Below are 133,891 nucleotides of genomic sequence, written 5' to 3' on the forward strand. Positions count from 1 at the left end.
ACAGGCTGGTGGCCCCCGGTGGGCGAGAAGGGGCTGGAAGGCGTGGCAGGGGCCTGGGGGAGTGGCAGGGGCTCCTCCGGCCTGGCGGGCTCTTCGTCGCCACGTTCCCCGCTGGGGCTCCCGCTGGGGCTCCCGCTGGGGCTTCCGCTGGGGCTCCCGCTGGGGCTCCCGCTGGGCTCAGGCTCGTGGGGCCGGTGGTCCCGGGCTGGTTCTTCTCCCTCCTCATCAGCCTCTTCTTCTTCCTCGACCGCTTCCTCCTCCGCATCCTCACTCATGTCTTCCCACTCCTCGGCCTCCCCGTCGTCACCCTCGCCCTCCTGGCCCTCGCCCTCCTCACCCTCGTCCTCGTCCTCAGGAGGCTGATGGGCAGGGGCCGGGCTCTCGGGCGGCTGTGAGAAACACAAGGCAGGTCGGGGAGAGGGTGTGGGCCCTGGGCATTCTCACACCACCTGCCAGAGATGACACGCCACCCTACCTGCATGGGCGCCTCCTCAGGGGTAGAGGGCTGTGTGGGCTCAGGGGCTGCGGACACTGCCTCCTGCGTCTCCCAGCGGTCATCGTGGTCACTGGAGGGAACAGAGGAATGGGGTGAAGCCCAGGTGGAAAGAGGAAGGGCTCCCCACCCCCAGCGCCCCCCCAGAGACAGAGCTGCAACATTCAGCTGGGTGGGGGGAGCTGGCACGCTGGAGCACCCAGGAGGAGGAAATGGTGGGCGTGTCCGTCAGGGACAGACAGATGGAGGAGGGCCAAGTGGCAGAAGAGGACTCGGATGGGAGGGGAGGAGAGGACAGATGAGGGCAAAGTGGAGAGCCAGGCCCCAACACCCCCAAAACCAAGTTCCTGACCCACAGGGAGACGAGTGCCCGAGGCAGGCAGGGCCAAGACAGGACAGACAGACACACCCTCCCACACACAAGCCAGAGAATGGCCAGGGGTAGAGCCACACAGCCCCGCTGGTGCACATGCAAGGGGAAGGGGTGCCCCCACCTGTAGGCACGGGGGGCTGCCTTGGCCTGAGGTCGGCCGCTCTTCCTCTTTCTACGGCTGACCTCAGTTTTGTGCTGGGACAGGAATTCCCTGAAAGTGGGGGGCTTGGGAGGCCGGGCCCAGGCCTGGTCATCTGCAACAGAACCCAGGGGAAGTTGGGGGTGGAGGGCATGGCACAAACCACGCCCACCCCTCCCCTGGCCCCGGCCCAGCCAGCTGCCTCACCCCGCCAAGGACTCCCACTCACCATAGCGGTGGGATGGTTCCAGGGCCACGGCTGGGCCATCCTTGAACCTGGGGAAAGAGAAAGGGGGTGAGCAGGCAGCTGGGGGCACAGGGCGAACAGGAGGGTGGGAAGAGATTAGGGGGAGAGATGGGGGCCAGGGTCAGAAATCAAGATCACAGACGGCAAGGTGGTCAACCAGAAGCAGGCAGAGGTGAGGAATGTCACTGACTAAAAGGAGGACAGGACCAGGTGAAAGGCAAGGGGCAAATTTGACATCATAGTGACAAATACAGAAGAAAAAAATTCAGTATTTGACAGCCTGCCCGCCCGTGAACAAAAATTTGGAAAGTACATGATCCCCAGCTCCCTGTCCGGCCTCATTTCCTGTCACTCTCTCACCTCCCCAGCTAAGCAAGTTCTCCTACCACATGGAGCTCCTGCCTCAGGGCCTTTGCTCTTCCTCAGATCTCTCAGCGACTCACCCCCTAACCTCCTTCAGCCCTCAGTCTGGAGGCTTTCCTAAACTTCCTAATCACATATTATTACATATATTATTTAAGTCCAGAACAGCAGCCTCCAACCCTCTCCACGCTCTGCTTCATTAATCTTCAGCATCTGACATGAGCTCTATTCATTGCCCATCTTTCCCACTGGACTCTAAATTCCATGAAGACAGAAGCATTTTCCTCACGGCTATATCCCCATCACCTAGAACCTTCCAAGACACATAGGAGGGACTCAATAAACGTTTGCTCATGAAATCATTGCACATGTGCAGTAGTGAGACTTGCTGCTGGCTGCTCTGAGGACATAAGAGGAAAACAATTACTTTCTCAGTCTTAAGCCTGAGAACATCTCCCCAAAAGCCCCACCTGTCTACACCTTAGAAAGATCAGCTACCGTATCTGTGCAAAACATTTCTCATGCTGGCACAGGCTTAGCTCACAATCCAAAAATAAATGCTCTGACCGCCAGGCACACAGACAAGATCCTCTTTCTTCAGCCAGCGCCACGGCAGAGGATACAGGATGATGTAAAAACTACAGCTGTTGACCTTAAGACTGCCGTTGGCGGCTCTTCCAGAACCTCTCTGTCTTCGCTGTGGAAGTCAGTGCTCCTGTGGATGATGCCTTTGCTTTCAGTTTGACTAACGGGATGTTTCCTGGGACCCAAAAGGGGACAGAGTCAGACCTGAGGATAATAATGCCACCGGGATAAGGAGTTTGGGTTGGTGGGGAACAGGTTAGAGGGATGAAGGGAGGATGCAGAGGTGTAATCACTATAAGTAACTCTTCATGCCCTCCCTGTGTGAGAATTCACATCTGTGCCCTTGGCCATGTAGCCACTGCAGTACCACCCACTAGAGTGGGCAGAGTTTAAGTTCCTGCCACAGCAATGCAGGGTCTGCTGGCTATCAGAATAGGGAAGCGTGTCCACTCTCCCTCCTGCACATCTGCCAGTGCCACGGCCAGCACGTCCCCAGGGAGCCTGAAGGGAAGGCACACCCAGGTAGACCCACAGCTTCAAGTCCAGCCTGGATCAGCCCAACCCGGAGACCTGTGAACACGTGAGAAAGAAATGCTTTCATGTGTCCCTGAGATTTGGTGGTGGTTACGCAGCATCACCTAGCAACTGCTAACTGATACACAGGGTGAGAAACCAGAGACAGGCAAAAGAGTCAGAAGTCAGGGCCGAGGTCGAGAAGCCAAACAGAAGAGGCAGGGTGGAGACTCACATGCCATCAGTCTTCTCAGCATCCCACTCCCTCCGCCACTGGCCGGTGGGCTTGCGGTGCCGCTGCAGCCGCTCCTGGTCGATCTTCTCCCGCTCCTGCTTCCAGCGCAGGTACTCGGACCGCTCTCGGCCCGTCATGGAGAGCGTCATGTCCCCAGCGCCACCCAGGCCGGCCCGGCGGCCCTGCCCCCAGCAGACAGGCAGTCAGGACCCAGCTACAACCCTCCCCCGCCACACCCCCTCCCCCAGGCCCTCTAAGCTGGGGGGAGGGGGTAGAGCCACCGGCTCAAGGTCACACATGGAGAAGATCAAAGCCACATCTGCCCATGTGGCACCTTCTCAGAGAGGCCATCCCAGGTCTCTGTCTCTTAGTAGCATCCCTCTCTCCTCTGTCCCCTGACCCGGCTGGGCTGGAGTTTTCTTCTCTACACTTGCCATTACCTGACATCTTATTACATGGTCACTGATTTAGTCCCAGCACCCAAAACAGTGCCGGGCCCCGGCAGAGGCCCAGTAAATATCACTAACGTTAGTAATGAGAGAACATCGCCAAAACACACCAGAAAGCTTCGGAAGGAAAACAGTGTGGTGCTGGCTCAAGAACCGACAATCACTGGGCGGGGGCGGGGGGGGGGGGGGCGAAGCCTGAGTGCAGGGCTGCTGCCTCTCCCTACTCTGTGTCCCCTGCGCCGCATCCGGCCCTCCACACACACTCCACCCCTGAACCCAGAGACTGGCTGCCGGAAGGAATGTCGTGGCCCCGGGAGCCCCGGCTGCCGGCACGCACCTGCCGCTCCTGCTCGAGGCCGCAACGCACCCGCTCGAAGTCGGGGCCCCCCCAGTTGCGCCCGTGCCGGCGGCTGCCTTCCCGACGGTCCCGCTCAGGCTCCTCCAGGGGCCCGCTGCGTCGCCGGGGGTCGTCCAGGAAGTTCCGCACTGGGTTGGGCTCCAGCACGCCTTCCTGCGGGTACACGGAGGTGGGGGGTGTTGGCGGGCTCCCGGGGCCCGGCGGCTCCGCCCCACCGCCAGGGAGCGCCCGAGGCACTGACCCGCTGGTTGCGCTCGTACTCTGCAATCTTCTCCATCTCTTCATTCATCTTCTCAATGTTCTGCTTGCGCCGCTCCTCCCACTCCTTGTTGGGGGAGGGAGGGGACAAAGAGAGACACAGGGTGTCAGAAAGAACCACTCAACCCGAGCATCCGTCACCTTCTGAGGCTCTCTTCTTAGGCCTGCTGCATGGCAGCCCCTGGCTGGCAGCTGGGCATTGGCTCTCAGTGTGTCCCCGGTCAACCGATAAAGGGGCTCAACGTACCTCGATTGTCTGTGCAAATACAGCGTGTGCTGACCGCCTGCTTTCCGTTTGGGGTCTGGAATTTGTGCGTGTACTAGGCAGAGGGCACCTATATGACCAGCCCCGGATAAAAAGCCTGGGCACTAGGTCCCTAATGAGTCCCCAGTCGATGACCTCTGACACGTATTGTCAATGCCGGAAGAATGAAGTGCAGCCCATGTGGCTCCACTGGGCGAAGACTCTTGGAAGCTGGCACCTGGCATCCTCCAGACTTCAGCCCATGGGCCCTTCTTTCCCTTTGCTGATTTTATTTTGTATTCTTTCCCTGTAATAAATCTTAGCTGTGAATCTTTCTAGCAAAACTCTGAACCTGGGAGAGGGGTGGGAACCCCAGCACACTATGGCTGGCACGGTAACAATGCCACAGTAATAACTCGGCACATGGCCAGGTGACCCCCACAATCCATTCTCCTCTCCTTCCAAGGTAACAGAATTTGAGATGAGCACGTGGCATTTCCAGGACTCAGCATACAAGAGAGAAATGAACTTCCATCTGACTGAAGCCATGGCGTTTTGGGGTCTTTCAGTTACAACAGCTTAGCACCTACAAATAATAACCATCCTTAAATAACACTCACTGAGCACTTACTCTGAGGGTTTCAATGTCTGATGTCACATGATGCTTACAATAACCTTTAAACCTGATTTTCATTCCCGTTTAAGAGTGAGAACCAGGAAGTTCTCAGAGGAGAAGTGAGCTGCCCAATGACAGGGAACTAACAGAAGAAGGCTGACCCCTCAGCCACCATGCCAGACAGCCTCCCATTCTGCTAACCTGCGTGGTGGGGCACTGGGAGCAGTTACAGTAAGAACATCACTGTTTCCCACCAACAAATCCGGGGAGTGACACAGAGAGAGCACGTGCGTACGCACACATGCAAGAGAAAGCGTGCGCGCACGTGCTACTGGACAGAGCCCACCAGACAGCACCAGAAAGAGAAAAAAGAGACGGGCAAGGAAAGGCGGGTGGGCAAGCACACAGCAGACAGAGAGCAAAACAGGAGAGATAGAAAGAGACAGGGAGAGTACCTACAAGCACTGGCCTGGAGGAGGGAAGGAGGGACGGAGGGAGGGAGGGAGGGAGGGAGGGAGGGAGGGAAGAGATGAAAAAGAGCTGAAGAGAGGGGCCGAAAAAGAAGCAGAGAAAGATGGATGAAGGAGACAATCAGTTTGAAAGCAGGAACAGAAAGAGAAACAGGACAACGTGGAGCCTCTCCAGAGGACTCCAGCCCCTGCTCGGCTCCTACCTTGGATTTGCGGTCGGCAGCTGAGGCATCTCCAGTTCCAGAGAGATGAGGGGACCCCCTGGCCCGACCCCTCCGGCCGCGGCCCCCAGCTCCTCCTCGAGGCTGCTCCCCGGGACTGTCTTCCCAGCTGCGGGATGCCCGGCCCATGCCTGCCCGGCCCATGCCTGCCCGGCCTCCATGCTGAGGGGGGATCCGGCCTCCCTTGCTGGCCCCTGGGGGCCGAGGGGTCCCAGGAGACCTCCGGGAGGGACCCAGGTTCTTCTCCTGGAAAGGGGGGAGGGGGGGAAAGTACAGTCACTGGGGCAGGGAGACGGGGACATCCCAGGCCCAGAGGGCAGCTGCCAGGATCAAGGCTCCCACAGGTCTGGGGCAGCTGGGAAGGCCTTTAGTTCTCAACCCTCCCCCCCACCCTGTACTCACGAGTCCCCACCCCGGCGTGGAGCTCACCATTTCCATTGCCACATTCTCCTTCTCCACTGAGCGGCCCTTCCGGGGAGCTGTCACCGCTACTCCCTCGAGTTCAGCTTTTTTACGGTCCTCCTCAATCTCCTAGGAGCAAACAACAGAGATAGGGAGTGTCAGGGGTCCTCTGTACCAGCTGGATTCCCACAGCCCCCTGAACTTCTCCCAAGTCTGCCCCAGCCCAGACCTCTCTCTGGAGCTCTAGACAAGAAAGCTGGTCACTTCAGCATCTTCCCTCAAACTCCACCAGGCTGTTCCCCTGCTCAGAACCCTCCTGTGTGCCCTTCTCTGAGTCAGAGCCAAAGGCCTCCCCACAGCCAACAGGGCCCTACAGAGTCTGGTCTCGTTACCACCATGAACTCACCTCCCGCTCTCTCCCCTCACTCTGACTTCCTCACTGTTCCTGGAACCTACCAGGCTCAAACCTGCCTCAGGGCCTTTTTCACCCGCTGTTCCCTCCCACAGGAACACTCTTCCCCCAGAGATCCTCCAGTCCCTCACCTCCTTCAGGTCTCCGCTCAAAAGTCCTCTTCTCAGGAAGGCCTTCCCTGACCAGCTCCCCTGCCATTCTCTCACCCCTCCCCCTCCCCCATCACTACCCCGCGTTATGTGTATTTTGCTAATCGTCTGCCTGTTTTGTTCACTGATGTATACCCTGAGCCTAGAACACTGCCTGGCACACAACAGAGGCTCAGTATGTTTTTGTTTTTGTTTTAAATGAACGAACGCATGAAGAATGAATAAGTGAAACCCACTCCTCATCCCATCTCAGGGACAGCCCCACCACCTACTCTGTCACCTGTGACAGGGACCTGGGCCTCGTCCTGGACCCTCTCTCCTCTCTAACTCCACCACGGCCCGTCAGTCACTGAGTCCCTCCCAAAAGCCCTGTTCCAGGCCGGGCATCTCTTCTCCACATCCCCCACTGAAGTCCCTGCCCCAGCTTCCTCCTTGTCTCCCCTCCTCCCACCCACCACCACACAGCAGCCAGAGGGGTCTTCCTAAAAAGGCATTCTGATCTGGCCCCACTCCCCCTCAGAGCCCTCCAGGGCTCCGCAGTGTCCTTAGGAAAAAGTCCAAACTCTTAGCCTGCTGGTGTTCTGGGCCCTGCATGGCCTGGCCCCAGCTGATCACTCCAGGTCAATATCCCCCAACTGACCCTCCCACTTCAAGCTCCAAGTTTTTGCGCAAACTGTTCCCTCTGTGCAAAACGTGTTATGCTTTCCTTTTCGACTGACTAATTGTCTACTCACCTTTTAGGTCTCAGAATCCCCTCCTCCAGGAAGCCCCCTTAGTATCCCCCGGGCTGGGTGAAGAGCCCCCTCTGGGCTCCCACAGAACCCTGAACTCCTCCATCCCAGCCTTGCCCACTCTGTCATCACTGACTGAAGCCACAGCTGGATCCCTACTGGCCTGTGAGGCCCGGGGACCAGGGCCATCTCCATCACTGCTGCTTCCCCAGCACCACTCAGCAGTGGGCCTGGTGCAGTGAAGACACTGGAGAATACTTGTGAACAAATGAATGAATGAATGATGGAATGAAAGAAGGGATCCCAGGCTAAGGCCTTTGGCTTTTATCCCGAGAGTGATGAAAACTCATGAAAAGGTTTTAAGGAAGGGAGAGGTGACGGAAACTCACTGCGGGGAGGAGAGGGGATGGGGTCTCCCAGGGCGGGGCTAGGGCACCTGGTAGCGCCGGATGAGGGCCTCATTCTTCCGCCGAAGAGCCTCGATCCTCTTATCTAGCTCAGCATCCTTCTCCTCCTTCGATTTCAGATCCAGTGTGGCCGACTGAGAGGGGTAGACAGTTCAGAGACAGTGAGGAAAACCTACACCCACCCCAGTGCCATTCAATCTGGTGTCTGAGAGTCAGGAACCTGGGTCCCCTCCTCCCAAGGCCCCTGCCCCAAAGCTCAGATCCCAGAGACCCCACTTTCCTTCTCACCATTCCACTGGCAGGATGGGACCAGGGTCCCAGCAAACCTTCCCTGCAGAATCTGGACACAGCACTCGGGGTTCCTGAGGTCAGAGGGAACAGAAGGACTAAGGCCAATGACTCTACCCAATCTGTCTCCTCCTCTCCCATGACGGGGCCTCCTCTAACGCACACACTGCACGCGGGCACACAAACACCTGCACTCCAAGGTAACGTTAGCCCTCACTCCCACACCTTCTTCTTGAAGTGCTAGCCCGCCCCTTACCTGGAAATGTTTAGACTCAGTCCTCTCCGAAACGTTTTGGACCCACCCATTTCCCATAAAAACAATGTAATCACACCCACCTTGGAAAAGTTCTGGTCCCGCCCCACCACTTAGGAAAACATCCCATACTGCTCCCTTCAAAACGGAAATTCTATGTCAGTCTCCACACCTCTGTGCTGGGAGTTTAAACCCGGGCCTCTATCCCAGGAGAGCTTAGGTAGGGCCCCTGCCCCAACCTGCACAAGAAAGTTCTAGGCCCAACCCCCTGTGCCCATTCCGGCGCCGCCCACATCCCCGTGAGCAGTCTACATATGCCTCTTTCCCAGGAGTTTCACAAACGTCTTATAACCCCACAGTCAATACAGTTCGAACCCCACTCCTATTTGCTGCCCCTACACTCAGGAATGTTCTAGCTCCACCCGCAGCATCCTAAGAAAGGTGCCGCTGCCTTCCCGCACTCCCACAAAGATTCCGCCAACAGGCCCGGTACCCACTGGAGAGACTTCCTGGGTCTGGCTTGACGTCCCAGGGGAAACTGTACCCGCCCTAGCGCGGACAAAACTTCTCCGCCCGCCCGCGGCTTTCTAGGTAAAAGCTTCAGTCTCCACCCGGTAGGAACGCCACAGGCCCGCCCCGGGCCAGGGCAAACTTTCTGGCCCCGCCTTTCCCGCCAAGCCTATGGCCCCGCCCACATGCTCGCGTCATTAATCCCCCCACCCCCGGCTTCCGACTTTCCCAGCCAATCCTCTGGCCCCGCCCTCTAGATCCCCAGGCAACAGCCTAAACCCGCCTCCTCCTTCTCGCGTTATTACACCGGCCCCGCCCCCGGCTCGCCAGCCACACCCTGGCCCCGCCTCCAATTCGCCCTTCCAACCTTCTGGTCACGCCCCCTGGCTCCGCCCCCGCCTAGTCGAGTCAAAATCTGACCCCGCCCCCCGGTACCCCTACGTTCTGGATCAACGGCTTCTTCACCACACTCTGGCCGCGCCCCGGGCTCCCGCAAAACTTTCTGGCTCCACCCCCAGCATTCTCTGCCAGCACTCTGGCCCCGTCCCCAGCTCCCCGGCATCTTTTTTGGCCCCGCCCTCACCCTCGGGTCAGCCCCTGGGTCAGCCCCTGGATCCGCCCCTGACTTCAAGAACCCACTTCCAGGGCAGGCAAAACTTTCTGGCCCCGCCCCCAGAGTTTTCGGCCAGAGTCCCGGCCCCGCCCCTAGCTCTCCGGGTAACACTTGGCCCCGCTCCCAGCCCAAGCACTACTTTTCGGCCCCGCCCCCAGCTGCCCACCCACGCTCCGGACTCGCCCTCAGCCCGGCCCACCCCGGCCCTGCCCACCCACCGACGTCCCGCCCCTCCAGTACCCCTCCAGCTTCCCATGTGGGCGTCCAGTCCCCGCCCCCCGCAGAGTACTCTGACCCCGCCCCCGCGGGCTACTCGCTACCCCGCCCGTGCCCGCACCCGCTCCCTGTACGTGGGGCGTCAGGCCCCGCCCTCTCCGGGCGCGCTCCCGGCCCCCTCCCCCGGTCACCTGTCCCGGAGACCCCGCGGCGTCCGCGACTCCGGCTCCGTCGGCCTCCGCGTCCGCAGCTCCCGGGCCGCGCGCGTCACTTCCCCCCCGCACCACGTGAAGAGGTGCACTAAAGCGGGTCACTTCCGGTCTTGCCGGCCGTTTCCGGGAGCCTTAAAGGCGCCGCGCCCCCCCCCCCCGCCCCCCGGGTGAAGGAGGGAGTGGGTTGAGCCGGTCCGCAAGAGTGTTCAAAGGTGTTCTGGAAGCTTGTGTTACTGCTTTATGCCTGAATTACCTTCTTCCACGGAGAGAAGACACCATCCTCTCTCTCTGGCCTCTATCTGCTTCTCCTCTTTTCTGGTTCCAATAAATAGATGCCAGGCACTGGGCAATGACTCCTGGAAGCCTGACCTGCCAGCTTGTGCTGGGGGTGGATGGGGGATGCCCCACCCTCCTGCCAATGAAACCTTACAGTTAGTTGTGGGAGCTTAAAATTTTCAACGGAAAGAATCGTTTCTTCATCCTCTAAATCAGAGTTGAGTGACAGGCTGTGTGCTGGGGGGTGGGGGGGTGAAGCGTGTTAAGGTGATGAAAAGGCAGACCCTATCCCTGTCCTCGTGAGGGAAGGCACAAGTACACGTGAAATAACAGAAAACAGAAATGTGGGCGATGTCTTGCAACAAGGACTGGGGAGAGGCTGAGGGTGAGAGGGGGTGGCTGTCCAGGCAGAGGGCACACAGCCGGTGCAAAGGCCCTGTGGTGAGTGAGCTTGGTGCATTCTAGGAACTGAAAGACGCTCAGAGAAGGACCTGCTGAATTTGGCTACAGAGTCCAGAGGGTTACGTGCATTAATCAAAACTTAGACATAATTAACCTGTTTTTATAAGTGATGCTAAATGTTATGGAACACCCTTACAGGAGGTGATGACACTTATAAGTGGGCAGACCAGATTCCCTGAGGTTGCTGATAATTTTATTTTGTGATTTAAAGCATGAAAAGGGGGAGTACCTTGCCCCTTATGTGGTTACGGTTAACAGCCTTTCAGAGACCTTCTCTACACATACAACTTAATTCTCTTAAAATTCCCCAGGAATTCCCTGGCAGTCCAGTGGTTAGGACTTGGCACTTTCACTGCTGGGGCCCAGGTTCAATCCCTGGTCAGGGAACTAAGATCCCACAAGCCATGTGGTGCGGCCACAAAAATAAATAAATAAATAAATAAATATAAAATTCCCCAAATACCTGCCAAATTCAGGACACCCTTGCTTCAGCTCTTTATTCAAATGTCACTTCCACTTCAGGGCCTTCCTTGAAACCACCCATTTGACAATTTCGAAATCTCTCATCCTTTCCTCTTCCAATTTTATTCCCCCATGTTACTGTTTACCCTCTAAACTACCATGTTTCACTCACTTCTCTTGTTCACTGTCTCCTCCACTATATTGTCTGTTTTATGTCCCCAGTGCCTCCAACTGTACCTTATACATAAGAAGCTCTCAAAACCTATTTGTTTAGTGAAACTTTTTTTTTTGGCCGCACTGTGTGGCTTGTGGGATTTTAGTTCCCTGACCAGGGATCGAGCCCAGGCCCTTGGCAGTGAGAACACAGAGCCCTAACCACTGGACCACCAGTGAATTCCCTGAGTGAATCTTTATTACTACTATTTTCCTCCTTCTTTATAAACAAAAAGTATGTGCACTGCACTGAAATTCTATACCTTGAACTTAACAATGGACGTTGGCCACCTTTTAAACTGCCATGTGATGTTCTATCCCAGAGATGAGCCATAATTTGGCCCAACTGGTCTCGTGGACCTTCGAGTTGTTTCCGATTGGGGAGGTTGCCAACAATGCCGTATTGAATTTCTTTTTCTAAAAAATATTTATTTAGTTAGTTAATTAGTTAGTTGCACCGGGTCTTAGTTGCAGCATGCAGGATCTTCATTGCCACGCGTAGGATCTTTAGTTATGGCATGCAGGCTCTTAGTTGTGGCATGCGAGATATAGTTCCCTGACCAGGGATTGAACTTGGGCCCCCTGCATTGGGAGCATGGAGTCTTAACCACTGGACCACCAGGGAAGTCCTCACATTGAATTTCTATAGGCACATATCTTTACAAGTATATGGTCTGTGACCTTGCTCGAAAAGGACTAAAGGGGCTTCCCTAGTGGCGCAGTGGTTGAGAATCTGCCTGCCAATGCAGGGGACACGGGTTCGAGCCCTGGTCTGGGAAGATCTCACATGCTGTGGAGCAACTGGGCCCGTGAGCCACAATTACTGAGCCTGCACGTCTGGAGCCTGTGCTCCGCAACAAGAGAGGCCGTGATAGTGAGAGGCCCGCGCACTGCGATGAAGAGTGGCCCCCGCTTGCCACAACTAGAGAAAGCCCTCACACAGAAACGAAGAACCAACACAGCCATAAGTAAATAAATAAATAAATTTAAATCATATGGACTTTAAAAAAAAAAAAAGGACTCACAATGTCATGATTAACACTCTGAAGCCAGGAGACTTCCCTGGTGGCGCAGTGGTTAAGAATCCGGGGACACGGTTTCAATCCCTGGTCCGGGAAGATTTCACATGCCTCGGAGCAACTAAGCCTGTGTGCCATATCTACTGAGCCCACGTGCCGCAATTACTGAGCCCACGTGCTGCAACTACTGAAGCCCCTGCGCTCTAGAGCCCGTGCTCTACAACAAGAGAAGCCACCACAGTGAGAAGCCCACACACCGCAACGAAGAGTAGCCCCCGCTCGCTGCAACTAGAGAAGGCCTGCGCGCAGCAACGAAGACCCAACGCGGCCAAAAATAAATTAAAAAAAAAAAAAAGGGGGCTTCCCTGGTGGCACACTGGTTGAGAGTCCGCCTGCCGATGCAGGGGACATGGGTTCGTGCCCCGGTCCAGGAAGATCCCACATGCCACGGAGCGGCTGGGCCCGTGAGCCATGGCCGCCGAGCCTGCGCGTCTGGAGCCTGTGCTCCGCGACGGGAGAGGCCACAACAGTGAGGCCCGCGTACCGCAAAAAAAAAAAAGAACAGAGGATACGTAGAGCCTGAAGTTTATACCAAGTTGGAAACCCTCTTGAAGAAAAAGAGTAGGGAATTTGCTGGCGGTCCAGTGGTTAGGGCTTGGCGCTTTCACTGCTGGGCCTTGGTTCGATCCCTGGTCGGGGAACTAAGATTCTGTAAGCCACGGCTGACGCAGCCCAAAAAAAAAGAGTGCAAGATTACAAGGGCACCTCCCAGGGTGTTGGACGAAGCCATGGAAATGAGGGGCCCAGAGCTTACACTTCCTCCATTTTGCAGGAAAGCCACCTCTGATGGTGGCAGCTCGGGAAAGACGGTGTGCCCACTTCCACTTCCCCAGGCAGGACAGGAGTGCGTGCTCCCCCGCAGCCTCGCTGACATTGCGTTTCTCATTCTTTGATCTTTGCCAATATGGCGGCCAAAGGGTGTGTCTCAAGTGTAGTTTGAGTTGCCGCTCTCTGATTAAAAAGTGAAACTGAACACTTTTCAGTATGTCTATTGGGGATCAGAAGGTGTGATGAAGAGTGAGCTGGGCCTTGAGAATCCCTCCTTGGGGCACTCAGCATTTTCACCGGAACTCTCTGGGCAACTCAGGGAGTTCCTTATCATCTCCACTTTACAAAGGAGAATGCAGAGTCCCAGCAAGAAGAACCCAAAGGTCAGCTAAGCTACCACTGATGGCACCCCTTCCTGGAGCTCAGGCTCCAGTGGCCCCGATGCCCTTGCCGCTCCCAGCCAGCTCATCATTCCCACTCCCATTTTATTTTTTTAATTTTTTAAATTTTTATTTATTTATTTTGCGGTACGCAGGGCTTTCACTGCTGTGGCCTCTCCCGTTGCGGAGCACAGGCTCCGGACGCCCAGGCTCGGCGGCCATGGCTCACGGGCCCAGCCGCTCCGCGGCATGTGGGATCTTCCCGGACCGGGGCACGAACCCGTGTCCCCTGCATCGGCAGGCGGACTCCCAACCACTGCGCCACCAGGGAAGTCCTTTTTTAATTTTTTAAATGAAGTATAGTTGATTTACAATGTTGTGTTAGTTTCATGTGTACAGCAAAGTGATTCAGTTGTGTACATGTATATATTTTGGTTGTTGTTTGTTTGTTTTTGTTTTTGAATATTTATTTATTTATTTAGGCTGTGCCGGGTCTTTAGTTGCAGCATGGCATGCGGGATCTAGTTCCCTGACCAGGGGATCGAACCCGGGCCGCCTGCATTGGGAGCACAGAGTCCTACCCACTGGACCACCAGGGAAGTCCCTGAAAAAAGCAGTTTGAAAAAGTTAGTAAACTGATCTTCCCCTCAAGCCGCCCGAGGGAGCGTGGTCCTGCTGCCACCTTGATTTTGGCCCAGTGAAATTGATTTCGCACCTCTGACTCCCAAAGCAGTAGGAGAATAAACGTGTGTTGTTTGACAGCAGCAAGAGGCACTTAAAACAGTGCCAGGGACACAGGAGGTGCATTTAACTGCCAGTATTATATTACTGTTACTTGAAAGACCCTTGACCACATAATACCAGCTGATTGCCTCTGAACATGACATGAATGTTTGCTAATTTATTGGTTAAAGGGACACTCTTTTTTCATTTGCATCACAGTCCTAAAAGGTAAGTGCCTTTGTTTATACTCACATTACAGAGAGAAAAAACACGCTCAGTGAGGCTTCTCTGTGCAAGGTGTCACAGCTGCTAAGTGGCTGGGTTGATGTCCAATAACAAATGACCACAAACTGTGTGACTCAGAATAGCAGAAATGTATTCTTTCACACTTCTGGAGGCCAGGAGTCTGAAATCAAGGTGTCAGCTGCGTTGGTTCCTTCTGGAGGCCCTGCCTCTCTCCCAGCTTCTGGAGGCTGCTGGCAACTCTTCGCATCCCTTGGCTTGTAGACACATCACTCCAGCCTCTGCCTCAGCCTTTCCCAGGGCTTCCTCTCTGTGACTCTGTGTCTTCTCCTTTTCTGTCTCTTATAAGGACATCTGTCACTGGATTTAGGGCCCGCCCTAATCTAGAATGATCTCAACTCGAGATCCTTACTTACACTACATCTGCAAAGACCTTATTCCCAATAAGGTCACATTTTGAGGTTTTGGGTGGACGTATCTTGGGGGCCACAATTCTACCACTACAGCGGCAGGGTCACAGTTTGAACCCAGGGACTTCCCTGGTGGCACAGTGGATGAGGCTCCGTGCTCCCAATGCAGGGGGCCCAGGTTTGATCGCTGGTCAAGGAACTAGATCCCACACACATGCCGCAACTAAGAAGCCTACCTGCCACAACTAAGACCCAGTGCAACCAAATAAATAAATATTTTAAAATAAATAAATAAATAAAAAGTTAATTGTACTTAAAAAAAAAAATTGAACCCAGTCCCCAGGGCTTGCCAGCCTCCACGTGGCCCAGTCCTCCATAGTGTCCCTCAGACAGGAAGTGTCCCTGACTAGCTGATGCCCATCCCTCTGCTGACCCTTCCAGCCACATCTTTCCCTTTCTCCTCTCCTCACACTGTCCGTTCTCAGCCCCTAGTTCTCAACAGGGATGATTTTGCCCCCCCAGGAGACATTTGGCAATGTCTGGAGACATTTTTTTTAATATTTTTAAAAATTTATTTATATTTTATTTATTTATTTAATTTTGGCTGCGTTGGGTCTTTGTTGCTGCACGCAGGCTTTCTCTAGTTGTGGTGAGCAGGGGCTACTCTTCATTGCAGTGCGTGGGCTTCTCATTGCGGTGTCTTCTCTTGTTGTGGAGCATGGGCTCTAGGTGCGCGGGTTTCAGTAGTTGTGGCACGTGGGCTCAGTAGTTGTGGCTCGCAGGCCCAGTAGTTGTGGCACACAGGCGTAGTTGCTCCGCGGCATGTGCCATCTTCCCGGACCAGGGCTCGAACCCATGTCCCCTTCATTGACAGGCGGATTCTTAACCCCTGTGCCACCAGGGAAGTCCCTGGAGACACTTTTGATTGTCACAACTAGAACCTCAAACTGTGACCTTGTTTGAAAGGAGGGTCTTTGCCAATGTGGTTAAAGCAAGGATCTTGAGCTGAGATTATCTTGGATTAGGGTGGATTAGGGAAAGGGTCCTACTGGCATCTATTGGGTTGAGGCCAGGAATCTGCAGAACAGCCCCCACAGCAAAGACTCATCCAGCCCCGAATGTCAACAGAGCTGACGTTGAGAAATCCTGCACTAGCCACACTGAACGATATTTTCAGTTCCTTGGAAACAACACGCTCTCCCTCACCTGGGTTTTGGCATAAGTCATTCCTCCTGCTTGGAACACCCTTCATAGCCTCTTCCTCTGGTTAAGTCTTCCTCATCCTTTCAGGCTCAGCTCAAATGTCACCTCCTCCAGGAAGCCCTCCTGGACCTCAGGCCAGGTCAGATGCCCCTCTAGGCTGTCTCTGGATCCCCACATCCCAGCTCTGCCCATTCAGGGTCCTCACTGTCCAGGGACAGTTCTGTATCCCCCACTGGCCTCCGAGCCATGTAGGGGAAGGGCTGGAGTTGTCTCTGTTGCTGCTGTGTCCCCAGCACTGTCCAGCACAGGGCCACGAACACAATAGGTCTCAATACATGTTGAATAACCAAAACAACCTGGTTGTCACAGAGCCTTCTCAGTCTCCCAAACCAATTAGACCAACATGTCCCAACCCCAGGGGATCCCAAACACCTTTTAGGACAAACACTATTTTCACAACATGCCTTTTCCTCTCCTGAAATGAGATGCATAGATAGAGTGTCCTACCTACATAATCATTTTTTAAATATTTATTTAAATATTTATTTATTTGGCTGCACTGGTCTTAGCTGCAGCATATGGGATCTTTAGTTGCAGCGTGCATGTGGGATCTAGTTCCCTGACCAGGGATCAAACCCGGGCCCCCTGTATTGGGAGCGTGGAGTCTTACCCACTGGAGCACCAGGGAAGTCCCTACATAATCATTTTTTTTCAAATCAATTTAATAACCTAACTGCAATATAAAGGAGAAATTAAAAGAAAGTAATTTATGTTAAATCAGTACATATGTAAAGATGCATTAGTCCAACTACACTGAAAAACATAAAGAAATAGCCAAATGCTTTCACCTACTAATAATGAGTGGGTTTGAGTATAAAAGAATTTGAAAAATCACCAGCGGAATATTGTCAACAACCTTTCTATATTTGAGATTTTAAGAAACGGCTAAGTGTGTGTGTGTGTGTGTGTGTGTGTGTGTGTGTGTGTAAACTCAGCTTGGATGCAGCAGCTGGGACAACAGCCTGACACAAGATGCTGTGGTGAGACACTTTTTTTTTTTTTTTTTTTTTGGTGAGACACTTTTGATGTGACTTTGATAGCAGAAGTGGGATTGCAGTGGTGACATGAACCCTGGACAGATTTCTGAACAAAACAAGGTACAATTTTCCCTTGAAAGAAGTAGTTGCATCCCTGGGAAGTTCAGGCTATATGAAAACCATGCAAATATTACTTTACTATGCAAATAATACCTTGCATTTACCAGCAACAGAATGGCTCAAATTAAAAGGCCCGACAATGTCAAATGCTGACGAGGACTTGGAGTAACTGGAACTCCCAACCCCTGCTGGAGTGGAGCAGGTAAAATGCTCCAATCACTGTGACGTACCGCTGGGCAAGTTCTACTACAACACAGCGCACACACATAACCTATGAGCAAGCAGATCCACTCCAAGGGATTTACCCAATGGCGTTGCATACACGTGTTCCTGAAAGACATGCCATGTATAAGAACATTCATAGCAGATTTACCATAATAGCCCCTCTTACGGGACTGGTTTGTGGCCCCTAAAAATGTATCGATACATGTTGAAGTGCTAACCCCCCCCAGGACCCCAGAATGTGACCTCATTTAGATATAGGCCCTTTGGAACTTCCCTGGGGGTCCAGTGGTTAAGACTCCATGCTTCTACTGCAGAGGGCGCGGGTTCGATCCCTGGTCAGGGAGCTAAGTTCCTGCACTCTGTGCAGTGCGGGGAAAAAAAAAAAAAACAGAAACGAAAACATAAGCCCTTTGCAGAGGTAATTAAGTGACAATGAGGTCATTAGGATGGGCCCTAGTCCAGGATGACTGGTGTCCGTATAAGAAAAGATTAGGACACACACACACACAGAGGGAAGACCATGGGAAGACACAGAGAGAAGGTGGCCATCTACAAGCCAATGAGAGAGGTCTCAGAAGAAACCAACCCCACCGATACCTTGATCTAAGACTTCTGGCCTCCAGAACTATGAGAAAATAAATATCTGTTGTTTAGGCCATCCAGTATGTGCTACTTTCTTTCTTTCTTTTTTTTTTTTAAAGGAATTTTGCTTTTTTTTTTTAATTTTTATTTATTTATTTATGGCTGTGTTGGCTCTTCGTTTCTGTGTGAGGGCTCTCTCTAGTTGTGGTGTGCGGGCCTCTCACTATTGCGGCCTCTCTTGTTGCAGAGCACAGGCTCCAGACACGCAGGCTCAGTAATTGTGGCTCACGGGGCAGGCTGCTCCGCGGCATGTGGGATCTTCCCAGACCAGGGCTCGAACCCGTGTCCCCTGCATTGGCAGGCAGATTCTCAACCACTGCGCCACCAGGGAAGCCCCTGTGCTACTTTCTTATGGCAGCTCTAAGCAAACTAATCCAACCCCAAACTGGAAACAAGTCAAATGCCTTTCAGCAGCAGAGTGGATAGTCATACTGTGGTGTCTTCACACCAAGGAAAACTATACAAAGATGAAAATGAACGACGGTCTCTAACTGTGCACAAAGACACGATGAATCTCACAAACATGGGGCTGAGTGACAAATGCCAAACAGACACAAAGGAGCACATACTGCATGGTTCCATTTGTATGAAGTTCTAGAAAAGGCAAAACTAATCTCTGCTGTTAGCATCCAGGATAATGATTACCCAGGGGGATAGTGACTAGCAGGGGGTCTGAGGGAAGGTCCTAGGGAGCTTGTAATGTCTGTTTCTTAGACCACCCCCCCCCCCCCCGCCCCACGCCCTCAGCCCAGGTAAGCAGTGATTACATGCAGCTTTACATTTGGGATTTCTGGGTTTTACAAAAGTATGGAAGTTATGCCTCAGCTGAAACAACGTTTTAAAGTATTTTAAAAGTAAAATTTGGAAGTTCAAAAAATAATCGTAAACAATACTTTGTGTTTAATGTGAAATGGAGTTCAGTTCTAGCATTAGTACATAGGTAATATCGGGCTACCTGAAGATCTGTACGAAATTTGCTAGCCGTGCAGGCGACTTTCGCGGTGCGAGTTTCCCACTCGCCACCAGGGGGCGGTGTAGCGCACTCCCTGCCGCTTTAGACCCCAGACGCATTCATTCAACAAATAGTCCTTGAACCATGAAACCTGCTTTGCAGAAACTTGGTCTGGTTTTTCACTCTGTGAAATGGGGATTAGAAGGTACAGCTATGCTGGAGACATGTCCCTGCCGCCATGGAGCTCACTTTCAACAAAAGGAAACAGACAGTAGGTAGCTAAACAAATGAATATATAAAAGGAGAGCTGTGGAGCAAAATTAGGCAGAGTGAGGGGACACAGGTGGTCCTAGAAGACTTCTCTGAGGAGGTGACATTTCAGCAGAGACCGGAGTGAAACATGGGGGCAAGCTAGGTGAATACAGGCATGTCCCAGGTGGAGAAAGGGAATATGGTGGCTTCATTCCCCAGCTGTAAGAGAGAAAGGAAGGCTGAGGCAGGCCCAGCCAGGCCCAATAGGAGGCAAAGGGCGACACATTCCCTGACACAAGCAGTGCAGGCTGAGGTGCAGACAAGATGAGCTCCTATGAGCCTGGGGAGACAGGGGGGCAATCAGAGGGTCCTGCCTGGAGGAGTCATCACAAGACTCAAACCTTGTAGGCCCTCTGAAGTGACTGACTGAATATTTGTTTTATCATGATTGTGTTCAGGTCCTGCCTATCTCAGTAGCCCCAGCCCTTAAAGAGAGTCTGTACTAACATTTAAAGAGCATTTTCTACTTCTGGGGTTCACTTTTGTTCTTCATGAACTCATCACAAAAGCCCAGTGCCGGGCTTCCCTGGTGGCGCAGTGGTTGAGAGTCTGCCTGCCGATGCAGGGGACATGGGTTCGTGCCCCGGTCCGGGAAGATCCCACATGCCGCGGAGCGGCTAGGCCCGTGAGCCATGGCCGCTGAGCCTGCGCGTCCGGAGCCTGTGCTCCACAACAGGAGAGGCCACCACAGTGAGAGGCCCGCGTACCGCAAAAAAAAAAAAAAAAAAAAAAAAGCCCAGTGCCAACAGTACTCTTGCAATCTCCATTTTACAAAACGGGATACCAAAGCCCAGAGTCCCTGTAAGCTGTCCAAGGTCACATGTCCAGCCGGGATTTTTTTTTTTTTTTAATCTTTATTGGAGTATAATTGCTTCACAATGGTGTGCTAGTTTCCGCTCCATAACAAAGTGAATCAGCTATACATACCCAGCCGCCGGGATTTGAACCCAGAGAGGTCCTTCTGACTCCTGGAGCCCATTCTACCACGTCTATAATAAATTATTGTAATTATTAATTGCATTGTGCTTAGGCAAGGGACTTAATCCTTCTTGCCTCGGTTTCCCCCTGTGTAAAATTCTGCTAATCATGGCAGGCTGTGAGGATTAAATAAGATGATATAGTTAAAGCGCTGAGAACATGCCAGACACACACTCTGTTTGTAGGTTATTATTGTTATTATCCATCAAAGCCACACATAGTTACTGAGCAAATCATATAGACTCTACTTGCAAAATAAAATCTCAGTACATTCAGAATCCTCCATCACCCACCTCCAGCTCTGGCCTCTCAGGATGGTCCTAAGGATTTAACGACGTCAGGTGTGTAAAGCAGTGAGTTGGCACAGAGCTTGGCACATAGGTGCACAGAATGTGAGAATCGCCATTATTATTATTATCATTATCACCCTGACCCTTTTATCCTTCCAGCTGCTCAGGCCAAAACGGGAACCCCCTAAACTCCTCTCTTTCCCACACATCTGCACCCAATGCCTCAGCCAATCCCATCGGCTCCACGTTCAACCTGACCCCACAGTATCCACTCTGGTCCAGTCTCCAGCACCTCAACCTATGTTAGTAAAACCTCCTCCTCCCTGGGCTCGCAGCTCTCTCTGTCCACAACCTGTTTCCCACTTGGCCGCCAGGAGGCGGCTTAAGAACTAGGTCAGCTCACGTCCCCTCTTCTGCTCAGAACTCTCTGGTGGCTCCCACCTGACTCAGAGTAAAAAGTAAAGTCCTCACCACGATCTAATCCTGTATCGGACTTCACCTCCCCCCCGCCTTGCTCACTTCCTTCCAGACCTTCCAGCCTCCAAAGGGCTCCATTCATCAGCAATGAGACCTCAGACGGCCGACCTCAAGTTTCTGACCTCAGTTTCCCAGTTGTAAGTGGGATTTAAAATAATCTCTATCTCATGGGGTTGTCGTGAGGGTGAAATGGGTTCATATTTGCAGCGCTCGTGAGCTGGTGACATCGTGAACTGGAGAGGTGGGATTTTTACGCGGCGCCTGCGCTTCCTCCTTTCGCCACTGGGCGGCAGCAGGCTCCCGGCGGATTCGTCCGCACGGCCCGCGCGGGACGAGGAGCGGGGGCAACTCCGGCAGAGGAAGCTGATGAAATCCAAGCCAACTTGCAGTGAGCTCATCCCGCCCGGGCGCCTCCGGAAGCCACGGGGCCTCCGGGGCTCCGCCTGGCCCTAGCGATAAAACTCCGGTGCTGAACCAGGGCGGGAAGTCCTTCCTGAAGTCTGACCTGCGTGAGGCCTGCTGGCAGAAGCCTGGGCGTGCGGGGAGGGGCGAGGGTGAAGTAGCGAATGGTCCCCTGGCTGTCTCCGCGGAATGAAAAGTGAATTCTGAGCCTGGCTGTGGGAATGGGAGAGAGAGGGGACGGGGAAGGGAGGGAGACAGAGCCAAGAAGCAGAAAGACACAAAGATGGGGAGACTGAGGCAGAGGAGCGGGAGACAGAGACAGAGAGACGGAGAGACAGCCCGAGAAAGTCTCTAGAGGGACAGAGGTGGAGAGACAGAGAAAAGAAGAGAGAGATGGGGAGAGAGATCAAGGAGAGACAGAGATGGTGGAGAGACAGGGAGAGACAGAGCTGGGACGTGGGAGACAGAGACAAGAGAAAGAGACACGCAGGGACACAGAGATAAGGAGAGACAAACAGGGGTAAGAGGCGGAGAGAGAGTGCTAGCGAGTGGCAGAGATGGGGAAGCAGAAGCCGAGATGCAGAGGTGAGGGAGAAGGAGTCAGGGATGTAGAGACGGAGGTGAGGTTGGGGAGCCGGTGGGGTGAGGGGGATCCGGGAGGGGCACACGGGGTTAGGGTCGCCTGCAGGGGCGGGCCCTGCGGGATATGGGCGGGGCCCCTCGCCCCTCCCCTCCCCTCCCCTCCCACACCCCCCATCCCAGCAGCGGCGGCGGCGGCGGCGGCGGCCGAGTTACCGAGTTACCAAGTTACCGCAGGATTCGGAAGCTTCTCACTGGCGAGGCCGCAGCCAATCAGAGAGCAGCGTCGCTGTTCTCGGGCAGGAGGCCTGGAGATGCACCTTCCCCCGACACCCAGCGAAGCACGCTGCCACACAATCACAGTGGCTCACACACACTGTCCCAGGGACACGCAGCATCACCACACACACACACACACACACACACAATCACAGTGACACACACAGTGTCATACGCAGTCCCAGGAACACGCAGAGACACACAGCATCACACAGACACACAAAGTCTCGGGGACACAGACGTTGTTCCAGGACACACAGCACTGCCCAGACCCACAACCACAATGACACCCAGTGTCGCCCAGACCCATGCAATCTCCGTGACTTAATCCCTAAGACACACAATATCAGTGACACCTCATAATTCCACAGCCAGTTGGTCCTGACACACACACTATCACGGTGACACACACAATCACAACAATAGCTCACTCAATCACAGTGACACACATTGCACAGACAAATACAATCTCATTAACATACAGTCCCATGGACACACAGCATCACACTGACAAACACAATCACAGTGACACACAATTACAATGACAACCACAAGGACACATAGCACTGCACAGACGCACATACTCTCAGTAACACACAGTCCCACAGACACACAATATTTGAGATACAATGACAGTGTTACACACACAATCCCACTATACACAGCATTGTCCAGACACAATCATAGTGACACAACCACATTGACACACGGTGTTACAATGATACATACAACCACACTAACACAACAGTAAGACACAGCATGTCCACAAACATTTCTGCTAACACACAACATCATTCCAACCCTGTCACACAATCACATGGACACACATCATCTCACCCATGCACACAAGCACGTTGCACAAAACAGCACATGGACACTAACACACAGATACACCATCACACTCACACACAGCATGGCCAGCTATCATACATTAGCACACTGACACACAATCACATAGTCAGCCATCCCATGGGACAAATGCTGACACACAACATCATCCCACTGACACAATCAACTGATACACAACAGTACACTGACACAACCACACACCGCACCCTGACACAACCACAACTCTCATAAGTCAACCCCCTGACACACAGCACACTGGCCCAGCAGACTTAGAGAACTGTCCAGCACACACACAGTCACACAAACACGCACACACTCATCCCTGCCCTTGCCCCAGTAAGATGTGTGTGATGTGGGATGCTGCAGGGGGAAGGGGGGGATGCTGAGTGGGCGTGTGTGTGTGTGTGTGTGTGTGTGTGTGTGCTTGTGTGTGTGTGCTTATGCCTCCCTCTCCCGGCCCTTCCGGGGGGTGGGGGGGCAGGGCCATGCGGCAGCCGCTGTTACCGGGTAAACTTCCCCGCCCCCCCCCCAGCGCGGCCGTTAGTCAAACCCCCCCAAGGATGATGTCATCGCCTCATTCTGGAGGCTGAGTAATCCTCGACTCCGCCCCCCCACCCCCCCAGGTACCAGGGTAGGGGCAGGCCGCACCTGGATTCAACCAGGGTCTGGAGCTGGGGGCTCCGCTGCCTGGGTCTCCCGGGGGTGGGGACTGAGGAATCTGAGCCTCTCTGGAGTGGCCTGGGCACTCACATCAGGACCCCTTGAGGCTGGAGGCTCCCAGTCCTGGATCCCTGGTGGCCAACTAAAGGCACTGGGAGACTGGATCTACCAGATCTAGGGTCTAGGGCATCCCAGGGCCCCAGGACGGGGAATGGGCCCCCTGCACCACGGTGAGGGGCTGGGTCACCTCGCCAGGTGTCTGGATGGGGGGGTCTGAGACACTGGGGGCTTAGCCTCCTGGGTCCTTGGCATGTGTGTGGGCAGGGGGAGGGGTGTAGGTTGAGTACCAGGGAGGAGAGGGGATGGCTGTGGGCTCAGATGCCTGCTTCCTGGGAGATCAACAAGCTAGACCCCGGGGGAAATGACTCGGAGGGGAGGGGGGCTGGCAGTCTACACCTTGGGGCTGGGCAGATGGTCCTCCGGATGAACTGGACACCTGAGGGTCTGGTACCTGGTGTATGTGTGGGGTCTTCCGGTATCAATATGGTGAGGGACCAGGATGCCCAGGGGCTCTGAGGCATATTATGCTTTGGGGCCCAAAGTCTTGAGCCCCTGTTTCCTGTGGGGGTGGAGTGCCTAGTTCTAACTTTCCCAGAATCAGACCTGCTTGGGTGCCCTTCTGGGGGCATCCGCAACCCTTCTTTCCAGGGACTGGGAAACCACCATTCCCCTTGGGGGAGGTGGTTCATATCTCTGTTGTCACAGGACAGGACACCCTGAGTCCTTTGGGGAGGGGGGAACCCCTATTTTTATGGGCTCAGGACGCCTGAGTCCTTTTCTGGTGGGGGATCCTCAGCCCCTGTTTTTAAAAGTCACGGTGCCTGAATCCTGTTTGGGGCGCGTAGTGGGGGGCGTGTTGTGCGGACAACCAGCCCCTGTCTTCACGAGGTCAGGATGCCCAGGACTCCTTCTGGGAGGGGAACACTTGCTCTCTGTTTTCACAAGGCCATCTCTAGCGTACCTTGCTGGGGAGGGATGGGAGGCGCAGCCTCTCTTTCCAGCCCACCCCAAGTGCCCATCCTCGCCCCAGAGTGCGAGTATGGGGCGGGGGAGGAGGGCGGCGGGGGAGGGAGGACAGTGCCCAGTCCGGGCCTCACCCCAGCCGGCCGCAGGCTTGCAGGCAGTGAGCCTGGCAGCTCCCCGGGGCCCGGCTCCCCGCCCCCCGCGCCGAGGGCTCCCCCAGATCCGGGCGGGCGGGCGGGCGCTGCGGCGGCCAATGAGCGCGCTCGCCGTCTCCGGGAGCCGGGCCGGCTCTGCCCGCCTGGCATTGGGCACGCGGTGGGCAGCGGCGGGCGGGGCCTGGGGGGTCCTCGCGCCTGGTTGGGCCAGGCTTGTTGCTGGGTAACGGGGCGGCGAGTTTCCCCTGGCAACGGCGGCGGGTACCGCTCACTGGCTGGCCGGGAAGGAGGGGGGGCGCGGGCGCAGGCAGGCCCCGCAGACCCCAGCAACAGCGCGCGGCCCCCGCCCCGCCAGGGAGCGGTAACCTTCACACGCGCTGGCCGCTCGGACCCCGCGGACACCGGCGCCCCCGCCCAGCCCCCACCAGGCTCCCGTCCAGCCTCCGGGCCTGGGAGGCCGGCTGCACTGAGGGGACCCAGGAGGCCCCCTCCCCACCGCGGAAAGCCAGGACTCAGAGCCTGCAGTGAAAAGTTAAGTCCTTCCCAACTCCCTCTCCCGTGCTGAGAAATCTACTTCCCCGGAACGGCATTCAAGATGTTAGGGAAGGTTATGGGTCTGCAGTGAACTAGCTGGGACATTTATTTTCTTTAAGCGGGACTTCACACGGAGCCAGCTGCTGCCGGGCACTCTTCTACGTGCGTTACAAATAGGAACTCATTTAATCTTCACGTTTCATTTGGGGGTCCTATGGTGATCCCCTTTGTACACGTGTGGAAACTGAGGCTCAGAGAGAGGAAGCTACTTCCTCGCGTTCATCATTTGAACGCAGGCAGCCTGGCTCCGAAGTCTGGAGGCTCTATCTCTTCACTGTGTTGAATGTCCCTTTGAGAGGCATTAATTCAAAATGAGAAACTGTGCCGGCCTGGAGAAACACCTTAGTGGCTGGCCTGCGGGCGCGGTTTGAAACCCCTGCCCCAACCTGAGGGTCTTAGCTTGAAGATTTTGTTTGGATTCTCAGAGTCAATAGCCCCCCACACTGGTAGTAGTAATGATGGGTAACATGTATTAAGGACCCACGGAGGCCCCAGTGCTTTATTTTATTTATTTATTTATTTATTTATTTATTTATTTATTTATTTATTTATTTATTTATTTATTTATTTATTTATTTATTTATTTATTTATTTTTGCAGTACGCGGGCCTCTCACTGTTGTGGCCTCTCCCGTTGCGGAGCACAGGCTCCGGACGCGCAGGCTCAGCGGCCATGGCTCACGGGCCTAGCCGCTCCGCGGCATATGGGATCTTCCCGGACCGGGGCACGAACCCGTGTCCCCTGCATCGGCAGGCGGACTCTCAACAACTGCGCCACCAGGGAAGCCCGATTTTTACTGACCTTCTTACTCTGCACAATCCTATGAGGTAGGGACCTGTGCTGTCCCAACTCACAGGTGAGGAAATTGAGGCACAGAGACGTGACAACTTGCCCAATGTCACACAGCCAGAAGGTGGCCGAGCTGGGGATTCTAGGTCAGGCCCTCAAGTTCCCAGAGCTCCGGCTCTTGGGTGAGTTTTTGTGTAGGCTTTGGGGGGGTTGAGCCACAGTTATGGAGACCCTGACGGATTTCTTTTAGCCAATGGTTCTCAACCTGGGTTGATTTTGCCTCCCCCAGGGCACATCTAGCAGTGTTTGGAGACATTTTGGATTGTCACAGAGGGAGGGGGTGCTACTGGCATCTAGTGGATAGAGGTCAGAGTGACTAATGAACATCCTACAAAGCACAAGACAACAAGGAATCATCCGGCCTCAAATGTCAGTAGAGAACAGATTAAGAAACTGCTCTAGGGACTTCCCTGGCGGTCCAGTGGTTAGGACTTCGCGCTTCCTCTGCAGGGGGCCCGGGTTCAATCCCTGGTCAGGGAACTAAGATCCTGCATGCCAGCAGCCCCAAACAACAACAAAACAACAACAAAAACAGAAACAACCAAAAAAACAACCTCCACTCTCTGCCAAGCCTGACTGCCGACCTGAGCCAAGCCATCCCTCCATCCCTGACCCCTCTCACTTTCTCTCCATCTGGTCTCTCCCTCTCTCTTTCTGACTCCCTCCATTCCCCTCATCTGACTCCTTCTCTGTTTGTACCTTTATTCGCCTCTGTTTCTAATCCTCTATCAGAGGCATTGCTGCCTGCTCAGGTCTTCAGAGCCTCTCGGCCCCTCTCCAGGGGAGCAGGGACCAGAGGCAGGGTTGGAGGCCCAGAATGCTCCTCCAGGAACTTAGAGGAGGGAGTCCCTTGGTCCCTCAGGAGACCTGCTGGTGTAGGTGCGGAGGGGAATTTAGTCTGGAAGACAGAGGCTGGGGCTTCTCCTTCCTTGGGCCCCTAGGGTAGGGGGTCTCAAAAAGGCAACCCTTCAGCCAGTCACAATATAGTTTTTAATTTTGACTTTGTATGTCTCTAGGAGAAACACACTTTCTCTCCTTAGCCACAGTCCCCACCATGCCCTGTTGTCTTACACTGGACTCACTTCTCTCATTTATTTCGTATTGGCTCTTGAGTTTGAGATCCCTGGTCTGGGGGTAAGAGGATGCCAGAATTTGGAACAGAATCTGGACTACATAGTGGGGAGGATCTTGACTGGTGCCAATGCTTATGGCCTGGTAGATTCTTGGCCCTCTCCTCTCCCACTCCTACCCACCAAGCCAGATTCCTTCACACTCATTTTCTTCTCAGAAGAACATTCCAGCACATCTGGCCTCCTGGTGTCCAGTCCTAGACTAGGCAGCTTTAGGGTGCTGATCAGTGAGTAAGGGGAGTAAGGGGTACAGGCTGGTCTGCGAGCCTCTCTCCCAACGTGATCACTGCCAGGCACAGAGCAAACACTGACAATAATTAGTTATACTAGTGATAGTAGCCAACGTTTATTAGGCACTTATACGTGTAAGACACTGTATTCAGTGACTTCCATGAATGATCTCATTTAATAAACGTCTAAAGCAGCATCCCTCAAGCACCGTTAACTTCAACCTACAGTCAGCAATACATCCATTTTCTTTGTGGCTTGGTATGTATCCACTATACATAAAATTTTCAGGAAACAATATTTCCTCTGACTTCATAATTTTTTTAAATTATATTCTGTTTTTTTTTTTTTTTTTTAAGTTTGGTCAAGAGCTGCTAAAGTTGCAGGTAAAAGGGACTGACTATAAAAAGGCACAAGGGAAGTTTTGGGGGTGATAGAAACGGTCCAAATCTCAATTGTGGTGGTGTACAGTAGCGTACATTTGTCCCAACTCACCAAACTATACACCTAAAAAGAATGAATTTTATGGCATGTAAATATATCTCAATAAACTTCAATAAAACAGAATAAGATCCACACAAGTGATTTCACAGTCCATGGTTTGCTCGTGTGGGTCATGACCCACAGTTTGAAAAACACTGGACGGGGAATTCCCCAGTGGTCCAGTGGTTAGGGCTCTGCACTTTCACTGCCGAGGACTCAGGTTCAATCTCTTAGTTACGGAACTAAGATCCTACAAGCTGGGCAGTGCAGCCAAAAAATTAAAATAAATATTTTAAAAGATTTAAAAAAAACACTGGAGGAAAGGAAGGAAGGGGAAATGAATGAATGAGGGAAGGAAAGGGAAGGAGAGAGGGAGGCTGAATTAGTCCTCAATATTCAAAGTAGGGAGATTACCCTTGAGATCTGCGTTTTCTGCTCTTGAGAAGTCGAAGGGTCTGGCCTTGGAGGGAACCAAATTTGAGAACCTGGATATGCCCACCTTTGCTGGGGTCTGGCACCCCTTCTCGGCTAGCCCAGAGCTGGGCACTCAGAGGACACTTGCCCTGTGATGACACAGTTTGGTTTGAGGTGTGACATAGAGGAAATGGAAGGTGCAGGGGAGACAGAACCCAGAGTCTTTGTGGGGGGGCAGGACACCACCTAGTGACCACATCAGAGTGGGGGAAGGAGTGACAATGGGAAACTGAGAAAGGAAAGGGAACTGAAAGGCAGAAAACCCGAGTGAGAGTCACTGCAGGGACTGCCCGGGCATGTCCCGTGCCAGGTGCCCGGGGCTTTCTCATAGCCCTGGTTCCCCCACCAGACTCGTGGCGAGTGTGGTCAGATGTGCACGCTTCTGGAGTGTCCCATCAGTGGGCCAGTTAGCAGGAACCTGTCACAGGTGTGACTTTGTGACTGTCTGTTGATGGGGGGAGTTTATGTCTGACTTGATCTGTGTCTGTGACGGTCAATTTCTGACAATTTTAATGTGTCAGTTGTGAGCTGGGGTGGGTGTGTTTGTGTGTGTCTCTGTAGGAGTTTCATCGAGATCAAGCTGTGTGTCCAGGTGTCCCTGTGACAGGTGTTGTGTGTGTATGTGTGTGTGTTCAGCTGAGCCTATCAGGAAGTTTCTATTTCCTGAGAAGCTCTCAGACTGTGTGTGTGTTGTGGGTACCTGCTCAGTGGGCATGCTTGTGAACCTGATAGGTTTGTGGGTCTAGGTGTGCTCAGCATTGTGGGTGTTTGTGCAACTGTGTGTGTCCCTGACATTGTAGTATGTGCGTCCCAGTGACCCTGTTAGCAAGTCAGATTATGTATTTGTGTCTGGATGTGTGAGTGCTCCGTCAGTGTGTGCGTTTGTGCGTCCACGCCTCTGTCCAGGGTGTGCATTTGTGTGTCTGCAAGTCGGCTTGTCCCCGAGGCCCTGTCAGCACGTGACTTTGTGTACCCTGGAGCGCCAGACGGTCAGTCTCCGTACACGTCTCTGGGTGTGTGTGTCTGTGGGTCCCAGTCAGTGTGTCAGTGTGTGTGTCCGGCTGTCCCGCTGTCTGAGCGGCCGATCAGCGCGCCTCCGCGCCCCGGGCCAGGCCCTGCCCCGCCCCCGGTTGCAGGGAAACCCCCCGCGCCGAGGTTGGGGGCGCGGCGCGCGCCAGCAAGTCCCGACTTGTCCGCGGCTGGCGGGCGGGGCAGTGGCGTCACGCGGGGGCGGGGCGTGGGACCCGCCAGGCGGGGGCGGGGCGGGGCGGGGCGGGGCTGCCGCCGAGCGGGCCCGGGATCTGCCGGGCGGCCTGAGACGCGGCGCGAGCCACATGCGAGCGGGTGCCTGGTGGCGGCGGCGGCGGCAGCGAAACCAGCAGCGGCGGCGGCCAGGACGCGGACGCGCCTGCGGCCCGAGGAGAAGCCGAGGCAGCAACAGCAACGGCAACAGCGGCAGCCACTGCAGTTAGAGCAGCAGCAGCAGCAGCAGCAGCAGCCACAGCAGCAGCCGCAGCGAGCGGCGCTCGGCGGGCGCGCCCTCCTGAAGGAAGCCGCCCGCCCCCCATCACCGTCCCCTCCGGCGTGTTCATGCCCCCGGGGTGAGTGTGCGCGCCCCAAGTCCCAGCCAGCGGCGATTGGCCAGGCCGGGTGGGCTCCCTGGAGGAGGTGGCGGGAGTGCACTCGGAGAGCAGTGGGGGGGACGCTGAGTCCCTACACCGTGCCTCCCTCTCTCCCTGCCCTCCCCACCCCCCATGAGGCTGGTGTCGCTGGGCGGGAGGCACTGAGGGTCCGAGAGCGCAGGTGCCTCAGCGGTCTGACGGGTTTGTTTACAAACAATGGGGTGCGGGCTCGGCAGCGCCCCCTGGCGGCCAGTGCGGCTCCGGGGAAGTGAGTCGACCCCGACTGCCCCGGCCCCTGCAGTCCGGGGGGGGGCGGGGGGTGGGGGGGGAACGGCGTGGAGGGGCGGCCACACCCCGGGCGCGCGCGCCCGCCGGGGGCGGCGACAGGGGGCGGCTCGCGGGCCGTGAAGTCTGCGGCTCCTGCGGGCGGGGGCTGCGCCCCAGCAACAGCCTGTTATTGGCCCCGCGCTCGCCTGGCGGGCGGGGCGGGCGCACGTGGCGGCGGCGGGGTGGGGGGGGGCTGTGACAGCGCAGGGGGGCGTCTGGGCCCGCCGTGGGAGCGCGCGTGTGCGGGGTTGTGGATCTGCAGGTGTCTCGCCTGGGTGTGTGCGTGTGTCTGGCTCCGAGTTTGTGCTGGGGTCTGCAGGGAGTGCTTGTGTCAGTCCCGGGGAATGGTGGGGCTGTGGCCCGTCGTGGTGTGCGCGCCGTCCCCATGCGTGTTTGTGTGGGGTTCTGTCTGTGTACGCCGCGCCTGAAGGCGGGTGCTCTGTTTATGTGTGGTGTACCTGTGTTGTGTCCTCTGTGAGAGTTGTCTGTGTGTGCTGTTTGGGGGTGATTCTGTGGGTCTGTATTGCCTGCCTGTGTTATAGTGTGTGGTTGTAGTGTGTTGATGTGTTGCTTGAGTGAGCTGTTTCTGTGTTTACATGTGTGTCTTGCCCGATGTGCTGTGTTTGTGTGTGCTTGTGTGTCTTGCCTGTGTGTACTGTCTGTGACTGTCTGTGACTATCTCCAGGGCATGTGGCTCAGCTAAGCGTTTGTGATGGTGTGCCTGCCCAGTGCCGATGTCTGTTTTCTCTCCAGGTGTCTGTGTGAGTTCTGCGTGCTGTGTGTGTCTGTGTGTGTGTGTGTGCTGGGGGTTGTCTGGTCTGTGTTTGCCTTGTGTGTCTGGCATCGGCGTCTGGGAATTGAGGAGCTGGGCTCTGTGGGGTCTGAGCAGAGCAGTCAGTGGATGTTGCTGGCAGCCTCTTGTATGAGGCTGTGTCTGAGCCCGTGTGTGTGTGCGTGTGTGTGTGTGTGTGTGTGTGTGTGTGTGTTGGGTCTGAGGGGCTTGTCTCTGATCGGCTGGCTGGCTCATGTGTGTCATGTGGGCTGCGTGTGTGTAGTGTTTATGTCAGTCACGTGAGACCAGTGTTTTCTGTGGGTGCTTTAGGTGTGCGCGCTGCCAGGGCAGTGTAGGATTAGAGTTAGCTGTAGTGTGTGTGTGTATGCGCGTGTGTGCGTGCATGCACGCGTGCATTTGCGTGTGTGTCCGGGGCTGACAGTTGGTGATGGTGTTTGGAGGTTGGGGGAGGAGGGAGGGTTGGTGTCTGCTGTTCTGCTGTTGCGTCTCTGTGTTGTTGCCGGCATGTGGTGATGCATCTGGGTCTGATGACATGTGTCTGTGTGTGCCAGCTTTACATGTGTCCTGGGGTCTGAGAGTTGGTGACAAGTGGGTGTGTTTCGGTTGTGTCGGTCCATGTGTGTGTCCATGGAGGTCTGTTTTGTGTTGATATGTGTGTGAGTACTGAGGTGTGTGGGTCTTATCTATTGCGCGTGTGTTGTCGGGAGGGGCATGTGTGTTTGAGAAGTGTGGCAGTGCCTATTTGGTGTGTGTTTCTGTCTGTGCTTGTGAGGGCTGCATAGTGTGTATGTGTGTGTCTGTGGGCCTATTAACAGTGGCTCAGCGGGTGAGATCCTGACAGTTTGTATATGTGTGTGTATGGGGTGGAGGGGATGGGTTGTGCCAGCCACTCTGCATTGTGGGGATAGTTCTTCCTGTGGCCTGTGTGTATGTGTGTGTCCACGTTTTGGTCAGTGTTTGTATGTGTCTGTCCTGGGACATCTCAATGTTTCTGTGCAAATGGGAGACGAGGTGGGAGGTCTGGCTGGCCAGTCCTGCGTGAGCCTTCGTGTGTGTGTTGTGTACCCTCCACACACACCCCTTTGGGTCCTGTGTGAGTCCCCATGTGTGTTGCGAGGCATCACAGTGCCTGGCTGCCCTCCCTGTGTGCCCATCACTGTGTTCCGGAAGTTAATCCCACCAGCCCAGGCCCTGTGTGAGTCCCACGTTGGGTGAGTTTGTGTTGCGGGGCTGTCAGCCCTCATACACACACACACACCTGACAGACCCACAAGTCTGGGTCCTGCGTGAGCCCTTGTCCTTGCTGTGACAGCCATCCTGTGCCTCCTTGTCCCTCATGTGTGCCCATCACCATGTGCACGGGAGGCTATTCCGGCCAGCCCAGGCCTCGGGTCAGCCCGGAGGGATGTGTCTTGAGGGGCCATCACACGCACCTACAGTCCCCTCCGTCTGGGCCCTGCGTGTGTTGTGGGCACCAGCCCTGGGCTGCCTGGCCTGCCATGTGTACAGGAGTGGGGTGCCCTGTGTACCCCGGGTGGGATGGGTCCCTGCACTTCCCGGCTGACCGCATCCTTCTGCCCTGTCCTGCAGGCCCCAGGGAGCGCCATGGCCCGAGCACGCCAGGAGGGCAGCTCCCCCGAGCCCGTAGAGGGCCTGGCCCGCGACGGCCCGCGTCCCTTCCCCCTCAGCCGCCTGGTGCCCTCGGCCGTATCCTGCGGCCTCTGCGAACCCGGCCTGCCTGCTGCCCCCGCCGCCCCCGCCCTGCTGCCCGCCGCCTACCTCTGCGCCCCCACCGCCCCGCCCGCCGTCACCGCCGCCCTGGGGGCCCCCCGCTGGCCTGGGGGTCCTCGCAGCCGGCCCCGAGGCCCGCGCCCCGACGGTGAGTGCCCGCCCCGCACCAGGGATGCTGGGAGCAGGGAAAGAGAGACACGGAGGAACCGGAGAAGTGGGAGCGAGTCGGGGGAGGTGGCGAGCCGGCCGGGCCACGGGGAGGGTGTGGCCAGTGTGGTCTTTGTGTTGCAAGAAGCAGGAAGACTGAGTGGGAGGCAGGGGGTGGGGGGAAGCCGAATGGGAAGTCCCTCCTGGAATCTGACTGCAGTCCCCGAGTTGCAGCCCACGGCCTTTTCCGGGCCTCGGGCAACAGCTGTTTCCAAGCCCCCTTCTCCCGGTCTGGGTCCCCTGAAGCCCCCTGAGGACTGTAGTTGGAGAGAGTGGGCAGAGATGACTGTCACTTCTGGACATTGGGGAGGGGTCGAGGGTGGCCTTTTGCCTTTTATCTGCATCTCTTTGGCCAGGGCCCGCCCTCTCTGCAGTCCGGCCGGAGGAAGGAGAGGGGGAGGGGCAATTGTATGGGGAAAGGGTGGGAGACGGGTCTTGGGGAGGGAAGGGTTAAAGGTCCCCTGCCTGATGGGCTGTTAACTCCGTGGTGCCCGGCTAGCCCCATCCCAGCCGGCACACTCGGTGGCAATGGAAAGATTGTCCCGGTTTCCCTCCCCACCCCATCCCCGGACCCCAGAGAGATCAGGAGAGAGAAAACTTCCCCGGCTCTGCTCCTTGGCAGCAGCGGCAAGAGGAGACCCGATTTCTAGACCAGAGTCACAGGTGTGGAAACTGAGGCCCTGATTTTAGGTCTCAGGGATCCCTCGTGCCAGGACCTGGCGTGACAGAAGGGAGGAAGAGACGTCAGGGGAGCTCAGAATGTGCGTGTGGGGAGGAGGCAGGAAGGCATCTCCCGCATCCCAGCCCCCAGGCCCCTGCTCAGAGGCAGCCACAGTCTGGCCTTCTGGTTTCCAGGCCTCGGCCACATCCGGGGGTGTGGCTTCACTGTGGTTGGACACTAGAGGGCAGGAGACCTGAGGCTTGTGACTGGGTGTAGTCAGTCACCGTAGCCCTGTGTGACCTTGGGCCACTTCTTAGGGTGAGCCTCAGTTTCCCCATCTGTTGAGTGGAGCAGTCAAAATTTGGCACCGTTTTGGAAGTATTTAGGTAGGATAAGAGGAAGCACTTCCAAACTAACACGGGTAGTGAGGTGGTGGCTGGCTAGACAGGTGACCCCAGGAAGGCCTCCCCAGGACTTCTTTTTTGCCTGGGGAGTAGGAGCTGAGAAATCTGGCTCTTAAAGGGGAAAACAGAATTTCTAAAATGAGGTGGGGTGCAGGAGAGAAATCAGGCGGCTGGAAAAGGGAGAAGTAGGCCCTGGATAACGGGTCCCTCCGGGACACCTCAGGGCCTAGAGGGGTGGTGGGTGTGACCACGGCCCCCGGCTTTTCCCAGGCCCACAACCCTCACTCTCGCCCGCGGAGCAGCACCTGGAATCGCCAGTGCCCAGCGCCCCGGGGGCCCTGGCGGGCGGCCCCACCCAAGCGGCCCCGGGAGTCCGGGGGGAGGAGGAGCAGTGGGCCCGAGAGATCGGGGCCCAGCTGCGGCGGATGGCGGACGATCTCAACGCGCTGTACGAACGGCGGGTGAGTGCTGGGGGAGGGGTAGACGGCAGGTGGGACTTCCCGCCGGGGAGGGGGCTGCGGCGGCCCAGCCAGATGTGCGGCAGCTGCCGCCCTGCGCGGCGGGGTCGCGCTGGGGACAGGCAGGTGGGAGGGGCGGCGTGTCCGCGGAGCCGCCGTAGGGCTAAGGCCCGCGCCGCCGCTGTCACGGCCCGGGGGAGGGCCGGGGCCGGCGTATCCCCGAGCCCTGCAGCGCGCCCGGGGTCCGCGGCCGCGGGGACTGAGGGCGGCGCTCGGCTGAGCGGCTCATATATCCCGGGCTATTTATAGCCGGTGAGTCAGCAGCGGCGGCGCGGCCGCGCCCGCCCCTCCCGCCCGCCCGCGCGGCTGCGGCGCGCCACCCCGCTTCCCGGGCGGGCCGGGGGCGGGCCCGGAGGAGGCCCGCCCCGCCGGAAGCCCCGCCCCGCTTGAGGCTCCGCCCCCAAGGCCCACAGCCAGACCTCTCATTAAAACAAAATATTTGAAGCCTGCAGCAGTGAGCAGAGAATAACAAACACCAGGGCGCCCACCACCCAGATCTGTCCAACCTGAACATTACACCCACACTGCTTGCTTATTCAAAGAAAAAACAAAAACCGGATGTTGTGAAGCTCCTTGTTTCCCTCCCTGACCCTCTTCCCCTCACCCCTTCCAAAGGAAACCTCTCAAACCTCTCAAATTGGCCTGTCCATTCCTCTGCAGGTGTTGATTCTTCTACTACATATTTACCAGGCCACAAACAATGCTTAGGATTGTGGCGCGTTTCAGACTTAATATACATGATACAGTATGTGTTCCTCTCCAAACTCTCTGCTTCTCAGTGTTAGGCTCGAGATTCATCCATATGGGCAAAGGAGCTTTAATTCATTCATTTTCATGGCCATGTAGCATTTTATTGGATCGACATGTAGTATCCTTGTTCATTTTCTCATTGGTGAGAAATGTCTCAAAAATTTATTTATTTATTTATTTATTTTTGTTGGTTGATTTGGGCTTTTTTTTTGGGGCTCTTCCAAAAAATACACATCTCCAGGTGCGCGCATGTGTCTCCAGAGCAGATACCTGTCTGGTCTGCCGGCCCTCAACCTTAGTAAATGATAGCCTGCTCACCAAGGTGACTGTGCCAGGTGGCACTCCACAGCAGTGTAAGAGCAGCAGGCTTTTAAATTTCTGCCAATCTGATGTGTCCCCTTGGCCACCTTCTCCTGGCTGCAAAGTTTAGTGGGGAGTGATAAGGAGGCAGGCTGGTACCAGGCAGCCCACCCCCAGGCACCCCATTAGGATCATTAGGATGGTTTATTTATTTTTTTTTTTGCGGTACACGGGCCTCTCACTGTTGTGGCCTCTCCCGTTGCGGAGCACAGGCTCCGGACACACAGGCTCAGCGGCCATGGCTCACGGGCCCAGCCACTCCGCGGCATGTGGGATCTTCCCAGACCAGGGCACGAACCCGTGTCCCCTGCATTGGCAGGCGGACTTTCAACCACTGCACCACCAGGGAAGCCCTATCTGACCTTGTTCACATCTGTAAAATGGGTTTCTCCTTCCCACCTTGTGGGGATGAGATTAGGTGGGCCCTGCTAATTAGCACCGGATTTAGCCCTGCATTCAGTACAGGGAGTGGAGAGTACTATAGGTATTCATAAGTTTTTTAGTATTGTTAATTTTTATTGGTGGGAGGCCTTTTCTTGTATCTAGCTTCCTTCGTTTCTAACACTGTGGAACTGAGATGGTCCTAGAGGCTACCCCCAGCCTCCATCCTGCCACTGAGGAAAGGGCAGGGGGTTAGCTTTACCTCGACATGCTTCCGTGCAGCTTCAGCGCAGATGGTGAACCATTCCCAGTTCTTCCACAGATTGTTCTAGAATTGCTGAGACTGTGGGCTCCCTGCCTCCTCCTGTATGGCTCACCAGCCTTTTATGGGAGGGCAGATGGGCTGCAATCCAGCCCCACCCCTCAGCCCCGTGTGACTTTGGTTGGGTAACTTTCTCATCTGGAGACCAGGGACTAGGAGACCACAGCTAATACGTGTAGGCCCTGTGCTGAGGACATTGTCTGCATCCCTTCCGTCCTAGTCTCATGTTCCAGAGGACCTTGCCCCAAGGTGGGCAGAGAAATGTATCTGGACCCGATGAACAATAATAATAGTACCGACCTCAGAGGGTTGGTTGAGGGCGTAGCTCACTCTTAGAACCGTGCCCTGTTCCTCGCTGCCCTTCGACCCGACCACCTACGCGCACCCATCTCAGGGCCACTCTAACTTGGTCTTCGCTCTCTTTCCCTAGAGACAAGAGGAGCAGCAGCGACACCGCCCCTCCCCCTGGAGGGTCCTGTACAATCTCATCATGGGACTCCTGCCCTTACCCAGGGGCCGCGGAGCCCCCGAGATGGAGCCCAATTAGGTGCCTGCACCCGCCCGGTGGACGTCGGGGACGTGGGGGGCAGGACCTTCCCACCTCCTGACGCCCTGGCCAGTGCGGGGGACTTTTTCTGCACCATGTAGCATACTGGACTACCAGCCCTGCCTGTCCCAGGGGCGGGCCAGGGCAGCCACTCCGGACCCAGCCCTGGCCTAGCCTGCGGGGCACTGACGGAGATGTGGACTCCTGGGTCCCTGGCTGAGGAGCCAGGGGAGAGAGGGCTGACGGACTCAGCGTCTGAAGGCGGCGGTGACCGAGGCGGTGGGGACTGAGCCGCCCGCCTCTGCCGCCCATCACCATCTCAGGAAAGGCTGCTTGGTGCTGGCTGCCCGTTCCAGCTGCAGGGGTGACACTGGTGTGGGGGGGTGTCTCTCTCTCTCTCTCTCCCAGTGTTCCTTCACTTTGGGCCTGGCCTCAGGCCCCTGGTGCTTCCCCCCCTCCTCCCGGGGAGGGGGCCCGTGAAGAGCAAATGAGCCAAACGTGACCACTAGCCTCCTGGAGCCAGAGAGTGGGGTGTGTCTGACGGCCGCCCCAGCCCAGCGCCCAGCCATCTTCCCTGAGCCAGCCGGCGGGTGGTGGGCATGCCTGCCTCACCTTCATCTGGGGGTGGCCAGGAGGGGCCCAGACTGTGAATCCTGTGCTCTGCCCGAGACCACCCCCCGCCCCCCCATCAATCCCATTGCATAGGTTTAGAAGAGAGCACGTGTGACCACTGGCATTCATTTGGGGGGTGGGATATTTTGGCGGAAACCGCCCCAGCCTTAGTCCCCAGGGCGAAGCGCTGGGGGGAAACGGGGAGTCAGGGAGGGGGGGAATCTCAGAAGAGGGAGGAGTCTGGGAGCGGGGAGGGATGGCCCAGCCTGTAAAATACTGTATATGCGCTGCTGTAGATACCGGAATGAATTTTCTGTACATGTTTGGTTAATTTTTTTTGTACATGATTTTTGTATGTTTCCTTTTCAATAAAATCAGATTGGAACAGTGGCTACTCTTCCTGCTCTCCTTCCCTGCAGAGGGGCACGTGCAGAATCTGTGAGCCCTGTCTTGGAGGAGGTGGGGGGCAGTGCACACATCACCCTGAGGTGTCTGTCCTTGTGTTTAAAGGACGGCTCCGGGGGACTTCCCTGGTGGCGCAGGGGTTAAGAATCCGCCTGCCAATGCAAAGGATGCGGGTTCGAGCCCTGGTCCAGGAAGATCCCACATGCCGCGGAGCTACTAAGCCCGTGCACCACAACTACTGAGCCCGAATGCCACAATTACTGAAGCCCGCACGCCTAGAGCCCGTGCTCCGCAACAAGAGAAGCCACCGCAACGAGAAGCCCGCGCACCGCAACGAAGAGTAGCCCCCGCTCGCCGCAACTAGAGAAAGCCCACGCGCAGCAATGAAGCCCCAATGCAGCCAAAAATAAATAAATAAAATTAAAAAAAAAAAAAAAGGACAGCCCCGGTGCCACTGTGTGCAACCAACCTTCATGCACCTTTCCTCAGCTCCCACTAAAAGCTAAGCCCCTGAGGACAGGGCCTTTTTCGGTGTTTCCTCCTCACTTTATCCCCACTGGATAAAGTATGTCAGGGGGGCTCGATATTTACGGAATAAATGAATGACCTATAACTTACTCAGAAGTCCCACTGGGAGGAGTCCTGGGGAACTGTCAGTCATGAGACGGACCTGGTCCCTGCCCTCAGGGACACAGAGGTGACATCTGGGATCAAGGTGAAACTTCACCCATGTAGCCACCCTAGCATACTCTTAACCGTAAGGCCTAGCATTAAAAACCTGTGTTGAATTAATACAAGAAGGGGAGGGAATTCCCTGGTGGTCCAGGGGTTAGGACTTAGTGCTTTCACTGTCAAGGGCCCAGGTTCAACCCCTGGTGGGGGAACTAAAATCCTACAAGCCACGTAGCGTGGCCAAAAAATTAAAAAACCGAACAAGAAGGGGAGCTTCTACCATGATCTTCGAGAAAACAGGGCAACCAGCCAAATGCTTCCCCTGTGTTGTCTTCCATACAGGACTGCCCCAGACACAGGTTCAGACCCAGCTCTGCCCCTCCTCCTGGCTGTCCTCACTGGTAAAGGGGCAGTTCAGAGGCAATGGCCCTTCTAAAAGGCCAGGCCGAGGGAAACGGGAACCATCATTTTGGACAGGAATTTGGCAAAACTCTGAGGATGTACACACCTATGGCAGCAAGTGCCTTCCCGGGTGTCTCCCTTAGGAGTGAATGTGCGCAGGTGTCCAAGAGTTGGCAACGCGCAAAGCCACCCCCTAAGTACCAACAGCAGCTGGAAGGGTAAATCAAGTCTGCTGTTGTACAACAGAACAATAGACAGCAGTGAACTGGAATGAACTAGAACTTTATCCCTATGAATAAACAACAAATAATGGCGAGCAAGCAGCAAAATGACTGGTGGGTACTGGGTGTATACCCTGTGATATTATTACGTATTTTCGTCATGCTTACATACTTGTGCATGGGGCCCAAGGCCCTGAGGTGAGGCGGGAGGTGGTGTGCCCACCCAAACATCTGGCAGGGAAGCTCTGCTTGGTCCTCACTGCTCCCCTGGCAGAGAACGCGTCCTCCTCCTGCGACCAACGGCCTCCCTTGTCCAGGAACAGTTTGCTGAACTAATTTTTTTTTCTTTTGGCCGTGCCACACAGTCTGTGAGATCCTGATTCCCGGACCAGGGATTAAACCCAGGCCCCCTGCAGTGGAAGCCCCGAGTCCTAACTACTGAACCGCCAGGGAATTCCTGTCGCTGAACCATTGCTCTGGTTGGATTAAGTCTCGATTTTATTGTTTTCTCTTCGTCAGATTTTTTTTTTTTTTTTCTTGCGGTACGCGGGCCTCTCACTGTTGTGGCCTCTCCCGTTGCGGAGCACAGACTCCGGACGCGCAGGCTCAGTGGCCATGGCTCAGGGGCCCAGCTGCTCCGCGGCATGTGGGATTCCCCCGGACCTGGGCACGAACCCGTGTCCCCTGCATCGGCAGGCGGACTCTCAACCACTGCGCCACCAGGGAAGCCCTTCATCAGACTTTTGTTTCTGCTTCCTCTCTCCTGCCTTCTCTTGGATTATTTGAATACTTTTTCAGAATTCTTTTAAATGTATCTTTTGGTGTTTCAGCAGTTTTTTTAGTACTGCTCTAGGGATAACAAACTCATCCTTAACCTATCTGCTACGTGTCTATTGTACCACATCACTTACAATACAGAAGCTCTGCCACTGCACGTCCCTGCTGACCCTCTACTCCTCCATGAAATGATGGATTTCATGCAGTAGTTGTCATACGGATCACATCTGCACACCTTAACTTCCACAAGACATGTATTAACGTTTGCTTTATTTATTTATGTATTTATTTTTGGCTGCTCTGTGCATGTGGGATCTTCCCAGACCAGGGCTCGAGCCCGTGTCCCCTGCATTGGCAGGCAGATTCTTAACCACTGTGCCACAAGGGAAGCCCTGTATTTTCTTTTTAATAGAACCAAACCTACCATTTTTAAGGACTGAAAGTGGGGAATTCCACCCTATCATCCAGGTTGGAGGGAAAGAAGCAGAGACCCAGGGATAATCAAGGCCAACAGAAGGCCACATTTTGTTAGCAAAGTCCAAAGGGCTCCCAGAAAAACAAAGGAGGGATCAGTTGTTCAGAGGGAAGGGAAACACCTGAAGTCATCTGTGTGGCCTTCGCTCTTGGAACCCAGGTGCCGAGTGGTTCTGCAATGTAGCAGAGTCAAGGCTCAGAGGACCTGGCAATGAAGCCCTCAGCTAGTACACTGCCACCTGAGAACCGTGCAGCCTCCAGCAAGGTAATCCCAAACTTGACTGACAAGGCTTCTAAGACACAGTGAGAAAAAGCAAAATGCAGAAAAATCGTTATTTTGTGAATCTGCGTAATAGCAGCTAACACTGAGCGATTTCTACTCAAAGAATATATTCAGGGCTTCCCTGGTGGCGCAGTGGTTGAGAGTCCGCCTGCCGATGCAGGGGACACGGGTTCGTGCCCCGGTCCGGAAAGATCCCACATGCCGCGGAGCGGCTGAGCCCGTGAGCCATGGCCGCTGAGTCTGCGCGTCCGGAGCCTGTGCTCCGCAACGGGAGAGGCCACAACAGTGAGAGGCCCGCATACCACAAGAAAAAAAAAAAAAAGAATATATTCAGTTATTTAATCCCAACATATCAGAGGAATGTTCTACTATTACCATCTTACAGATGGGGCGACTGAGGTACAAAAACGTCACTTGCCCAAGGTCATGTGGCTAGGTGGTAGAGTCCAGGTTTGAACTTGACAGTCTGGAAGGATTCACTCTCAGTGGCTGCCAGGGTGCCCTCTGGGAGGTAAATATGAAAAGGGATACAGCTAACATCTACAAAAAGCATCTCACATTTCTCTCCAAAATCAAGTTTAGCTGTTAAGTCAGCTGCTCCCGCTATGTGGCCAACACTGAGCTGACAGGCATGGGAAGAGGAATCTTTTGCCTCTTAGACTTGTACAAATATTGCTTGAATGTTTATTACTAGAAGCTTAAAAAGAAAAGCCACTCCCTTCTGGACTCAGCTGAAGGCTGAGCACCTGGGCCTGACTGATGGTTTTCAGGGGTGACTCCTAGGTCTCAGGACCTTGGGAAGGAAAAGCCAGTGTTTTCTTGTCTTCACCAAGATCACAAGAAGCTGAGCCACTAAATGAATGTTTACTAGGTGTCCTGTACAGAAGCCTTCCCCGTCTGCCCACATTCCACCCCTGACTTGTTGGGTGAGGCTCTTTCTTTACCTGCAATATGGGCACGACAGTATCTACCCTCATGGAGTTTCTGTGAGGATTCAAACCATTTAGCTAAAGTACAAGTATTTTGAAAGGTATCAGGCAAGCAGTGTGAGCATGCTAGCTATTATTATTATAAAACTCTTTTGCTTGCCAACTACAACCTAAACTTCCGTTTCCCCACCTGTAAAGGGGCAAATAGGTGATCCCTCAAAAGATATACATTTATACTTACCAATAAAAAAGCAAGAAACTGACAAAAAGGGTCTGCACTGCAAAGGGAAATCATGGAACGTGGGGCTGAGATGGGACCAAGAGCTTTTTTTTTCGTTTTGAGTAGCACCTGTTCACTAGAACGTTCTGTCTGAAACTTCAACCATTGAGCACCTAACGAAGTTTGGCTACTACACATACCAGAGACAAGAGAAGTGGGGTGCAGAGTAGAGAAGGCTGGCAGCCCCAAAGAGAACTCATTTCCTTTCATTTGCTAACTCCAGCACCCCCAAAATATTTGCTACCATCTCAGCTCAGATTCCCTTTCTCAGGTGGGCTACATTATCTCCTGAGGTGCTAGAAACCACAGGATAATCACTGTGGACTTCTGGAGACTTAGGGAAATCTATTCTTATAACACCAACATGTAATATGGGAAAATATGAAATTTGGAGCAAAGAGAATAAAGACATTTCCTGCCCAGGGCTGGCAGCTTCCAGCATCACCTCCCAGATTCCCAAGGGGTCCTTTCGGGATCACTCAGTCTCTGCCATTACAGGTACAGGGGTGGAAAAGTTTGGAAAGCTTCAGAGAAGATTCAACAATTTTGTTTTTAATCCATGCAGACCCACCTGCTCCCCCTTGTGACCAAGGCCCCACATTGCAAAGTAAAGGGTGTAATTAGCTCAAATTTTCTAAGACCCTGCAAGACTCATGCAAGGATTCCCTGACTCAACACTCATAGGGCCCAGAAAGGGGCAGCTCCAAAAATGCAGCCCTAGCTTCACCTAGGGTGGGAGCAGAGGTGACCAAGCGGGTTGGGGGAATTGAGTTCTTCCTCTCAAGAGGAGATCAGTTTTTTTTTCACTGACTGCAACAGGGCTGAAATAGGAAAGGAGCTGATTTATTCATTCAAACCAGCCAGAGGATTTCCATCGTGGAAAAGCCAAGTGAGGGTAAGGAGACTTGGAACATGCTGCTGAGTCAAGACAAACCTGGCGCTCCAACGACTGCTCTGACCCGTCCAGCTGTGCGACTTGGGGTATTTTATTTAATGTCACTTAACCGTTATGAGACCATCGCTCACTTTTTTTAAAATTAAATTTATATTATTTACTTTTGGCTGCATTGGGTCCTCGCTGCTGCGCGCGGGCTTTCTCCAGTCGCAGTGAGTGGGGGCTACTCTTTGCCGCGGTGCGTGGGCTTCTCATTGTGGTGGCTTCTCTTCTTGCGGAGCACGGGCTCTAGTGTGCAGGGGCTTCACTAGTTGCAGCACGTGGGCTCAGTAGTTGCGACGCGTGGGCTCAGTAGTTGTGGCACACAGGCTTAGTTGCTCCGAAGCACATGGAATCTTAGCGGACCAGGGCTCGAACCCCTATCCCCTGCATTGGCAGGCAGATTCTTAACTATCACTCACTTTTACTCCTTTTCCACTATTATTACAAGTGCTATCCCTGAGAACAGCCACTACTTAACTGAATTATTCAACAGACAATAAGAATCAGAAGCTTCTGCATGCTAGAATAACTCTTGCTGCATTGCCCAGGAATGGTGATGGAGGGGAGGATCTTTGTGTCATGTTAAAGCATCCAGGGACATTTCTTCAGGTTTAGGCAATTGATAGGATCGCTCCCTGTCAGAGGAAGAAGTTTCTAATGTGGAAGAAAAACAAGCAAATCCTAAAGCAAATAACTTTATTTCAATCATTCCTTTTTAAAGAACCAAGGAAATATAGAAAATATAAAAAAAACACGAACAGCTGCAATTCAGGGGGGTAAATGAAGGGCCGATACAGCCCTTAACACGCGACAGCCTCCAGAGCGAGGGTCGGCACGGCGTCGGAGTGGGGCTCCGTGGCAAGGGCAGGCTCCTCTGTCCCAGCTCACGGCCAAGGAGTCAGAATCCCCAGGGGGTGGGACCAGGGAATCTGCCTTTTTAAAACGAGCTTTCCCGCTAATATTCCATTTGCAAGGTCTCACCCTCATACCCAAGAGGACTTGGTGATATTTCCTCTCGTCCAAAATCCAGGCTGGAACTCAACTAATCCTCAACTAAAACTCAAGAATAGCACACCAGATGCCACCTGTTGTTTTTCAGAGTCTCAAACTTTGGAGGAAATACATTCCGCCTGCCATGCTTTTTCCTCTCTAAGGGCGCCTGTCTGCATTTGGAACTGTGGTTCCACTAGTGTTTCATCAGTCCTAGGCCTTACTCCCCACCTGAAGTCATGCTCCTCCCTGTGTGACATCAGGCGGGGACTAAGGCCAAGAAGATGGCAAGAGGCTCCTAAGCAACAAGGCGTGCTGGTTCCTGGCCGGGGGGACTGGTGACGCTGCGACGAGGAGTCAGAGGGGGCTGTCCGGTGCTGGCCGCGCAGGCCTGGGACGGGAAGGGCGACAGCCAGGACCTACGCCCCTTGCTTAGCAGCCACTGGTGCTTAGAAGCAGCACATCTGTATGACCTCACTGCTCACAGGAAATGGTTTGCATTGGTTCGATGACTTCACTTTTCCCTCGCCTGGAGAGGGCCTTCACGGGGGAAGGGGACAGGGGTCACATGTGGGCATGCTGCAGGGCAGCATCACCAGGGCTGCCAAGTCTTGGGTTCACTTGGGGCCAAGGCACTCCACAATCCCGTTCCCCTTCATGCCATCAAAGAAGAAGAAGTTGTTGTGAGGAGGGTCCCTTTGAGACAGGGCCTGGGGAGCAAAACAAGAAGAGAGTTCAGCTCAAGTGCTTTAAAAGGGATAAAATGGAGAAAAGAGAATAAACCCCCAACTGAAATCTTCTAAAAGCAACATGGGCAGTGGTTCGCAAGAGACGTTGATTTTGCTCCCCAGGGGCTATCTGGCTATGTTGGGAAACATTTCTGATTGTAATTGTCATGTCCCTTTGCTCTGTCCCTTACCAGCTGTGTGTCCTTGAGCAGATCATTTAGCCTCTCTGACCTTTACTTTCCCCATGTAAAATGAAAATAACAAATGTTTTATCCTAGAGATTAAAAAAGATGCTGTACCTCAAATATCTAAAACAATGCCTAACATGGAGAAGCACCGCTTGGCTAACGGCAGTAATAATTATTTATGACTATTCAACTGAGAAAGGCACTGATTCATTCCAACACGTCTGAGGCTGCAGCCTCCGTCACCTAGGGGGACACTCACTGATGCAGAAGTGGTGCTTCCACGAGAAGGCAGTGCTGCCTGCCCTCCACAGGACAGGACAGGGCTGGGGTCCAGAGGGCCTGGGACATGCCAGTCAGCCATGAAAATGATGATTATCTCGTGGGGTTAACAGAAGTTCACAGCACTGTTAGAGATGCAGTTAAGAGTCCCTGAAATTACATGCTGAATCATGTGTGTACCTGTGTGTACTGGGAAAGGTCCATAGGCGATAGTGGACATTTTCAACACAAGAAGGGTTACTGTTTAAAGAGGAAGACATCACCTACGCAGACTGCTAGGCAGGGTGTCAAGGTTTCCGGGAGCACTATGCTGTCGTCCCTAAGGCAGGACCTCCTTTACAAGGTCGGGAGTGTGCTCTAAACATCCCGAACCTCTCCTCCTTGGACTGAGTGCCAATCCCAATCCACTTTCTCATCTGTAAAATGGAAACAATTATACCTATTCCAAGTGGTTATTCCGGAAATAACCATTCTTCTGAGGAAAATGTATTGAGCATCTACTCTGTGTCAGGTATTGTGCTAGATATTAAGGATTCTGAAGTCCCTCCCTGCCTGGGGCTTGGATCAGAGGTTTGCTTCTCTGGGCTGGCATATGAAATGGCAAATAAATGGCCCCTGCCTGCTAGGGCCCCTGGTGAGTAGGAAATGCGATCAAGCTTGTAACGTGTCGGGCATGTAGTAAATTCTCAATAACTGGGAGCTGCTATGACTAACGGGGGCCAGAGGTCCTTTCCCAATAGCTGAGGCCCCAAGCACTCAGCCAGGGGGAAGGGCCCAAGAGCCCACAGGTGGATCTCAGGCCCGAGAACCCGAGTTCCAGGAGGTGCTACAAGGCGTTTTCACGTGCAGCCTGATAGGCTGCTGCTGTCACTCTCACCTCTAGCACTCTAGGTGGGGAGACCGACCGCGGACAGTGGGGAGAGAAAAGAAGGATGATTAAACCCAAGGAAGCGGGACATGACAGAGGACATGGATAGAACATGTGGTGTCTGGAATGATGCAAGGAAGGAGGGAAACAAAGATGATTCCAAGGGAACAGACTTATACATTTGCCCCATCTTCCGATGTTTGCTTTTTACGGGTGGTCAGATGGTCCCACCAGGGAAAAGGGGGAGGTCCACGGCCCTCAGATTGCAGGTCTTTACTGCCAGCTGGCCGAAGCTGAAACGGTGTTAAGTAAGGGGGAGTGGTGGGGACAAGACAGCAGGGCATGGGGTGAACATGGGGCAAAAGGTAAAGTGCTTCCCAAGCAAGACGGGGGTAGGAGGAGATTCCAAACACACCCAGCAACCAAGAATGCAGAGTACTCTGGCTATCTGGGATAAACAGAAACAAGATGCTGGGCAACAGCTGTCCCCTGCAGGCAGGAAGGAGGGGGCTGCACTAGAGGTTAGGACTGGGATGCAGAGAAGCCCCTGCACACAATGGGGTCAGGGCCACCTGCCTGACCCACAATCTCCATCCCACATGAAAAACTCAGGGAGCAGCTTCTCAATGGGAGGTATGGCGGTGAGGCTAAGGGTGCAAGGATGGTGGCCCTGGGTCCACACAGAGCCCTGCCGGACAGGAGAGCCTTTAGGGAGGGCACCTGAGGCCTGATGGCAGAGCACAGGCTCAGAAACCAGATGGCAGGGGCTCGAGTCCTGGCTCCGCCGCTTCTCTGCACCTCAGTGCCTTCTTCATACAGGAGGGATCACCAGCTCCTACCTCTTGGGTTGTTGTAAGGATCAAATGAGTCTATCCACGTAGGGAACATGGTCTCTGTGCAGTAGGTACGTGTGAGCTTTCAATGAATATCTACTATTGTTGTCGTCACTGTAGGCTACAAAAAATATATTATGTTCCCATTCCCCCCCTTATTTTTCACTGTACTCTTTCCTGCCAAGACTCTCTATAGGCAGCCTCAGAATCCTTCTTAACACAGTCCTCTGGGCAGCCAACTTCTCAGACTGGGGACACAGCTGAACTTTTTTATCAGTCTGGGTTAAGCAGAAGGCATGAGCGAGAAAGCAGGCACAGCATCCCATGCTTCTCCTCTTCTCCACTGTACCTCCTCGATGCTCACCCCTACTGCCTATGACTTAGAAAGTTAGATTTAGGGAAACAACTGATCCACAGAGAAGGATCAGGAAAGAAGAGAGAAAAAAAAGGCCTTGAGAGGATGGTGGGACCATCAAATTGAGTCAAATGTTTCCAGAGCAGGACAAAGTAGTGAGAGCTGGTCTCCAAATCGTCCTCCTAAGCTCAAACCTGACATGTAAATGGCCGTGGAGAATTATTTGACCAGGCACGACTCTGCTCCATGAAAGAAAAGGACACCCCATCACTGCAAGTCCACTAAAGCAGTTAAGAACCTGCAAAAGGCAAATTCAATATCTTTGGGCAAAGATCAAAAGTCCCCAAAGAAAGTAAAATACATTTGGGGGTATGCTATAGTTCTGGCAACTCAAACGTTCCAGAAGAGACTCAAAAGGCTGTGCTAGTTACTTGGTTACCCCATGACCCTACATGAAATGCTTCCCTTCTGAGAGGGACAACGACACCTGCCTAATGTGGGCACAGGTCACACTGGATAGAGCCTTGTGGGGCTCCTGGCACACTGCACAGGCTCCACTGGTACTGATCTGCCCCTGCTCTATACACGCCTATGGTGTGTGCAGTAACAAGAGGGTGCTTTGACGCCATGGCCATGTGTGGAGGGAAACCGTGAGGCAGAGGTGGAGAAGCACGGGTCGTGGAATCCCTTCTCTGGGCCTCGGTGTCACCCCTTAAATGGGGGTCAGGACAGTGCCCATTTCATAGAGCTGCAAAGGCAGAATACCTGACAAATATCGTAAGTGCCAGATGACTGGCTGGTATAGTCAGGGGACGGTGGGCAGCACCTCACGGGCTCTTTGTCCAGCTCTGAGTAGGCAGGCACTCAAAGATCATTTGCCGCAGGCCCACCTAGATGGGCTGGAGAGAAGATGACGGGGTGGAAAAAGGAAGGAAGGAAGAGAATGAGGAGGGCAGGAGACAGGGTGAGTGGAGTCAGAGAAACCAGGCAGCTCTCTAAGACAGTCCTGGGTTCTCTCTGTTGGCATATCCAAGGTCATGGTGCGGAGGGTCAGCGATTTTCTATGCCACAGTGACTTTTTACCTTCACAATTTCCTGGGCCAGGATCCCTCCAACCACTGCACACACTGGGGCCATCTCAGAGAAGCAGTACCTAAAAGAGAAGACAAATGAAATGGCGCACTGAGACAGGGAGGCTGGTAAGGACATCTGGAAAAGGTCAGTAGTAGGTTCACCTGAATGAAAACATCTCCTACCGGGAGGAGTCAATTCAGACAGCAATGCGAATGCTGGCAACTAGGCGTGAAAATTAAATCTGATCCAGGTTAGTAGGTGGCTGGGAATGACCTCTGAACCTTGGCAGGCAAGAATTGTTTCACAACTTTTTTTTTTTTCTTTTTTAAAGTTAAAGGAAAGGCTATATCTGTGCGTCCTAAAAATAAAGTCCTACAAATATCAGATGTTTCAGTGCCCTGGTCACATTCTCGCAATTCTCTCCTGACCCACATGGGCAGTGGGTTCTATATGCTCTTCCCAGACAGATGTCAGGAGCAGGCCTGTGTTAACATGCAGGAGGCACAGGAAAGTTGGGGCCTGAGATTAAAGCACGGGAGCAGAAAAGAGCCTTCACTACCCACGTAGCTAAGAGTAAAAGGAAAGAGTACAGTGAAAAATAAGGGGGGGAATGGGAACATAATATATTTTTTGTAGCCTACAGTGACGACATCCACAGAGGCAGCTCTTCCTCCCGCGTACCAAGGTCTACTGCAGAACTATAAAATACACAGAGAACTATGCCAACGCGAAACTAGTCACCATAATTCTACTACTCAAAGACAGTCAAATGTGGGAATATCTTTCCTTTAAAAAAAAGCTCACAGGGCTTCCCTGGTGGCGCAGTGGTTGAGAGTCTGCCTGCTGATGCAGGGGACACGGGTTCATGCCCCGGTCCGGGAAGATCCCACATGCCGCGGAGCGGCTGGGCCTGTGGGCCGTGGCTGCTGGGCCTGCGCGTCCGGAGCCTGTGCTCCGCAACGGGAGAGGCCACAGCAGTGAGAGGCCCACATACCGAAAAAAAGAAAAGAAAAAAAAATTCACCTACATTCTATGTGATCTTACTATACAAATTTAACATTCTGCTTTTTTAAAATCATCTTAACAAAATGCTAGCAAACCAAACCAGCAACATATAGACACATGATCACTTCAACAGACACAGAAAAAGCATGAGACAAAATCCAGCACCTCTTCAAGATAAAAACACTCAACAAACTGGGAAGAGAAGGAAATTTCTTTAAACTGATAAAGGGCGTCTACGAAAAATCCACAGCTAACATCTTACTTAATGGCAAAAGACTGAAAGATCAGGAACAAAACAAGGATGTCTGCTATCACCACTTCTATTCAACATTGTGCTGGAGATTCTAGCCAGGACATTTAAGGAAGGAAGGAAAAAGAAATAAGGGGCATCCAGACTGGAAAGAAGAAGTAATATATATATTCACAGATGACATGATCTGGTATACAGAAAATTCTAAGGAAACCACAGAAAAATTATTTGAACTATTAAATTCAGCAAGGCTGCAGAAGACAAGATTAACATACAAAAATCAATCTATTTCTATACATGAGCAATGAACATCCTTAAAATGAAATTAAGAATTTGATTTACAATAGCATCCAACAGAATAAAATATTTCAGAATAAATTTAACAATAAATGTATAAAACTTATACTCTGAAGACTATAAAACATTGTTGAAAGAAATAAAAGACTTATATAAATGGAAAGATATCCCCAGGTTCATGGATGAGAAGACTTAATATTGTTAAGATGGCAATACTCTCCAAATGTTACTGGGACAACTGGGTCTCTAAAGGCAAAAGAATTAATGTGGACCCCTACTTCACATCATGTACAAAGGTTAATTCAAAAATGGATCACAGACCTAAATGCAAAAGCTAAAACTGTAAAACTCTTCAGACGGGAACATACATGTAAAAATGGGGGAAAAAAAGATAAATTATATTTCATAAAAGTTAAACATTTCTACTTTAAAGGATACTATCAGGAAAGTGAACAGACAACCCACAGAATGGGAGAAAATTTTTACAAATCATGTATCTGACAAAAGGACTTGTATCCAGGGACCCCTTACAATTTAACAATAAAAAGATAACCCAATTTAAGAATGGGCAAATGATCTAAATAGACATTTCTCTAAAAACATACACAAACGGCCAGTAGGCACATGAAAAGATGCTCTACATCATTAGTCATTAGGGAAATGCAAATCAAAACCACAGTGAGATGCAACTTATTACCCACTAACACTGAAACAGACAGACAATAACACTTGTCGGCAAGGATGTGGAGAAACTGGAACCTGGATAAAGTGCTGGTGGGATAGTAAAGTGGTGTGCCCACTGTGAAAGAGAGTTCAAATTGTTAAACAGTTACCATATGAGCCATCAATTCCACCCTTTGGTATACATATCCAAGAGAAATGAAAACTTATGTTCACACAAAAACACATGAATGTTTATAGTGGTTTTACTCATAATTGCCAAAAACTGGGGACAACCCAAATGTCCTTCATCTGGTGCATCAACTGTGGTACATCCATACAGTGGACTACTACTCGCAATAAGAAGAAATGAGCTATCGATTCGTACAACGTGGATGAATCTCAAAGGTATTAGGCTAAGGGAAAGAAGCCAGACTTGCAAAGACTACACATGCTGTATGATTCCATTTATATCACATTATTGAAAAAGGCAGAACTACAGGGATAGAGAACAGGTCAGTGGTTGCAGGTAGGGAAGGGACTGATTACTCCAAGGCAGCATGAGGGAATTTGGCGGGTGGTGGTGGTGGTGGTGGTGGTGGGTGGGTGGGTGTGTGTGTGTGTGTGTGTGTGTGTGTGTGTGTGTGACAAAACTTTTCTGTATCTTGTTTGTAGTGGTAGTTACATAACTCTGTGTCTTCATAAAATTTTATGGAACTTTAAAACAAATAACTCACAGAACTGCATAACAAAAAAGAATAAATTTGACTGTATGTAAATTAAAAAAATAAAACCAAAACACCATGAGGAAACAAGAACAAATTTCACTGTATAAGTCTAAATAATAAAAACTAAACAGGAAAAAAACAAGCATCATCTCAAGACATAATCAGACAAGTTCAGAATATGGGATATTCTACAATATAACTGGCCTGGACTCCTAAAAAAAAAAAAAAAAAAAAGGCGGTAAACTGTTCTAGATCAGGAGTTGGAAAACCTTCTTTGTAAAGAACCAGACATTAACATTCTGCTTTAAAGCCAAATAATTTTTTGGCTTTATAGGCCATATGGTCTCTGTTTAAACTCTTTGTAAAAACTCTACAAAAGCTGTCACAAATAATACACAAATGAGTAGGTGTGGAATAAAACTTTATTTACAAAAGCAGGTGGCAAGCCACAGTTTGCCAACTCCCAGATTAAAAGCAGCACAGAACCAAATGCAACAGATGAACTCTGATGCATTCTTAAGCATCATGTCATCATTCTGCCCCCTCCCCAAAATAAAAAAGCAAAATATTAACAACTGAATCTAACTGAGTGGTATATAGATGTTTACTACTGTTCACTATTCTTTCCGTTTTTCTGTATGCTTGACATTTTTCATATCATTTTAATCTGTGTATTTGCATTTGCTCTGTAATATTAACTCTCTAATGCCTTTCCAATTTCTCTTTCTTATAAATATGATAATGAATATCTTCTGTACATAAGTATTTGCTCACATTATTTCTTTCGGGTATATTCTCATTATCAAGGAGCATAATTACTGGGCTAAAGAGGGAACACTTAAATGACTCTCGATACTTATTTCCAAACTGCCTCCTTAAAAGGCTGTACCTTTTCCCATCATGCTTACTAACAATGAATATGTTTTTTTAATCTACAAAGGATTTTTTTTGATTTTACATATTCTCTGATAGAAAATATATAAGAAAATATAATAACAAATTCAGTGATTTTCTCTGGTTAATGGAATTATGAGTAATTTTCATTTTCCTCTTTTTAAATTGTTTTTTATAACTTTTATAAAATTTTTAAAGGTTACTTTCCATTCAGTTATTACAAAATATTAGCTATACATGGTGCAGCCAAAAAAAATAAATAAATACTGGCTATATTCCCCGTGTTGTACAATACATCCTTGAGCCTGTCTCATACCCAACAGTCTGTGCCTCCACGCCTCCTCATTTTCATCTTTGAATTTATTCCACACTATCTGATTTTTCCATAATATATGTATATTATCTCTGAAACTTAAAAACCAGTAAGTTCACAAAAGGACAAATATTGTATAATTCCACTTATACAAGATACGTAGAACAATCAAATTCATAGAGACAGAAAGTAGAATAGAGGTTACCAGGGGCTGGGGCAGCACAATGGGAAGTTAGTGCTTGACAGGGACAGAGTTTCAGTTTGGGATGATGAAAAAGTACTGGAGATGGATAATAGTGACAGGTGCACAACAATGTGAATGTACTTAATGCCACTGACCTGTCCATTTACGAATGGTTAAAATGGCATAATTTATGTTGTGTGTATTTCACCACAATAAAAAAAAATTTTTAAAACAGTAAAAGTTATATTACACGTACAAATTATGAATGTTCATCATAAGTGTTTATAATAGTGAAAAACTATAAATAACTCACACACCCACCAATAAGGTAATGGCTAAATAAATAACCATCTGGCAGACAGTGAAACATTATGCAGCACAAGTGAAGTTATGGATCTGTATTTGTGACACAAACAAGTCCATGATATGCTGGAAAAAGAAGGCTATCACATGAAAAGTACAATATCATCTTGATATTTAAAAAGAGAAAAAACCTGAAAAAATACACATACTGATGTCTGTGAGGCTAAACCCCCAAATGAAACCCCAAGTTAGCAGTGGCCACTTCTCACTGGAAGGACTAGGGATGATCCTTTTCTTCCCTTTTATATTTGCTGCCAATGGGCATCTGTTACTTTCATAATCAGAAAAGCAATAAAGCTCTCTGAAAAGAGAATAAATAACCTAACATGAAGGGACAGGACAAGCAGCTCACAGACAGATGAGGGAAATGGAGACTTGGGCACAGCTTTCCCTACTCAAGTAAGCACACCCTGCTCGGAGCTGGCAGTGGGTAATTTGTGAGGGTAGCTCAGCTGCCAGACGGCAGCTCATTTCCTTGCCGCATCCCTATCCCATCTCCACCAGCCTCATCTCCACCAGCCACAGACGGACTTCGAGAGGCCGTCAACCACCTCTTACTTAAAAGGCAATAGAGAGGGAGCGCCTGAGCACACGAGGCGTAGTCACGGGAAAGTGGTTTCTGCAAAGGGGTAGGGAGACACACTTTGGAGAGGAAACTAGTCGGCAGCTAGTCCGGCTGTTAGCAGTTAGGCTGTGGCTTTCTCCTTCTGGGAAGTGGGGCCTCTGCCACTGGCTGGCGATGCAGAGGCAGGCCGTTCATCACTCTAAACACCCAAATCAGTCACTCAGCGGCACGCTCAGGCCCGGCACGCAGCACTGGGTGTGCTCGGTGGCCCTGCGGCCTTGGCTACGTCTACTGAATCTGGAGCCCTGCAGAGCCTGCCCGCCTCCTGCCATGAAGGGCAGAGCAGGCACCACTTGCTCCTCCACTAAGAGAAGTGTGCCTGCTGTTAGCCCGAAACAGGGACCCCATCCCAGCCTGCAGTGTCATCAGCCCCGACCTCCCAGTGCTAATTTACAAAAGCACCTTGTAGACAGCTGCCTCTTTCTGGCTGAGGGCCCGGCAGGGGATTCAAAGCCCACTGCCGGTCTTAAATCGGCTGAGGTTTGCTAGTGTCTAAGTGAGGATCCCAGCCACGAGTGAAGAAGGAAAGGACTAGGGAACGAAGGGACTCTGATCACTTTACTGCTGAAAGGGAACCAAGGTACTGTGCTGTTACCAGCGATTAGCAGTGTGGTGAGATCTTGGTTGGCTACTTACTAAAACCTTGGACAAGTGACTATCTTTCTGAGTCTCAGTTTCTTCATTTAACTGAGAAGAAAATAATAATACACACTTCGAGGATTACTGTAACAATTAAACGTGGCCGTGTTGGTGAAGCACAGAAAGTCTTCAATACGTGGTGCTGTTGTTATTAGCTGTGTAACCTCATACTAGTCACTGAACTTCTCTGAGCTCTAAATTAACTTTTCTTCTCCTATAAAATGGGCTGTTGTCAAGAGAGAGCATGTACAGAAAGCAACTACCACAATGCCTGGTATTATAACAGCTGCTCAGTAAATTCTAGCCATCATTATTACTGCTACAAGCTGGAGCACAGCAAAGCAGTTTAGGGAGTCCCCCAAATACACCGAAAGAGAGTGAGAGTAATGAGATGACCCCAGAACTCCTTGGAAGGGGTCCCTGACCCAGTCTCCCTTTGGACCGATCCAATCAAATCCTAAACCTGACTGTGTATAAGAGCAAAAGACTGGTCGCCTAAGGTGAAAGCATCCCAGCACCTAAGGGTGAGGACACTGGGAACAGGGATGCCTTTGCTGCTGAGGGCATAAACTGATAGGTCATCAATGGAGGGCAATGGGGCAATATCTACCAAATGATAAACCCATTCTTCTGACCCCGCCACTCCATTTATCGTGCAGTTATACCTGCACACGTACAAGGTCACCTCGATTTTTCATATGCTGCTGTTATACCAACAGAAGGACAGAGGGCCACAGGAGGTGGCAGAATGTGACAAAGGAGGCTCTCCTCAGGGCTTTCGGTCTAATAACGCATCTCCCCAAATTAAGGCAAATACTGAAAACAGACATTTATCAATCCAGGCTAAACTGTGATAAGTACTGAGACCAACCTGACAAAGTCTTCAGGAAGCAGGTCAGGATTAACACCCAGGGAGTCAAGCACATCGTTTCGAATCTGGAGCAACAACTCAGAATCTTCCCCGAAGGTATCAGAATTAGGATCTCTTCCTTTATCTGTGCGGAACTTCAGGAGCACTGGGAAAGGAAGAAGACAGGTTAAAAAAGCAAGTCTTTTCACAACCTACAGACTGGGAGAAAATATTTGCAAATAATGTGACCAAAAATGGCTTAATTTCTAAAATATACAAACAGCTCATACAACTCAACAACAAAAAAACAAACAACCCAATCGAAAAATGGGCAGAAGACCTAAATAAACATTTCTCCAGAGAAGACATACAGATGGCCAACAGGCTCATGAACATCGCTAATTATTGGGGAAATGCAAATCAAAACTACAACGAGGTACCACCTCACACAGGTCAGAATGGCCATCATAAAGAAAATCTACAGGGCCTCCCTGGTGGCGCAGTGGTTGAGAGTCCGCCTGCCGATGCAAGGGACATGGGTTCGTGCCCCAGTCTGGGAAGATCCCACATGCCGCAGAGCGGCTAGGCCCGTGTGCCACGGCCGCTGAGCCTGCGCGTCTGGAGCCTGTGCTCCGCAACGGGAGAGGCCGCATCAGTGAGAGGCCCGCGTACCGGGAAAAAAAAAAAAAAAAAAAATCTACAAATAACAAATGCTGAAGAGGGTGTGGAGAAAAGGGAATCCTCCTACACTGTTGGTGGGAATGTAAACTGGTGCAGCCATTATGGAGAACAGTGTGAAGCTTCCTCAAAAAACTAAAAACAGGGCTTCCCTGGTGGTGCAGTGGTTGAGAGTCCGCCTGCCAACGCAGGGGACGCAGGTTCGTGTCCCGGTCCGGGAAGATCCCACATGCCATGGAGCGGCTGGGCCCGTGAGCCATGGCCGCTGAGCCTGCGCGTCCGGAGCCTGTGCTCCGCTACGGGAGAGGCCGCAACAGTGAGAGGCCTGCATACTGCAAAAAAAAAAACTAAAAACAGAGTTGCCATATGATCCAGCAATCCCACTCCTAGGCATATATCCAGACAAAACTATAATTCAAAAAGATACACGCATCCCTACGTTCACAGCAGCACTATTCATGATAGTCAAGACACGGGAACAACCTAAATGTCCATCGACAGATGAATGGATAAAGAAGATGTGGTATATATATATACACACACACACACACAATGGAATACTACTCAGCCACAAAAAGAATGGAATACATGGTGCAGTGGTTAAGAACTCACCTGCTGATGTGGGGGACACAGGTTCGAGCCCTGGTCCAGGAAGATCCCACATGCTGCGGAGCAACTAAGCCTGTGCGCCACAACTACTGAGCCCACGCGCCAAACCTACTGAAGCCCGTGCACCTAGAGCCCGTGCTCCACAACAAGAGAAGCCACCACAATGAGAAGCCCGTGTTCTGCAACCAAGAGTAGCCCCCGCTCGCCGCCACTAGAGAAAGCCTGCACACAGCAACGAAGACCCAACGCAGCCATAAATAAATAAATAAATTTATTTATTTTAAAAAAATGAAATAAAGCCATTTGCAGCAACATGGATGGACCTAGAGATTATCATACTGAGTTAAGTCAGAAAGAGAAAGACAAATACCATATGATATCACTTATATGTGGAATCTAAAATATGACACAAATGAACTTAATCTATGAAATAGAAACAGACTCACAGACATAGGGAACAGACTTGTGGTTGCCAAGGTGTTTGGGGGAGGGAAGGATTGGGAGTTTGGGATTAATAGATGCCAACTCTTATATACAGAATGGATAAACAACAAGGTCCTACTGTATAGCACAAGAGAACTATATTCAATACCCTGTGATAAACCATAATGGAAAAGAATATGAAAAAGAATGTCTATATATGTATAAATGAATCACTTTGCTGTACAGCAGAAATTGACTTTTTTTTTTTTTGCATCACATCTCTATTGGTGAATTCTCTTTTAAAGACTAGGACCATCTGCAAAAACAATATCAAGACAGCAACTAAACACAGACTAGTGGAAAGTATTAGAATTGAGGCTGACATAAATTAGCAATGATTATGGTACTATCATTTTATTTATTTATTTAAAAAAATTTTTTTAACATCTTTATTGGAGTATAATTGCTTTACATTGTTGTGTTAGTTTCTGCTGTGTAACAAAGTGAATCAGCTATATGTATACATGTATCCCCATGTCCCCTCCCTCTCACCCTCCCTATCCCACCCCTCTAGGTGGTCACAAAGCACCGAGCTGATCTCCCTGTGGGATACAGCCGCTTCCCACTAGCCATCTATTTTACATTTGGTAGTGTATATAAGTCAATGCTACTCTCTCACTTCATCCCAGCTTACCCTTCCCCCTTCCCGTGTCCTCAAGTACATTCTCTACGTCTGTGTCTTTATTCCTGCCCTGCTCCTAGGTTCATCAGAACCATTTCTTTTTTTTTTTTAGTTTCCATATATATGTAACACAACATTTTAAATCAACTATACTTCATTCAATAAAATAAATTTTTAAAAAAGCAAGCCTTGGGCTTCCCTGGAGGTGCAGTTGTTGGGGGTCCACCTGCCGATGCAGGGGACACGGGTTCCTGCCCCGGTCCGGGAGGATCCCACATGCTGCAGAGCGGCTGGGCCTGTGAGCCATGGCTGCTGAGCCTGCGAGTCCGGAGCCTGTGCTCCGCAATGGGAGAGGCCACAGCAGTGAGAGGCCCGCATACCACAAAAAAAAAAAAAAAAAAAAGCAAGCCTTTTCATAATAAATAAATCTTTATAGATGTTGATAATTAAACACATTTTTTTTTCATTCTGCAGGAAGTAGTACATTAATTAAAATGTGGGGGCTTCCCTGGTGGCTCAGTGGTTAAGAATCTGCCTGCCAACACAGGGGACACGGGTTCAAGCCCTGGTCCGGGAAGATCCCACATGCCGCGGAGCAACTAAGCCCATGAGCCACAACTACTGAGCCTGCGCTCTAGAGCCTGCGAAACACAACTACTGAGCCCACGTGACAGAACTACTGAAGGCCGCGTGCCTAGAGCCCCTGCTCCGCAACAAGAGAAGCCACCGCAATGAGAAGCCCGGGCACCGCAACGAAGAGTAGCCCCCGCTTGCCGCAACTAGAGAAAGCCCACTTGCAACAACAAAGACCCAATGCAGCCAAAAATAAATAAATAAATAAATAAATATACATATATATAAAAATATAAATGTGGGCCAAGTGAAAGGTAATACTTTTCATTTATTCAACAAATATAGTCAGAAAGGTAATCAAATATTGCAAAAATGACTAAAATTACTGTGATGAGTGCCATGACAGTACAACAGAGGATGTGACATCCTCTATAGGGTGCTGTCAAGTAAAGGTTCCCTGAGGAAACAACATGAGTGAAGTATGTGTGGGCCTGGGAAGAAGGGTAGGAGCAACTTCCAGCAGAGGGAAAAGGCCCTATTATGACCCAGAAGAGAGGTCAGGTGGAGGAGGCATGCATTCTAGGCATCAGTTCAAAGGATGAACTGCTTCAGCCAGAAAGGCCAGCCAAGTGCTCAGACTCATCAGACAGGCAGATCATTACAAACAAAAACTCCCTTACTTAGTACAACCATTATGTCAACCTCCAGAAACGGACAGTTTTGTTTTGGATGTGAACCAGAGGAAAGGTTCAGATGATGGCAGCAAATCAGCAGTACGGTATAACAAGACCCTAACAAGGCTTGAAATTGTAGCGCAAACGAAAAGACACAGGCAGGAGCAGAAGACCGATCAAAATACAAGCACCTTCTACTGCCACAACACCTTGTCTGGATGTCCACTGCAGGCTGTCTGGGTGGCATTCTTGTTCCCCACATGCTCCCCAAGGCAGGCGGACAGTCAGCCTGGAGCCTCATCTCTAGGGCAGTCCTCCTCCCACACCACACAGGCTGTTTCAGAGCAGAGGTAGAGATGGGTAGATCCCCGGGTGCCCTGGGATAGCCCCTCACACTCACAGTTCACAAACTGCTTCCATTTACGTTTCATCAGCATTTGCTGACTGAAAAAGTGAACTTATCCAGCAAGTTACACTCTCTCTCAGTACAAGGGGCTCTTCCCTAAAAGATAAGGTGGCCTGAAAACTCAGGCAATTGTTGCGAGGCTCTTTAAAGACGCAAGTATTTGGAACTTGCCCCAGACTAAGGAATCACTGTCCTTCTCTTTGTTTTCTTAAGACTCACAAACAGTTTTGATGATGAGCAGTGCGGTGAGAACCGCCCTCCAAGAAGCAGTAGGAATTCATTCATTCACCAGTACGAGCGAGCATTCAGTGTGCACGGCTGACCTACGGGCCAAAGGTCCGATGGTGAGCAAGGGAGTCTTGGTCTCTGCAGTCTGAAAGCGATGGCGGGCGAGGATGGGGAATTTAGGGGTCAAGACAGATGGCTCCACTGAAGCCTGAGAGAAGTTCATAAATGGGCTACACAGTGTTCTGAGAAGATCCCAAAACATGGAGGCCCAGGTAAAAGAAGACGCAAGCTGCTTCTGGGCTATGCTTTTCTCAGTGCCGGCGTCCGAGGAAGATCGCTTGTCATGTCCCCAGCATAGGGCACTGCACATCAGAGGTTTTCTATTCTTTATCTTAAAAAGGTTCCAGAACACCTGTTTTGAATACTGTTTGTTGTCTGGGAATGTTACTCTCCTCTCGTTTTCAAGAACACAGCTTCTGCAACCCTCAATTCTACCTGACCACTTGGCAGACAACTCAAAAGTGATGACAATTTGGATGCTGGCTAACACAGACCTGCCATCACCTAAGCTCAACTTCTAACTTTGCAGATGTGTCAGTGGGATTCCAATTTGGAGTAAACAAATGCAATCAAGCAAGCATTTGGGGACAGGGTGGAGAAAAGACTGCAGAAGTGGCAGGTCATCACTGTTTACACCAAGCCTCTTTTCCAACAATGTCTGGTGAAGACAAAGGAACGTGGAAATCTGCTAGTCCAGTCAAAAGAGGATACTCCGAGCGGACTGTATCGAATGTCAGCGCTAATTCTGTCAATCACTCTTGAGATGGACCCAGAATGTGCATCAGTGTTGCCCGAGCAGATGACGGAGGCAGTGCCAAGGGCAGGCCGCTTGTAATGCACAATCCGAGGCCCAGTGGCAAGCACGTGGGAACGGAATGAGGTTGTTGGACAGCAGCAGGAGTCCCGCCCTAGCTGCCTCCTGTGCAGTCCTCTTATTTCTGTGTCAGTGGGACAGAAGCACCAACTGTCACAAGGGACAGAGGAGAGAGGATCATTTTTTCAGCCCTCACCACAAAACTTTTCATCTTTTGGTTATGAAACACAGCTCTTGAAGCATACTCAAACAATTATAACAACTGCAAAACAAGCAGTGCCTACTCTATGCCAGGCACCATTCTAAACCTTTTACATCCACGATACCCAGGGAGGTAGGTAGGTCCGAATGCTCTTCCTACTTTACAGGTGAGGAAACTGAAGTTCAGAGATTGAGCGGCTTCATCAATGGGACCGCCAACGAGTAGTAGCATAGAAATGCTAATGCTGGCATTCGGAATCCGTGCTTCTTGATCCAGGAGAAAGCCAGAACCATCAGGAACGCAGCCCAAGGATTCCAAGTGGTCTGGCTCTTTGCCCCCTACCTCAGGAAGACTCCTATTCAACAACATTTCTGTGAGATGCATTTTCCTGACGGGGCCCTGCCCTCTCTTAACTGGTCCTTTTTAAATAAATAAATAAATTTATTTATTTATTTATTTATTTATTTATTTATGGCTGAGTTGGGTCTTTGTTGCCGCGCACAGGCTTTCTCTAGTTGTGGCGAGCGGGCTTCTCATTGTGGTGGCTTCTCTTGTTGCAGAGCACGATCTCTAAGCACGTGGGCTCAGTAGTTGTGGCTCACGGGCTCTAGAGTGCAGGCTCAGTAGTTGTGCTGCACGGGCTTAGTTGCTCCGTGGCATGTGGGATCTTCCCAGACCAGGGCTCGAACCTGTGTCCCCTGCATTGGCAGGAGGATTCTTAACCACTGTGCCAGCAGGGAAGCCCCTAGTCCATTACTTTTAAGTTACTAGTTCAGTGGGTGAGAAGTGGACGTGGAAGCCGTATGAAACCTTGCCCATCAATCTTCAGAGGGTAAGACCAGTTTCATCTCAGAAAGAAATAAGATGGCACTCAGAGGAGGAGCAGAGGCAGCCAGCAGCTGGCCCCGCTGTTTCTCTGGGCCCCTTGCCTGTTCCTGGTGCAGGCCGCCTGGACGTGGGCCGGCAGCCTGGCACCATCCAGATACCTTGCTGACCACATCTGAAGACCGCTCAGGGCCTCCGGGAAGGGGGCCAGTCAGTCCGGCCACTTATTTGCAGCAAAGCAAACAGAGGCTGTATTTTGCGCTCTTTTTCTAATGTCAGCACTCCAGTTAGCAGGGGTGGAGGGGGTGTGGGAAGAAGCCCAGTGTTCTAGACGGGCAGCAGCCTCAGAACTGACCCTAGCCCCGGACGAGTTCTCGCTTATTAAATTCTCCTCTTTGTTCTGCTGTCTGCCCTCCCAAATAGCCAGACACACACATAGCACTGTTGACTCTGCATTTCTGAAGAGCACCTCCCCACCAGTTTCCAAATTATGAAACTATTCCATGAAGATCAAATACTGTCAGGGATGCCAAAAGATGACTCATTGAAACATATTAAAACACTGCACAAAATAAGAGTTCCAAACTTGATTAACTTCATCTGCACCTTTTAATTAACTCAGGTTGCAGAAGTCCGGGGGGGATGACATTCACCGCTACGGAGGATAGGCTGGGGTCTCTGCTATAGTTCAGGACTTGCCCATGTAACAGAGAAGACAAACTTTGAAAAGGGGAAACCAAGCACCTTTTCATGGATTAGAAGAAAAACTGCATATGTGTGAATAAACTACTACTTTTGCAAAAAGAAATTAACTCAAATTCAAATTTAATCTGAATCAGAATACCAGATTAGTGTTATAACAGGAATTTGGGAAGCAATGTTACTAATCACTCTATTTCTTTCTAAACATTTCTTATTGCATTTAAATGGCATGATTATATTTAGCATAATCACTAAGGCCATCCAAAGACTCCAGTATTTTTATAGGGAAAAAATGAAATCAATGTTGCAAACTAGCTCCAACCCAATTGCTGTTTCCCAAAACAGTTCAACTGAGACAAAGTCAAATCTATAGAAAATTGCCTGGCTGATGCCTAAAGCTGTTCTGTGCCAGACACCATCCCCACCTCTCTGGAGCTCCCCACCCATTCTCCCCAAAGTGGCTCACTTAATGGCGACTCATTATCTCTGGGAATGGCCTGGAAATCAGATCTACTCCTGGGTGACATAAACTTCCAAGAAAATGAAAAATAGAGTTATCCTCTTAGCCGGTAGCTTATCTGCTCAGGCAAGACGCTAGGTCTCACATTTAGTCAACTGTTCATTCAATGAATACGTAGCGAGCACTGACTCTGTGCTGGGCCCTGAGCTGGGCAGGGGAGAGCAAAATGCACGCTCTGCCTCTCAGAGCGTTTCGTGAGGGTGACAAACAAAAACTACATATGAAATAACAGAAGGTGGGAACTAGAAAAGGAGCTCTGAGAGAGCATGATGGGGTAGAAGGGAGTGGTTTCGCCAAGCAGCCTGCCAAGCTCCCTCCCCAGTGGGCAGAACCACCTCATCTTCACAGGTCCCCCGGCCCCAAATGCTGATCCTCCCTACCTCTCACCCTCAGCACGCTCACACGCTGCTTGTCAGGGCCTGCTGCGCCTTCTCTCTGCAAAGCCCTTCCTAGGCCTGGGGAGCCTGGGAATCCGCAGGTAGCAGTGTGCAGCAGCGAGGAGCACAGCTCTGGATCCCCTATTCTCCTACTTACTGTGACCCTGGACAAGTGACAACGACCCTGAGCCTCGTCTGTGAAATGGGAATCGAAAGAGCACTGACCTTATTAAGGGGCTTAAGGATTAAGGGAACTAATAAACGTAAAGCACCTCGGACGGTGCCAGGTAAGCATCAGGTAAATGGCGCTACTCCAGAACTGCCACTGCTTGTCCGCATCTCCATAGATCCAGGCTGCACGGATGGCCCTTAGAGAAGCTGACATACTTGTTCATGCTGTGATTCCTCATGTGACTGTGTGACCACCACTAACTCAGCAGTGAGCTCGGGGGACCACAGCGCCTCGGCTCTGAACTATACTCTTTATTCTCCGCACCCTGTTCTATCCCTCAGGGTCTTAATCTCAATTTGTGATTTTACAGTCATCTGTGTAAATTCACTTGTACAAGGACTGACTTGTCTCCTCCACCAGATTTTGGTGCTCCGTGGGGCAGAGACCATATCTGTTTTGTTCACTATTATCTACTTAATGCCTAGCACAGGGCTTGCCCCATAGTAGGCCCTGAGAAAGTATCTGTTCCATGGGAAGCTTCAATGTTTGGAGAAGGAAGGAAAATCATCACACGGGTGGGCAGAAGGCTCACAACAAGGCGACACAAGGCCCTCACAGATCCTAACCAGGCCTGCTCTATTACTAATCAAATTGAATGGAGTCCTCAAGATACCGAGGATGGATCTGTTTCTCTTACTAACTATTTACAAACATGCTTAACATGGAATGCCCAGTAAGAAACAAAAAAAAGATACACAGTGTACCACATCTGCCCTCAAGAGGGAAACAAGATAGAAGCCTGGCTAAAGCCCACGGGGGTGAAGCTCAGAGGAGGGACACAGCTGGACTGAGGAAGGCGGGGCATTTCCAGGAAGCCACCATGAGTTCTGCTGGCTCTCAGCCTCCCACCTCTTGCGGCATCTGTCCATGTGCTCAGCTCAGCTCCACACCACTCCCCCCTTCATCTACCTCACTCTTAGTTTTCCCCTTTAATCCAGAAACTTAAAAGTATGCATGTTTATATACTCATTCATTCACTTTTTCATCCACAAACATTTCCTGAGCACCTGCACTCCACCCCCACCGCCTGTGCTGAGCTGTGCTGGGGACCCAGGCGGCAGAGCTCACAATCCACGGAGGGCACTCGCAGAAGCCCCCGTCGTCACCACGGCCACACGATCCTTTGACCTCTTTCTCCAGAGAACTTCACCTCCAGACTGGCCTCCCCTGAAGACTTTTTCTGAAACACCCCTTCTAAGCACCAAGTCCTGGCCACCCTTTCACCTCTCCTATGAAGGCCAGTCTCTGATCTCATCACGTATCAGCTCAAAACAGAGAAAGAAAGTTGCCTCCTGTTATTTACAGCTCACTCTCTTCTGAAAAGAACCTGAGGCAGCTGGATGAAAGTGGTTGATGGGAGAAAGGAGAGCCCTACTTCTCAGAAATGAGCTGCCAGTTTTTGCCTACCAAATGAAAGACCACGATTACTCAACCTGAGCGAGAGGTAGAGGGACTGGCTCTGTCACCTAGAGCTGGTGGGAGTGAGAATGCTCACCAAACCATGTGAAGATGTGGTATCGAGGATCTTTACAAAAGGTCATGCTCCTTGGCCAGTGATTTAATTATGTGTAAGCGGTCGCTGCCATGTTATTTATGCGTATTTCAAAAAAATCTGGAAATAATCTCATATCCAATAACACGATGATTACATGAAACATGATAAATTGACAGAATGGAATATTATTCAGCTATTAAAATTATGTTTAAGCAGTTTTTAGTCACATTTTTAAATTTTAATAGCATTTCGGTTTAAAAAAAGGGGGAGCATAAATAGCCTATATTCAGAATGAGCTCTCCTATGTAAAATAAAATAGAATGAATTAGGGCTTCCCTGATGGCACAGTGGTTAAGAATCCGCCTGCCAATGCAGGGGACACGGGTTCAAGCCCTCGTCTGGGAAGATCCCACACGCCGCGGAGCAACTAAGCCCGCGCACCACAACTACTGAGCCTGCGCTCTAGAGCCCATGAGCCACAACTACTGAAGCCCACACGCCTAGAGCCCATGCTCCGCAGCAAGAGAAGCCACCGCAATGAGAAGCCCGCGCACCACAACTACTGAGCCTGCACTCTAGAGCCCACGAGCCACAACTACTGAAGCCCACACACCTAGAGCCCGTGCCCCGCAGCAAGAGAAGCCACCACAGTGAGAAGCCCGTGCACCGCAACGAAGAGTAGCCCCCGCTTGCCGCAACTAGAGAAAGCCCGCGCGCAGCAACAAAGACCCAACGCAGCCAAAAATCAATAAATAAATTTAAAAAAAAAATGAAGTAGGTACAATTGTTACCATCCTCATTTTAGAGGTGGGAAACTGAGGCTCAGGATCACGATGGACTCCAAAGTCAGCACACTTCTAACCTCTATGCTGTACTACCTCCCTGGAAGCCGAGAGAAGACAGAAGATAGGCTAGTTTAAAAAAAGAAAAGAAAAAAGAATATCACTTCAAGTGACCTTAGTTTCCTACCTCGGAGTCCACCAGTTTGGAATAATGCAAACCACCCATTCAGACTCTAGTCTGACCAAATATTCTAGTTCTCCTCTTAAAAAAAAAAAAAAGTCTAATGATTCCCAAGCTTGACTCTCACCTTTAAAGTGGAACATTCTGGACTTCCCTGGTGGTGCAGTGGTTAAGAATTTGCCTGCCAATGCAGGGGACACAGTTCTATCCCTGGTCCAGGAAGATCCCACATGCCACAAAGCATCTAAGCCCGCATGCCACAACTACTGAGCCCACGTGCCACAGCTACTGAGCCCGCGCGCCTAGAGCCTGTGCTCCACAACATGAGAAGCCACCGCAATGAGAAGCACAGGCACCTCAACAAAGTGTAGCCCCCGCTTGCTGCAACTAGAGAAAAGCCCGCACGCAGCAACGAAGACCCAACGCAGCCAAAAATAAATAAATTTATTTATTTAAATAAAGTGGAACATTCTGAAAAGTCTGTAATTTACAAAGAGAACGGGACAAAAACATTCTAAAATGCAGAGGCAGATGATGTAGAGGCCAAGTATGGAGATCGCTGGTCCCCTACTGCAAGGGCCCCTATCTACTAGCTTTGCCAGCCGCACCCTCCGCTTACAGAGCTATTCTGACAAAGCCCTTTCCATTCACACTCACCCTGCCTGGTCACAAGCAGCAGAGAGACAGGGTCTTTTCTCCAGGCCAGCACTTGAGTGGCACATGACCTTGACTCTGGGCATCTGCTGCTCTCTGCCAACTGCTCTTACCCAGGGAAGATGGCACAGGACATTCCCGTGACTGTTGTCTGACAGTCAGAGAAAAGATGTGAGGCTTTAAACAAGAATTGCAGCTGGGCTTGGGGCCCGAGAACAGCTCAAACATAGGCTACTGCGAGGGAGGGGGAGATGTGGGCCTGCAAAGAAGAAAACAAGGCAGGTTGCTGACAGTGTTGCCCATTATTACAATCTGGTCTCGGTGGGCCTGTTTCCCATCTGCAAAAGTGGAATAAGAAAATGTCACAGGGCTCTTGTGAGGTTCAGACTTTAAAAATGGACATAATGCTATTAGTATTAGTAAGGCTAATAATTAAAGTCTGACTGAGCGCTTTGAGAGACGGGGTACTGGGCAATGTTTAAACACTTACTAGGTTTGGTGACAAATGACTTAGCTTCTCCAAGACTCAATCTCCTCCTGTGAAAATGACGTGATCATAGTAGATCTGCTCTCACGAGGGTGCTGTGAAGATGTAATGTGATCACGATGGATACAAAGCACTTAATCAACAATTACTAGTGCACAAGATGTGCCCGGCCATCATTTAATCCCTGTGACCCTATGTGGCGGACTTGGAGTTATGCCTCTTTTTCAGGTTGAGGAGTGGAGCATGAGCCTAACCACAGCTGGTTCTCTGACCAGACTCTACACCTGCTGGCGGCGGTAAAGCCCAGAACTGCACTTATGGGTCACCTCTGCCCCTTCCCTCACTTCTCTTCTCTGCACGGCAGTGCCTTCTTCCTTTCTGAATGACTGTGGTCTGCGTTTTGTGCCTCTGATAAGGCAGTGGCACCAGAAAAAAAACAAACAAAAAAAGAAACACAACAAAACCCACTGCTTTTTTCTTCCTCCCGCTCTACAAATTATTTTTAAACATTTGTGGTTATGACAGTAGCAAATCAACAAGCACTCAGCTGCTGCCCCATTATCGGAACCCATTTCCCTGTGGCTGTCTCTTCCTCAGCAGTTCTTGTCATTGCTGGACACCAAAACACCCGCTGGGGAACGCCGGCCCAAGTGGCAATGGCTGGTTTGCAAAGGTTACAAGTTCTAAAATAAGAAGTTCCTTCTGAAGAGAACTGATCACCCAATCAAGCTGAGGTCTAGAGAGAAAGTCAATTAAAAAAATCATAAAACTTCCCTGTGGTGAGGGCAGGGAAAATTGAGGAAGGAGGAATCAAACTAAGTTTTCTAACAGTAAAAAAGTTACAAAGTGTCTACCATTAAGAAATCTTGAGAGAGAATCCTTGCAGTGATGAGGAAGAATGAGGTACAAAATACTAGAAAGTTCTGGAAGAATACACAAGAAATGGCAGTTTCCTCTGAGGTATCGGAATATTTTTTTTTTACTAAGAAGATGTCTTACTTTTACAATTCAAAGAAGGAGAAAATAGGGCTATTTCTAAGGCTCTCCTATACATGATCATTGGGAGGAGATTATCAACATCTCCCTCATTTCTATAAAAGAAAACAGAGGCCACAAGGCAAAGAGGCTTGCTCAAGGCCTGGCAGTATATGATAGAGTGGGACCAAAATGCCTTTCTTTCAAATCCAAAGCTGGAGACATCAAGGTTCTAGTGGCAGGAGAAAGTAGACATGAACTCTAAACTTGTTTGGCTAGATTTATGAACCAAGAACAATCAGCCATCTTAGAAGAGATTCTAATTTCTCCCTTGGAAGGCCCTAGGTCTGACTTTGCCAGCGCCTAGGAGAGATAGGAGCTTCCAGTCATAAACAAGCCCTTGTTCCCCGCACATGGGGAGTTAAAGGAAAGTGGAAGGGCTCCCCGATACTTTGGATTTAGGCACAGTCCTACAGCCAGGTCTAGGGCTTTGAGGTACTGTGTGCCTTGTGGCACAGCAGGGAAAGGGCCAAAGGCCAACTATGCAAATTAGCACCACCTAGATGGCTTTACAGGAGCCTAAAATAAATGAATGAAGCCACAGGTTAAGAACCGGCAAGATTCTCCAAGCTTGGGACAGATGGCCGCAGCAATCAATCAATCCACATTTAGCAAGGCCCTGCTCTGAGTCAGGCCCAGTCAAGAGATGGTGAGCTGTGGTCCCTGCCCTCAAGGGACTCTGTTGTCCAGGGGATGGTATGGGATCACAGAGGAAGGAAACCCAACTCACATCAGGGCAGCTACATTCCTGGAGGTCACATCAGAGTGAGCAGTGAGGATAAAGTGGGAAGGGACGAAGCAGGATATTCCAAGCAGAAGGAATAAAAACGTGTAGAAACGAGGGACTGACAGATGTCTGGGGACAGCAATGTATAGGGTTCACGGAGGGCAGAAGGGAGTGGAAAGGAGAAAAGGAGGTCAGTGGGCCCCAGGTCTGGGATGCCAATCCAGGAAGTCTAAATGGTATCCTGAAGGCAAAAGAGAATCATGGAAGGGTTTTAGTTTTTAGACAGATCGGACTGGTGACTGAAAATGGATTAGAAGGAAGAGATCTGGGGACTTCCCTGGTGGCGCAGTGGTTAAGACTCTACGCTCCCAACGCAGGGGGCCCGGGTTCAATTCCCAATCAGAGAACTAGATCCCACATGCGTGCCACAACTAAGGAGCCGGCGAGCCTCAACTAAGGAGCCCACCTGCCACAACTAAGGCCTGGTGCAACCGAATAAATAAATATTAAAAAAAAAAAAAAAAAAGGAAGAGATCTGAAGGAGGAGGCTGGTAAAGAGCTAAGCCACCGATGAAGGCTGAGGGTGAAAGGCAGCCCCACGGGAGGACGCATGGTCATGTCTAGGCTGAACTCCAGTCCCACCGAGCCCCATACAGAGTGCTTTCTGGATGAAAGGAGAGGCCAGTCAAGTTCTTGAACTTGATGAACGCTGTGCAGAAGAGAAAATGGCAAATGCGTTAGAAGAGCTCCACTGGTTTCCAACACAGGCAGTATATTAAGAGCTCTGACAGCTCCTCTTTAATCCGCCCAACAACCAACCATGAGGCTCAGCAGGGGAAAGTGACTCGGAAGAGGCCACCCCTTCACCCTCTGTACCCCTAGTACCCGCCTCCAAGCCACCATTTGTATTTGTTCCTAGTAAGGTCCTGCTTGGCTCTACATGAAAGTTGAAGACGGGTTAAGTGTTTCTATGCAAATACACCCCCTACAGTCTGCCCAACACTACTGCCTGGAAGAAGAAATTCCTTTTGCAGAGCAAGGGCCCTAAGTGGAGACCACCCCAGGCTGGCTCAGCAGTGAGGTGCTATTTACTATACTATCTCCTACCTGAAGCATGAAGGCTTTCTGTTCTCAGTCACAGAGGTGTGCTGTTTCTCCCACAGCAGAGGTCTCTAGCCCCCCTTGAAAATCTGGGGGAACTGTATGGCTCCTTTCCAGAGGAACTGTACATGTGAAGAGATGATGAGGATGTGCTGTTATACGTGCCCTTCCTATGGACCCAGCACTGATAGAGCCCTTTGCAGGTACTACTCATCAGCCGTCAATATCGGGATGTTTCCAGGTGCTGAGAACTGGGGTTTTGGAGGTTGTTTTTGTTTTTCGTTATTTTAATTTTTATTTTGAAATAATTTTAGACTTAACAGAAAACCTGTACGCGGAATTCCTGCATAATTTCACCTAGTTCTGCAAATGCTAACATTCTACCACATTTGTCATTATTTCTTTGTATCTATAATTACACATTTTTAAAAATGATTTGAAATTTGCCCCTGAATACTTCACTATGTATTTCCCCCAAACAAGAATATTCTCACAGGGGCTTCCCTGGCGGCGCAGTGGTTAAGAATCCGCCTGCCAATGCAGGGTACACGGGTTCGAGCCCTGGTCCAGGAAGATCCCACATGCCGCAGAGCAACTAAGCCCATGCAGCACAACTACTGAGCCTGAGCACCTAGAGCCCGTGCTCCACAACAAGAGGAGCCACGACAATGAGAAGCCCCCGCTCTCCGCAACTAGAGAAAAGCCCGCGCGTAGCAATGAAGATCCAACGCAGCCAAAAATAAATAAATAAATTTATTAAAAAAAAAATATTCTCACAGAACCACAAAACAATGGTCAAAACTGTGAAATTAACATGGATGGAGTATTACCATCTAATCTACAGACCTTTTTCAAATTTTACCAACTGTCCCACTGATGTCTTTGAGAGCAAAAGAAAAAAAAAAAATCTCCTGCTCTCAGATCCAATCTGGGAGGTCTATGTTCCATTGAGCTATCATGTCTCTTCATTCTCCTTTAATCCGAAGTGGAGTTCCTGGGTCCTTTACGACCCTTTTGAGAAGTACAGGCCATCTATTTTCTAGAGTCTTATTCAATCCAAGCGTGTCAGATGCTTTCTCATAATTAGGCTGAGATTACCCACTTTGGGCAGGGAACCAGAGCGGTGGCGTGTCTTGCTCAGTGCATCCTATCAGGACGCATGAGACCTACTGTCCTATTCTTGGAATGTTAACTGTGATCTCTTGGTTGAGGAACAATCTGCTAGGGTTCTCTAGTCTTTCTTTGCAATTAATTAAAACATGTCTTGAGAAGACATCTACCCTGTTTCACAGCGAACTTTCCCATTAGTTTTAGCATCCATCAATAATTCTTAAAACAATTTTTACTACTATGACGATGGCCAAATACAGATTTTTTTAAAAATCTTCATCATTCCTGCTTTATTTACTGTTATTCTTCTGTAAAAAAAAAAGAACTTTGCTCTTTCCCTCATTTACTTATTCAATTATCAGTATAGACTCATGGGTTCTTGTTTTAGTCTGTGGGTTACAATCTATTACTATCATTTATCTGATCCTCAAACTGTCCCAGATTTGACCAATAGGAGCCCTTTCAAGTTGACTCCTGTGATCTTCTGACATGACCCATCATTCTTTGAGCACTTCCTTACTTTCAGGCACAGCAGGATGTTCCAAGCTCACCTGTAAATTTCCTCCCTCAGCCCCAGAATCAGCCATGTCTCCAAGGACTCCTGGATCCTTGGATATTAGCCATCATGATCTGGGCATGAAGTCTGTTCATTGCTACTAGAGTGCTTTTGCTCCTCAGCCCTCTCAACAGCCAGAGCTAGGAAATATATAAGTATGAATGTAAATACACGGACATACACACATCTATTTCTGTACCTACATACAAAAAACCACGAGTTCATCCAGATGACTGCAATACCAATCCAACCCCACAGGGCTCCTTCTAGCCTTTCCCACCTTCCGTATTTAAAAAACTAACTCCCTTTTCTGGCAATAAAAAAGTCTGAGTCTCATCATCCACAATATATTTGCCTATTTGCTCAATCCTAGAATAAACAGTAAATAGTTTCAGACTTGCTAACCCACACCACTGTAAAAAGCAAACCAACTTACGAGACTTCATATTTGTTTACGGTTCTTTTTTTTTTTTTTTTTTTTGCGGTACGTGGACCTCTCACTGCTGTGGCCTCTCCCGTTGCGGAGCACAGGCTCCGGACGCACAGGCTCAGCGGCCATGGCTCATGGGCCTAGCCGCTCCGCAGCATGTGGGGTCTTCCCGGACTGGGGCATGAACCCGTGTCCCCTGCATCGGCAGACGGACTCTCAACCACTGCGCCACCAAGGAAGCCCCAACGGTACTTTTTAAAATCTGAGGGTATACAGTCAAAATTCTGTATTCAAGAGCTACATGGGGACTTCCCTGGTGGCGCAGTGGTTAAGAATCTGCCTGCCAATGCAGGGGACATGAGTTCGAGCCCTGGTCCAGGAAAATCACACATGCCGCAGAGCAACTAAGCCCTTGTGCCAACTACTGAGCCTGCGCTCTAGAGCCCGCGAGCCACAACTACTGAGCCCTCATGCCACAACTACTAAAGCCTGCGCGCCTAGAGCCTGTGCTCCGCAACAAGAGAAGCCACCACAATGAGAAGCACGCGCACCACAACGAAGAGTAGCCCCTGCTCACCGCAACTAGAGAAAGCCCGCACACAGCAACAAAGACCCAACACAGCCAAAAATAAATAAATAAAAATAAATTTATTAATTAAAAAAACACATTCAGTAATTTTAAAAAAAAGAGCTACATGGGTTATCTCCTTACCCCTGCTTCAGTCACGCCCTCATCTGAAACACAGTACTTAACACATTTAAAAAAAACCCACACATGAGTAAATCAGGGCTTTGACACAGGACATGGGTTCCTTTTGTCCTTAAGGCAGTGGTTTCCCTCCAATTGGCTGATCCTTCAGAAACCTGGGAGGTTTACAAAAATGCATATTCCAGCCACTCCTAATTATTTTGATTCAGTAAATCTGAGCTAGAACCAGGGAATCTGTATTTTTCAAATGTTCCACGAGTGAGCCTGATATCCTCTTAGTTGGGAAACAACTGGCTGTAAGAATAAAAACCTAAAAAAAGCAAGGCCCTGATCTTATCTCTGATCGGCACCCATCAAGCTCCAACCTCGCTGTGCCATGGTCCCTGCACCACTGGCCGCCTGCAAGCACTGCTTCTCTGCCGGCAACACTCTCACCTCCCTTTACCACCTGGCCAATACCGATTCTTTAAAATCCAGCTCAGATGTCTCCTCCTCTCTGAAGACTTCCCAACTCCCCAAAGAGAGCCAGACCCTCAGTTCCCTGAGCTCCCATAACAGTTTGCTTTTGATGGTAGAATAATTCACACATATTGAAAAACAGACCAGCACGACACGACAGCTTTGTCAATAGCTCTCTGTTACAGCTCTCCTCACAAGGAGAATTATTTGTGATTGAGTTTTGCATTGGCAAGGAGATGACTTCTTCCCGTGACGATTCCCAGGCACGGGATCTGACACATATCAGGTGCTCCAAAAATGGTCTAAGATTATTTTCATCTTTAATTCTGTGGCTCAGAAACGGCCTAAGTACTTTTCCACGACTCGTCAGAACAGACTGAGAAAGTTAAGATTGCCAAGGATTCTCTGCTAAGTAGTTCACATCTTGAGATCAAGCCCATTTCTTCCTTGCTCTGGACTAAACCTGTGTGTTATTATTCATGCTGGTAAGTGAATGCTGTTTCCATACTAGACCCGATATTTTTAGCACTCCTGTTATGATAAACTCACAGTAACCTCAAAAAGAACAAATCAAAGTCAACTTTTTGCCACAGGAAACCAGCTCACACTTCATGTTTTGCAACATGCCATGGGAGAATAATAAAAAGATGAGACCTTTGGCTCACAGATGGTGAGGCTGACTCTCAAGATGGTGGAAAAATGCAGCAGGAAGCGTTTGGTCTGGCCACCATCTTATTAAGTAAACTGGAAAAACACTCAACACCCAAACGAGGCAAACACATGCACATGGACGACACACACACATGGACGGCAGGGCAGCTGCTTCACAATTCAGTTGAATGGGGCAGAAAGAGCCATCTATGTGAGAGGGGCAGGCTAGGACCAGGGTGCCAATGGGATCAAAAGCCTGACAAGTGCTCGGGGAAGCAGGCAGGAAAGAGGAGCCTGCAGGGACACCAGTGGGCAGGCTGCTCTCTCTCTAGGGTGAAGAAATGACCAGACAAGCAAACCAGTCACTCATGCAAAAGCTATTTATCGAGCACCCATTTATTTATTGAGCACCTACTAAGTGTTCCATTAGGCAATGGTGAAACAAAGGTATTCTCGTGTGTATCACAGCCAAGCACCCTGACTTCATGAGGAATTCCTAAGGTGCCATCAGGTATATTAGTTACACTTCCAGAAAGGCTCTTGGGAAAAATTTCCAAGGACTGAGAAAAACTGAAAACAATCTACATTTGATGAGACTGGTCACAAATGATAGTACACTCAAAGAAATACATTTTGCAGCCAACAAGACAAATGAGGTCACTCTATATATGCTCCAAGATCTCTTCCAAAGCAAACATGAAAACTAGAGTACTGCCTAAAAAAGTTGATTATTCAAGTTGGATATTCCCCAAGGCCATCCCACAGCCTGAAGTTATTGGGTTGGCCAAAAGGTTCGTTCGGTTTTTTTCTGTAAGATGGCTCTAGTAGCACTTAGTCGTCTTTAACTTCATTAGAAACAATTTTGTTAGATTGTATGTGACAGCTGTCATATCAGCGTGCATTTTAAAAAAGACTTATCAAAATTGGTGAATTTTTGTGTAGCCATTTTAATACTGAAGATGGAAGAAAAAAGCAACATTTTTGGCATACTATGCTTTATTATTTATTTCAAGAAAGATAAAAACTGAACTGAAATGCAAAAAAAGATTTGTGCAGTGTATGGAGAAGGTGCTATGACTGATCGAACACGTCAAAAGTGTTTTGCAAAGTTTTGTGCTAGAGATTTTCTCACTGGACGTTGCTCCAGAATCGGGTAGACGAGGTGAAGTGCAGAGAGATCAAATTGAGACGTTAATTGAGAATAATCAATGTTGCACCACACAGGAGACAGCTAACATACTCAAAATATCCAAATCAAGCGCTGAAAATCATTTGTACCAGCTTAGTTATGCTAATCGCTTTTATGCTTGAGTTCCACATTAAGTTAAGCGAAAATAACCTTCTTGACCGTATTTCCGCACGCGATTCTCTACTTAAACGTAATGAAAACGTTCCGTTTTTAAAACAAATTGTGACGGGTGATAAAAAGTGGATACTGGGGCTTCCCTGGTGGCGCAGTGGTTGAGAGTCCGCCTACCGTTGTAGGGGACACGGGTTCGTGCCCCGGTCCGGGAAGATCTCACATGCCGCGGAGCGACTGGGCCCGTGAGCCATGGCTGCTGAGCCTGCGCGTCCGGAGCCTGTGCTCTGCAACAGGAGAGGCCACAACAGTGAGAGACCCGCGTACCGCAAAAAAAAAAAAAGTGGATACTGTACTGGCTTCCCTGGAGGCGCAGTGGTTAAGAATCTGCCTGCCAATGCAGGAGACACAGGCTCGAGCCCTGGTCCGGGGAGACCCCACATGCCTCGGAGCAGCTAAGTAAGCGCTTGCACCACAACTACTGAGCCTGTGCTCTAGAGCCCGTTAGCCACAGCTGCTGAGCCCGTGTGCCACAACTACTGAAGCCCACATGCCTAGAGCCCACGCTCTGCAACAGCAGAAGCCACTGCAATGAGAAGCATGTGCACTGCAACCAAGAGTAGCCCCCGCTTGCCACAACTGGAGAAAGCCCGCACGCAGCAATGAGGACCCAAAGCAGCCAAAAATAAATAAAATAAAATAAATAATTAATTTTTAAAAAGTGGATACTGTACAATAATGTGGAATGGAAGAGATCGTGGGCCAGGCGAAATGAACCACCACCAACCACACCAAAGGTCTTCATCCAAAGAAGGTGATGTTGTGTATATGGTGGGATCGGAAGGGAGTCCTCTATTATGAGCTCCTTCCGGAAAACCAAACGATTAATTCCAACAAGTACTGCTTCCAATTAGCCCAATGAAAGCAGCACTTGACGAAAAGCGTCCAGAATTAGTCAACAGAAAATGCATTATCTTCCATCAGGATAACGCAAGACTGCGCGTTTCTTTGATGACCAGGCAAAAACCGTTAACAGCTTGGCTGGGAAGCTCTAATTCATCTGCCGTATTTACCAGACATTGTGCCTTCGGATTTCCATTTATTTCGGTCTTTACAAAATTCTCTTAATGGAAAAAGTTTCAATTCCCTGGAAGACTGTAAAAGGCACCTGGGACAGTTCTTTGCTCAGAAAGATAAAAAGTTTTGGGAAGATGGAATTATGAAGTTGCCTGAAAAATGGCAGAAGGTAGTGGAACAAAAGGGTGAATACATTGTTCAATAAAGTTCTTGGTGAAAATGAAAAATGTCTTTTATTTTTACTTAAAAACCAAAGGTACTTTTTGGCCAACCCAGTAGAATGTTACCAATGTTTGACTTGAATAACAAAATCAAGGCCACTTTTTAAATTATATCAATTTCACGTAGGAGCTGGGACCTGCGCTCAACTCTGGTAGTCCCCAAAGCCCGTCTTTTTCCCTGACACAAGACTGCCCACTACTCTACTTGGACTACACTTCCACTGCTATGGCTGACCATCAAAACTGGCTGGGCAAAACTACAGTTAGACCTTAAGACAAACTGGAGGACATTTTGTTCAAATTCACGAAACAATTTCTAGAAATTTTAAAAAGAAATACACTTAAAATGAGTAAATTTTCTGGCATCAATCACACCTCAGTCAAGTTGTCACAAGTACAAAAATTAAAAATACAGAGACACAAGGAGGAACTTTTATTTTATTAGAGTCACTGACTACCTAGAATGAGAAGAGATTTTAGAAACAGGCAGATAACTTAGTCCTATCACCTTACAGGTGAGGAAACAAAAGCATAGCAGCAAACTGACTTACCTGACTCAAGTCGCAAAGACAGTTGACGGCAAGTATATTTGGCAAAAGGCAACTTCACGCATTGGAAGCTACTATGCTCTCCTAGATAACCAATGAAGTCAAATTACAGGAGAATCTCACAGCTAGTTATATGAATGGCCCCACATCAAATCAAAAGAAGTATTTCTTTTTTTTTTTTTTTTTTTTGCGGTACGCGGGCCTCTCACTGCCGTGGCCTCTCCCATTGCAGAGCACAGGCTCTGGACGCGCAGGCTCAGCGGCCGTGGCTCACGGGCCCAGCCGCTCCGCGACATGTGAGATCTTCCCGGACCGGGGCACGAACCCGTGTCCCCTGCATTGGCAGGTGGACTCTGAACCACTGCACCACCAGGGAAGTCCCAAAAGAAGTATTTCTGAATATAAGAATAAGGTGATACCATACACAAAAATAATCTCAGAATGGATTAGAGACCTAAATATAAGACCGGACACTATAAAACTCTTAAGAGGAAAACATAGGAAGAACATTCTTTGACATAAATCACAGCAAGATCTTTTTTGATCCACCTCCTAGAGTAATGGAAATAAAAACAAAAACATTCTTTGACATAAATCACAGCAAGATCTTTTTTGATCCACCTCCTAGAGTAATGGAAATAAAAACAAAAAAAAAGAAATGGGACCTCATGAAATTTAAAAGCTTTTGCACAGCAAAGGAAACCATAAACGAGATGAAAAGACAACCCTCAGAATGGGATAAAATATTTGCAAACAAATCAACGGACAAAGGATTAATCTCTAAAATATATAAACAGCTCATGCAGCTCAATATTAAAGAAACAAACAACCCAATCGAAAAATGGGCAGAAGACCTAAATAGAAATTTCTCCAAAGACATACAGATGGCCAAGAAGCACATGAAAAGCTGCTCAATATCGCTAGTTATTAGAGAAATGCAAATCAAAACTACAATGAGGTATCGCCTCACACCAGTTAGAATGGGCATCATCAGAAAATCTACAAACAACAAATGCTGGAGAGGGTGTGGAGAAAAGGGAACCCTCTTGCACTGTTGGTGAGAATGTAAATTGATACTGTCACTATGGAGAACAGTATGGAGGTTCCTTAAAAAACTAAAAATAGAACTACCATATGATCCAACAATCCCACTACTGGGCATATACCCAGAGAAAACCATAATTCAAAAAAGACGCATGCACCCCAATGTTCATTGCAGCACTGCTTACAATAGCCAGGTCATGGAAGCAACCTAAATGCCCATCGACAGACAAATGGATAAAGAAGTTGTGGTAAAAAAAAAAGAAGTTGTGGTACATATATACAATGGACTATTACTCAGCCATAAAAAGGAACGAAACTGGGTCATTTGTTGAGATGTGGATGGATCTAGAGACTGTCATACAGAGTGAAGTCAGTCAGAAAAAGAAAAACAAATATCGTATATTAACGCATGTATGTGGAACCTAGAAAAATGATACAGATGAACCGGTTTGCAGGGCAGAAGTTGAGACACAGATGTAGAGAACAAACGTATGGACACCAAGGAGGGAAAGCCGATGGTGGTGTGATGAATTGGGCGATTGGGATTGACATGTATACAGTGATGTGTATAAAATTAAGGGCTAATAAGAACTTGCTGTATAAAAAAATAAATAAATAAAATTAAAAAAAAGAAATAATAAGGTGATATACTCAGAAAGTCAGCTTAATACTTACAAGCTGAATTCTGGCAGAAGTCTAAGCTGCCGGCAGGACCCAGGGAAAGAGATCACGAGAGCCATTTCCCTCTACTTCCAGAAGCTTAGTCCAGTCCCTAGTCAAAGGAGTTAATCAAATATACACCAAGAGCAAAACTCCCAGACAGCAAAGCAGGCCCTCATGCTCATTGAATTTGGAACACTCCTTATACTTCCAGTTGCAGCACCTCTGGAAAGACACACAGAGCTCAAAACGACCCAAGAGGGCAAAAAAAATATCATCAGGAATATGCATATGACGCCACACAAGAAAAGTTAGGACATGTCATCTGCTACAAAGAGAAAAGCCCAGGAAAGGCTATGTTGGATATCCAAAAAACTCAGGAAGAACACTGGGGATGGTGTGAAAAGAACTAGATCCTGGAAGAATCAGGAGACTTGGGTTTTAGACCTAGGCCATGAGTAGTTACTTCCCTTCTAGGCCTCATTCTTATAAGGAGAGAGTTAGCTTAATTTGTATTTGTATGCCAAATCAGAGAGGGAACTGCAGGCAGTGCTGTTTAAAGGATCCCAAGGCTATGAGAAAAGTGGCTGGCCAATGATAAGGCCTTATTAGCCACGTCTGCCACAGGTAAGGGATGGAGGGGAGAGTGGGAAGCGCACAGCTGCCAGCCTTGGTCTAGACGGTATGATATGTGGGGCTGCCTCCTTTTAAAATTTTCTATTACAGGGACACTTCCCTGGTGGTGCACTGGTTAAGAATTCACCTGTCGGGCTTCCCTGGTGGCGCAATGGTTGAGAGTCCGCCTGCCGATGCAGGGGATGCGAGTTCGTTCCCCGGTCTGGGAAGATCCCACATGCCGTGGAGTGGCTGGGCCCATGACCCATGGCCACTGAGCCTGCGCTCCGCAACAAGAGAGGCCACAACAGTGAGAGGCCCGCGTACCGCAAAAAAAAAAAAAAAAGAAAAAGAAAGAATTCACCTGTCAACTCAAGGGACACAGGTTCGATCCCTGGTCCAGGAAGATCCCACATGGCGGTGGAGCAACTAAGCCCATGCGCCACAACTACTGAGCCTGCGCACCTAGAGCCTGTGCTCTGCAACAAGAGAAGCCATCGCAATAAGAAGACCACACACCACAACGAAGAGTAGCCCCCACTTGCCACAACTAGAGAAAACTCGCGCGTAGCAATGAAGACCCAACGCAGCCAAAAATAAATAAATAAAATAAATAAATTTATATATATATTTAAAAAGCCTGCAAAAAAATAAAAATTCTCTATTACAAAACTATACACATAAAAATGGTTAAGATGGTAAACTTTATGGTATGTGGTTTTTACCATAATAAAGAAATATTCATAATTAATATGACTATTAATTATGAAGGGTTTTTTTTATTAATTTTTATTGGAGTATAGTTGCTTTATGAACATAGTTTCAATCACCAAATCCTAAGCCCTGGAACTTGAAACTAAAAAGATAATTAGTACCATTTAGAAAGAGAAGTAAACCAGTGTAAAGCAATTATACTCCAATAAAAACGTTAAAAATTTTTTTTTTAATTAAAAATAAAAAAAAATTTAAAAAAGAAAAAAGAAAAGAGAAGTAAACCTATGGAGTATATTATCCAACAAAGTGTCACAGGCAAAAAACTAAAATCCAATAGGATTGCTGCTATGATAATACTTACTCAAGTATGGAATTAAGGGTAAATTGAGGGACTTACTTGGTGGCGCAGTGGTTAGGAATCCGCCTGCCAATGCAGGGAACGCGGGTTTAAGCCCTCCTCTGAGAAGATCCCACATGCCGCGGAGCAACCAAGCCCACGCGCCACAACTACCGAGCCTGAGCTCTAGAACCCGCGAGCCACAACTGCTGAGCCCGCGTGCCACAACTACTGAAGCCCGCGTGCCTAGAGCCCATGCTCCTCAACAAAAGAAGCCACTGCAATGAGAAGCCCGCGCACTGTAATGAAGAGAAGCCCCCGTTCACCGCAACTAGAGAAAGCCTGCGTGCAGCAACGAAGACCCAACACAGCCAAAAAAATTTTTAAAAATAAATGAATTTTTTTAGAAAAGGGTAAATTGAGTCAATCCTAAAATTCTACTACACAGTTGCGAAGTACCTCCCACCTCCAAGCACGTAACTATATTAGGTCTCTAGGACTTGCTGTGTGCTAAGCCCCTTGCGTGTGTGTCATGCAAGCCTCACAAAAGCCCTCTGAGGCAAGCGCTATTAACACCCCCATGGTCAGAGGGGAATCTGAGGGAGCCTCAGGGAATTTAAGTCTGTGGCTCAATGTCACTCACCTAAGAAAATGACAGTGCCAGGACTGAAAGGCAGGTCTGTTTTGATTCCAGAGCACTAGTTCTGAACTGTGTACCACTGCCTGCCATCTGGGTCACAATATTAAAGCTCCTGCTTCTGCCTCACGACCTGTCTACGCCCCAGCCCCTTGTAACTTCTGATAGTGATGGTCAGCAGAATCTATCTGGATTCAATAAACATTTTCCCCCACACTGTCTCCAGGCCATTAGTTTTGCCTCCCCATCTCAATGATGGGCTCCTGAGGGCAGGGGTGGCCACATGCCTGTGTCTTCATCAATCTGTACCTTTTAAAACGCCTGTAAGTGGGGGTACAGCAGCTGCTTCATGTGAATGTGGTGAGGATCCAACGAGCTAATACCCACAGAGCACTGAGAATGGAGCCCGGATGCTTTCATTACCTGGGACCTCTCACAGTATTTAATTAATTAGACTTCAAAGACCTGGGCTGCTCTTTTGCCATCTGCATTCTGCGTCCTCAGGCAAAACACGAGCCTCTCTGGGACTCTGTCTCTTCATCCCAAGAAACCAAACTGCGGATAATTCCCACCTTGTCCACCTCATAACCGAGCTGTGATGATGAGACGGACAAGAAAATACTCTGGAAACTGCAAAGGGTTAGATCGGGATTTCTCAACCTCAGCACTATTGACTCTGGCAGCCAGATAACTCTTGTCATGGGGGGGCTATCTTGTGCCGTGTGTCATAAGATATTAAACAACATCCTTGCCCTCTCCCCATCCCACCCCCAGTCATAACAACCAAAAATGTCTCCAGACACTGCCAGTGTTCCCTGGAGGACAAGACTGCCCCTGGCTGAGAGAATCCCCAGGTTATGGTAAACTCAAATACCGGTTGACTCCTTTTATAAGCAGCAGTTAGAAACGCTCAGGCTATACCCCAAACCTTTCCAAATTAATAGCTGTTTACTGAAACGCTCAGGCTATACCCCAAACCTTTCCAAATTAATAGCTGTTTACTGAAACGCTCAGGCTATACCCCAAACCTTTCCAAATTAATAGCTGTTTACTGAGGGCCTTCTATGTGCCAACATGGGCGGGGGGAAGCTGGGAAGCACATCCCCAAAAGTACAAAAATGTCGAGGTGACTTTTTTTGCTCTTTTTCTGGTGTTTTCTATAACAAATATGGATTATTTTACACTAATTAACAAACCGATGTTATTTATACACTTACTTGGCTTACTGTGAGAACACGAGTAACCTTAATCTCTCTGTGCTCAGTTTCCTTGTCTGTGAAGTAGGGATAGTAATAGTATCAACTCCCAATGGCTCTTGCTAGTAAGCACTCAATGTTTATGATTATTATTATAAAAATAATATTAAAAAATAAAAGTGCCAGGCACAAGAACACTAAGACGCCAACCAATACCTAGCTAATGCTCCCTGAACACCAGCAATGATGGTGAGAGTGGGGAAAAAGACTTCAGGAGAGGAAGCCTGGTTTTAAGGCCCAGGAAGAACTCTGAAGAGGGAAAGCAGTGATGAAAAGAGCTTGATTTATGGCACTGTTATCTCAGGCTCAACTTGAGAGGGCAGTTCACTTCAACAAATAATAAAAAAAGCAAAAATCGTTAAGAAGCCAGAGCTCAGTGACAGGCCTCCTCTCCATTCACTCTGTTGTTCTAAGAGGCCACTGAGAACCAGCTAAGGGGGAACTCCACTCACGGCAAACCTCAAGAAACCTTCTGGCCTCTGCAGCCACATCTGCAGAAATCAAAGCACAAATTGCGCGCTGGGAAGCTCTGCTTCCAGTCCTCACCTTGAAGGAGAAAGTAATCTGGAGTTGTACGCTTGAGAGCTGCCTTTGCTTTATCACTGCTCCAGTCCACTTCCAGTGCTTCTTTGATGGAGCAGAAGACCACCTTCTGTTGAAAAAAGACAAAATTGCTTAGGGATAAAATATGTTGGCTTTAAATCACAAGGCAGTAACTCTTCACCATTTCTAGGAGAAATGTCATTCTGTAAGGTTTACTGTTCATTAAAAGAAGCTGAGGCCCATTCAAATCCAATAAATATTTATTGAGCACTTACTGTGTGTTCCTCTGGGCACTGGGGACACAGAAATCAACGACATGTACTCCCTGCACTGAAGAAAGACAGAGCAAAGCTAAAGACCTAGTTCCATTCTGGCTCTTTCTTGAACTCTGGTGATTTACGCCACGGAAATACCTTCATAAGTGACCAAGAATGTGTATCTAAAGATATTCAATAAATTTTCTTTGTATTAGTAAACAGAAACAAACAACAATATTCATAAATAACAGAGAAGAAAAACAAGCAAAGGGGATGGAATGAAACCTCCAGGCTGTGGAAATGGAAATGGCATTTGCAAAAGCTCTGTGGTAGGAGGAAATATGGTTGAAACCTATTAAGTTAAATCAAATTTTCTCAAAAAAATGCCAAGAGACAATTATATTTTTAAATATAAACAACTAAATATGAATGAGAAAATGGTTTTCCTTTCCCTTTCCTAAACAATTAAGTCCAAAAGCCATTTGCTGAGACTGAGGAAGGGCAGGGAAACTGTGTGTGTGTGGAGGGGTTGGGTGGCCTGGTTGGAGGGGACAGAGCAGGGCAGGGTAAGAAGGGCATCCCCAAGGGCAGCAACAGGAGACTGATTACATCCAAGGACTTGATGCAACAAGAAATTACACTGAGAATCTGGGGAGCCAGGTTTCTCACTGTCAGAGAAGAAGAGAATTAGAAATATGGAAAAGGAGAAAAGGAGAATGAAGCCTGTGGTGAGAGTTATTGGCATGAACCCGTTTTCTATATATATAGGCAGATAAAGAAATAAATGTAGATGCAAGTGTTTGTATGTGTACACATACAAATATTTACCTGCTGTGTCCACTGAGAAGGTCTAAAAGCAATGATACTCTGATAGCAATGAGCACATCTAACACCTAGATTTTGGTTTCTAATCACCACTAAGAGAAACATTTCTCCTTGGAGATATGACTGATTTCAAAACTGGGGCAGCAGGAACAGAAGAGCCTGAAACAAGGAAAGTCCTCAAAGAATGATGGGCCATGTCAAGAGGTAATAGGAGCCAGCTTAAAGAAGCTTCCACTGGTCAAATCTGCGGATAAATATACTACAACAATTTGAGGATAAAAATAGACTATAATACTGTAAGTAAACTATGATCCATTAGTCCACAGACCTACAATTAACTAATTAATAAAGTTTGATAGGAATGGGGTATTTACATATTTTCAAAATACCCCTCTACAGAATACCTATTAGTCACACAGGGAAAAAAAACTGTTTTCAAAGGAGCAGTCTGGCAAACAATCTTACTCATGATCGAAGTTAACATGACCAGTAAAGGGGTATGTGATAACCATGCACCAGACCACAGGATGCAATGAGAAGCATCCATGTTGTGATATTTTTGCCAAAGATGTGTAGCTAGAGTCTAATCACGAGGGAACATCAGATGAACCTAAACTAAGGGACATTTTACAAAATAACTGGCTTAGCAACCTTCAGGTGTCATGAAAATCTAGATGCACACATGATTCTGAACCGGATCCTTTTGCTGTTAAGGACATGATTGGAACAACTAGTAAAGGTGGAATGGGGTCTGAGGATTAGATGGCAGCGACGTACCCATGTGTATTTCCTGATTTTGATGGTTGGTTTCTGATTAAGGAGAACGCCTTGTTTGAGAAAATACAGACTGAAATATTTGGGAATAAGGTGGTAGCACCTTACTCTCAAATTTTTGTCAGTACTGGCTACTTTTACCAAGTTTAAGATGGTATATGTGTGTAAGTGTATAAATAATTTCAAACTTACAGAGCTGTGCGTCTTTCTTCCTGTCTTCTCTACACACACACACACCCCAGATATTTTAAAAATAAAAGAGAAAAAAGACAACAAAGGTACAATTTAGCAGGCTAAGTGAACCAAGATCTATCAGCTACCAGGCAGCTTGCTGAAGACCGTAATGGATTTGAAAGATGAAAGTTCAAATTGCTGGTGAAGATAAAACAGTGTGGTTTTCAAGGGGGCTTTCTGCCTCCCCATAATCACTCCTTTGGTGTCTGGATCCATTGTAAAAGCTGGCATACAAGATGTTTGTACTGCCCTCAAACCTTTTGGTCAATGGGTCTGTTTGACCTTAACAGATAAGTCACGTAGTTAGCGGAGTGACATTTAGTGCCTGATACAGACTTGCCAGACCCTTCTTAACAAGTCTTACAATGCAGATCAAGCCATCAGCAGTATGGTCTGGAAATGCCATCACAATAAGAAAAGTCTTAACCAGGTTTCAGAAACTACCAAGACCTTAATTCAGAATTTTGGTAGTTTGCCTGGCAAAGACCAATGCTAAGAATCCACTGATTCGTTAGGCCATTATATGACAAATGAAGGAAAAAAGTTGTTTTTACAGTCTTAGTCCCAGGCAGGCCCACTGCTAACACTTTCAGGGCCTGAGGGTAAGAGTACAAATGAAAACCCATGTCTACATATTTAGTTATAAATCACACTAATAAGTTATTAAGTATATTATATTCTCCTGCGTTGACAAATAAACCTTCTTCATAACCACCTGGAAGACCAGGTTCACGTTTGGAATTCTCACACTCCTTGGGAGTACTGTGCCAGAACGAGATACCCTGGGAAGGCCGTACCCGCACCCTTTCCCCGCTCTGGCTCTGACTCAAAATGCAAGGGGCTTTGCACTTAACTTTGCAAAAGGCTTTGCCCATCCTTCCCCCCCAAAACATCCACCCCTCAGGCCTAGGCATGCAGACATTGTGGCAAGGTCTGTACTCCAGAGGCAGATCAGGGAAGAAGCCCACAAAAGCCCGGGAAGTAGCCTGGGGTTATCTGGGCAGGAGATTCCAGGGGTCCAGGTATCCAGAATGTGGTCTAGAACTGGAGGAAGGCTGCAAGATCCAGGCAGATGCAGCTCCTTCATCCCATGCGATCCTTACCCTGTGAGGGGAATGGCTGGAGGAAGGCCAGAGTGGGACCTTCCATAGCACCAGGGCCAAGGATAGAGGCCCCTTTCCCTCAACTCTAAGGGCAGAATTAGACTCAGTTCTGCCACTAACTTGTGACCTTAGGCAAATGAATTAACCTCTCTTGGGCCTGTCAGTGGCTGACAACTTTTAGAGAAGTTTCCTGGTATCTGAGGAGGAGACCCCCTGTGGCCTTGTCTTTAATGTGTACCAGCCCTCCAGCCACAGGTGACAAAGCCAGGGGTGGACACATGTCCCAAGCCAGACCCATCAGATTGTTTCTCCTGGGAATCGTGAGTATGAAAGTTGGAAATGGAGACACATTAATGTCAGAGCTCTAAAGAGAAAGGCCAAACCCCTGCTGCCTCCAAGGCTCCCCAGCTGCCCTGGTCTTTCCCCTTCTCAGATCACAGGAGCTACTCCATGCTTCTTGTGCTACTCCAGCCTGCCTTCAATTAACGCCCCCTTTTCTGGTTCAAGGTACCCAAAGTCTACTATCATGGCTCATAACTATTAAAAATAAAACAAAACTTAACCAAGCTGCCTATCGTAGTAGCACAGATGCAAAAGGTGGCGCTTGCCTTACCGACCTCACTGGCATTGAGTTTATAAAAAGCCCGCTCGACGGTGCTTTCAAGGAATGAAGAGCCTTTCAGATGAAGCAGCCAGCAGTGCCTGCCAGGTAGTAGCATCCACCACCCCCCTGAATGAAGGTAACTCTCACACCTCACTCATCCCTCCCGCTCCTCCATGCCCTTGGCTCATGGATCCCTCTGCCTCGAATGCCTAACCCACTCCCCTCCACTGTCCATTTTCTCCTCTGACGATTCTGGGCCTTGAGGATTTCAATCTGAGAGTCTAGTTAAGACTAATAATAAGCCCTCTCACACCGTTAACTGATCCCCTCTCCTCAGATGGGTAGCAGCTTCCTGAGGCAGGGACCACAGTGAAAGGCACAGCATTGAATGGACTAGATTTTCAATAAATACCCCTGAGCTGACAGGACCTACCTGCTTTTCATTTGCCGAAAAGCCCAACAATAAATATAAAGATGAATTCTCCACACAGTCTATCAGCTATCAAATTAAGGGGTTGTGCTGGGCCATTTAGAATAGTGGGAGACTGCAACAGGAAACTGGCTCAATAGATGATGGCAAGGCAAAAAGGGGAAGACCGACACACACAGCCATTCAAAATCGTGTTCTCCAATTGTACGCCAACTATATGTCAATAAAAAAATAAACAGAATAGAATAGAATCATGCTCTCCAAAGTAGGCATAAAGATTTGAGGAGTGCTTATGAAAATATATGGAGTGAAAAAAGGAAAAGACAATACATATGTATGTCATATATTACATTAGATCATTATACATGTCTTGCATGTACTAATATATATTAATTAGTGCTCTAATTTATTATGTACATGCATAAAAAGAATACTGACATCACTGGGTAACAGGGTTCACATTTTCTCAACTTGTTCTGTATTTTCCACATTTGGGACTTGTGAACCTACTTTACTTTTTAGATCAGGCTGAACATCTATAACAAGTGATACAGATCTGGATGTAAAGCTGAATGTAAATCAGAATTGAAACAACTTTCAAACTACAGATTTCTAGGTCTAATTTCCACACCTACTCATGGGAGACTATAGTTTTCAAAAGCATATTAACAACTGACAACCACAACCCGAGACAGTTTTCACACTCTGCGGAGTGGCAAAAGAGCCTGAAGTTACCAAATGTTACTGTTACATGCTGCTGGGTTTGGAATGTAAATTGAGGAAACTACTTGAGAGCTATTTTTCGGGGTCTGGTAAAGTTGAAGATGTGCACATCCTAAATCTCCTATATCCTAGAGAAATCACACACTTACCCAAGGAGATTATCTATACACACACACACACACACACACACACACACACACACAAAATGACTGCAGCACAATTTGTAAGAGCAAAACCTTATATACCTAAATGCCCATTAATAGGAGAATAAATAAATAGTAATGTTTTCACACAACAAATACTCTATGGTCAAAACAAAAACAAAACAAACAAACAAAACTGCAGTGCTTGCTGTCCAAGAGAACTTGCAATGATGACAAGAACATTCTGCATGTTGGTGCTTTGCAATATGGCTGCCACCAGCCACCTGTGGTTACTGAGCATGTGAAATGTGGCTGGTGAGACTGAATTTTTAATTTATTTTCAATTTCATTAATTTTAATTTAAATAGCCACATGCGGCCGGTGGCGACCATAATGGACAGCAAAGCCCCAGAACCACACACAAACACAGATGGCCTCACAAACGCAAAGCTGCTCTTAAGAAGCACACGGCAGCAAACATAAAACGCAAAACCGACTTTTAAGAAGTTAAAAAGCACACCAAACAATTCTATGTTACTTGGAAAAACAAACACGTGCAGTGAGAAGAAATGCCCAGAATAAGAACCACAACCGACGACAGCGGGTGCTCATGCTGGCGAGCGATCACCAGGGGGCCTCGATCACATCAGTAATGTTTTATGCTTTAAACTGGGTGGTGGGTACATGGTGACTAGCCCTACTATTCTTAATTTCATTTTTAATTTATACCTACAACACCACCTAATAAGCTTTATTCCACTGTTTAGATTTACAAACACATGACAAAACACCATGCCAAGCAGGGCTATATCCACCCCTCCTGGATACCTCATTAAATCCACACAAATGTACCAGCAGCCCTGAGAAGACAGAGAAAGAACACCCAGATTGGTACAACAGTACTGGGAACGTTCTGGTTTTTAAGTTGCATAGTATTTGTTTTACCGTTATGTTCCATAACTTGCAATGATGTCGCGGGATTTTTGTATATTGAATATCTCTCTCTCACTCTCACACACACACATACACACAAGACTAGACTGTGCTGTGATGATGGGAGGGACTCCTCTTCCTCATCCGTAGAGCCAAGAAACTTCTCTCAGGTGAGACAAGGCACCACCAGCACCCACCCCACACTCCACAACTGTCCTACCTGCGAAACCTACTATCAGCAGTCCACCAAATTCTCTGCGATTTGCACCCTGCACCTCCCTGCCTGCTCCCCTCACCCGAACCAAGTGATTCTCTGACAATTTAGTTTTGAACCTCTCTGGCCTGCAGGTTCTGGTCTAGGCAACCCAATGACTTACTTCTACATATTCCTAGCCAAGAACCTTCTCTTCTTTAAAAGTCTGTTCTCTCAGCTCAGCTCAAATAACCTAAACTATGAGAACTAATGTACTACAACATTAATCCATTTATTTGATCACAAAGAAAGTTAACTGAATAAATCCGTTTTACAATGACAATAATCTCCTCCAGAGCTGGGTCACATTATGATGCTGGAACAGCCACAACTACACTGAACAAACATTTCCTGGGGACCTCCCTGGTGGCACAGTGGTTAAGAATCCACCTGCCGGGCTTCCCTGGCGGCGCAGCGGTTGAGAGTCCGCCTGCCGATGCAGGGGACACGGGTTCATGCCCCGGTCCGGGAAGATCCCACATGCCGCAGAGCGGCTAGGCCCGTGAGCCATGGCCGCTGAGCCTGCACATTCAGAGCCTGTGCTCCGCAACGGGAGAGGCCACAACAGTGAGAGGCCCGCGTACCGCAAAAAAAAAAAAAGAATCCACCTGCCAATGCAGGGGACACAAGTTCGAGCCCTGGTCCGGGAAGATCCCACATGCCGCAGAGCAACCAAGCCCGTGAGCCACAGCTACTGAGCCTGCGCTCTAGAGCCCGCGAGCCACAGCTACTGAGCCCGCGAGCCACAACTGAGCCTGCGTGCCACAACTACTGAAGCCCACGTGCCTAGAGCCCGTGCACCGCAACAAGAGAAGCCACTGCAATGAGAAGCTGGCGCACCACAAAGAGTAGCCCCCACTCGCTGCAACAAGAGGAAACCCATGCGCAGCAAAGAAGACCCAAGGCAGCCAAAAATAAATAGATAAATTTATTTAAAAAAAAAAAATCGCCTGAACACAAGTGTGCGGGGTACCGCACTAGGAACAAAGCAGCGAACAGAACTGCCCAGCCCGTATGGAGCTTCAACTCTAATGAGGGAGACCCTGACAAGTAATCTGAGGTGTAGCCAGCATTACAAATCAACGTGCCACAGGAAAGAGGAGGAACTACAATAGTCAGTCATCAGGAATGATGCTTTAAGGATGGGGGTGAGAGGAGGATGAGAGAATTGTCAACAAATTGCTCACAAAGGGGGAAATCAAAATAATGAATCACTCCTCAACTGTGGAATTTCACAACTAATTCATGAAAAAAGGATTACGGTGCCCAAATTAGCCACCCACTACATCAGAAGCAGTGGTAAAATTAAATCTGTGGTTTCTTAGCATGTCAGAAGCAAATCCTACTTTATGTTTAATCTTTAAAGAGCTATTATGGAGAGTACCCACCACCAGGCATCTATCTACTCCTATCGGGCAGCCCCCTAACAATAAAGAAATATGAGCAGCAGCACGGGAGCACGCTGGTGGCTTTTTAAAGTTTTCTGGAGTGATCCCAATTTTCACATACTTCGTTCCACCATCCTCACAAAACTTCAAGTTATCCTAGAAACTCCAAGGGGATTCACCTTGTGGGTGGTAAGGTGCGCCTGTGCCCTTCGCCACTGCCTATGCTCTCTCCCCACCTATTCCTTCCTTCTTACACTGCTGTGTGATCTTGGGCGGGATTCCTTAACTTCTCTTGGCTTTAGTGTCAGCTGTAAACGGAGACAAGAGGGCTAATTTGCTTCCCTGCACCCAATACAGTGCCTTCTCCACAGCAGGCATTTTGCAACTCGCAGATACAGCAAGGGCTTGCTGCTTGGAGCGAGGAAGCCAGAGTCACCCCGTCTCGACAGCTGTGCCTTTTCTTGACCCTATTTCCTGTGACTGGATGCCGGTCCTGGCTTTGGTGCTTGGCAGACTGTCCTTCACATGCCAACTCGAACAATTCTTCCTCTGGGAAGCCTTTCCGTACACTTCCTCATCACAAAACCACTGCAATCTCCTTTATCTACTGCATACTAGAGCCCACATCAGGTCTGTGCCCAACACCTGTTTCTGACGAAATCTGTCTCATCACTTCTCCTGGGCACCAAAGGAAGCAAACAATCTACTACTGCATGCCTATCTCTGGGCTGGGCATTTTCCCACTGCCGTATTTATCATGATGGCACAGGTGCTAGAAAGGCCCAGCCAGTGTCTTCCTAGACGGTGTGAAAACCACAAGTTCTGTTTTTCCTCTTTGTTTTTTAACGTTTCTAATTTAGGAGCACAATGTGTACCTTGAAGCAAAAGTGGCTTTACAACACTGGGTTGAGCCTAAGGGAAAGGGGGAGGGGAAGGGAACCCTAACCAGAAGCCTTTCACAGGAAACGGGAAGTGGTTGCTTCCCCACCCCCATCCTGCACGCTGAGCATAACCCAACTAGTTGAAAGGGCAGAATCTAAATCAAGGGATTTTTGAATTGGAGGAAAACTTCGAAATCGTGGAGTAGTCCCTGCCAAAATGGAGTCGGCGCGTTATTGCAAGGTGGCAGAGCCAAGGCCCAGACCCTGCTCAGCCCGGTCCTTCCACAGCGCTCTCGGTGAGGCTGCACAAAGACAAGGTTTGGAATCCCAGGGATTGTCATCAGGAATGCACTGAATGCCTTGGAACCTTAAGGGCTCAGGGTTGGAATCCAAGCCTGAATTGTCCCAGTGAAACAGCTGACTAACAATGTCAGCTGGGGAATATTTTGATACCTTCAAATTGGGCCCCAAGTAGGAAGAGGCCACACAAAGAGCTGTGTGACTGAAGAGCCCTAGGAATGGTACGCAAAGGCCGCCGAGTGCCTGCCAGGGCTGCCCACATTCTCCTCATAGCTAGCTAAAGTGGCTCCCAAAAGAGGTTTCCAGATCTGCCCCAGTGGGCACCATCAGAATTGACTCCCAGGAAACTTCCAGCTGTGAAGGGCAAACAAAGCTAGGGCTCTCTGCATTTGAATGTGAAAGACCTGCCTCAATCAGAGAAGGCCCTTAAGCCATAAAACCCTTCACACCAAGGCCAAGTGTCACACTTGTAAGAGGGTGTGATTTATAAACTGACAGCACCCACAAAGCTGCTTTTGTACTCCTCCCTTAGTTAACAATTTATCTCCCCCACCAAACTCACGGAGCTATTCAGATAAAGCTTGACTGGGCCTCAAAAAGAAAGAAAGAAAGGAAGAAAGAAAAAGACCCAAGTTTTGGCCAAAACACCAATGTTCACTCCGGATAATTATGGTCCTGTGAATAGACACTAAAATTAGGGCTTAATAATTCCTCTGTATTACACTCACAGCATCAAACTATTCCAATACAAACATAAAGAGCAAGGAAAAGAAAATCTCCAACGCAGCCTTGCTGGAAACTCAAAAGAGTTCCACTTTTGTGGTTTTCTGCAGTCTCTTTTGTGGTTTCTGCACTCTTAGAATCCCCCCTTTAGAGCAGTTTTAACTCGACGCCCTGACCAGCTGTTTTTCTTTCTCAACATTTAGATCTACAAAGCAAAGAGTAAATAAGGGCTTGGCCATGTCTTTCCTCTCGGTTCAACAAAACCAATTCTGGCCACTTCATCTTGTTTTTTTCCCCGTCGCATGAATTCCCTTCTCAAATTCCAACACTAGCTACAAAACCATCATCTGTCTACTGATTCCCTTTCCAGTCCTCTTTCTATAACATGAATTACAGCACCAATCCTAGTAGAGACTAAGCCCCTAACGTAAACTACATTAAAATATATATATATGTATATATATATATACATCTGATAACACTTGTCAACATTGAGACCTTTCTTCTTAAAAGGTTATTTGGTAGGAAAAAACCAAAAACTTTATTTTAAAAAAGCAATTAAGCAATTCAAGTTTAAACTGTCTCCCTGCCCACTTAGGACCTTACTAAATTGTCTATCAATCTGAGAAAAAAAAAAAATTTGTATAAGAGTGGGGGCTTCCCTGGTGGTCCAGGGGTTAAGAATCCGCCTTCCAATGCAGGGGACACGGTTCCATCCCTGGTGGGGAAACTAAGATACCACATGCTGCGGGGCAACTAAGCCCGCGCACCTCAACTACTGAGCCTGAGCTCTAAAGCCCACGTGCCACAACTAGAGAGAAGTCCGTGCACCGCAACAAAAGATCCTGCATGCCACAGCTAAGACTGACTCAGCCAAATAAATAATTAAAAAAACAGATGTAGCAATAATAAAAGTGACCTAAGTTTAAAAAAAAAAAAAAAAAAGAGTAAGGGGCTGTGCTGAGAAACAGTCTTTCTGACGCTGCTCCATACATCAGAGGCGCAAATCTGTGGCCCACAGAGCAGGTAAGTCTTGCAGACGTGTCCTCTTTAGTCTCTACAGGGTGGATGGAAACAGCATGCAAAAAGGTTGCCGGTATTAAAAAGTTTGGGACAGAGCATATTAAAAAAAATCTTTCTTTCTCATTCTCTTGAAAAATCACATCTGACATCACTAGGTCCACATTCCCTCACAGCAACAGCCGGCTGGCACCAAGCACAGCTGCCCCTTTAAATGGGACAAGCGCTGGCCTAGTCTGTCCAGACTGCCCCCCTTCAGGACTACATGCTTGCTTCCCTTGCTGGCAATGGTTATGGCCCATAGCCTACAAGCCCCAGGGCTTCTGATCCTTGACACCACCCCTCTCCTCCACATACCTTTTTGACCATGGTTGTCTCAGATGAATCAAGTTTGGCTCTCTTGGTATCAGGTCCATCTTCTACTCCTTGACTAACTTTGGCAACTTTGGTTTTCTCCCTAGAGGGTGACAAGGGGAGGGAATCGAGTTCTACCCTATGAATCATGCCATGAGAACAAAAAGAGCATCAGTGGCTCACTGAATAGGATGGTGGTTAAGAGCAAAAGCTCATACAGATGTGGCTCAAATCCCAGCCCGGCCACTGACTACCTGATGCCTCACTGACCTGCTATGTGGGAATAATAATCCCTGAAGAATTATCAGAAGAGAAATAACAAATTGCTTAGCACACTGCCTAGCACATAGTATACTCTCAATAAACTTTGTAAATGTTCCACCTGAATCATGAAATAAAGAGCTGAACTCAATTCCTCCTCTCTGCCATGGGGAGCTCACATTAAAGTAATCTGGCCTTCTTTTCTCTACTGTGACTTCTTTATCCATTTATAAGGTGCCCAAAGAACTAGATTTTCTTAAAGTCATAAAACATAAGAGATACAAGAGGGCTTCCCTGGTGGTGCAGTGGTTGAGAGTCCGCCTGCCGATGCAGGGGAGGCGGGTTCGTGCCCCGGTCCGGGAGGATCCCACATGCCGTGGAGCGGCTGGGCCCGTGAGCCATGGCCGCTGAGCCTGCACGTCCGGAGCCTGTGCTCCGCAACGGGAGAGGCCGCAACAGTGAGAGGCCCACATACCGCAAAAAAAAGAGATACAAGAGATTTTGAACATGTTTGTCCTTCCCCCATCTCGACTTTACAGGCAAGAAACTTGCAGACTGGAGAAAGTTCAGTGACTTGCCTAAGAAGCTGAACGAAAGAGAGCAGTTCTTGACTCTTGGTAGGAGGCTTCACCTACCACACAGGGTCTCTCTTTACCTCTCATCGGCAAGGGTGGTGGTCAAAAGTTACAGCCCCAAAACCAACTCTTGTAGTTTCACAGCACTGGTATCATCTGCCATCTTTCATCTAGAAGCTACAGGTTCAAAACACTGCAGGTCTCACTATGTGAGCATCACCATGGTCTGGAACCTCAATGTTCAAAATGAGAGGAGGTCTGTCTGTTCTGCCAGAGCAGTCTCTAGACCTTGGAGCTTTTCCAAGGTAGACTCTGGCTGAGTGTGCCTGCAGAGCTGCCCATCCAACTAGTACTCATTTTACCATCTCTCAACCTGAACACACGCAAGCCCCAGCTGGGGAACAAATGTTTACAATCCGAGCAGGTTCTCCCTGAACAGAAAGTGTGGCTTCACCACCTGAAGTCCAAACTGATCAGATACCCACATGCTGTGTTTCGATCACCTTAGAACTGCTTTCCTCATGCTCTAGAGGAGACCATCAATTTGGAAGGCAGGGGCCACATCTCCTATAATTCTGAGCACACAATCTATATACTCAGTAAGCTGTTAATGAATTGGTTTCCCAAAGTTCTAAGTATTATAGTTAAATACTTTCCTTAAATGGTTCATTTCCTACCAGTAAATAGAACTACATTTTGAAAAGGCGTTATGTTCTCTCCTCCTCTCCCCAGACTTACTCTACAAATTCATGCTCTCCGAGATTGGCAAACGTGTATCCGTGGTAGCCAAAAACATCTCCTGTAAAGAACTTGATGCTATTTTTGTGACAGATCTGGTCAACTTTAACTATGATATCCCTGGAGCAGCAAGTCAGACATACCTGCAGAAAGAATGAAAGTGGTTGGGTGTGAGTTGTGCAGACTGTGAATCACCGCCCTGATGTCTAAATACACCTTAATGAACAGTCTCTCTGGGCATGGCTAAAGCCAGTTTCAAACTGGTACAACAGGTTCTTTGGATGCTATGGTTAGAAGACAAAAGAAAAGTTGCAGGTTTCAGTGTGTAGAAAATGTAAATCATGAGACAGTCACTTCACCTTCTGCAACCAAAATGAAACGTGTTTAGCTATTAAGTAAAAGGCACTCGATGAATTTATTTCCCCTAAACCATGAACATATATAAACCACATTTCACAGTTTTCAGGAAAAGGAAAAGACAATAATATAACTTAGAGGAAGTTATTTCTAAATCATTAAACCTATTAATATCTGAATAAGCTACAGCAAGAAACAAAACCAGTTTTTTAAATTTACCCAAAGGTCATGTTTAAATACAAGGGCATTTTTCCCCCTTCTTTTGACTGATATGTTAAGATAAAGAAAATAAACAAGTCCTGTTGAGATTATTTTTCCACAGTTTTCGATGTGAAACTTTATCTGAATTTAAGGACAAAAGAAAAGGTTACAGCGCAAGTGACCTCCCATTCAGACTTAGACAATGAGACGGTGATTCACTCAGTGGAATTATCAATGTTGCTCTGAGGCCTCTAAGTTGCGTTCCAGTAAGTTGAGGTATTAGAAATGGCTAAGTTTTACTGCACAGAACACGACCTTTCGGGAGAAGCTTTGTGATCAGGGCCAAGAAGACAACTTCTAAATTGCACATGTTTTCTTCTGAACATAGAAAGTTGGAGAAGAAATTTCAAAAGGATTTTCATTTGATAAACCTCTTGCTGTTGTCTGGCAGCCTGAATATTGAAATAACGCTCACAGAGCAACGCGTGTCTCTGCTGCCATTCAAAGGATGCAGTCACCCGAGGAAAAGTCAAATCTAAAAGATAAGACAGGTGCAGCTGAACATGCAATCAACTGACCGAATGGAGCCCTGCAGTCAAAACTGAGCGTGAAAACCTATGAAGACCAGTCAAACGTGGCTCAAATATGAGGAAGTCACGCCTGCCCTGTGCACATGCGTTATACAAGCAACAGCCCCATGCTTCAGTTCTAACAAAGTTTCTAGTTGCTAGAAGTTCAAAGGACACCTAGAGTAAACCAAATGTGGTTACTACGGATAAAGAAATGAAGAGATGACTTATGTCCAAATGGAAAATGTTCCAATACCTGGACTTACAAAACAGAATAAAAAAAATTTTTTAAGGGACAAGATGCACAGATGATCCATCATTCCAAGCCCACATTTGAACAGATGCACATATGAAATACAACAGTGTGAAAAACAAAACTACCAAACCCAAATTCTAACCTCTCACGTAATGGGCCCTTCATTTAAGAAACAAGTAGATCATCTGTGACTATTGCACGGTTATCCAACATTTGTTAAGCTTTTCCAGGGTACAGGCAGCCATGTCTGAAAGGTCACAGACACTGAAACAGAATTTAACTTATCCTTCCACCTCTGCAAAGATTTGGCAGTGTAATCAAATGAGGCTGGATATGCCTCGTTTGGCTTAATACTACAGTGATTTTGTCTAGTTAACCATGGCAACATGGTCAAAGTGGCTGTGTGCAAGAAAGAGACAGAGACAGACCAAGATCAGGTGTGCTCCTTTTAAAGACAAAACACAAGCTGTAGTTTGGTATTTCCAACAACAAAAAAAAGGCTCTGCTACAGATATTCACCAACTTGTTAAGTTTTCAGAAGAAAACATTTGCAATAAAATGTATAGAAGCTATGTGCAAAAATTCTGGAAGGAAGACAAAACACCAATGATAAAACCTGGTCTTGGGAAAAGTATGCCCAAAGAAGAAACCAAAAGGCAGCAACTCACAAGCAGCCAGCGCAGATTCAACAGACTGGATCTGCCTACCGACACACTCAGCATACTAAGGCAATACACTAATAAGGCATATACACTAAGGCAATATAAGACTTCAATCTACTAGGGCAATATATTAAAACTAAAGAATGAAACAGCTTCAAAACTTACTTGGGAAAAAGCTCAGATTTGAGATTCTAATGCGCCAGTGTACCTAGTATACATACAACTAGTGCTTTAATTTGCTGAATTCCTGAAGCAGACTTTACATTCTCTATGAAACTTACAGCATCAAATTGCGTGAAAAACGACTCAGGTTTCTTTTCTATATTCTCAGTGTCCACTTTCACATCCACCATGGGGTTGAGATTCTGTGCGCGCTCCAAAGAGGCTTCGGCCCTGTTTCGGCCAACAGACCCAGTACGGATCAGGAACTGGGCTCCGGGGTCTTCTGGAGATACCTAGGAATAATAATTTTTTTTTTAAATACTTGAATTTCGAGGGAAAAACAAATGAACTTTTCCACTTTAAAGAATAACTAAAACATCTGCCATCTAATTGTAGTACTACTGTTCCTATAGGAGTCTGCCCAGCGCAGACTCCCTATACTCTTTCCTTCTGAGGCTTTAAAATAGACGTTGAACTTTTTTCTTTAAACTGGGCACTGATGGTTAAAGAGCACCCCCTTGTGTTTATAATGAAAATTCACTCTAAACAAAAGAAGTCCATGCTTTCTTAAGTAAATGTTTAACTGCTAACAAAATGACATAATCATCAGTGCTAAGAGTTGACCGAATCCCTACCATGTGCCCAATTCTAAGCAATCAGAGAGAGACATAAGTAATTTAAAGGATGTAGTCCCTGCCTACAAGTGGTTTAAAATCAGACCAACACAAAAATTAGACACAGTTAAGAATGTTTTAATGTTTGAAGAATGTTTGAAACTCAGAAAGGAGGACAGCTGAGCAGAGGTTGGAGAAGAGGGATAATTTCACTCATAAGGCTGGACGTCACCAGAAGAGAGCCTCAAAGACAGATAACATAGTCACCTGACAGCCACCAGTAGGATTACAGATTCCACTGTTCAAAATGCATTTCTTCACACATCAAACATCTAATTTAATCATGAATCTCCATGTATGACCCCGCCACCTTCACCAAGACTGGGTTCAACAGAAGTAATCCTCCTCTCCTGCCAACTATCCACAGTATACACTCTCCCTTACTATCTTTCCTCCAAGCAAATGAGCTGGTCCTCCTCCCGTTCAAGGCCAGCCCTCTAACAGGACGCTTGACCCATCCCATCCCATCCCAGGGATCTCACCACACACAGCGAGATCGTACATCATAGTGGTTAAAAGCCATGCTCTGGGATAATTCAGGTTGGATTCACAGCCGTGATTTGAATCCTGGCTCAACCACCTAAATGTGTGACCTTGAGTGAGTATGAGGGAATCACATGTAAAATGAGGACGTTACTAAAAGCGATGCACTGCTAATCACTCCACCAGGGGAGTCAGTACTACCTGTGCCCCACTCCTTGGCCTCACAGCTCCCGGCTCTCCTTCTCCCTCGCTGGACATTCCAGTTTCTATATGGGCCCTCTTAGGTGCAGCTGTTCTCAGGATTCCACCTCGGAATCATTCATCTTTTCACTCTGTATAGCTCCATAAACCAACTCCATGCCTTATAGTTTCTACCAAAATCTGCTGTTATTTCTCAAATTGCTCTTACTGGTACAGATTGCTTCCTGATCCATCTGAGTCTTATATTAAACTGCCCACCAGAAAGTTCCTCTTGGAGATCCCATGGGCCAATCATAATCCAATTCCTATGTTTGTTGTCTCTGTTAACAGAGACATCTCTGACGCATCCAGTCACCAGAGCCAGAAACCTGGTCTTCCTATCCTCTACACTTCCTTGATAGCAGCCACCAGGTGACGTGGCTAAGCGCATGGCCTCTGCCAGGAGTCAGACCGCCTGGGTCCTGGTAGTACCACTAACTGCTGTGACCTTGGGCGGGCCAATACTTCACTTCCTTTTCCTCCGTTTTCTTATGTGTAAAGCAGGAATGATAATCCCTACATCTCAGAGTTGTTTTGAGGCCTAAGTGAGATACTACAACTACAGCTCCTAGAACAGCGTCCAGCACTTACAGTAAGTGTCAGCTGTTGTGCTTCCTCCTTGCTTTCCCATATAGAATCCTACTGACTATACCACCGAAGCATCTCTCACCTCTCGGTGATTCTCACCATCTCTATCCCCACTGTCATTCCACAGACCCTTTTCATCTCTCACTTAAACTATTAAAGTAGCCTTCTAAGTAGTCTTCTGCCCCATATCTTGTGCCAACCACAGTCTACACAGCATTAGTGATCTACAGAAAGCCCAAAGCTGAAGTCAACCCTCGCCCATCTGAAACTCTTCAATGACTCCTCACCACCTAGAGAATTAAGTAAGTTTACAGCAGAGCTTACCAGCTGGCCCTTCATGACTTGGACCTCACCTGCAATCTGCAACCCCCCCCAGCACCACAGGCTTCATACTCTAAAAACACCAAACTGTTATATTCGATTTCTACCATGCTGTCTTGTGCTAATGTCCCCTGCCTAAAACACAGCTCCTCAAACCCTGAAAAACCTCTGCTTGTTTTTTAAGACTCAGCTCAGCACTCCAGGAAGTCTCTCTCATGTCCGCATGCCACAACCTGAGTCAGGTAGCGTGCTCTGATTTCTGGAAAAAAATTGAGGATGGGAAGCAAATCTTGTGCATTTTTCTATCGCCAGTACCTAGTCTACTTCAGGGTAGGCAGCAGGTGCTCTTGGATGCTTGCTGACATAAACGAAATGAAAAACTCTAAGGGGCAGGAATTAACATCTTCAATTTATAGATGAAAAAGCTAAGTCTCTGTGAGGTTAATTCCCTTTCCCAGCTTCAGAAGGTGTGATTTGAGCCCAAGCCTTCATGATTCCAAAGCTTCTGCAAAATGCAGCACCATCTTCCTGGGACATTCCTAGTCAGGGACAAAAGAACAAGCAAACTACAAAAGGCAGAACCACCAGAGAGTGTTCACGAACTATGAAATTTATGAAATGGGAGTCAGGATGGGTAAGTTGACTGGGACCAGGTTATACGAAGACAGTGGTTCTCAACCCTCCCTGACTTATAGACTCACCTGGAGAACTTTTATTTTTAAATAACTCCCCAAATATTCTAAAGCACAGATGGGATTGAGAACCACCATGTCAGGCTTTGAAAACCAGTCAGAGGAGTCAGGCCTTACAGCGGAAGGCAAGTAGAAGGCGCTATCAGTCTTTAAACTGAAGAGGCAACGGTTGACTCCAACTCTGGGTGGCATTCGTGCCAGTACCGAGGCAGTGAGAGAAGCACATCACATGGCCTCGGTGTTCTCTCATCCCCATTCTCAGATTTCCCAACCAAATGAGGAAACTACCATCCCATTGCGGTTTCGTTTTTCCACACCAACGGCCTCCAGGTTTTGGAACCATCCTTCCTTGGGTCTCCACTCTTACCCTCTCTACCCAGGCAAACAAATTCTTCCCCTGGATGGGGTGTTCCTGCCACTAGGGGGCACTGTGGCTGGTGGGCGGGGGGATGTCAAAGCTGGGAGGGTTCAGTTAATTATCTGGCAGCTTGCTTGCAGGGATTTTCTTTCCTTAGAAAGTTTTGAATTCAAGTCAAAAATCAATTTGTGACTGTGATATTAAGTGAGCCAACCTATGTGTCTCTTCGTATTGCAGGAGAATTAAGACAACAAAAATTCTAGATATTATTTTCTCCTGAAACTCCAAACAGGAGAGCTTTTAAAAATTTCATTAACATTTACTTTTGTCTACAGAGCCTATACCTCGCACTGTGTGTGCTAGTTACTTAGCATGAGACAGGACCCCTGTTCATTGCCTAAAAGGAAAAAAAGACACAAATAATATGTGACAACACAATTTTTGAAATATTTTAACTGAAAAAATACATGATTTCTGGAATTTGCTTTAAAAAACTGTCCCAAAAAATACAGGGGAAAAGATAAATAAAAAGATCAACAAAACATTGGTATCTGTAGAAGCCAAGTAGGTGAGGTGTCAAATATTATTCTACTTCTGTATATATTTGAAATTTTCTATAAAAGAAAACCAAAATGTCATTGAGGCATGAGAATGTAGACAAAGCAGCAGTTATTTTCACTCTGGAGAAAAGATAGGTCAGAGAAAGCTACATAGGGGTTGGGCACTATGGTTCTATTATCAATTAAATAATATTTTATCATACAATTAACTATTGGATGCTTACTACATGCAGGCACTACATTAAGTGGTCCATATACATTCTCTCTGATCCAACATTTCCCAAGGTAATGCCTGTGAAGCATCTCCATCAAGATCTCCTGAGACACCTCTGCTTTTCTTCTGAGATACCTTTTAAATGTATATATTCCTGAGCCCTACCTCAGGCTTTGTAAGGTAGAATCATTAGGGGTGAAAGCTACACCAAAACAAAGCCCCAAGGCAATTCTGTATTTTAAATGAGTGATTCAGGTGATTTAAAGGTACAAATTGGAAGAGCACTCCTCTACTCCTCACAATCACCCTCCAAGGGAGATGCTAACTCCACTTCACAGTCGGGAAAGGTCATCACCCTGTAGGATATGGTGGAGCTGAATTCAAACCCGGTGCTGGCGCTGTCAGTCTCCAAGGGCTACGGTGCCACTGACGCCAGCCCTCCTCTTTCACAGCCCAGAAGGGGCAAGTAGGAAGGCACGAAATCTCCACGTGTTTATACCAAAGAGGGGAGATGGCGAAGGAGAGTGATAAGGCGGCATCTCACCTGCTCGTGATCCAGCATGGTCAGTCCTTTCACTCCGGCCAGGATGAGATTCTTGGCGATTTCAGCCCCGAGTCCCTTCATGCCAACAAGAAGCACCCGGGAGGCCCGCAGCCTACAAGGCAGATATTGTCAACAGGATGAAAGAGGACAGTGGAAGCTCTCCGAGTTATTGAAGAACAAAACAAGACAAAAATAGGGAAATGATCTTGGATTTCATTAACTGCACTTAAGCATCCAGGCCTCAAATCTTGAAAAAGAGACAGGCTCCAATCTATCCTGCTGAGAACAATTCATTCAACAAATATTTATTGAGCACCTACTATGCCAGGCCCCCCTCCAAGGTGTAGAAATACAGCAGTGAATAAACAGACACAATTCCTGCCCTCAGAGCTTGTATTTTGTAGAGACAGACAAACAAATAGAGATATATAATATCTCAAAAAGTGAAGAAAATCAAGCATGGTATGGATCAGGAATGATGGAGGATGTGAGTTTAGTCAGACTGATCGTGAAGGCCTTTCCACAGAGGTGCTGAGCAAAAATCAAAATGAAATGAAGGACATATATACAGATACTTGGGAGAAGAACATTCCAGGTAGAGAAAAAAGCAAGTGCAAAAGCCCTGAAGCAGAGGAGTGCTTGGCATATTCCAGGAGCAGGAAGGCAGATAGAGCAGCTGAAGAGCAAAGGGAAGAGTGAGCAAAGGGAAGAATGGGGGACTTCCCTGGTGGTCCAGTGGTTAAGACTTCACCTTCCAATGCAGGGGGTGCGGGGTTTGATCCCTGGTCAGGGAACTAAGATCCCACATGCCTCCCCGTCAAAACACCAAAACATAAAACAGAAGCGATAATATAACAAATTCAATAAAGACTTTTAAAATGGTCCACATCAAAAAAATCTTAAAAAAAGGTAAGAATGGTAGATGAGGCTGTAGAAAGAGTCAGGGGCCACATCATGAAGGCTCTTACAGGCACTGTCAGGATTCTGGATTTTATTCTAAACATGATGGAAAGCCATTGCGGGGGGTTACGGTTGGAAGGGGAAGAGTGTCACAGTTAAGGTGAGAGAGGATGATGGCTTGAACTAGTGTGACAGCAGAAGAGAAGGGGAGAAGGGGTACTATTTAAGCTATAACACACAAGGTGGCATGAAAGAGGGTGCATCTGGGAAGTGTTTAGCTCATTCTGAGCCTGGAGAGTGACAGAAGATGAGGCTTAAAAAAAAAATGGTAGGGCTTCCCTGGTGGCGCAGTGGTTGGGTATCCGCCTGCCAATGCAGGGAACACGGGTTCAAGCCCTGGTCCGAGAAGATCCCACATGCCGCGGAGCAACTAAGCCCGTGCATCATAACTACTGAGCCTGCACTCTAGAGCCCACGTGCCACAACTACTGAAGCCCGCGCACCTAGAGCCCACGCTCTGCAACAAGAGAAGCCACCACAATGAAAAGCCCGTACACTGCAATGAAGAGCAGCCCACGCACAGCAACTAGAGAAAGCCCACACACAGCAAGGAAGACCCAATGCAGCCAAAAATAAATAAATTTAAAAAAAAAAAAGGTAGTCAGAGAAGTCTGGACTTAACTCTGAGGTCAGCAGAAGGCAGTATAGGTCCACAGTACCTTATTCGAAATCCCTTGAACCAGAAGTGTTTCAGAATCAGAATTTTTCATATTTGAAAAAGGAAATAAAGGGAATTTCCTTGGGGTTCAGTGGTTAGGACTCCGTGCTTTCACTGCTGAGGGCCTGGATTCAATCCCTGGTTGGGGAACTAAGATCCCACAAGCCGCCCAGTAGGCCAAAAAAAGGAAATAAAGAGTTTGCATCATATATCATGAAAAACCCCATCAGGATCTTAGGCAGCACCCTGTAATCAAACTCATTAATATTTTTGCAGCAAATGTATGATTATTCACACTGAAAAGCATTAGTAAGAACTAAGAACGGTCTCACCTAAATTCAAGTTCTGCTGACCAATGAGTTTGCTCCTAATTTATGAAATGAGTCTATTCTCATCAAGTACCACTACTAAGGAGAACATGCAGAAACTCTTTTCCAAAAATGGTTCTAATAATTATGGACACTTGCATGTCATCAGGCTAGAAGTCTTTAATGGGAATGATGGCTGATAAAATTGAGTCCTGCACTGATTCTTTTTTTTTTTTTTAATTTTTGGCTGCGTTGGGTCTTCGTTGCTGTGCGCGGGCTTTCTCTAGTTGTGGTGAGCAGGGGCTACTCTTCGTTGAGGTGCGCGGGCTTCTCTGATTCTTGATGCTAGCAGATTTGGGATTTCCTTCAGTGATATGACCAAAGGGTAAAATGGCGGGGGGGAGGGGGGAGGGAGAGAACATTGACATAGGCATATGTCTGGGGCTCAGCTTCTCCATTATTGCTTTTTTCTACACAGCCCTTCCACTGCCAACCATAGCCTAGGTGACAGGAGCCTTTCAAGTGACAATTCCACTTCACCAGAATAATTGGGCAGAGGGCTTACGGCATACAAGCAAGGTAAATAACAGAGATGCTAGCAATGAGCAGGTCTCTTATCACAGACTGATAGCATTACACCAGCAGAGGGGAGAAGGAAGGAAGCCACGCAGCCTTCCAGAGTCGCTCCAATCCCTTGAGAATCAGCACATATAATAAATATGCAATGTTTCCAAAGAGAACACATACCAAACCTTTGACATTAGAAAGGCTGAGCAGCCGTGCATTTAGCTGTACCTTCCAGGTCTCTGCTCTCACTGTTAGCCTGCGAGCCCTCCCTTCACCTGGTCCTAACACTGCTGTGCCTGGAACTCCAGGTTCCACGGTCCCTCTCAGTCTGAGTGACAGTCTTTTCCCGTTTGGCTGCTGTATCTACCTCAAGGATACAGCTAGACCGGCCCCACTCACTTCTGGGAAATCTGTACCCTCAGACGTTACCGATGGCCCCCTCATCTCCAAACCCACTAACTTCTCCTCAGGCACTGTTTTCCTTGCTGCTCCTTCAGCAATGAGCGTGGCCCATCACTAACGCCCTCCGGGTGTGAAGACTTGGGCTTGACTTCTGGCTCTGCCACTTCCTAACTGGGTACCCAGGCAAACTGCACGACCTCTCTGACCTTCAGTCTATTCATCTGTAAAATGGAGATACCAATTCTGACTTCATGATTTAATCTCCTCGACAACCTGGTCAAACATGTATGCAAAACCACCTGGCATCCTCCCCATCATAGAACAGGTGCTCCATAAAAGTTACTTGAACATCTCTTCAATCCCCACTGCCTTAATTACAAAAGGGCTCAGTGATGGGTTTGATTCTGATTTTCAAAAAATCTGACAGAGGAAAAAAAACCCATTAAGCTGGCATTTAAACCCATTCAGTCTTGGCTCCCTCCCATTTTCCCTGCCTTACCTTCCACTACTGCCAGATCATCTCTGTTATTTACCTTGCTTGTATGCCCTAAGCCCTCTGCCCAATTATTCTGGTGAAGTAGAATTATCACTTGAAAGGCTCCTGTCACCTAGGCTATGGTTGGCAGTGGAAGGGCCGTGTAGAAAAAAGCAATAATGGAGAAGCTGAGCCCCAGACATATGCCTATGTCAATGTTCTCTCCCTCCTCCCCCCCACCATTTTACCCTTTGGTCATATCACTGAAGGAAATCCCATATCTGCTAGCATCAAGATCAGTGCAGGGGCTTCCCTGGTGGCGCAGTGGTTGAGAATCCGCCTGCCAATGCAGGCGACACGGGTTCGAGCCCTGGTCTGGGAAGATCCCACATGCCGCGGAGCAACTGGGCCCGTGAGCCACAACTACTGAGCCTGCGCTCTGGGGCCTGTGCTCCGCAACAAGAGAGGCCGCAATAGTGAGAGGCCCGTGCACCGCGATGAAGAGTGGCCCCTGCTCGCCGCAACTAGAGAAAGCCCTCGCACAGAAACGAAGACCCAACACAGCCAAAAATAAACAAATAAATAAATAAAAATCAGTGCAGGAACAAGAGAAGCTATTCATTCATTCATTCATTCATTCATTTTTAGCTGCGTTGGGTCTTCGCTGCTGTGCACAGGCTTTCTCTAGTTGCAGCGAGCGGGGGCTACTCTTCATTGCGGTGCGTGGGCTTCTCATTGTGATGGCTTCTGTTGTTGCAGAGCATGGGCTCTAGGCTTCAGTAGTTGTGGTGCACAGGCTCAGTAGTTGTGGTGCATGGGCTCAGTAGTTGTGGCTCATGGGCTCTAGGGTGCAGGCTCAGTAGTTGTGGCGCACGGGCTTAGCTGCTCCGCGGCATGTGGGATCTTCCTGGACCTGGGCTCGAACCCATGTCCCCTGCATTGGCAGGCGGATTCTTAACCCCTGCACCACCAGGGAAGTCCCCCACCTGCAGACTTTAAATCACAACATTCCACACACCTGAAACACACCCTGTCTTCCTCTCTCTGCCTCGTCAAGCCTTTCCTCCAGACCTCAAACCCCAACTCGAATGCCATTTCCTCAAAAAGTCCTTATCACGGCACTCAGGTGAGTACCCTCTAAACTCTTCCAGTAACTGCTCCACAAAAATGCCTCTGACATAAATCACATGCAGCCCATGGCCTCTCTAGGATCGCTCCATCCTAGAGAGCTCCATAGACTCTGACTGCTCGGGAGGGTTTTGGGGTTTTGTTTGTTTGTTTTGTTTTGTCTTTGGGGCCATGCCTTGTAGCATGCGAGATCTTAGTTCCCCGACCAGGTATCGAACCCATGCCCTCTGCAGTGGAAGCTTGGAGGCTTAACCACTGGACCGCCAGGGAAGTCCCTTGGGAAGTTTTTTAATTCAACTGCCAACAACACTGAATATCATGTTTATGTTTTTAATCCTTAACCATTCTAGGGGCCCTGAGATTACTGCTTATTTATGGCTCAATTACAGAAAAGCACTTAAAATAGTACCTGGCACATAGTCAGCATTGAATGAATGTTAGCTATCATTACTCAGGCTCTAATGCAGCAATTCCCTTCTTGGAATCAATCCTGCAGAAATACTCACGTGGGCACAAAAATCATGTACAATGCTATTCACAGCAGCGTCGTCCACCACTTCCCTCCATTTTCACAGCCACACAGCCCTACTCTGAGTCACCATTTCTCACCTATAAAACCACAAGAGTGGGCTTCCCTGGTGGCGCAGTGGTTGAGAATCTGCCTGCCAATGCAGGGGACACGGGTTTGAGACCTGGTCTGGGAAGATCCAATGTGCCGCGGAGTCACTAAGCCCGGGCGCCATAACTACTGAGCCTGCGCTCTAGAGCCCGCGAGCTGCAACTACTGGGCCTGCACGCCTTGTGCTCTGCAACAAGAGAAGCCACTGCGATGAGCAGCCCACGCTGCAACGAAGAGTAGCCCCCACTCGCTCCAACTAGAGAAAGCCCACACACAGCAATGAAGACCCAACGCAGCCAAAAACAAATAAATAAAATAAATTTATTAAAAAAAAATACACCAGAAGAAACCCAAATGTCCATCGGCAGAATTACATAAAGCTGGTACGTAATAAAACAACAGCTAGTGCTCTCTTCAGCAGCACACATACTAAAATTGGAATGATACAGAGAAGATTAGCATGGCCCCTGCGCATGGATGACACGCAAATTTGTGAAGCGTTCCATATTTTTTGTAAAGCAATTATACTCCAATAAAGATGTTAAAAAAAAAAAAAAGATGATCAAAACAACAGCTAGGGCTTCCCTGGTGGCACAGTGGTTGAGAGTCCGCCTGCCGATGCAGGGGACACGGGTTCGTGCCCTGGTCCGGGAGGATCCCACATGCCGCAGAGCGGCTGGGCCAGTGAGCCATGGCCGCTGAGCCTGCGCGTCCGGAGCTTGTGCTCCGCAATGGGAGAGGCCACAACAGTGAGAGGCCCAAGTACCGCAAAAAAAAACAAAACAAAACAACAGCTAACGGGACTTGCCTGGTGGCACAGTGGTTAAGAATCTGCCTGCCAATGCAGGGGACACGGGTTCAATCCCTGGTCCAGGAAGATCTCACATGCCACGCAGCACCTAAGCCTGTGTGCCACAACTACTGAGCCCGTGTGCTGCAACTACTGAAGCCTGCACGCCGAGAGCCTGTGCTCCGCACCAAGAGAAGTCACTGCAATGAGAAGCCTGCACACCACAACAAAGAGTAGCCCCCGCTCGCCACAACTAGAGAAAGACAGTGCACAGTGACGAAGACCCAACACAGCCAAAAATAAATAAAACAAAATAAATTTTAAAAATAAATAGATTAAAAAACAACCAAAAAAAAAAAACAACAGCTAACACTCACTACGTGCCAACCACTGTTCTAAACTCTTTACGTGTATTATGTCATTTAACCCTCACGACAATCTTACAAGCTGGTACCTTGTTATCCCTATTTTGCAGCTGAGAAAACAAAAGAAGTTAACTAGCTTACACAGCTGGTTACACAGCTAGAAAGTGGCTAATATAACCAGCTAGTAGAGAAGGGCAACAATAGGGTAGAGTGATTGAGATGGTGCGCTCTGAGGCCACACTGCCATGGTGCACACCTACTATGGAAAACTAGGCAACCATTAAACAGAATAAAATAACACCAGTCAACGCTTAGGATACACCTACTGAATGCCCAAGCACTGTTCTAAGCAACTTACATGTACTAACTCTGCAAGGCAGATAGTACTATTAGTCTTAATTTTACAGATAAAGGAAGCTGAGTGTGGTAGACAAAATAATGCCCCCCCCACGCCTATGCTCCTCATCCCTGGGGTCTGTGAATAAATTACATTACGCCACAAAAGGAGTTTTGCTGATGTGATCAAATGAAGGGTTTTGAGATGGGGGTATTATCCTGGACTTTCCAGGTGGGTCCAAGCAATCACAAAGGCCCTTATGCGAGGGAGGCGGAAGGGTCAGAGTTAGAGGAGGAGATGCGATGACAAGCAGAGGACTTGCTCACAGAAGAGACTTGAAGATGCTTTGGAGATGAAGAAAGGGGCCACAAGACAAGGAATGCAGGTGGCTTCTAGGCACTAGGAAAATCAAGCAAACAAATTCTTCCCTAGAGCCTCCACAGGGAGTACAACCCTCCCAACACCCTGATTCTCCTTTAGCCCAGGGAAACATTCCAGACTTCTGAACTCCAGAATTTGTGCTGTCATAAGCCACTAAATTTGTGGTAACTGCTACAGCTGCCAATAGGAAACTAACACTGAGGCTCACAGTTCTTAGGGACCTTGCTGAAGACCACACAGCTACCAAACAGCAAAGCAGATAGCAACTCAGGCGATACTGCTCCAGAGTCTATGCTCTTAAAGTGATATGTTTCTCAGGATCACAAATAAATATAAAATTACACTGTGACATACTGGGTGTAGAGTCTATTGGTAACAACAGTGACAGTAGGGACTTCCCTGGTGGCGCAGTGGTTAAGAATCCGCCTGCCAATGCAGGGGACGCGGGTTCGAGCCCTGGTCTTGGAAGATCCCCCACGCCACGGAGCAACTAAGCCCGTGCGCCACAACTACTGAGCCTGCGCTCTAGAGCCCACGAGCCACAACTACTGAGCCCGTGTGCCACAACTACTGAAGCCCACACTCCTAGAGCCCGTGCTCCACAACAAGAGAAGCCACCGCAATGAGAAGCCCGCGCACCGCAACGAAGAGTAGCCCCCGCTCCCCGCAACTAGAGAAAGTCTGCGTGCAGCAATGAAGACCCAATGCAGCCAAAAATAAAATAAATTAAAAAAAAACAAAAAACAGTGACAGTAATTACCAACCACAGAGGACTCACTAAGTTCCAGGCACTGAGCTAGGTACAATACATACAGTGCCTCACTGAAACCTTGATTATGGTTCTTCATTGTTTTTCTCTCAGAAAAAAAGCACACATCCTAAATGTTGCATACAATTTCTCTCCCTAAAAGGCCAAGTGGCTCCACAGGCCCCCAAGTAGGCCATCACGTTTCCATAGGAAAGGATCCATGTCTGCCTTGAGAAACGAAAAAACTGAGGTTCAGAAAAGGTGTCCAAGCTCTCACAGCTAACGGGTGCCCAGAGCTGGGATCCCAAATTCAATTCTAACCAGGATCTGTGATTTTTTTTTCCCTCTCTCAATGTCTCCCCCATGCTGCCTTGCATATAGTAGGTTCTAAATAAATACTTGCTGATTTACTCTCCTCTCTACTTCTGCTGCCATGGGAATACCTTTTCAATTTCTGGGAAGGAAGGAACCAGTCTTTACACCACAATCTGAATTCACAATACATACTGCAAGGTAAGTCAAGACAATGAATTCCACTCATGATTAAAAATTCTGAAGACGACCAAATTCATATTCAAACCACATTTATTGAGAGTCTAATGCGTGAGAGTGAGTCATGCAAAAATCTTGTATAAGATGATTTCAAGTAGGGCGAGCACAATGTCCCCAGGCCAGAGAGAGCTTTAGCATATCTGAGGAACATAAAGATACAAGCAGCCTGAATGGAGTGAGCCAGGGAGATGCAGGCAAGGTCGGACAAAGCAGGGCAGGAAAGGCAACGGATTTTTAAAGATCTGAGTATACAGGAAATCACTGGAAGGCTTTAAGCAGGACTGCTGTGATCTGTTTTTTAAATTTAAATCAGTTTGGCTGCTGTGTGGAGGATGGATTATAGAGTCACACGTGGAACAGGGGAGACCAGGGAGGAACCGTTGAGGTGACCTGAGATGATGCGGGTAGCTTGGACTAAGAAGGGAGGATGAGACAGAGCTTGAAGCAGAGCCTAGAGGAATTCCCTATAGACTGGATGTGGACAGAAAGGACAGAGGCTCCTAGGTTTCTGGTCACTGTGACCAGGAAAATGATGGGGCCACTTGGAAGATCTGACCATTTTCTCCTTCTAAAAATACTCTCCGCTTAACTAACAGTACAGTCCTTTTCACTTAAATCTACAATCCTGCCCCATCCAACTGCCCATTCATTATACTTACTTAAATGTCCTGACAGAATCCAAGACAGACCTTAAGACAGTTCCTCACCTCGATCTGCCTGGGCAAATCTGCTTCTCCTACAGTCTTCCTTGTCCTTTTGGAGTTTCCACTCATCCCACTGACGCCTGCTTTATCTCATTTATCTCAACCTATTTCCTATTTAGTTTCCCTTATTTTGTGGCTGGTGATTTATACTTGTCAAATAATGGTAGCTATAACTTACTGAATGCTTTCTGTGCGTAGACTCTATTCATGCATAATCTCATTTCTTTCTCAATAATCTTATGATGTAGATTCTGTTATTCCCATTTGATAAGTGAGAAAACTGAAGCACAGAGAAGTTAAGAAATGTATCCAAGGTTAGATAACTATGAAGTTCTGGAGCTGAGATTCAAACTCAACTATTAACAACTAAAAAATTGATCCTTATATGAAACAACCAGGATTGGCCTCCAGTACACACTCAGTCACTTTCATGGCAAGTAGGTACCTATGGAACCAACTGAAGCGCTGTCTGAACAGCAGCAGTGTAGGGTAATGAGTGCTTGAAAACAGGGAAGTTTTTGGAGCCCCTTTCCTGTAAAGTCAAAAATTCAGTTGAGGGCTTCCCTGCTGGCACAGTGGTTGAGAATCTGCCTGTTAATGCAGGGAACACGGGTTCGAGCCCTGGTCTGGGAGGATCCCACATGCCGCGGAGCAACTAGGCCCGTGAGCCACAACTACTGAGCCTGCGCGTCTGGAGCTTGTGCTCTGCAACAAGAGAGGCCGCGATAGTGAGAGGCTCACGCACCGCGATGAAGAGTGGCCCCCGCTCACCACAACTAGAGAAAGCCCTCGCACAGAAACGAAGACCCAACACAGCAAAAATAAATAAATAAATTACTAAACTCCTACCCCCAACATCTTAAAAAAAAAAAAAATACTTCAGTTGAGTCCTTAAAGATTTAGTCACACTCACCCCTCCTTTTTTGCAGATGTGGAACCTAAGGCCAGGAAACTGTTGTGACTCACCCAGGGTCAGAGAGCTAGTTAGCAGAGCTGGGAATTGAACCCAGGCTTCTGGACTTCCTAGGTCTTTGCAGTGTACAATCATTTCATCCACTCAACAAATATCTGAATGCCTACATACTTGCAGGCACTGGGAATTTAATAGAGACCAATCAAAACCCACATCTTAATTACTGGACATTTATAAAGTGCTTGCCCTCATGGAGCTTATCCTCTACTTCTCCCTTCTCAGTCACCCTCCTTCCTCACTCTTAGATAGGGGATAAATGACCGCTGAGTGGAAGGAGAAAAATTAGACATGCCTTTGTTGTGAAAGTCGGTGCAAAAACTGAAGCACAGTCTGAGAACATACAGGGCTGCCAGCTTCAACACTCTCCTTTATGTTCATTTGATTGAAAGAATGAGCCTCCCATTGTGGCTAATGAGCTACTGTGGAAATAGCAGTGAACCTGAAGTTAGTGGCTTAGATTCAAGTCCTCCTTCTTCTATGTACTTGGTGTGTGACCTTGGGAGAGGTGGCTCCCTTCCCTGAACCTCATCCACAAAATAGGCTCGGCGCCACAGCAAGAGATGCAAACTCACGTGCTTACAGGGGCCAGGCAATTCTATCCATGAGTGAAGCAGAGCTGCTGGAGACGACGGCCAAGTAGAGAGCCCAAGCTCTGTGTAAAAGAGCCTCGGGACTTCCCTGGCGGTCAAATGGTTAAGAGTCTGCACTTCCAATGCAGGTGACGCAAGTTCGATCCCTGGTTGGGGAACTAAGATCCCACATCCTCGCGGTGCGGCCGAATAAGAGAGGTGGCCACTGCTTAGCTCCAACCAATGTGGAGATGTCTGACCTTACTATTTTTCAAAAGACAGAAATCAGTAACTGTGAAATCTCCATATGTGGGGAGGGTGGGGTTGGTTGGGAGGAAGACAGACACATCTTCCCAACTTCTCATTATAAAAAATTTCAAACATACAGAAAAACAGAAAGAAGAGTTAATGTTTTGCTCTACTGGCTTTACCCACATGCCGACATCACAGCACTTCACACCTTTAGCATGCAACTCCAAAAATATGACATTCTCCTTCCTAACCACACTATTATCACATCTAGAAAATAATTCCCAAATATCATCTAACAGGACTGAATACTCAAATTTCCCCTATTGCCTAAAAGATGTATTTTAGGGAAGTTTTCTTTTTGAACCAGGATCCAGTCAGGGTTACACCTTGCATTTGGCTCCACTCTTTACTCTCTTAATCTAGAACAGTCCCTTCTCTTGTTTTTTCCATGACATTGACTTCTGGAAGAGAACCAGGGCAGTCGTCTTGTAAAACGTTCCACATTCTGGACATCTCATCATTACCTCAATGGTGTCCTTTAATTTGTTCCTCTGTTCTGTGAAAACATGATATCTGGCAGGAAAACAGAAGATGATGCACTGAGGTTCTTATTTCACTACATCAGAAGACACATTATTAAATATTTCTACGTGAAGTCGATTTTATTCCTTCTGATGCTCAAACTGCCCCAAATTTGGCCAATTCTCTAGATTTTTAAATGCTAGCAACTAATTTCAAAAAAATTAAAACACTGTATGAGAGATACACACCATTTTTTTGGTTTTTTTTAATTTTGAGCCTTCTTTTAATTTATTTATTTTTATTTTTGGCTGTGTTGGGTCTTCGTTTCTGTGCAAGGGCTTTCTCTAGTTGTGGCAAGCGGGGGCCACTCTTCATCGCGGTGCGCAGGCCTCTCACTGTCGCAGCCTCTCTTGTTGCGGAGCACAGGCTCCAGACGTGCAGGCTCAGTAGTTGTGGCTCACGGGCCTCGTTGCTCCGCGGCATGTGGGATCTTCCCAGACCAGGGCTCGAACCCATGTCCCCTGCATTAGCAGGCAGATTCTCAACCTCTGCGCCACCAGGGAAGCCCACACACCAGTTTTTAACCTCCAGACTGTATGAGTTCCCTTGAAGACCCTTTTTATTATTATTTGTCTCCCTTCCAATTCTCTGACAACCTTGGTCCAACATTATAGAGTCAGAGGCAAAACTGTAGCCAGAATGCAGTCTGTCCATTCGCAGGCTGCTTTCTATTTCACAAGGATCCCCAGTCCCCAAAGTTCTCCTATCCCACCTGGAGTTCCCTTAGAGACAAGTCAATTTGCTTTGCGGAGCCTCCTTCCTTTCTGTACAGAGGAGGAAATCACTGCCTTTCCTTCTCCAAAGAGCTGCTATGAGACTCAGCTGAAAAAGGGACAAGAGAGCACTTTAATCAACTCTGTAAGACTGTATACAAATCTATAGATTCCAAATGATAGGTAACCCCTTCCTACCCTCCCAGGACCCTCAGCCAATCCTTTTCAGGTTCTCCGCTGAGTTCCAGACATCTTCACTTCCTCAGAATAGCTCCCATCTCCCAAGAATTCCATACCCCGACTCTGATTTGCCCCTTAGGTCACCTCTCCCTCAGGAGCCCTCCATCCATTCTTTAATGCTCCTCAGATAAATCATTCATTCCTACCCCTCCGACAGATCTCTCACTAATTCCAGTTTAATCCTCACCAACTTTACCCCGCCTCAAACAAAACCACCTACTGCCCCCAACGCCTGGAATCAACCCTTCTAGTACACTTAGGATCCCCTTCTCAACCCTTCAGGAACCCCTAACACTCCTTCAAACGGCAGTTCCTAAACTCATTCGACACTGTGTCTTCAGCCCCATTCTCATCATTTAATCCCCAATCTTCTATTTCAGGTGCCTTCAACCCTCAGACCAGTGCTTGCTAATGCCTCGTAATGCGCCCTCCTCCCCAGTCACAGAAGGCTCCACACACCTAAAATGAGCCTGAAGTAAGCCTCACCCCACCCCACCCACCACACACGCTCTCTCACCAAAAAGCTGTAGAAGCTCCCGCCCCTCAAACCTCTTGAACCGCCTGCCTCCCCAACCCTTGGATCAATTAATTCTGCCCTCTGTACTCACGCACATCACATAACCACCCCCCATCACTCAGACCTCATCACTGAACTCAACCACTCACATATTTATTTCTACTTAGATGTGTAGTAAACAGCTAAAACGTTAAGTCCAAAATAGAACTGCTGACTCTTCCCCCACCTCAGTCAGTGAAGGCACTTCCGTCTTTCCAACTGCTTCGGCCAAAAACCTTGAGTTCTGCCTCTCCCACTCCACACATTTAATCCTTCAGCAAAGCCTGTCCCCTCTACCTTCAAATTATATCCAGAATCTACATCTGATCCCTTCCCTAGAGTTCCAAGCCACCATTACTTGCATCTCAAGGGGATTACCGCAGTAGCCCCCTAAGCGGAATCCTTATTTCCACTTCTGCCCACTTCCACCTGTTCTCCATGCAGCAAGAGCGATCCTTTTCAAACACAATTCAGATCGTGTTACTCCTCTGCTCAAAACTCTCCAACAGGTTTCCCAACACACTTAGAATTCAAAAGCTACCTCCTGGGACTTCCCTGGTGGCACAGTGGTTAAGAATCCACCTGCCAATGCAGGGGACACGGTTTGAGCCCTGGTCCGGGAAGATCCCACATGCCGTGGAGCAACTAAGCCCGTGCGCCACAACTACTGAGCCTGCACTCTAGAGCCCGCGAGCCACGACTACTGAGCCCACGTCCCACAACTACTGAAGCCTACATGCCTAGAGCCTGTGCTCCGCAACAAAAGAAGCCACCGCAATAAGAATCCCGCGCACCGCAATGAACAGTAGCCCCCACTCGCCGCAACTAGACAAAAGCCCGCGCGCAGCAACGAAGACCCAACGCAGCCCAAAATCAATCAATTAATTAATTTAAAAAAGAAAAAAAAAGGTACCCCTCATTTGGTTCCAGCCACCCTGTTGCTCTCATTTGCCAAGCATGCTCTGGCCTCTAGGATTTTACACTTGTCCCCTATGCTAGGAAGATCCTCCCAGATGGCCACAGGGCTCTTTCCTTTCATACAGGTCCGAGGCTCAATGTTACCTCTTCAGAGGCCTCCCCTGGCCACCCTATCAAAATAGCTCTCCCACCCCACCATCCGTTATTGATCCTCTTTCCCTGCTTTATTTTTTCTCCCTAGCACTTGCATTGCCTAATATTTTATTATTTTTTATGTGCATTGCCTCCCCCACCGGAACGTAAGCTCCATGTGGGCAAGGAGTCTGCCTAGTTCATTAATACCCGCTCAGCGCCGGTGGCAGGTGCTCAATAAATATCTGATCATATCGACCACCTCTTTCAAAGACCTCATCCCCTCCGATAATTACTCCCCCATACCCAAGGTATCCCCAATCCTGTCCTCTCGGGACACACCCCCAGATCTAGACACAAGCAATCTCTTCGGGTACCTCCAGCACCCCCAGACTCTCCGTGCCTCTCAGGAACCTCACTTGAAATTACTTGCTCCAAAACCCCTCGGAAAAAACCCTCACTCTTTCAGACTGGCCCACTCCTTAGAGGCCACAAAAATGAATGCAAACTCTCATCTACTGGGCTCGCCAGTCTCCCCAGCAACCAGCAGAGAACAGGCTTCCACTACCTATGAATGATTGAACTATGCCCCCCCGCCACTTTCATCGTTTCCATGCATTCCTGGCCCCTCCTATTCCCTAAGTCCCCAACCCCGATCCAAACGCCACCATCGCTCCCTTCGGGCGTCGAGTTCCTGAGTCTGCATCCTCCGGATCGCTCAGAACTCCCCCAGCTCCCCTTCTAGAGGTCGCCAATTCCTCGGAACAGCCCTCCCACCACCTAGGACGTCCCCGCTTCCCATACCTTCCGAGGAAACATCCCAAATCAACCCCTCCAGTCCTCTCAGGAAGGCGACCACGGCCGGGTACACGATTCCCGCCTCCTCTCTTCAAATTAAACCCTCCGGCTCCCCAACGCCTCAGGCCAGACCACCCTCCAAACCCTCAGTCCCACAAGCCGCACCGGCCCTTACCGTTTCTGGGCCTCCAATCCCCAGAGACGGATCTGCCGGTCATACTGAGCCGCCTCCTCCTCGCTGATACCGCCGCCTGCCTCCTCCTTCTCCACCATGGCGCCGGCTCTCAGCGCCGGAGCTCTGGTCCTGCTCACGGCAACCGCCCGCCGGCCCCACAAGCCGCCAACCGCCACGGGCCGCGCGCCCAGGCCGCATCTGCGCCTGCGCCAGGGATCGCGCCTGCGCACTACCTTCTCCAAGCCCCGCCTGCCCCTGGACCCTGGAACCACGTGGACCTCCTTAGCCTCCGAGGTGGGCGGGCATCAGCCAGTCACGTGATGGAGTCTCCTGCCAATCCTGGCCAAAAATCCGCGCGGCTTCTGGCCCCACAAGGATACCCAAGTGGTTGTTTATGAGGCCTTCAATTCAGCAAGTAAAATGGAGCGTCTGCCGAAATCCCGGTAACGGGGTTGTTGTGAAATAGGGTGGTGAGTAAAATAGATAAAATCCTGCCCTCATGGAACTTACGTTCCCTTGAGGAAAAACTTACGTTCCCAAAGGAAAAAATATATAAATCAGGCCCTCAATAAATGTTTTGGAGAAAATTAAAACAGGATATGGGACTACAGGGTGACAGGTGATTGTTGAGCAGAGATCTGAAGGAACCGTAGAAACAAGCTGGGTAGATAACTGGGAAATGTAGCATTCCTGGACAGAACAGCAGCTGCAAAGGCCCTGAGGCTGGCACATGCTAACGTAATTAAGGAGCTGTGGAGAGGGCAGGGTGGCTGGAGCAGAGTGAGAGGGTGGTAAGAGATTAAATCATAATATGAAGCAGGTGGGGAATCTTGTAGGTTAGTAATAGCTAATAATAGCTAATATGTATTTTCCCTAGGCAAAATACCTTTTTATTATTCATTCAACAAATACTTATTAGGAACTTGTTTGGGAATTCCCTGGCAGTCCAGGGTTAGGACTCTGCGCTCTCACTACCAAGGGCCCTGGTTCAATCCCTAGAACGTGCTTGTCAACAATCAGTCTCTGTGCTAGGGGTAGAACAGTAAAAAAATTTTTTTTTAATTTTTAAATAAGAATTAAAAATAGCTGCCCTCTCATGGAATTTAAATGGGTTTTATATGGATTATTTCTCTAACCCTTGCAAGAGTAGATAAATTCTTTAATATTCCCATTTCACAGCTAAAGAGTCTGAGGTCCAGCAAAGTTAAGTATTGATATTAGTGGCCTGAACAAAGTCTTATATCTTAGAAGTAGTGAAGCTAGGATTCAAATCCAGGCCCACGTGCTTCCTCAGGAGGTTATACTGCTGGTGGTACATTAAGCTCCTACTATGTGCTCTGACCTTGTCCAGTGAGGTACATACCCTATGAACCTCAGAGATAGATATTTCCTCCCCTTTTACAATATGACTCTGAGACTCAGAAAAGAGTAGCAATTCATCAGAGGTCAAAATATCATTCAAGGGACTTCCGTGGAGGTCCAGTGGTTAAGACTCCATACTCCCAATGCAAGGGGCCTAGGTTCGACCCCTGGTCAGGGAACTAGATCCCACATGCTGCAACTAAGACATCACATGCCACACGTAAACATCCCTCATGCCTCAACTAAAACCCGGCACAGCCAAATAAATAAATATTTTTTAAAAATGTATCATTCAAAAAATATGGAGGGACTTCCCTGGTGGCGCAGTGGTTAAGAATCCGCCTGCCTATGCAGGGGACACGGGCGCGAGCCCTGGTCCAGGAAGATCCCACATGCCGTGGAACAACTAAGCCCGTGCACCACAACTACTGAGGCTGCACTCTAGAGCCCATGAGCCACAACTGCTGAGCCCACATGCCACAACTACTGAAGCCCGTGCACCTAGAGCCTGTGCTCCATGACAAGAGAAGGCACCACAATGAGAAGCTGGCACCACAATGAAGAGTATCCCCCGCTCGCCACAACTAGAAGAAGCCCGCGCGCAGCAACAAGGACCCAACGTAGCCAAAAATAAATAAATAAATAAATTTATTTTTTAAAAAATAGAATATGGTAGAAGTGAATGCTGGGCCAATTTCTGAGTCCAGCCATTAAGAAATGGGCAGCCTCCCCTCAAAAAGCTAAACGTCGAATTATCATAGGACCCAGCAATTCCACTCTTAGGCATATACCCAAAGAATTGAAAGCAGAGACTCAAACAGATATTTGTATGCCAATCATCATGGCAACATTATTCACAATAGCCAAATGTGAAACAACCAAATCCATCCATCAGGTGATGAATGGATAAATAAAATGTGGTAAATCAATACAATGGAATAATATTCACCCATAAAAAAGGATGAAGCACTGATACATGCCACAATTTGGATGAACCTTGAAAATATTATGCTAAGTGAACGAACCCAGATACAAAAGGTGATGAAAAAGAAGTAGGTAGTGGTGATGGTTGCATGACACTGTGAATGTACTTAATGCCACTGAATTGTTCACTTAAAACTGGTTAAAATGGTGGATTGTATGTTATACATTTTTACCACAATTTTTAAAAAATTAATAATGTAATACACCCAAAATGACTGAATTGTACACTTTACAGCATTTCTTTTTTTTTTGAGGTACGCGGGCCTCTCACTGTTGTGGCCTCTACCATTGCGGAGCACAGGCTCCGGACGCACAGGCTCAGCGGCCATGGCTCATGCGCCCAGCCGCTTCGCTGCATGTGGGATATTCCTGGACCGGGGCACGAACCTGCGTCCCCTGCATCGGCAGGCGGACTCTCAACCACTGCGCCACCAGGGAAGCCCAAATTGTACACTTTAAACGACTGAATTGCATGGTCTGCGAATATCTCAGTGAAGCTGTTTTTAAAAAAAGGAAGTGGTCATCTTCCACTTTCTGTTGGGACACTTGCTCTTAACCCCAGCCTCCATACTAGCACAAGACAAAGCACCTTATGGAGACGTCCATATGGAGAGGAACCAAAGCTTCTGACCCTCAGCCCGGCCAACAGCCCCAGCCAACAGCCAGCACCATCTTGCTGGACACGTGAGTGAGCCGTCTTGGAAGGAGACCCTCTGGCAAACAGTCAAGTCACCCCAGAGGGAGGAGAGAGAAGCCATTTTTGCCAAGCCGTGCCCAAAGTGCTGATCTGTAAGAAAAATAATTGTTTGCTGCGAATTCCCTGGTGGTCCAGTGGTTAGGACTTGGCCGCTTTCACTGCTTGGGCCCCAGTTCCCCTGGTTGGGGAACTAAGAACCAGAAAGCCCTGCGGCGCAAGTTTGCTGATCACTTGCTACAGAGCATTAGATAACCCGAATATTCTCCCCACCCAATTCTCTCTTCTCCTATTCTCTCCGTTTTTGCCCAACCCCAATTCTCTTTCTCTCCCTGACTTTAGTTCCTTTCTCTGCTGAAAGTGGCAGAAAAATAAACAGAAACTTTGAGAAGTGCTGTCAAGGAAAAGAAGGAGCTTTGACAGTGTCTGGCTTAGTGTAGGAGTCAGGAAATAATATTGTGAGAATGTGAACTCACTCTCCATTTTTCTGAATTTAGTCTATCTGATAGGTTTATTCATTTACATTTCCCTGAGGATGTCCTCAATGCCCAGCCCTGTACTAGGCAATATATAACCTCTAGGGGGAGTATTTTGTACTGTGGTTTCAGGGAACATCTCTCAGAGGAAGTAATGACCAAACAGACTCTGGAGGAATGAAAAGAAGTCAGGTGACTGTGCCATGGTGACCCCAGGGGACAAAGGGATCATTGAGAAACCAGATCATGAATTTTTTAAAAACTGAGATATAATTGACATATAACATTGTATTAGTTTTGTGTATGGTCTTTTTATTTTATTTTTTCATAAATTTATTTATGTATTTATTTTTTTTTGGCTGCATTGTGTCTTGCTGCACACGGGCTTTCTCTAGTTGCAGCGAGCAGGGGCTACTGTTCGTTGAGGTGTGTGGGCTTCTCACTGTGGCTTCTCCTCTTGTTGCGGAGCACAGGCTCTAGGCGCGCGGGCTTCAGTAGTTGTGGCACAGGGGCTCAGTAGTTGTGGCTCGCGGGCTCTAGAGCGCAGGCTCAGTAGTTGTGGCGCACGGGCTTAGTAGCCCCACGGCATGTGAGATCTTCCCGGACCAGGGCTCGAACCCATGTCCCCTGCACTGGTAGGCGGATTCTTAACCACTGCACCACTAGGGAAGTCTCTTTATTTTTTTTTAAGCCTGGAAATCTATTTGATAATTGCAATATGTGATCATTGTACTTTGAGGCAAACAGAGAATGTAAAAAATTCAGGATCCTAGGGAATTCCCTGGTGGTCCAGTGGTTAGGACTCTGTGCTTTCACTGTGGAGGGCCCAGGTTCAATCCCTGGTCGGGAAACTAAGATTCTGCAAGCCACTGGCTCAGCAAAAAAATAAAATAAAATAAAATTCAGGATCCTGAGCACTAAAGATGCAAGTCAACTCTTCCAGAATGAGCACTGCTTTGCTTAGAATAATTTGAGGCTGTCTTTGAAATGAGCAAGTTTGGGAAGCACATGCCTCTTCAGATTTGTCATGTTTCTTCCAAATATTGCTGGGCCTCCTAGGAAAGACCCTTTCCTAACTGCCTTCCTGACCCCCAATTCAGCCTCCAATCATGACCTTACCCCATATCTTACTCTAGAGGATGAGATGCAGGTGCAGATGGTTTGAAGTTCAGGGACAGAATGAGAAGAGCCATTTGATAATTTTAATTTTATTTTATTCTGTCAAAAATTTTTATATTTGGGACTTTTAATAGGCCCTTTTTTGTCCTATGAGTTATAGTATACTGTATCTTCATAATTAGTTATGGTTTATGATATTGATTTATATAACTGATATGTTTGTATCATTATAGTTAATTTTTAATTCTAATGAAGGGAAAAAGTGACACCAATAAATCAAAGATGAAGTTAACCAGGCTTCCCTGGTGGCGCAGTGGTTGAGAGTCCGCCTGCCAATGCAGGGGACACGGGTTCATGCCCTGGTCCAGGAAGATCCCACATGCCGTGGAGCGGCTGGGCCCGTGAGCCATGGCCGCTGAGCCTGCACGTCCGGAGCCTGTGCTCCTCAATGGGAGAGGCCACAACAGTGAGAGGCCCGCGTACCGCAAAAAAAAAAAAAAAAAAAAAAAAAGATGAAGTTAACCAATTAAAAAAACTTGGATCTTCAAGCTTAAAAAAAAAAAAGATCTTCAAGCTTACACAAAGTAGGTCCTGGGCTTCCCTGGTGGCACAGTGGTTAAGAATCCGCCTGCCAACACAGGGGACACGGGTTTGAGACCTGGTCCGGGAAGATCCCACATTCCGCAGAGCAACTAAGCCCGCGCGCCACAACTACTGAGCCTGCGCTCTAGAGCCCGCGAGCCACAACTACTGAAGCCCACATGCCTAGAGCCCATGCTCCGCAACAAGAGAAGCCACCGCAATGAGAAGCCCACGCACTGCAATGAAGACGAGCCCCTGCTCGCCACAACTAGAGAAAGCCCATGCACAGCAACAAAGACCCAATGCAGCCAAAAACAAATAAAAATAAAATAAATTTATAAAAACAAGAAACAGTCCAATGAATATTTACATAACTTTATCTAGATTCATTAATTTTAAGTTTTGACACTTTTCTCTCACACGCACACACACATTTTATATATACATATATAATTTTTATTTTGCTAAACTATTTTAGAGTTAGTCATCCCAGGTCTTTAAATAAATGCAGGGAAAAGTTTTGAGAATTTTTTTTGAGAACTACAGATCTCACCAGGAAACTCTGGAAGGCCAGATTCTCTTAAACATTTCTGGTACATAAAAAACCAAATATGCACAAATTCCTTAAACCAAAAGATTCATTCCTGGGACTTCCCTGGTGGCGCAGTGGTTAAGAATCCGTCTGCCAATGCAGGGGACACAGGTTTGAGCCCTGGTATGGGAAGATCCCACATGCCACGGAGCAGCTAAGCCCATGTGCCACAACTACTGACCCTGTGCTCTAGAGCCCATGAGCCACAACTACTGAGCCTGTGTGCTGCAACTACTGAGCCCGCATGCCTTGAGCCCATGCTCCGCAAAAAGAGAAGCCACCACAATGAGAAGCCGGCGTACTGCAACAAAGAGTAGCCCCCGCTCGGCCACAACTAGAGAAAGCCTGTGCACAGCAATGAAGACCCAATGCAACCAAAAATAAATAAATAAATTTTAAAAAATTCATTCCTGAGGTCTGGGTCACTTGAACATTTCTATATTTAACTCCAAATATTCCCCAGCATTAAATAATGTCAACTAGGGAAAAAATCATGGCGACAAGGGGATTCACTAAGTTCTCTCTTTTTTTTAAATCAATATTTATTTATTTATTATTTTTGGCTGCGTCCGGTCTTAGTTGCGGCATGCAGGCTTCTTTCTAATTGTGGCACACAGGCTCCAGAGTGCATGGGCCCTGTGGTTGAGGCACACCGGCTCTCTAGTTGTGGCACGTGGGCTGAGTAGTTGCGGTGCACGGGCTTAGCTGCTCCGTGGCATGTGAGATCTTAGTTTCTCAAGCAGGGGTGGAACCGGCATCCCCTAGATTACCAGGGAAGTCCCTCACTAAGTTGTCTTGATCATCACTGTGGCTGATGGTATTTTGCAAAGATGGGTACAATAATATCTCTCATCCTACATACTCTTCTCGCAACATCCCTTTGACACTACTTCCATTGAAGGGGTGGGAGGTCTATGTTTCCTTCCTTGAAACTGGACTGGATTTGGCGACTGTTTGACCAATAGAATGTGGCAAAAGGGACACTGCTTAACTTCTGAGCTAAGTCAGGAAAGAGCAGGCCACTTCCACCCTGTTCATGGGCTTACATACATATATATCTATTTTTTGCAGATTCTTTTCCCTTATAAGTTATTATAAAATATTGAGTATAGTTCCTGTGCTATACAGTAGGTCCTTGTTGGGTATCTGGCTATGAGTTTATAATTGTTGAAGTTGGATGATGGGTACATGAGGGTTCATTTTACTCTTCCCTTTATTTTTGTGTATCTTTGAATTTTTCCATAATAAAAAGGTTGGTTTTTTTTTTTAACTTTTTTTAAAGTTCTGAATCTAAAGCTATCGAACTATGCCGTGCTACTATTTCCAATCACAGGATCAAATGATCCAATGACAGGATCAAATAATCTCTGTGCAGGAAAGACTTTTAGAAGTCATGGAATGACTGGGCAGCAGAGGGCTATATCAAGTATCTTTTGGATAAGACTTTGGAAATAAACACTTTTGCTGAGTTGCCTTATATTATTAAAGAGAAATGTAAATGGATCATAGAAAGGAAAATAAAGGAGTCAATCTCTTTTGAAGAGCGAAAACAGATCCTTAGCGTTGAATGATTTATTTGTTAATATGTTGACCTTGAAATTGACCTTAATTTCCATGGCATGTACTCATTTGCATTTGGTTAGGGAGTGATCTGAGCCTTTACCTGTGAGTATTTAGTAACTCTTGTCAAATGATCACTTTATTAAAAAGAGCCCTGAAAAGTAAAGCTAACTGCTCTATAAATTATTTTCTCTGCACTTCTAGACTCATTCAACATCTAAAAGTGTCCCCTTTCCCTCTTTCCCCTTATACATTTCTAAAGCTTATAGAGAAATTTCAATGTAATGATATATTCTCAAATTTATATATTTTTAAACTTTTTTTACAGAAGTGAAATTCACATAACATAAAATTAGCCATTTTATTTTATTTTTTGGCTGCGTCACATCATGCAGGATCTTATTTTCCTAACCAGGGATCAAACCCGTGCCCCTTGCAGTGGAAGCCCAGAGCCTTAACCACTGGACTACGAGGGAAGTCCCTAAAATTAGCCATTTGAAAGTGACCAGTTCAGTGGCATTTAGTGCAGCCACCATTGGCAACCACCATCTCTATCAAGTTCCAAAACATTTTTATTACCCCAAACATAGTGGTATACATTTTGTAAATTTCCAGGAGTCTACCATGACTTTGCTATGCACACAATTCCAAAAGAACTGGAAAAGTTCAGCATGACAGCTTAATATACCTTAGTGTAAACTGTTCTTTCCATTATTTATGAACTATCGTTAACTGCGTTCATTAGGTAATCATTCATTACCAACGTAATGTCGCAGGACATCCTATCATCCCCACTCCCTATCCTCTAGTGCCGGTAGGTAACAACCTCCTCATTATTGTGATGTCCCAAAAGTTCACGCAAATTTCCAAAACATCCCCAAGGGAGCAATATTGTCCCCCTGAGAATCAGTTGACGACCAAAAATAATTTCCCTCCATAATTTTCAAAATGTCCTCTAGGGGGCGACATCATCACCTTAAGAATTAGGTAGACCAAGGATCATCTAAACTGGACCTCTTTACCTCCGACCTCCCCAATAAATCCAAGGTTGGATTAGCAAGAAAGAGGTGGAAATAGCTATCGGGTTGGCAATCAGTAGGATCCAACACACCGTAATGTCTCTCTTTGGCCAATGGTCTCCTTTTTTCCCCAGGGTTTCCAGAGGTTGGAGCCAGCTGCTGGTGCTGGTTCTACACCGTGTGATGTGTCTTCTCTCTAAAGGACTGCTCATCCGTGGCGCAAAGAACCCATCCTAGAGCCACCCCAGGAACTAGAAAAAACAAATCTTTTGCCAGAATTATGATGTTCCAAGAGTACAATGAAACGTGTGCCATGGAGGCATTGGTTAGATTTATGGGCATTACAGAAGGTTCTGTCTCAGAAAAATACAGGAACCTGCCTGCTCAAAGATGTTTTGGAGATCCAAAAGAAGAGGTATGTTGGAATGCAATATTTTTTCCAAAACAAAAGGCGAGTTGCTGAAACTTGTGTCTCCCCCGCCCACGCACTACAAAAAAGCCAAAATGTTTGGAGGCCCTCTTGGAGTTCTGGAGGCAATTTGCTTCATGGTTGGGAGACTTGCTCTCACTCATCAGCAAAGAAAACTCTAAAGCTTCTGAGCCCCATGCAAGAGGAGGTTCTCTAGCTGGTCCAAGATATAGTGTATCGGAGAGGGGAAATTTCTCTTTTCACCCCTCTTGAGTTCTTGTGGCTGGATTAGTAATAAAATTGACACAAGACAGATTAACAGGAGAAAAAGAGACACATTTTAATCCTTGCCCATGGAGGTCTCATAGAAATGGAACCTAAGAAGTGGCCAAAACAGGCAACTTCTAGACAAAAATTGTTTCTTTCAGACAAAGAAACAATAAATTGGAGAGTAATTGACAAAACAAAGAAACTTAGGTTTGGGTGCTTCATTACTAAGGAATTTAAGCAAAGTTTGGACTTGGGTAGTAAATTAGTAAAGAAGTAACTGTTTATATTGTTTATATAGCCTTCTTGGCCCTGAATTCCCTGTCTCTGGTGATAAGGGAGTCTTTCTACCTCTCAGTACAGGGAAGACACCTTTCACATGGGAGATATATTTCCTGTTTTCAGGGAGACAGAGAGGAAGGTCAAAGTGTCCCTCCTGTATCAGTCATTTTTTCAGTAACTTTTATTCGAAATTATCAATATGCCGTTGAGGTATATTTTGGGATGGCCTGCCCTAGGTCCCTACAAGTGCAGAGGACTCTGCCATTTGGGTCTTATAATGCAGTGATCCAGGGGCTCTCAAAAGTGGTGACTACACTACAGTTTGTCTGGTTTACTATTGATGTGCATTTAGGAAGTTTCCAGTTAGGGGTTCTTTCGAATAGTGCTGCTGTGAGCATTCTTGTTTGTACCTTTAAAAAAAAATTTTTTTTAATTGAAGTATAGTTGATTTACAATGTTGTGTTAGTTTCTGCTGGACAGCAAAGTGACTGTTTTATATATATGTTCTTTTTTTAAAAATTTTATTTATTTATTTTAGTTTTGGCTGCGTTGGGTCTTTGCTGCACACGCGCTTTCTTTAATTCCCGCGAACGGGGGCTACTCTTCATGGCAGTGCATGGACCTCTCTATGCAGTGGCTTCTCTTATTGCAGAGCACCAGCTCTAGGCACAAGGGCTTCAGTAGTTGTGGCACGCGGGCTCAGTAGCTGTGGCGCAGGGGCTTAGTTGCTCTGCGGCATGTGGGATCTTCCCAGACCAGGCCTCGAACCCATGTGCCCTGCCTTGGCAAGCGAACTCTTAACCACTGCGCCACGAGGGAAGCCCTATATATTCTTTTTATATTCTCAGTTTTACATGTTTTTCATTATGGTTTATCGCACTGAATATAGTTCCCTGTGCTATACCGTAGGACCTTATTGTCCATCCATTCTATATGTAATAGTTTGCATCTACTAACCCTAATCTTGTTTGTACCTTCTGTATGCACTTGTTGGATATATACTTTGGGGTTTGTCAACGAAAAAAATTAATCAGTTGATCTAGGAAAGAAATGGAAAATTTTATTTGAGCCAAATGGAAGATTATAACCTGGGAACAGCCTCTCAGAAAGCTCTGAGAACCATTCCACCCATTACAGGTCAAAGCACAGTTATATAGGTTTTTGAGACAGAAGACTGTACATTAAATGACATAGATAGTTTGCACAATCCAGATCTGTGAGTACAAAGTGGTGGGTCCTGTGTCCCCTTACAAGATCCAGAAGGAATGTTATCTTTTAAGGAGTTGTCTTGTTGATGCCTGGAGAATGTTTCTCTTTATGGTAGAACAGGTATTTCTGCCAATGGGGGAGGTTTGGTCGATGCCTAATGCAGATACACAGTGCGCTGCAGAGGGGAGAGAGGAGGCCAAAGGGCAGAGAAAAAAAATTTTATGTTTAAACTTTTCTTATCTTGCCATAAAACATGAATTTTATTTCACAGGTTGGAATTGCTCTATCTTGGTGTAGGTGTACGTTCAGCTGTAGTTGATAACTGCCAGGCTATTTTTCAAAGTGGCTCTAAGGGAACTCCTGTGTTTCTCCATTACTAGAATACTTCTGTATTTTGGTCACCAAATGCGTGGAGGTTTTCCCACACCAAGCAATTCTCCAACTGGCATGGGGTCCTACACTTCAATTCAGTTCTGACACTAGCTGGAGTTAGCATGAGATCCTGCAAGTTAAGGGCTTGTTGCAGGAAGGGGGACCCCTTCCAGGGCCCGAGAGAGGGCTCTTGTCTAACACTTGGAAATGAATTGTCCGAGGAGACACACGTGCTGACAAAAGCAAAAAACTTTATTGGGAAGGGGCACCTGGGTGGAGAGCAGCAGGGTAAGGGAACCCGGCAGAACTGCTCTGTCACATGGTTCGCAGTCTCAAGTTTTACAGTGACGGGGTTAGTTTCCGGTTGTCTCTGGCCAAATATTCTGACTTAGGATCCTTCCTGGAGGTGCACACATCTCTCAGCCAAGATGGATTCCAGCGTGAGGCTTTCTGGGAGGTTGGCAGGACATATCATCTCCTCCCTCCTCCTTTTGGCCCCTCCTGAATTCTTCTGGGTTAGTTTTACAAGACATACGGTGGGCTGGCGTGTCCTCCCTCCTTTGGGCCCCTCCCGCATTCTCCCAGTTCGTTTTCGGTGGCAGCACCCTGAGCCTTATTGGGACCACTTGCTGCGAAACAGCTCATGCAAGAGGTTATCATCATGTCTAGCCAAGGCGGGCGGTTTCGGTCAACGATTCCCTAACAGGCTCAGTTCCAGGAGATGGCCCACCTGCAACTTCAAGTGAAGTTGGCAAGTACCTACAGATTGCAGGTTCCCACAATCCCTTCTTCCAGTTCAATTAATTTGCTAGAGTGGCTCACAGAACTCAGGAAAGCAGTTTACTTAGAAGATTACCAGTTTATTACAAAGGATATGAAAGAATGCTAACAGAACAGGTAGATGAAGGGATGCATAGGGCAAGGTCCAGAAGGATCCGAAGCACAGAACACAGAAGCTTCGGGAATTCCCTGGTAGTCCAGTGGTTAGGACTCCACGCTTTCACTGCCCAGGGTGCGGGTTCAATCTTTAATCCCTGTTTGGGGAACTAAGATCCCTCAAGCCATGTGGAGAGGCCAACAAACAAACAAAAAACCCCACAACACAGAAGCTTCCTTCCCCTTGGAGTGTGGAGTGTACCACCTTCTTGGAACATGGATGTTTTCTTATTCACCAACCCAGAAGTTCTCCAAACCCCATAGCTCAGGGATTTTTAGGGAGGTGTCACTATGTAGGCACGATTGATTAGATCATTGGCCATTGGTGATTAAGCTAATCTCCAGCCCTTCTCCTTTCTCCTAGGGGTTGGAGAGTAGGACTAAAAGTTGCAAACCTCTAATCTCCTGATTGGTTCCCCTGGCAACCAGCTTTGTGGCTTTCCAAAAGTCACCTCATTAACATAAACTCAGGTGTGGTTGAAAGGGGCTTGTATGAATAAGAAAAGGCACCTTTATCTATAGCTCTTATCACTTAGGAAAGTTCTAGGGCTTTAGGAGCTCAGTGCAAGGTACAGGGACAAAGACCAAATATGTATTTCTTAATATAAATCACAATACACATGGTTAGTCCAATTTATAGTCCTATCAGCAGTGTAGGAGAGTTCTGGTTGCTCCACATTAGCACCAATACCTGGTTTAGTCACACTGTGCAATACTACACAGAAATGAGAATGAATGAACTTCAACTATATGTCACAAATCTAATGTTGAGTAAAGGAAGCCAGATTCCAAAGAGCATAGGTTAGAAGTCAGAAGGGTTATTACCCTGGGAAGAGGTAGTGACTAGATGGGGACAGGAGGAGGCTCTGGATTGGCTTATCATTTTCCCGTTTTCTTTTTGTTTGTTTGTTTTCTCCACCCTACCCCCTTTTTAAAAAATAATTTTCTGTTTCTTGATTTAGGTGCTGATTACATGGCATATTGACTTCATGTAAACCTATCAAGCTGTATAATGCTGAACTAAAACCAATAAAACACCGGGTTATTTTATCACCAAAATGGGTTTATCCAGGAACAGAAGAATTGCAATTCAGGTCTCACAATCTATGAGGAACTACAGGCAAGCCCAGAGAGCAAAGGAAGGGAGTCTGCTTTTATAAGGAAAAGGGGGGAGTTGGGAGGGGCTATTCTACATGAAAGTTCGTTGGAGGAAAGTAGGAGTTCGGGGTGGCAATGACTTCTCATTGGCTGGGCTGTTGCTAAGTGAGGAGAAATTCTTCCTTTGGTATAGTAAAGCGGTTGCCCCTCCTGTTTGGGAGTGCAAGGTAGTTTCTTTCCGTGGGGTACACAATTGGCATCAAGGAGCAGGGCATGAGAGCTCCCCCTTCTGGCCTCTTGACTCCATCTTTTCTTTTGTTTTATAAATTTATTTATTTATTTATTTTTGGCTGCGTTGGGTCTTCCTTGCTGCCCTGGGCTTTCTCTAGTTGTGGCGAGCGGGGGCGCTGCTTTTCGTTGCGGTGCGCGGACTTCTCATTGCGGCGACGTCTCTTGCTGCAGAGCACGGGCTCTAGGCACGTGGGCTTCAGTAGTTGTGGTACGCGAGCTTAGTAGTTGTGATGCATGGGCTTAGTTGCTCCGCGTCACGTGGGATCTTCCCGGACCAGGGCTCGAACCCATGTCCCCTGCATTGCAGGCGGATTCTTAACCACTGCGCCACCAGGGAAGTCCCTGACTCCATCTTAAGTGAGGTTTCTGTTTATTAATTTTCACAATACTCGTGATTATATTTTTTCTGTATGTATGCTAGTCTTCAATAAAGTAATAAAAACAAATAAAAATAAGGGTAGTCTGTGGGCCTCTGGTAAGCCTCAAGGAGAAATAAACCTTGGGGTTTTATAAAAAGCCATGATCTGTCTGGTGATTGATTCTTCTAGTACTAATAATCAGCTCTTGGCATATTCATGGGTTCTGTGAAGACCACTGACTGGCCACAGAATCCCAGGTGATGGTGCATTATCTGAGGCACCAAGAGATGAAGTGGGCAGGCCCAGCATCTAGTGGAAGTGTTATATTGGGGACTGAACCCAAGCTGGTCCTCAAGGCACAGTAGTTCTGTGAAAAGTTCTCACACTTACCAGCCACTGGTGGCAGGTTGTTTACCTTGGATCCTTTCCAACTGGAAGGGTCATCAATTCCCCTTCATTGCAATAATGATTGTCATCACTGTTGGAAACTTTTTTTTTTGGCCTCTGCCCTATTTCTGCCAGCATCACCATCCCTGAACTTTACTATCTGTTTTCACAGTATAAATTTTTTTTTTTTTGCGGTACGCGGGCCTCTCACTGTTGTGGCCCCTCCCGCTGCGGAGCACAGGCTCAGCGGCCATGGCTCACGGGCCCAGCCACTCCGCGTCATGTGGGATCTTCCCGGACCGGGGCACGAACACGTGTCCCCCGCATCGGCAGGCGAACTCTCAACCACTGCGCCACCAGGGAAACCCCACAGTATAAATTTTTTAAAGTTAAAAACATCACCCTCACACAAAACCATGGTGAGCACATATCAAAGATGTTACCTAACTCATCAATGGGGGAACTAGCAGAAAAATAAAGCTGGTTCAAGGGAGGACATGAGATATGAATATGTACAGACAGTGGGGGAAAAAATGCCGGAATTAAGTTGGAAAGTTTGATACAAAACTGGTTAATGTCTTTCAGGGCTGTCTTTTCTGGCAGAAAAAAATCACTTTGAAACATGAGAATCTTCCATAACTTTACTGAGTCTGGACCCTAATCAACAATTAAATATTAAGTCCAAGTGTCATCTAGAATGTCAGAAGCTCTTGGTGGACAACGTTGTAGTTTGACACTGAAAAAGCATGGAGAAATCTTGCTCCCTGGGATTCGCTGACATTTTCATTTTCCTCATTACCTAAAAGGAAATGGCCCTCAAAAGCAGAAGGCCCTCTAGAATTGTGGCTTATTGAAGCTTCAGAAATGGTGCCAACTGGAGACCAGATCTTGAAAGGACAGGGTACCATCTTCCTAGACATGGTCTGTGGTCTCACCTAGTATTGTTTTGTCTATAACTAGAATACACGGGGTTCAGAAATCAAGGCATAGAAGGGGAATGGCACCTTTCACAATGACACATAATGACCCACTTCTGTGCTTTTCCTTTCCATTCTCACAATCCAGCTCTACTAGCTCTCCGTGTGTTAAAAAAAAAAACAAAAAAAAAAACCCTTTTTTGGACAATTTAGTTATGAGCATGTGCCAATGTTTTATTACAATGATGCATGCAAGGAAAAAAGGTCTCTTGCAGGCCAACTGAAACATTTTCTCTTGGTAAGGTCATTTTATAGAAGAGAATTGTTAAATAACCCTATTAGACTACAGATTAGATCCAGGAAGAAAAGATGATCCAGTTAAAGATAGCAGATTCTTGGCTGGCAGTCAGCTGACTGTTAACTGGGTGGGCCACTGATTTCTCAGAAGTTTCATTCCATCAAAATTCAATAGAAAATGGCTTAATCATTTCACTTTATCAGGAATGCCAATTTCTTCCCTGAAGGAGGTTGTAAATCACCCACACGAAGAGCTTGTGTCCCAGACCAGGTTTGGGACATTTTAAATTTTATAGTAAGATTAATATAGCGGGTGATCTGGCACCTCTGTCTCCAGGATTTTGTCTGTTCCTGGAAACTAAGTCGTCCTTGCCTTGTTTCAGGGCCTGAAATAAGCTGTTTCTTTTGCCTGGAATTATTTCTTCTTCATGTCTCAGCTTAAACAACCCTGTCCCCCAGTATAATAGGAGCCCCCCTTACTCTTCAACTTAGAGTTTCTTTCCCCTGGGGCATTATCAGTTTTTAAGCTCCAAAAAGAAACTATGTTCCATTCGCCCATTACAGGACTTGGCACTATACAAGGAGCTCACAAAAGCATCGAATGAAGATCCTCTCTTGTAAACAGGACTGAACAGAATTTTTGCTGGGGGCAAGAGCCAAGTACCTAGACACCGCGAGGTTCAGTCTGCACCGATTAAACGGGCAGCTTGGACTTCCCTGGTGGCACCGTGGTTAAGAATCTGCTTGCTGATGCAGGGGACACGGGTTCGAACACTGGTGCGGGAAGATCTCACACGCCGCGGAGCAACTAGGCCCGTGCGCCACAACTACTGAGCCCGCGTGCTGCAACTACTGAAGCCGGCGCGCCTAAAGCCCGCGCTCCGCAGCAAGAGGAGCCAGCGCAATGAGAAGCCCGCGCACCACAACGAAGAGTAGCCCCGCTCGCCGCAACTAGAGAAAGCCCGCGTGCAGCAACGAAAACCCAAAGCAGCCAATAAATAAATAAAATAATTCTCACTTTAAAATTTAAAAATGGGCAGCCAATAGTAGCTCCCCTTAGTACAGTTGTGAGGATCAAAAGATTTTACGGTTTTATACTCGAACCCGGTTAGTGCTCCCATGTCCGGCATTTAAGATCTTCCACCTACTAAGCAAGCTCTAGGTTCTTAACTCCCCCAAAGCACTACCGAGGACCGCCCTCCCCGCCCACCCGCACCGCCCAAGGATAACATCATCAACCCAGGTCTCTAATGATGTCATCTCCGGGCCTGTTCTGCTTCATCCTCCGGAAACCTACAACTCCAGGCACCCGGTCTCCAGCCTTCGGTTATTTTTTTCTCTCCATAGCCCGAATTCCTTCTTTCCCATTCTCCCACCTAAAACTTTCGACTCTTCCCGCCTTCCCTCAAGGTAGCAATTTTCGGTTCTCCCCGCTTGCTCTCGAGCGAATTCCTCAAAGTCTTTTACTCTCTTAATTAATCGCTTCACTAGCCCCACACTTCAGCTCTTTCCATCTAAATCCTATTACCGCCGCCGGGCGTCAGTCGGCTGTTTCCGCCTCCTGTCACCCACCCTAGACACCGCCTTCGCT

At 48.2% G+C, this 133,891-nt stretch overlaps 3 protein-coding genes and 1 non-coding gene across 15 annotated transcripts in view; 2 read left to right on the forward strand and 2 right to left on the reverse strand.

Annotated features, from left to right (window-relative positions):
- CCDC9 (coiled-coil domain containing 9) overlaps positions 1-9,827 on the reverse strand; it is a 13,847-nt gene extending 4,020 nt beyond the window's left edge. For 4 of the 8 annotated variants that reach the window (XR_009560098.2, XM_070044246.1, XM_060289298.2 and 1 more), the window contains exons 1-12: positions 9,737-9,827; positions 7,954-8,027; positions 7,695-7,799; positions 5,994-6,095; positions 5,547-5,810; positions 3,997-4,080; positions 3,735-3,908; positions 2,949-3,130; positions 1,235-1,281; positions 988-1,120; positions 476-566; positions 1-389 (exon numbers count right to left, since the gene is read on the reverse strand). The exon at positions 1-389 is cut by the window's left edge and continues 71 nt beyond it. Coding sequence is in view for 7 of the 8 variants with exons in the window: in XM_070044246.1 (XP_069900347.1) it covers positions 1-389; positions 476-566; positions 988-1,120; positions 1,235-1,281; positions 2,949-3,130; positions 3,735-3,908; positions 3,997-4,080; positions 5,547-5,810; positions 5,994-6,095; positions 7,695-7,799; positions 7,954-7,956 (1,574 nt within the window). In the remaining variant the exon portion in view is untranslated. Of the gene's footprint in view, positions 390-475; positions 567-987; positions 1,121-1,234; positions 1,282-2,948; positions 3,131-3,734; positions 3,909-3,996; positions 4,081-5,546; positions 5,811-5,993; positions 6,096-7,647; positions 7,800-7,953; positions 8,028-8,289; positions 8,345-8,703; positions 8,932-9,736 lie in introns of those variants that run through there. The other 4 variants (XM_060289304.1, XM_060289302.1, XM_060289300.2 and 1 more) reach the window with 4 other exon arrangements.
- A 20,352-nt stretch (positions 9,828-30,179) lies between these two features.
- On the forward strand, positions 30,180-38,146 carry BBC3 (BCL2 binding component 3). 4 transcript variants are annotated; one of them, XM_030873800.2, is made up of 4 exons: positions 30,180-30,315; positions 33,047-33,335; positions 34,730-34,920; positions 37,221-38,146. In XM_030873800.2, the coding sequence occupies exons 2-4, from the start codon at positions 33,062-33,064 to the stop codon at positions 37,335-37,337; spliced, it is 582 nt and encodes a 193-aa protein (XP_030729660.1). In that variant the 5' UTR covers positions 30,180-30,315; positions 33,047-33,061; the 3' UTR covers positions 37,338-38,146. The 4 variants fall into 4 exon arrangements, with proteins under 4 accessions (XP_030729660.1, XP_069900451.1, XP_060145556.1 ...); XM_070044350.1 differs by having other exon boundaries at positions 34,762-34,920; XM_060289573.1 differs by lacking the exon at positions 30,180-30,315 and adding an exon at positions 30,865-30,938.
- A 5,862-nt stretch (positions 38,147-44,008) lies between these two features.
- Positions 44,009-117,317, reverse strand: SAE1 (SUMO1 activating enzyme subunit 1). 2 transcript variants are annotated; one of them, XM_060289348.2, is made up of 10 exons: positions 117,089-117,239; positions 114,269-114,378; positions 102,187-102,298; positions 97,632-97,805; positions 95,306-95,448; positions 93,735-93,834; positions 82,790-82,895; positions 55,474-55,618; positions 48,654-48,723; positions 44,009-45,029 (listed from the first exon to the last, which is right to left on the reverse strand). In XM_060289348.2, the coding sequence occupies exons 3-10, from the start codon at positions 102,265-102,267 to the stop codon at positions 44,937-44,939; spliced, it is 912 nt and encodes a 303-aa protein (XP_060145331.1). In that variant the 5' UTR covers positions 102,268-102,298; positions 114,269-114,378; positions 117,089-117,239; the 3' UTR covers positions 44,009-44,936. The 2 variants fall into 2 exon arrangements, with proteins under 2 accessions (XP_060145331.1, XP_030729663.1); XM_030873803.3 differs by lacking the exon at positions 114,269-114,378 and having other exon boundaries at positions 117,089-117,317.
- Positions 107,709-107,815, forward strand: LOC115862719 (U6 spliceosomal RNA). Its single transcript, XR_004043203.1, has one exon. It is a non-coding gene; the product is annotated as a U6 spliceosomal RNA (small nuclear RNA).
- Positions 117,318-133,891: the final 16,574 nt, after the last annotated feature.

The sequence above is a fragment of the Globicephala melas genome, chromosome 19 (genome assembly GCF_963455315.2).
Source record: "Globicephala melas chromosome 19, mGloMel1.2, whole genome shotgun sequence".
Lineage (NCBI taxonomy): Eukaryota > Metazoa > Chordata > Mammalia > Artiodactyla > Delphinidae > Globicephala > Globicephala melas.

What these genes read in the sequence shown, in the direction of transcription:
- SAE1 (XM_030873803.3), bottom strand. Translation starts at nt 117,186, where the DNA reads ATGGTGGAGAAGGAGGAGGCAGGCGGCGGTATCAGCGAGGAGGAGGCG. An exon ending in GGAGAGCATGAATTTGTAGA is followed by an intron (nt 93,835 to 95,305) that starts GTAAGTCTGGGG and finishes GTCACCCTCTAG; the next exon opens with GGAGAAAACCAAAGTTGCCA. An exon ending in CTTCCTGAAGACTTTGTCAG is followed by an intron (nt 48,724 to 55,473) that starts GTTGGTCTCAGT and finishes CTTCTCTTTTAG; the next exon opens with GTACTGCTTCTCTGAGATGG.
- BBC3 (XM_070044350.1), top strand. Translation starts at nt 33,062, where the DNA reads ATGGCCCGAGCACGCCAGGAGGGCAGCTCCCCCGAGCCCGTAGAGGGC. An exon ending in CCGAGGCCCGCGCCCCGACG is followed by an intron (nt 33,336 to 34,761) that starts GTGAGTGCCCGC and finishes CCCGCGGAGCAG; the next exon opens with CACCTGGAATCGCCAGTGCC. An exon ending in ACGCGCTGTACGAACGGCGG is followed by an intron (nt 34,921 to 37,220) that starts GTGAGTGCTGGG and finishes CTCTTTCCCTAG; the next exon opens with AGACAAGAGGAGCAGCAGCG.